The sequence below is a fragment of the Chrysemys picta genome, chromosome 24 (genome assembly GCF_011386835.1).
Source record: "Chrysemys picta bellii isolate R12L10 chromosome 24, ASM1138683v2, whole genome shotgun sequence".
Lineage (NCBI taxonomy): Eukaryota > Metazoa > Chordata > Testudines > Emydidae > Chrysemys > Chrysemys picta.
In genome coordinates, this window is record NC_088814.1 from 2,621,435 (window position 1) to 2,757,693 (window position 136,259).

The following is a 136,259-nucleotide window of genomic DNA, read 5'->3' on the forward strand; positions in this document are numbered from 1 at the left end:
AAAAGAATTCTAATCGTGTCTTTCAGTTTAAACCACTGAACACACAAGATTTGAAATGGAAATGCGATAAGGAGCAGCTGACTTGTGATCTTCTTGCATATAAACATTTAACTCTCCTTGACTGATTTGAAATAATAATTTAAATGTTGTTAGAACCAAGTGAAATGTCCACACCATATTTTAGATTGGACTAAAAGCAATAATTGGTTTGCAAGAGATGAAGTACCAACTGTGTAATCTGAGTATTTTAACATCCTATCCTAAATTCTGCAGGTTGTTCTTGTATGAATCACTGCCATGAATCACTGCTGTGCAGCCCCCTTGACATCAGAGGATTTTACAAACATTAAGGAAGGCTGGACTTGGCCTTTGGGTTCCCACAGGCAAATTGTCACTTGCTCATATATTGCAATACTTTCTTTTAAATTGTGCATTTGCGGTGTATATATGCAAAATGCACTATGGGCATATCATTTCCTCTTGCTGTACCTACTTGTTAGATTCATGTACACACCCTCCAGGAGGAGATCTGAATATATAAGATGCTATTTCTTAACCTCTTGACAGTTGGTGCTGAGTAGAGGCTTTTGCTGGACTGCTTTCAGTAATTTTTAGAACATGTGAGTTCTCGTGTGAAACAGCAGTGGGACTTGGCATCTAGCGTATTGCTTTAAGTCCTTATTGTGGAAATTATACTAACATCCCCCCCACACACACACACGCTCACAAGTTTCACCGAGCCTCAGCATGCATATGCTTTGTCTTGTTTTACCCTTTGGGCAAATCTTGTTGGAATAATAACACATTTTCAAAACATTGGCTTATTGAGGCAGAGAAGAATACACGTGTTTTATAATCATGCCAGTGACAAGTGAATATTGCTAGCACACCAGGAATGATTATTAACCAGTTACTACAGCTAATTTAACTTCAGATGCTTGTTAAAATGTACATACCTATCTTTTTAATTAGTACTGCAGATTAAATAGCATAAAATACAAAGATCAAAATACTGTTGGAAGTAAGGAAGGATGGTAGTGAATGGATTTTTAGTAGCTTTGCACAGATAAAATGGCAAACTATTCAAGTGGCTCATTTAATTCTCTCAAAGGATTATCTATAGTTGTGATTTTGGCATGTGTCCTGAGGAGAAAAGTGCTTTATTGATGTGGGCGGGGAACTCCAAAACATGTGAGTGAGGAAGCATTGATGGAAATTTTGGCTTCACCTGAATCTTGTGGAAAAGATTGCTTGATTTTTAAGGTCTTTGTATACTTTTTAAAACAAGCCATGTGGAACAAAGACCAAAACCTAAAAGCTGTTCTAAATACTGTCTGTACAAGTCAGGCTCTCCTCAGGTGAGATGAGTGTTGTTCCAACTTTATGCTTAAACAGCTGTATCTGTATTGGTTAAATTACATTTCAGGAGTTTCCCATCTTTAGCTTTACAAATTTGTTCCTGGAAACACAGCTACTAAGATTCTTGAGAGGAGTGAATTTTTCTAGAAATTACATGTTTGATTGTAACTGCTCCAGAAAGGTAGGCATATATGTATGGTTTTAAAAGTCCCTCTAACAATTTGGCCTGTCATTTCTAAAGAAATGTACCACCCTGAGGGGGAGGGGGGGGCGGGAATCTGATTTCAGACACAAAACAAGCTTGATAATATAGGTGCTCATGCTAAATTCAGCTACACATTTTCTTGCTCTCATGGGTGGAAGAGAGACCTTTAATAAGCAGTATCAGATTAATTATATAGTTGTCACTACAAAAGACTTTTTAAAATTGCCTTCCAGACCAAAGGCAAAACTTGTCACAAAGAAATCTAAACTTGTCTTAACTAACCCCTCCAAAAGCATTTATTCCTATATAATATACAAATTCTCAAATTGTTACACAAATACTTTATTTGTATCACAGAAGCCTTGATCCACAAAGGGACTTGGGTATTGCAATGCTGATCATCATGGCATCTAGAAAATCACAGGAACACCTTTGCAATCCACAAAGCCCGAATTAGGCACTTAGGTTCCCTATACAATGAATTGGGGGGGAGAGGTGCCTTTCAATGCGATAGGTAGGGAGCTACTGATGAGAGGGGATTGTGTTAAATCCCACCCCTCTGTCAGAGGCAGGTGCCTATCTCTGTTTAGTGATCCCTGAATGTGTTAGATGCCTGGCTCGGTCCACACAAAGGAGTTTGTAACTTTTAACCCTGTGGTTAGAGCATTCGCCTAGGATGTTTGAGCCCTAGGTTCAGTTCCACCTCTGCCAGGGGGGAGAATGGATTGGAACATGGGTCGCTTACATCTCAGAGTGCCCTAACCACTGAGCTATCAGATATTCTATGGTTTCAGAGTAGCAGCCGTGTTAGTCTGTATCCGCAAAAAGAACAGGAGTACTGGTGGCACCTTAGAGACTAACAAATTTATTTGAGCATAAGCTTTCGTGGGCTACAGCATCCGAAGAAGTGGGCTGTAGCCCACGAAAGCTTATGCTCAAATAAATTTGTTAGTCTCTAAGGTGCCACCAGTTCTCCTGCTCTTTTTGCAGATATTCTACGTAGACCAGGGATGGGCAAACTTTTTGGCCCGAGGGCCACATTGGGGTTGCAAAACTGTCTGGAGGGCTGGGTAGGGAAGGCTGTGCCTCCCCAAACATCCTGGCCCCCATTCCCTATCCGCCCCAACCCCCCCTGCTCCTTGTCCCCTGACCGCCCCCTCCTGGGACCCCCTGCCCCTAACCACCACCCCCTATCCAACCCCCCTGTTCCCCGTCCCCAACCACCCCCAGCCCCTTACCCAACCCTCCCTCCCCCTTACCATGCCACTAAGAGCAGCAGAACTAGCAGTCGCGCCACCGTGCTTCCCAGCAGGAGCCAGCCACACCACCCAGAGCGCTGCTGGCACGGGGAGCTGAGGGGGAGGGGCCAGGGACTAGTCTCCCCAGCTGGGAGCTCAAGGGCCGGGCAGGACGGTCCCGCGGGCCAGATGTGGCCCACGGGCTGTAGTTTGCCCACCTCTGATGTAGACTATAGAATTGTTCTCTTTCTCTTGCTCTATGACTTTTGAGTCTTTATCCACAGTACAACCGTCATTTGGTCAGAGAGAGAGAAGAGAGGTTGTGAGAATGACTCTAGTCCAGCGGCTCAGGCACCCATGTGTGGTGAGTGACCCAGGGACCAGCCCACTTGCTCCAATCGCTCATTATTTATCCACAGAGGAAGAGCTTCAACAGAAGAGATGGAGGGAGCCCTGCATCAGAGTATCCCAGAGCTTAGTGACTAGAACATTCCTGAAAGGTGGGAGACCCCTATTCAAATCCTCCTCCCCTCCCAACCCTCCGGGAGAGCAGGTAGATTGTACCTGGGTCTCCCACATCCCAGATGAGTGCTCTAATTATTGGGCTAAAAATTATAAGGTGGGTGGCAGCAGCACCTCCTCTTCCGAGTCTACCAAATCGGGTCACATTTAAAATCTGGTCAGTCAGAGGCTGCCCATGGGATTGAGTCCTGCAAACAACTTGGGTGGATTCACACTTACCTTCCCCCAGGTCACGAATTGCTCAGGGGTTTAGGTGGGAGATACGATGTCTGAACAGCTAGACAGAGGCACTGGTGTATGTGCCCAGAAACATTGGCACCGAGCGAGTTTAGGCGCATATAGAGTTTGGTGGGAGTTTTGTGGATCATAGTGGAGACTAAAAATGGGACAGACTCCTAAACCCAAGACTGGTGCCTAAGTACCTGTGTGGAGATGGGCCAGAGTTGCTAATATAATTGATTCTTGCAAATATTTAGTTCTCCTTGTTTTGCGCTATTAGTGCAGAGGCTCTTAGGTCTGAAAACTCTGACAACTGTCAATATTAAACTGTAACTTGCTCTAACCTATTCTTACTCCAACAATTAAAGTAACCTCTCTGTAAATTTGCTTAATTTCTGTTACTTTTATTTGAGTCTGTTCAGTTGCTCAAGGGTAAACATTGTGCATGCATCTGCCATTATGTTATTCTCATCCCATTTGGAACATATAATTAGCAACAGAACACATACAGTGGGGAATTCCCCTTGTTAAAATCTAATTATTATAATTATTGGAAGAGGATAGAAAGGCAGGGCCGTTGCCCTTCTTAACTGATTAACATTTTGGCCCTAATTAGCACTTTTTATATTTCTTAATAGGATGGTTAATTTAGATATAAAACATGGAATACCTGACACACTAACTTTTTATTCTCCCTGGATAGCCTTGGGATTTTTTTCAAGTTATGCTGCTGAGCTGTATCCAATCAATATTCTATGCTCTTCAGAAATGAGGAAGTATTGGTGCTATTGGCTAAGCTCCCATTCAGTAAATGGTAAGTCATTCCTTTGATTAGATGCAGAGATTCCTTTCTTCTTTAATGAGACTATTTGCTGACATTAAGAGACCTAGCTATTGTGAACTCCTATGTTGTAACAGCTTTTATCTGCAAGGTTGTGATTTTTTTAAGTTGTTTTGTGTCTTCATCAAGAACATATTCTCATGGCATATTTTAATTGACAGTAATTACTGGCAGAGACAGGCTGTCTTGCAGTAAAGGGTGTGTATGAAAAGGAGCAGGTAAATTTTTCAGTGATAAAATTAATTCTTCTGAGCACCATGGAACCCATTTTACATAATCCTTAGTAAGTGATTAAACCTGCAAAAACATTTTAAGTACCAGCTCAAGGACATAGAATAAACTTGAAATGAATACACACCTCATTTGCTGTAATAGCTTATCCCTGCCTAACTAATCCCACCCCCCCAGAAAAAATCATGGGACTACGACGACGGCTGCTGTCACTTCATTTTGTGCTGTAGCCTGGTCCATTTAGATTGCAAACTCCTGGGCAAGAACTGTCTACCATGCTGTGTTTGTACAGTGCCTAACACATGGGGCTCCAATCTGGGTTGGTAGATACACGCTACCTTAATAAACATAATTATTAATAAGAACATTTATAATTATAATAGGATAAAATTTTTAAAATCCTTATGCGTCAGGGCATAAACTGATCACCACTGAGCTAGGGTGAGGAGAAATGTCCCCCTACAATATAATACAGTTAAGTATTGTATAGGAATTATATAATTAGGTACATTATGAGGCACATTTGTGAGAATTCCCCTGAAGTATCAGAGGCCAAGGTTGGAAGCCTTTAACGCTGCTGTTTTGCAGTGTGCCCACTAGTGGGGCTAGAAGCAAGTAGGCCAAATCTGTTTCTTCTTTCCCTGACAGCTCTCAAAACTATGCCTCCAACACCCACTAGTGGATTTTTATTAAAAGTTTTCAGAGTAGTTCAAGTAGTCCAAGTAAGTAAAGAGTTTCCTTTTTTCTATCAGTAATGCCATTGGGGGGTAAAAAAAGGCTCCCAAGAAACCCAGGCGTGAAAGCATAAGAAAAAGAAAAGTGCAGAAAGCTTTGAGTGATATGGGATTAATCTCAACATCAGGACCTGATCTGCGGAGGTATTTAGGGCCCTAAAGCTATAGATAGGCACAAAAGTGCCTAAACAAGTTAGCTGCCTCAAATACATTGAAATCCATGGGATTTAGGGGCCTAACCTGCTAAGGCATGTTTGAAAATCCCACCAGGTGCCTGCCTACACCTTTAGGTGCCTAAAATATATTTGAAAAATCTGTCCCGAATTGGCTGAAGTTGGTTTTCTACGTAAAAGGGAAGTGCATTTATTTTAGACTAATGCTACTAATTTGGAAAAATCACCTGAGTATCCTTTGGAATACTTCTGTAAAGCTCGTCCGTATCAAGTAGGATATGCATTTTTACGTAAATGGCTGTTTATTTAAGGAATCATCTCCGTTCAGTATGATACAAAGGACTAAAACCAGGGAGACCAAGCCAGATGAAATATCAAAGTGAATAAAGTAAATATCAACTGTTACATGGGTGGTCACTAGGATGACTCATTGTGTGGTGGGGGAGAGCGTAAATGCCTTTGAAGTTAAATGAGGCTGCTGTTTAAAATATACATCAATGTTGTACAACAGTTCAGGGCAGGAATTGAAGAAGAATAAGAATGTATCTATGTGAAAGTTAAGTGGGGAATTTAGATAGGCAATTTGATTCTGCCTAAGCCAGAATTTTGGGATGCTGAGGTTAGCACTTGTCCACCCGCAAAGCAATGCTGTGGTGTTTTAAATGCCCACGAAGCTCAGAGGACCTTTGTTTTATGTTTCATCCAAATGAAAGCAGTACGCCACCTCCTAAGCCTGTGACAAGGCATAGGCTCAGAACCAGTGCTTAAAGTGGTCTGAAAGAAGTGGAGAGTTGTAATGGGTGATCTGTCCCCTTTAAGGGTAGTAGGGCCTACGGGGTCAGCCAGACCACGTTCCATAGAATGCCCCTGTTAAGGTTTGGGGAGTTTTGAGATCCCCAAGAGCCTAGGAAAATGAGAGAGGCAGTTACAGGGAGAGAGGAAGCAGTCCTGGGGGAATAGTTTGTGTTTAGGGGGAGGAGGAGAGACCTGGTCTACTTTCCCATTCAGGGCCCTGGACCAGGAGCCTTGAACAGAGAGCAGGACAAGACTCCGTCTCTCCCAACTAACCAAGACCAGCTCTGGAAAAGAGGTCTCTATATGTTCTCGGAACAGGGAGATACCAGCAGGGGAAGGGGGCCACCAAGGGGGAAAGGACTAAAGTAAAAAGAAGGCAGGGGTGGAAGAGCTGATTGGCCTGAATCAGTAGGACAGCCCAACCAGGAGAACTGTGGCCAAATCAAAGTTTATTCGGATTATTTTGTTTTGGTTTTAACATCTAGTTTATAGGGAGGACCAGCAAAGCAGTATTCCTTCAAGTCAAGAAGAGACGTCCCAGAATGCTTTGAGGAACACCCCAGCAGGCAGACCTGTGGCTAAACTGTTCATGCAAATTGACTCTTTCCCCTGGGTCCAGTCACCGTGCTCCAATGACTCTTTAATTAGTTACACAGAGTGGAACAGCTTCAGCAAGAGAGAGGAGGGAGCCCTACATCAGAATCTCCTGGAGCACCAATGGTTAGAGCACCTCTCTGGGACATGGGAGACCCAGGTTTAAGTGCCTCGTCAAACAGCGGGAGAGAGGATTTTAATTGGGGTCTCCTATACCTCTTGGTGATACATGTGGGGGATTGGATACTGGGTCTCCCAGGTGGGTGCCCTGACAACCAGGCTGCAGAGTCATTCTCACTCTGCCTGGCTCTACGACTCTGAAGATTTATATACAGTGGAACAGCTTCAGTAGGAGAATTTGATGAAGAGCCACATCAGAGTATCTCAAGCTGTTCCAACTGAGTGATGAGGGAGACCCCTGTTAAAATCCTTTTCCTTCCCCCTTCTCTGTCTGAGGAGGAATTGAACCTGGGTCTCCCACATCCCAGGCAAGTGGTCTAGCCTCCAGGTGAAAAGTTATAAGGGGTAGGTGGCAGCAACCAGCATATGTGAGATTTTGAATGGGACCCGATCTGGGAGGCAGCATCTGAGCACGCCTACCTGATTGGGCCTGTGGCCAAGATAGGCATCTGTCCACCTGTCTTTACCTGATCTGTGGTTCGTTTGGGGGCTCAAGTAGGAGATAGGCAGCTGGGTGCCTGGAGTGGGGCCACAGTGCATGTGCCCAGAAGCAGAATCTTAAGCACCTAGGGAACAACTTCTGCAAAAAATGTAGGTGCTGATTGTGTTTAGGCGGCAGCTGAGCTGGAGTTGTGTGTGTTGCAGTGAAGCCTAAAACTCTGGGGGCTGGGCACTGAGTTGTGGATCTGGGACTCTCTCTAGCAACTGGCTAATCAGCAGTGTCTCACATAGGTTTAATTACAAGGATTACCACAAAGCCCAGCCATTGAGGGCAGTGGGGATTAATTACCCTATCAGAGTGAGTAAAGAGACTCCTGGCTTGTTGAGCTGATCTGGGAAACACAGCGTCTGTGGAATGAAAAATAGAATCTGGCTCTGGAAGCTTTTGAGCCTTCATTTATGCATAAAGCATAACCTGTCCTTTAGCTGCACCTTTGCTTATCCCCTCGCCAAAATAAAGATGCATCGCCTCAATAGAAGTAGCTACCAGTGCTAATCAAATAGTTAGGTCAAAACAAACCTATCCCAGGTTCATAAATCAATGAGTGAATTACCGAGACAGTTTGTCTCCATTATATGGAGCCAAGGCAAGAATCCGAAAGAGATGGATTAATGAATGCAGGGTCATGAAGGACTACAGCAAACGCAGCCACTAGGTGTCCCTCGTAAGCCTTTATCTATAGCTGTCAAGATACAGTAAGAATTAGTTAAGTAGCTGTCAGGGATAAGAATGTATATTTTATTCTATTCTGGCTTGGAAGACTATCAGCAATGAACTCCAGAAAGGACAGCATCAGGAATCTCTGGTTAGGGCACATTACACATGGCTTATCAAATTCTGATCAGAGCCTGAAACTGCACAATTATCTAATTTGGAAGTATATTTCCCTGCCTAGTAAGGCTGTAGCAGACATTGATCCCATATTATAATACATTTCATACAAACTTTCTTATTTTCCTCCATCATTGACGGTGAGCAACAGCTGTGGATTTCTTGCCTGTCCCAAGCTATGAGAGAAACAAGTGAACAAATCAAGAAAACACCATAATATTTTTTATTGTCAAATTTAAAGCCACTTTTCACATGCAACAAGCAGAGAGTAAACCAATGCCTTGGAAGAACTTGTGCAGAATCCATTCTGCGTGTGCTTTAGGAAAAGGTGTGCTTAAAGGAAAGAAAAGATAGGATCCAGGAACAGCAGAGAGAAATTTAATGACACCTTCTCTGTGTCACCAACAGCAATCCCTTTAATATGGAATATAATTGATTGCTAAGCCCAATTTTACATGCAAAGGAAAGCAGTTGAAAATGGCGCACATCAGAGTGAGGTGTCAATCTGCCAGGTACTGTTTGCATGAAGTATCTTGTCAACTGGATTTAGTGGCTCCGTGCACTTTGTCCCAAGATCTGCAGCCTACCTTGAGTTCCCCAAAAACTAAAGAGCTTCAAGGGTCTTGTGGGTTTTTTGCACAAGATTTTAACTTAGGTTGTTGTTGCAAAATGTGAGAGAATGTGGTCGAAAGGAAGAAGAACCACATAGAATGTCAGTAAATGCCTTCAGAATCCACTGGCCGAGTCTGTTGCATGCACTGCAGAAAGGAGTCACTACACCTCATACAGCCAAATATACCTCTTTTCTTAACTTTCCAGGTACCAACTGTGTACGGGTTGGTTGGTTTGTTTGTTTTGCTACACGGAGACTTTCCCATGCAATTAGTGTAGGTCAAATTCTTTTCTCAGATACATCGGTGTAAATCTGGAGTAACTCCACTGCAGTCAATTCAATTATTAGTGGAGGTAATCTGGAGTTACACTGATTTAACAGAGAGCAAATTTTGGTCCCTAATGTTTGCAAAGTTCTTTATGATTCTTGGGGAAAGGTGATAAGAAAGTGCAAAAAAGTCTGTGGTGCATAACAACGATAAACTGACGTTGTGTCTTCACTGCCAAAAAAGATGGGTTTTTACAACGGGATACTGAATGCATGTTCTCATTGTAAAACTGAGTGAAGACCAGGCGTCGGCTATTTTTAGCACGATGTAACTAGGCAAGTTCAACGCTATACTCCTGCCAGGTTTGATCTTAACTGGCTACATTGTGGTAAAAACTACAGTGCCTAGCCTCCGGTAGGATTTTACATTGAGAGCACTAACGCACGTTCGCTTTCTCGCTATAAGAACATACCTTAAGGCAGTGAAGACAAAGGTCCTGGTTTTTAAAGGTCTTTAGGCCCCTGCATAGGCAGATAGACACCTAGTGGGGTTTTCAAAAGCACCCATGTGCCTGGGAGTTAGACACAATTTACTGCATTCCCCAGATCAGAGTATCCCCAGCTGCTGGCCCTATTCGCGGTGGGGGCACTGCGTGAGGGCAGACTGCCCTGTTCAGTTTCTTTTATAAACTTGGCTGGGGGTGGTACTTGGACAAGCTACAGGCTCTCACAAGCTGCCACAAGCCAGATTCTTAAGCATTTGGATCTCGTCTTGAATGGACAACATCTTACGCTTGTCATCCCCTTAGCTCCTTTACTGAATTGACCATAGTCCCTTAACTTCAGAAGTGAGTGCTGACAGAATAGGTATAACAGTCCTCTGTTGCAAGAGTCCCAAAATCCCTTTTTCTCTGGGACTGGGACAGAGACGTTCTTCGTTAGTGGTCACAAGTGGTCTTTCTAATGGTTACAGCAGGAAAGGTGAACTCTCTGTGTGACTCTTAGGCCTTCTCTACACTACAAAATTAAGTTGACCTCACTTAGGTCGATGTACAACCACTGAGTAATTACTGCAGTTTTTGATGTTCACACTAGCTCCTGTCGGCGGTGCCCGTCCTCACCAGGAACACTTCCACCGATTTAACTGGCACTGTGGGGCACTGACAGCCCAGGGTCCCACCGCTGGGGCTGACAGTCCGGAGCCCCACTACCACTTCCTGGTGAGGGATTGAGGGAGAAAGAGGAGGAGAGCCCAAGCCGGACGGTGTCCAGGCTTGGGCTCTCCTTCTCACTGCCTGCAATCCCTCACCAGGAGGTGGCAGCAGGGCTCCAGCTGTCATCATCGGGGCTGACACCCAACAGGCAATGTAAGTAACTCGGTGTCTACACAGACACTGCGTTGCCCTTCCTACATCAACCTAAGCGCTGCAACTCTTGCCGAAGTGGAGTTACTAAGTCGATGTAGTGGGTGATTTACATCGGCGGGAGCATCATTGTAGTGTAGATACAGAGGTAGTGGAGACGTAAGCTGCTTCTCTAGAGTAGATCAAGCCTAAGTTTCCTGCTTTGTAGAATGACTCCTGTGATAGTTACCTACATCCCACAGGGGCTTCTGAAGCTTAATCAGTGTTTATAAAGTGCTGTGAGGTGGCCTAATGTGGCAGATGTTCTAAAAGTACAAAGCATTATTGTTTATCTTACTGGTTTTGATAGTGATTTGGAGACAGATCCTGCAAGCTTTCCTCATAAGAAACTTGTATTGAAACCAATGGGCGTTCATCTGGCAAGCTGTAGGTTTGCAGGATTGGGTCCTTACTGTGGTTTTTCCTGTCTCTTGCTGTTTTGTTCTCTCCCCTTTCCTTTCGTTGGCTTTTTGACCTTCAGGGCTTTCTTTGAAGTGGCTTTTTGTTATTGTCAAGGCAGCACATCATCTCGCAGCAACATCACTCTCTCAGCCTTGCTTACACATCTGCTAGATGTGAAAGGCCTCAATTCATTGTAGACAGCTAAAGTTGAGTTCTGTTCTTTGTTCTCTTGTTCTGTTGAGAAGGGGCAAGAAAGCATCCTTTGAAATCCCACCACCACTTCTGGAGTTCTTAAGCATGAAAGAAATGAACAAACACAAAAATGAGAATTGGCATGGTGATGAGAGCATAAAAATTCAAACTAAAAGTCTGCATACCCTGTTGTTTTCTGCCAAGGATGGAGTGTGTTCAGAGAATCCTAGAACTTTGAGGTGAAGAATAACAATTAAGTGATCCAAACAATGCAGGAAGTTTTTTGTTCAATTCAGCCTAATTTTTCCCTCTTTTGATTCATCCCATTAAACCTAATTACACATCCTTGTTCCATCCTAAATAATTATTCTCCTTCATTGGTGTTAACACTCTTCAGATACTTATAGACTGTTAACTATCGTATCCCCTCTTAGCCATTGATTAGCCAACCTATGCACAGTTAGTTCTCTTAATGTCTCATAAGTCATTACCTCTCTTTCCTCAACTCTGACCTCCACCCTTTCAGTGTAATCTTGGAAGCATCATTGACTCTGAGATTTCATAGATTCATGGAATATAAGGTTGGAAGGCACCATTATGATCATTCAAGTCTGAGCTCTTGCATAACACAGGCCAGAGAATTTCACCCAGTTGTTCTGAAACCGGCTCTGTGATTTGTGGTACAACTAGAGCAGATCTTCTAGAAAGACATTCTGTCTTGACCTAAAGACTTTGGGTGATAGAGAAGCCAGCACCTTCCTTGGCTCCAGTAGTTAACTGCTCTCACTTTCTTTTGCACATTGATCCAATTTGCAAGCCTAACTATTGCATTATTCCCTCTGCAGCCTAGACCAGCCTGCCTCTCCTTGTCACTCACTCAACTGAATGGCTCCTTCATCCATTTGCTCCTCACTTTGATGTCTGAAACTCCCTCCCCTTGGGACATCCTACATCTCTAATGGCAAGTCTCGACTACAAATTAAGTCGACCTAAGTTACATCGACAAACAGCCACCACAGTAATTTAATCAGTTTTACACATCCACACTACACTCCATGTGTTGAAGGTGTGCGTCCTCACCAAAAGCGCTTGCATTGATTTAACTGCCGGTATGGGGCATTTTAGGAAGTTTCTGAAAGGCAGAAACAATCAACGTAAGCAACGCAGCGTCTACACTGACATTGTGTCAACCTAACTACATCAACTGAAGTGCTACGCCTCTTGCAGAGATGGAATTATGAAGTCTTAACTCACCCACTACACCATCGGTAGGAGCTACATTTAATTGTAGACGCTTACAGCTGCCTTACATTGACCTAACTTTGTGGTGTAAACCAGGCTTTATATCCTAAGTTCAGGAGGCTGCAGCAGGCCCTCACCCTCATACCCGTGTTGGGAAGACCTCTGTTGGTTCCTCATCTACAAAACCATGCTCCTTCTCTTCCAGGTCCTTCATGGGCATCATGGCCCCAACTATCCCTGTGATCTCATCTCTATACAAACTCTACAACCACCCTGTGCTCTGCCAGGTCTGGCCTCCTCTCAATATCTCCTCTCTCATCCTCCTGTTGGAAGTTCATTCTTTGCTGCCAGCACGCCAGCTTTCTGGAGCTGTCTCAGTTGTTCCTCAACTTTTTTTTTTTTTTTTTAATGAAGCTCAAAGCCCATCTTTTGTATGCCATCTACACCCAATGGGCTGTCAACTACTTCACCATATTGGTGCTTATTATTAACAGTTTTTCGTGCGTCTCTTTGTTTACTACTTCCACCTAAATGATAAAGAACAATGCCTGGTTGCAGTCCTATATTCGCTCTGGTGAATCTCTCCTGCCTGTACCATTGTCCATCTCATCGATTTGCATCAGACTTCTGTCTGGAAAGCTGTATAAAGCCTTTACAATGTGCAGAACTAAAACTCAGGGTTTTCTACACATTTATCCAGCTCTTTGGGCTTTACATTGGCTGCTAGTTAAATCCCGTTCCTGGGGAAGCCTGGGCCCCTTGGCCTCCCTGCAGCTACAGGCCTGGCAGCTTTGTCTAAAGCAGCTCTGCTTAGTGCATAGGACACAAATGGGAGAGTCTGGGAGCCACTTTCCTTAGCATATGGACATTGGGTAAATGTGCAGAGAGCTTGCCAAGTGATTTGCTCATGTCAGTAGAAGAATCAGGAACAGTACGCAAGAGTCCTGATGCTCATCTCCTGCTTTTGAGTGCTAAATTATTCCCTAAAATGCACAGTAAATATAATCCCACAGCAAACTCCTCCTACTTAAAATAAAAAGAGAACTGAAGAGAAGCAAAATAGCATAATTGAGAGGGAGGTGGATTCCCAGTGACCGCATGTATGTGCCCTTTACGTGTGTTGGGCCCACAGAGAACGCTGAGTCAAATGGGCTTGTGGTTAGCTGGGATTCAGAATCCTTCTGGCGAACTGCCTGGCTCTGATTATCTGCCAGATGTGCCCGCTGCACAGGTGTTTGCTTCTTCCCTCGTGTGGATGGCTGAGACTGTAACAGCCACATCAGCAGAGAATATTCTCATGATCTTTCAGGATATCCCCTAAAAACACAAAATTACCCCCTGGCTGGTGTATGCCAGCTCACCCTGGCTTTTAATGTCAAGAATTCCCTCGAGATTTCACTTCTGCTATTTGGTTTGTTTGAAGGGCACACTGACTTCAGTGAAACTGAACTTTTCCAGGGTGGTTTTCTCCTCCCCCTCCCCGAAACTCTGTATTACCAGCTTGAGAACTGGCAGGGACATTTAGAAAGTTAGAAGCAAAACTTCTAGTGAGATAATCCAGAGATGTGACACTCTGGCTCTCCTGTGTATCTTATTTTGCATAGGGAATTTTTCTGTGCTTCTCCGGCACAGAAAGGGTAACTGCGCACATAGGGAGAAGATGGCAGAGTTGTCTCCACAAAGTTTCGGGTGCTTCACTGCGCTTTCATTTAGGGGGCAGATGGAAAAAGGCAGTTAGATACCCAACTCTTATTGAAAATCAGTGAGAGTTGGGCACTTAAGTGGTTTTGGAAATTCTCCCCCTTAGTGACCTACTGATTTCCCAGCCTAGATGAATCTGGGCTTCCTTCAGTGATTAGGGGAGAAATCTTCCGAGCTGGGTCAGAGGGCCCAGAAGGGTGGATAGTAGTCTGGGCTCCCATATATCAAGAGGCATTTCTCCATAGTACCTTAATGTGTGGCAATACAGAAAGGGCTTGGAGGTAGGGCAGGGACCAGTATGTCTGAGATTTGAATTTGGCCTTCAGCGTTTTACTTGGCAATATGAAACCTTTTTTCTGATACCTAGCCTTACTCTATGCTGGGATGATTTCAATCCCGTAGTTGGAAAGGATTTGTTAATGCTGCTAGCTCGGTGCATTTTATGAGATGATCCATGAAATGCAATTTGGCTGATTCTTTGCACTTCAGTACATGGAAATAGGTGGCAGTGAGCAAAAATTGGAATTTCCAGCTGATGGGAAATTCTGATATTTCAACATCTGTTTGGGACAAAAAAATCTAAATAATAAAAAATTTTGTGGAGTGAAAAATTCAGAAAAACGTTGATTTGGAAATCTTGAATCATTTCCTTTTGAGTCAGATATGCAGATACAGTTTAATATCTGTGGTGGCACAGAGCCTCTTGAGTGGTGTAGTTCAGGTGCCTTCTGCCATCATTACTCTCTGTGGGCCAGGCTACCTGGCCAGATTACATCTCCCATGATGCACTGCAGGCATTTGATTCCCATGATGCATCACATGGTTCAGTGCATCATGGGGATATAGTCCAGCCAAGAAATACAGTTCATAGAAGAGAATGGGGACATGAAGTATCTGAACTACAATTCCCCTAAAGAACTACACCATCCTAGGCAGATTCAATTTAATGTTAAACTGATTCAAAACAAAATGTTTCGGTTCATTGCAGCAAATTTAAAATGTTTCTGGTCAGGTTGAACCAAATTTTGTTTAGATTTATTTTTAATTTCCTGTAGAAAATTCTAATTTTGTGGAAAGTGTATGTGTGTGGGGGGGGGGAGGTTCCTACCAAAATATCATTTTAATGGAAAATCCCAACCAGATTTAGAATTGGGTTTTCATGCAATGAACTGTAATGCTGATTTCTTCTTCTTTTCTTGCAGTCTTGATTGGCAGTAGTAAAAGATGGTTCTAGCATAATATCTGTCAATTCCTGAATCCTCTCTCTCCTATGATTTGTTTGAAAAAAATGTTAATTTGGATTTTAATGTAGTACATTCTCTCCTCTCCTAAAGGGCCAGTTGGCAGTGACTTCACTGGGTCAGGCCCAACATGAAAAGTTTCTTAAAACTTTGCGTAATCTGAATGTCAAGTGTCAGTTTAGCCCCTGTAATAGGTAATCATCAACACTTTGAATTGCACCCAGAACTGGATGGGAAGTGTAGGTGTTATATGATCCTCCACTCACAAGCAGAAGCTTCCAAGTAGCCTCCAGCCTGGAGATAAGAAAAGCATGGGTCGCTGTGGATTGGAGCACATCAGGGAGGAAGGGCCTGATCCCCTGTCCTGACCCCGCTACCTGAAAAATGGTAAGAAGCATTTTGAGCTAGTGCTGTCATATGATAACCAAGGAGCAGCAAGAAACCATACCAGTGAGCACAGAAGCAGACACATCTCCTCAATAAAGGGAGCACTCTAAGGGTAGGTCTACACTACCCGGTAGTTCGGCGGCAAGCAAATCGAACTTCTGGGTTCGACTTATCGCGTCTTGTCTGGACGAGATAAGTCGAACCCGGAAGTGCTCGCCGTCGACTGCGGTACTCCAGCTCGGCGAGAGGAGTACCGCGAAGTCGACGGGGGAGCCTGCCTGCCGCGTCTGGACCGAGGTAAGTTCGAACTAAGGTACTTCAAACTTCAGCTACGTTATTCACGTAGCTGAAGTTGCGTACCTTAGTTCGAATTGGGGGGTTAGTGTAGACCTGCCCCTAGTCTATGCTTTCCTCCTTCTGACTCCCCTCGATCCAAGTTAGTAGCATCAAGGACAACAGAGGAATAGTGGGGGTACTAGATTGCCATACTCTTCTTTATCAGTTTTCCCTACAGAACATCCATCTCCATACACCTGACTACTGAAATCAGTCATCTGCCATTGGGACGTTAACCTCTTCCGTGCTGTTTTTGTCTGTAAAGTATGGTAACCTGGACAGGACAATCATGGAGGAGGGGCACCGAGGGACCAGTGTACCCGTGCTTGCAGATAAGACCATAATAACAGTCTGCTAGGATTCTGAGCTCATGGTCACCAACACAATCTCCTTTTTGGAAAAATACATGAACGTGGCTGCTAAGAAACGGGGGTGATAATATTTCACATTGAAAACACATTGTGCATTGTTATTTTTAACATTTCTAGCCGCACCTTGCAGAAAGTTATTTACATAGATTCACTCGTCTCTGACAACCTATCATTTAACCTGTAGCAGCAGCGACAGCTTTGAAGATAACCCATGTGAAAAACATACAGGAAGCTGCAGAAGACACTGCAACATCTGCTTGGCTGCCCCACTCTCATTGTCTCTGACCGCAGCCAAAATTACTCAGTATTGATACTGCATTAGGCTCAGGTTGGCTCCTATATATTTGGTAACTGCTGGCCAAGAGAGGGTTCAGAAGAATGTGACCATCCTACCAACTCAACTCACTTCTATATACAGTAAGTCACCTATGTATGTCAAAACCTTTCCACCTACCATTTCTAAATATCTACTTGCCCTAAAATGTGGTTTTCCTCTTCAGCCCTCATTCCAGGAAGAGGTATTAAAAAAAAAAAAAAAGGGGGTGGGGGATGAATCTCTCTAAGGGAGCACATCTGCTTCTGCAAGTTGTGTAGTCAAAGTAAAAAGTGTCAGAGATTCAGTTGTTAAATGGACCTACATATACCTAGAGAAATAGGGAGAGAGAAAGAGCTAGTGTGACTTGCATCATGGTGGTATGTGCTTAGGAAGCCACAAGTGAATTTTTGTAGATCGTCCCAAGTGAAGACTGATTAAAACTTCAGGGCCGTGCCACGTGCTGTATCTGATTGTAAAATTGCTTTTTTTCAAAGTTGGCACAGAAATTATTGGGAATATTTTTTTCTTCCTCCCTCCCTTACCCATCAGCATAATGCTTGCAGGATAACAACCTTTGGATTTGCTAGTGTAATGGTTCTAGTTATTGGGCTAAATTCATCTTTGGTGTAAATGCATTGAAGTCACTGGGGTTGCATCATGGATTTATTTGGTCCGTTGGGTGAGAGAGACAACTAGGATTACACAAAGCACAATTAGGGGAGAGCAGCACGGGACTGACAACCCTTAAGAACAAAGTCCCTCCAAAGAGCAGGTGATACAGTCCAGCACGGGCAACCGCAGTGCAAAGTTCCCACTCTCTCCACCTTTGCAGTGTGCCTCGTTGTTAACCTGGAGGAACCATCTCCTCATGCTCGCTCACAGGCCCTAGGAGTTCTGCAGAGGCAGTATGCTCGGGAAGCTCCTGGTGTCCATCCTGTGTACTGAGGGGCCTTGGAGGGAGCGGCCAGGAAGGAAGGATCAGGCCAAAGGAGGGATACAATATCCTTCTGTAGGGGAAAGGGTGCGGAAGATTGGTGAGGAGCTAAGTGGCGGACCGAGTATGTGACTGAATGTGAGCAGAAGATGCAGGCTGTGCAGTTGAAGGCCATGCAATGAACCTTGTGCGGCAGATCCTGCCAAAATGTAGTTTGGTATAGTTCAGCATGTTTTTGTCTGTAAACAAGTCAGCTTATATAATATGTACGATTTATGAAAGCAATGAATGTAGCCAGCTGTTGACCCCATGTAACCTTGAGATAAGCGCAGGGGGATATAGCATTGCAGCGGACTCCCTTCAGTGGAGTCCTACCTGGCCAGCTGTCCCGGACGGTCAGAGTTCCCTGCAGCCCTTCTGCGCGCCCTGGGACTCCCCTCGCAGCTTGGAGTGTAAGTTCTTCCTTCAGTAAAGCCTTACTTTTTTACTCTCAGGCCTGAGTGTCAGTCTTTCGCCGGTATCATGGCCCCCCTTGCAGGCACACCTTCAGAGTCCAAAGCTCCTGCAGTGACATCGTCCCACAAGGAGGGGAGGACACTGTTGCGGAAACTGGACCTTTAGTCAGGAACCTTTGATTTCTCTGAAATCCTGGAGTGATGTGGTGGTGGGGAAGGAGCAGGGGAATCACATATCCACGGAGACTTTCGAGGCAGATAGTGTGTGATGAGATATTTAGCAGATGATAATGCAAACCACAGAGAAATAATAAGAGGAGGAGGAAATTTGTTTGCTGGCTTGGAAGCTGTTGAGCATTTAGAGATGGGGGAGATCAGCTTGGTGATGGGAGCCAATATAATAACCTAGATAGATTTACCTTGGCTTCCTCGCTGTAAACAAACCACTGGAGAAAACTTGTTCCCTTCCCACGTAGCTGTTGAGTGCTCTCCCCAGGAAAAGACGGTAGGGGCGGAGGCGTGGTTTTTTTTCTGTTTCTCATCAGTACTAGGGTTCTGGTAGATGTGCTAAATGTACTGCAGTCTATTCTCACCTCAGTGTGGATGAATTACAGGGAAGCGAAATAACAAAGGAATAACAAACCCTCTCCTCTTGGATACAGCCACTATCCTCTTGTGCCAGATTCTGCTGTTACCGAACTCTGTTTGGGGAGAGCTCCACTCGGCAATATAGCGGTGCAAAAGAAGCACTCGGTGCTGTGGTCCCCTGAGAGGATGGCTCAGTGAGGTAGTAGGAGGAGCATGATCAAAATCTCAGCAGCCTCCAAGCATGTCGTGTATAAAAGCCAGAGTTCCCCAAAAGGGGCTCTTCACAAGAAATGCTGCACTCTGACACCACACTGGAGTATATGGTGCTTTCACCCATCCTGAGATTGTAACGCCAGCAGAAGGCAGACCATGGACAGTGGTGAGTGCATCTTCCCCATCCTTTGGATATACCCACACGCTCTTGTTCTCATCTGCGCTACTAGGGATGCTCCCCTGGTCATTGCAAATGACGCTGAGAGGAAAGGAGCAGCCATGCATTACAATGAAATATTTTTTAAAAATTTCTATTTAAAATATTCTTTTTAAATTATTTTAATTTTCCTTGATTTTCACATCTTAAAACAAACGGGGGAAACCATCTCGCTAACCAGATTTTTAAAACTACTTAATTTTCCTGTTTTTAAATGACAAAGAGGACCCTTTCTCCCGAGTGTCGTTGACACACTCTAGTGATTTGAGTAGGAGCGAGGACGTTTGGATTCTGTTCCTGGCTCTGCCACAGACGCCCTGTGCAGTCTTGAGTGAGTCACTTCCTCTCTCTCTGCCTTGATTTCCCTATGTGTGAAATGGGGATAATTTTACAATGAGTCTCTCTCTCAAAGGGGCCTCATCATGCTCCATGGATGAAGGTCTGCAAAGCGTTTTTAGGTCCCTGGATCCATGCAGAGTTGTTTTGGATTCACTCAGTGGGGGACTGAATCTAGTTGGAGTTGTATTTCCATGGATTATTTCATTGTGAAGCATCAAAGTGAGCCGCAGCAGGCACTGGCGCGGTCTGCTGTTGGGAATACAGCATCCGCGTTGTTCCTGGAGAGAGAGAACTTGCAGCTTGTTACTGTCAACATTTAAGACTCTCCTTGAGTGCTTGATTATAGCTCAGGTCTGCTTCGCAAGAACCTATTTCAGATTTGCCTTCAGTGGTTTTGTTGCAGCCACAGGGTTAATCAGAGGAAACTAGAGTAGGGGGTCAGAGATGTGGCTGAACAGCTAGAGTGCAGATATTTTTATCCTTCAGACTCCAGGCTGTACTCCAGTAATTTCCTTCCTCCTGATGTTTGCTTTTAAACATACTTCTTTTCACTTTCTTTAGTGCTCAAAACACTTGCAAAACATCATTCCAGGATGAATGAAGGGGGCAAAGAGAGGTGGGGGTGGGGGAGAGAACATAACAGAGAACGCAGAATGGTAACAGCGTTGCCATCAGAAGGTTGAACCACTTTGCAAATGAATTAAGCAAAGGGGGATTGAAAGACACCTGATAATGTTCTGGGAATGAATGGCTGGTCAGTGCTATAGGTAGGTGAGTGTGTGGTACAGATTCAGGGCAAGCTCTGTTCTGAGGTACTGGCTGCAGAAACCACAGAGTACAGAACAGTGAAGCCTCACGGCAGCAGTAGGTGGTTGGGCTTTGCTCTGAGATAGGGCAGCAGGACCCGCCTTCTATCTTCATGCCATATTTTCAAGTCAAAGTCTGGAATGAGTAGGGAGTTAAAAGGCTTTGTGCATTTAGTCCTTTGCCAGCACAGCAGCCTGGGGGACGTTATTAGGACGTGCCTCACAGAAGCATCTAAATGCCCCAGTGTAACAATGCTGTTCTGGCGGGACCCAGCTGAGAGTGCCAATTCAGGACCAATTGCTCAAACAGGGCAGTTACAGCCCAAGGCTGGGGTTTTTCCACCTCTAAGGCAAACCAAACCAGCCAGACTAAGAGGACTTTGGTCTCCCCCCACTGGCTAACCACAAGTCACACAAGCAATTCCCTTAGAAACTCCAGTTTCCCAGTATCACCACCAGTGCCACTCGTTATGGGGACAAATGGTTATGAAAACCAATACCCCAGTAAAAGAAAAAAGGTTCTCTCGATCCCAAAGGACCAAGCCCCAGACCCAGATCAATATACAAATCAGATCTTACCCAAAAATCACAGTTGCCAATCCTTTAGAATCTAAAATCTAAAGATTCTAGAGGAAAAAGGGATAAGATAGAGATGAGTTAGAATTTGTTAAATGGAATCAATTATGTACAGTAATGGCAAAGTTCTTGGTTCAGGCTTGCAGCAGAGAGAGAATAAACTGCAGGTTCAAAATCAAGTCTCTGGAACATCCCCAGCTGGGATGGGTCATGCAATCCTTTGTGTAGAGCTTCTGTTTGTAGCAAAGTTCCTCCAGAGGTAAGAAGCAGGATTGAAGACCAGATGGAGGAGAGGCATCAGCCTTTTATAGTCTTTTCCAGGTGTAAGAATACCTCTTTGTCCTTACTGTGGAAAATTACAGCAAAATGGAGTCTAGAGTCACATGGGCCAGTCCCTGCATACTTTGCTGAGTTGCAAGGCGTATTTGCCTTCTCTCAATGGGTCAATTGTATAGCTGATGGTCCTTAATGGGCCATCAAGCATGGTGGTGATACTGGGAAGCAGGCTAGGCAGCGCTAACACCAACTTGTCTGGGAAGTTTCCCAGAAGCATAGCATAAGTTTGAAATACAGACAGTATAGAGCCAATATTCATAACTTCAACTACAAAACTGATACACACACACATAGACAGCATAATTATAACCAGCAAACCATAACCTTGTCTTAGACACCTCATTTGACCCCCTTTATACAAGATTTGGTGCCACTACAGGACTTTGGTTGCAACCATGTTCTATATGGTCCCAGTTCAAATCAATAACGTGACACCCAGCTGAGATGAGTCCCATTGTGTAGGTGCTGTACATGCATATAGAGACAGTCCCTGCCCCTTAACTATTTCAATGGGATCTTTGAGTTACCTTATGCTCTTTGAAAATCCCACCCATAACAGGCAAGACAGAGAAAAGGTGGGTACAAGGAAGTATGTTCCCCTTTTCAGAGATGGTGAAACTGAGATGCAGAAAAATTAAGTGACTTTCCCAAGGTCACACAGGGAGATGGTGGTGGAGCTGGGGAACAAACCCAGGTTTCCTAGATCTCAGTCCAGTCTTAATCACAAGACCATGCTTCCTCGCTAAGGAGTTTTTGAAACTCCAGTAGCACATGCCCACAGTGAACATAGATTGCGAATAATAAACGGGCAAACGTAGGGCAATGTCTAGGGCAGCTGTCACGGAACACGTGTGCTTCGAGTAGGGCCTGTGCCGTTCAGGGATAGAGGCTCCTGAGCCGTGGCGGGGAAAGGAGAGAGGTGCAGAATGCCATTCCGCTTAACTAAATATGGGGAGCCGACAGGGAGGTCACCTCATTGTCCATGCCCTGTGAAAGCCTACAAGACATTAGATTATGGATTAGAAACCCTAGACTGCGAAATGTACTCACATTTCAAATCCCCGCTCAGTTGTGTAAAGGTAACAAGCGCCAGCTCAAGGGACTTAGGACCTGATCTCGCAAGGCACTTCAGCACAGGCTTAACTTTACCACCAGCACAATTGGAGCCACTGGGACTACTCCCAGTCTCTAAGGTGCCACAAGTACTCCTGTTCTTTTTGCGGATACAGACTAACACGGCTGCTACTCTGAAACCTGGGACGACTACGATGCTGAAGTGCTTTTTCAGCCTGGGGCTTAGGGGTTATTACTGACACAGCGCTTATGGCAGAAAACACGAGTTACTCTTTTTTAGAATGAGTTTTCTGCTAATCTGTTTATCTCTGCAGCCCTCTCGTTCGGCTCACAATTTCCATGAGGGGGTGGGGAAAGAGAGTTTATTTCTTGCTGCTATCACAATGTGTTGCGAGTGCCTGAGATGAAAGGCCCAGTTTTGCCTGACTGGTCTTTTTCGCTACTGAAATGAGGGAGCTAGGCTGTGATGGCAAGAGCTGAGTGACAGAACGAGAGAGAGAGGGGAGCTGTGGGCACTAACACCTCCACGAGAGAGACTAAATATGCTAATAAGTGATGATGAACCATTCTTTCTCAGAAACTGGTTGTTTCCATGAAGGTCACAGAGTTTGAAGAGAGTGAGGGGGGCGTCAGAAGCAGCGTCTGCCTTAGCAGGCACCCTATCTGAAACCCAGGCCAGGTCTACACTAGACTTACATCGGTATAACTGTGTGGCTCAAGGGTGTGAAAAATCCACACCCCTGAACGACATGGTTATACCAACCTGGCGGCCTAGGGCTGCCAATTTTGATTGGACATATTCCTGGAAGTTTCATCACATGACATAATCTTTAATGAAAGATTCATCTTTAATGCCTGGAGACTCCAGGACAACCCTGGAGGGTTGGCAATCCTAACCTGGCCCCTGGTGTAGACAGCGCTGTGTTGACAGAAGCGCTCCCGTTGGTGTAATCGTGTCTTCACTAAAGCACTACAGCAGCACTGCACATGAAGATAAGCCCACAAACACACATTGCATTAGCCCGTAGGTATGTCTACACCGCACACGAAGGTACGATTGGTCACACAGTTATGCCTACCCGTGCCAGTTTTAATCTAGCTAAGGAGGACAATAGTAGTGCAGATGTGGCGGCATGGATTTCAGCTCATGACAGTTTCTGGGTATGTACCCAGGGTCCCCAACAGGCTTGTATTGGGGTGGTTAGCCCACACTGAATCCTGTACGGCTCCATCTTCACTCGTCTTGTTACCCGCACTAGCTAGATTAAATCTACCATGCGTCTGCCTAACCGCACTGCATGAACTTGCCGTGTAAATGTGCCCTTAGTCTAAATGTGGGTTTAGATCCCTGACTTTGAAACTCAGGTTCTGTATTTCTGGCTAGTGCGAGAGGATCATTCGCCTGTGGCCATAGCCCAGAGTAGACTCTCCTCTATAAGAGCCAGGCAGGTTTTCTGCTGAGTTTATTGGGTCTGTTGCTGCTACTGTTCAAAGTCTTCTCCAGCCATCTTCTGAAAATCCAGTGGCATCGCCAACTCCCTGTTACCCTGCACCTGGGGCAGCCATTTACAGTGCAAAATGGGTGTAAAACGACCATCTCTGGATGAGAGTTTAGCCCACGCTGATCTATGAGTCCTAGATTCATAGCAGGTGAGGACGGAGCCGACCTGTTAGGTCACTTGTGGTTCATTGTGCAAGAGTCCGTGTAGGATGGTTTTCTGGTCCATTCTGCAGGGCTGAATCCAGTCTAGGTTTAAATGCCCCAGTTGATGGGGTTTCTGCTACTTCGCTTGGGCGGCTGTTCCATAGCCAAATACATCCCATGGTCTGGAAGCGTTTTCTTTGATGCTCAGCCTGAAGTTTCCTGTTCCTAATTCCATCTCTTTACTTCTGCATAGGTTGTACCGCTGAACACAAATGCCTCTTTTTTTCCTCCTGCTGCAGAATCTTCCCTGATCTGGCTTGAGATCTGTCCCCTGGTGCAATGAGACGATGAATGAATACGTGGGGGGGAAATAGCCTAAAGCACTCATGCCTACCTCCATGCCCCCTGAAATTAATGGGCATTTTGCCAGTGACTTAATGGGAGCAGAGAGGGGCCAATGCTAAGCATTTTTTAACATCCTACCTTGTCTCCAGAAGGAGTGAGGAGCTCTCAGCTGGGACCCACCTCCCCACTGCTAGGCTGGTAGGGACCATGATGAGATGGTCTCATCTGGGCATCGCTGCTCCCATGTTAATCTAGGAGAGGAACCAGGCTGAGCTGGAAGTCTCTCTGTGCAGGTCTTCTGGTGCGTTTGAAAAACAGAGTGGTTGAAGAGCATGTACAGAAAACAGCCAAAGGACCTGGAGGGGGGCACTGGACCCCATGTCTGAACTAGTTCCCTGCCCTGGATATTTTTTGATTTATTTAGCATGGTTGTGAGTTTTGCTGTTACGGGGACTTCCAAGGGGGGATTTTCTATTAGTATTTTGAGAGATGAAACTTTAGGAAAATACCCAGAACCAAGAACAGCCACAAGACTCTTTTTTTTTTTTGCGTAAACATGCCCATGAAACTCCAGAGTTCAAGGGGCTATTTGGCTCATTTCCACTCTGCTCCTGCCAGCCACTTCATCTCTCCCCAATGCTTTGGAAAGCTTGGCTCCCAGCAGTGGTGTTAGTGAGATAGGGCGATGGGCTCTCGTGCCCACTACACTTAGAATGGGACTCACTCAACAAGCCGGTGAGGGAAAGCCAGGTAGGAAGAAGTTGTCTCCTTAGTCAGTCCTTTCTGGCTTGTCAACTGCCCTGGGGCGGGGGGGGGTTAAGCAGTTTTTCTTGGGACTGGAAATCAAGTAACACTGAAAACTCCTAAAGAAAGCAAAACATGGGTTCTTTAAAGGAAAGTTATGTAGATGAGCTATCCAAAAACGGTTAGTTGAGTCACTTTTGTTTTTAGTTCCGTATCACTCTCCAAAGCGAAAACCAGACCACTGTGGGGTTGTGATGTTGTCACTCAGAGGTTAAGTGTGGGCAGATCTGGTCAGCGGTTGGATGAGAGATGCAGTACCCTTTAAATTACTGAACTCCTGCCTTAACCTGGTGCTAGGAGGCTGCAGGAGGTGTGGTCTTGGAGGAGATTAAAAAAAGACAAAGGCCTCACTAATCACTAAAGATCCCACTGGGCTTCTGGGAAGAGTTGGGGTGTTTGCCTCCGTGTCCCCTCCAAAGCCAGGTAACTGGATTCTGCCTCACTAAATTCCACCAGCTGTTTCAACTGATGGTGGGCACCCTCCAGGTTTCCTGCCCCATATGCGGTGGTGTAGCTCTCAGTGAGGGGTAGCAGCTCTCAGTGGTGAGCAAAGTCGTTCCTGCTGCCAGTTTTGAGGTGGGAGGAGGTGTTACACTTCATCCTTGGAAACATCTGGTCCTGGCCACTGTCAGGGATAGGATACCGGACTGAATGGGCTACTGGTCTAATCCATTCTGGCAGCTTTCCCTGATACCCCATGTAGTTTGGTCAAAGAAACAGATGGAGACCAAAGTGTCTGTGCTTCTGTATTATGTCTAGGACCCCCCAGACGGGGATTGTCCTGGATCCTGTGGGAGGGAAGGGTGTGTGCACAACACACAGTTATATCAGACGTTTGATGACAGAAGCTGGCAAGTGACCCACAACTACATGCTGCAGAGGAAGGTGAAAAACTCCCAAGGTCACTGCCCATCTGACCTGGGGGGAAATTCCTTCCCAACCCCACATATGGCGACCTGCTAGACCCTGAGCATGGGAGCACCAACCAGCCAGCCAGCCAAGCCCCTGAGAGAGAGGGAGAGAGCTCTGTGCCACCTCGGAGCCCTGGCCCTCCCTGCCAATGTCCCTTCTCCAGCCAAGGCCTAGACTTTTGAGAAACTTTGTGGTAAGCTCACAGAAGGCTCTGGGAGGAAGAGAACCATGACTTTCTCATCGCTCTATAGGAAGACTAGGCCTCCTTTGGTCTCACATCAGCATGAAACAATCTACAACATCTTTGCTGATTGTCACCCAATACTGAGCTAACCATTGATCTGAATAATGCCGTTCCCTGTACTACAGACCTAGGACTTACAGGTGGCAGTGTGGCAACAGACTCCTGAAATAATGGATCTCCATTCTCCCAGTGCATAGGAGCAATTGCACAAGAGCTTCCTAGAGCTGAGACCCGGCACAAACGGGCATTGCAAAGGCACTGCAGAGAAACAACAGCCAGCAATCCGAGAAAGAATAGAGCTGAACACAGGGGAGGGTGATAACAACAATGGGAGTGAATGAATAATTCAAACTCAGTAAAGAATGGGTTTAAAGTACAAAGGCAGCATAGCCTATGGAAGAAACAAAGGGCTGTGAACCAATGGGTCATCACTGGCTCTGCCAGTGACTTGCTAAGCGACCTTGGGCAAATCATTTGACTTTATTGTGTCTCAATTTCCCCATTGGTAAGATGGGGTCTGTCTCTCAGGGTCATTACTTGGTTGATCCCTGTGTGAAGCAAGTGCTAAATATTACTAGGAGGTTGCAGATGTCCTAGCAAACAAACCCACCTGCTCCTAAGAGAGATGCGGGAAGGGCCCAGTCATACTAAGGTATGTCTACACAGGATAGTTCAGTGGTTTGAGCATTGGCCTGCTAAACCCAGGGTTGTGAGTTCAATCCTTAAGAGGGCCACTTAGGGATCTGGGGCAAAATCAGTACTTGGTCCTGTTAGTGAAGGCAGGGGGCTGGACTCGATGATCTTTCGGGGTCCCTTCCAGCTCTATGAGATAGGTAGGTATATCTCTGAAGCCTAGGGAGGAAGTTGGGCTTCAGAGCCAGAGCTGCAACTCCACAGTAGAGCACTAGTAGGAGCCCCTGGGCAGGGGCTCTGTTGATGTGGGCTGGGAGGCTCGCTGCCATGGGCTGTGTAGATAAACCCCAAGAGGCCACGTATCTCCCAAGATGGGATGCATCTACAACTCCCCTCAGAGCCAGGGGGAACTGAGGACTTTCAGGGCTTGCAGAATCAACTTCTAACCTAGGTAGCTGATGACGAGGCTGAGGTAAGAAACCGAAGTCTTTTAAACAGCGGAAAGCAAAATGCTTTCACTGGCCTCTGCATCTTCGTTAACCACAGGAGGAAGAGCTGCTTGTCTGCGATTGCTCTAGCACATCACTCCTGGCTCTGAATTTACTCTTTCCTTCCCTGTCTTCAGCAGGCAGCATCTCCGAGTTCAAAGCATAAGTCAGCTCTGACACTTAGAAAAGTATAATAAATTTCAGCCCGCTTCAGTCAAATGTATCCTGTAGGTGAGCTCAGTTCTTTGCTCTGTAGCCTTCTGTCAGGGAACAGCTGGGCCAAATTTATCACAGACACAGCTGTACTTTTTTTAAATTCACATTAAGTAAGCTTTAGCCCACAATTAAGAGGCATGTATGAGCTATGCATGGCTCGTTGCTGACTGTGTCCTCGTCCCCTGCAAGCGAGAGAGGCTATTTGTAAAGAAATAACTAAAAATAAACCAGACATTGTGATAAACCAAGCACAAGTTAACTGTCTTTAACTTCATTCACCTGGTTTCTATTTCTTGCTTTTATACTAACTTGCTATGTGACTTGGGGTTTGTCACGTAAGCCAAGAAACTCAAAGGTCTTTAGGTGCCTCTCACTGATTTCAGGTATCAGAGGGGTAGCCATGTTAGTCTGAATCTGTAAAAAGCAACAGAGGGTCCTGTGGCACCTTTAAGACTAACAGAAGTATTAGGAGCATAAGCTTTCATGGGTAAGAACCTCACTTCTTCAGATGCAAGGTCTTTTGCTTCTGTTTGCAACCTCTGTTGCTTTTCACTGATTTCAGTGGGAATTAGGGACATAAAGACCTTTGAGCATCTGGACCTTAACTTCTTTTTTATGCCTCAGTTTATCCATCTGTGCAAGGCTTAATACGGTTTGTCAAATGCTCTGGGATTCATGGGTGAGAGAGGCTATAGCAGTGCAATGTATTATGTTAAAACTTGGAGACCATTTTCAAACTTTATTTCCAGGACAAATGTACATTACCTGGGAACCCCTCTTAATGGCAACCATTAATATTGTGCTTCCTCCTTCTCTAGGTAAACAGGTGAAGGTAGCAGCTGTTTTGAGTCTTCCCTTCATTTTCCAGGTAAGAAGTTAAAAACAAAAAAGGGACTTGGTTGAAATCTAGCTGTGTTCATGCACTGAATGTAGAGGTGACGGTCCGGATAACTTCGATAGATAAAGCAGCAGCAAAAGTGATTCTGATAGAAACTACTTTTCATATTCGAATCCTAAAGGGTTGTCAGGTAGCCACCTAGAGCAAAGTGGGGAGAATTCACAGAACAACTATCTGAATTGTTATCCGTCCAGGGCCAGTGGGATCTATGGAAAGAAAGAAAGAACTAAAGATCATGAACGTAATGCAAAGTGACCATTAAGGCTGGGATGTCCAGAAGGGCTTCCATACCGACAGCCTTGCTCCCATTTCAGCACCTAACAAATGGCCAGGTTTCCCACCTGTTGGGTGCTGAGCTCTTTGGAAAAATCTGGTCATAGTGACCTGATACTGCAGCCTTTGCTCATGTGAGAAAGGGCTGCAGGATTGGGGCCTGATCAGTTGCAGGAGGAGGAAGAGTTCCTCATCTGCCATGAACGCCTCCTTCATTCTCTTCCTCCAGTTCCGAGTAAAACTAGAGCTGGAAAAGAGAAACGTAAAAGAATCTAGCATTACTGAACTGTCCATTCTGACCTGCTAGTGAACTCTGTGCCAGGACCAGCAGTACTCTAGGACTGCTGCATCTTTGGGAGCATGCCTCATCCGCCCCACAGTATCACTCTGCAAGGGGCTCTGTGAAACAAGGAAGGTTTTGCGGTGGGTTTCTTTCCCCTTTCACTCCAGGTGGCAGGGCTTCAGATTATGTGCAGGATGTGGTGAAAGCCAAGCCTGGCGGCAACGAAGAATATGCTAAGATTCATGGCGATAAGACAGGCAGATGCCACCCCGAGGGGAAGCCTTTCATCTTTGCATACAGCAGAGAGGAAGGGAGGGTAATAGAGACTAATGGCACAGATTAAAGCACGGTGCAGCTATCACAAACTCACGCTGCTCTTTAGGCTACTCTAGTCTGGCAAGTTGAGAGAGAAGCAACAGAACTTGAGTTAAGCAGCAGGAGACTGCATGAGAAAGTGTCTCTCATTTCCTGGCAGCTTCACTCACTGGATTTTGTCTGGGCTGTAGTGCCCCTCTCTTATTTTATTACAGAAAGTCATTGAGGTGGGGAGCCCCAGTCATGTCATCCCCCAGGGGCCCTGTCCACAACCACACCAAAGTTCTTCAGTTCTGCTACTTCACAGGCTTACTCATAACAGGGAGAGCAAGGGTAGCAATAGTTTTATGCAAGTTCTCTGGCCTGTGTTACCCAGGAGGTCTGATTAGAGGACAGTGCCCCCATCTAGCCCTGGGATCTAGGAGAGCCAGAAAGCATCTAAGGAGAGCTGGGCTTCCAATGCTGTCTCAGTGTTGGCTACTCTCACCGTTCTATCACGAAGCTCACGGCTCCGGCATCATGGAATTGTGTGAGCATTTCCGCTTTCGTTTTTAAAAAGCCAATGTTTGTAATCCTTCTGGCTGGTGAGGAAAGCTTGAAAATGTGAGCCTTCAAGGCTCCAAAAACCAGAAATCAAATAAGAACCTTAATTCCTCCCCACCCCCCCAAATTGAAGCCAATCTCATGACTTTGGGGGGACCTGACTCAATTTTTGAACACTTGTGATTGGCAATGCCGCCATGTCTCCATTCCATATCATGAAGTGACTGTGGTTCATTCAAATGTTGCTTTGTAATTCAATCGATGGGCACGCTGGCATTTCTACAATACACTCCATTTTAGTGAGATGACTAGAGGGCCATTGACATTCGGTCCCAGCAGAGCGAGGAGTCTAGTAGTTCAAAGCGCACCTGCACACAGATTAAATTAAAAAAACACACCAACATTTTAATACACCATGGGCTGAAACTTTAAAAAAAATCTTCCAGGCAGCACCTCTGAGTGGAGCACTTGAAACAAGAGCCTCTTTAAGGAAGGAGCTGTAGGCAGTGCCAGTCTGACCGTCTCACCTGAATATCTATAAGGAATCCAACTCCCTCTTCAGCATCCAGCTGCTTTCTTGGTCAAGGGAAGCTTTGGCCAGCTTGTCTGAACTAATGCCACTCCTCAGGTCTTTCTGCAAATTCACCTCGTGCCAGCAGGTCTTCTGCTCAGGAGGGCAACATTCCCATTGGTGCAGAGGCCACACTGATATTAGCAACTGACTGCCTTCAAAGGAGGTGGATGAAACCACACGTCCGCAACTGATTCAGGGCTCTCAGCCCTGGCACATGGGGCTGGAAGCCTCACAGGATCCGTTTCGCTCTTGCTTCCCCCTTGCAGAGTTGCCTGTCGATGAAGTGTTACGCCAACCAAAGTTTGAACTGCTCAAATTAAGGTTCAGTTTTGTTTGGCCTTTAGGGACCTGTCAAGGTCAGTTCTAATTTTATCCAAAAGTCTATCCCTTGGGGGGGGTCTCTGAAGAACCTACAGGACACTTTGAGAACAGGGATGTTGATGTTTCCTGACTAGGCTCACTTGGGTCATTACATTCCATGTACAGTAGGGGTTCTCAAGCTGGGGGTGGGGACCCCTCAGGGGGTTGTGAGGTTATTACATGGGGGGTTGTGAGCTGTCAGCCCCCCCCCAGACCCCACTTTGCATCCAGCATTTATAATGGTGTTAACTATATTAAAAAATGTTTTTAATTAATAAGGGGGGTGTCGCACTCAGAGGCTTGCAATGTGGAAGGGGTCACCAGTACAAAAGTTTGAGAATCACTGATTTCTACCCTGACGTGTTGCTGTGTGTTTCATGATACCGCTTCTGTTTCTCCCCTGAAGCATAGTGGCCTTTGAACCTTCTTTTGGAGATTCTTAGTGATGAAACTGCTAAACGAGAGTGATTTCTTGCTTTACCTCCTGCAATCATTCTAGTTGAGTAGTTTCAGCACTAAGAATCCCCCAAAAGTTCAAAAGCCACTATATAATTTTAATTGGATGTATTTATGGTTGTGCCTAGGGTCCCCATCCTGGATCATGGCCCCGTGTATAAAAGCCAGCTATTATTAAATGGCACCGCTCTGTCTGTTCCATGTCATTTGTTATTCCCAGCATTTATATGCACTTCCCATTATCTTAAGGGAAGGGGTGTGGGTGAACATTCAAGGAGGAAAGGCAGAAAATTCTTTGTGACCAGAGCTGGTCAGGAAACAGTTTTGTTCCAATAAGTATGAATTTTTTTTTTTTTTTTTGAGGTTTCTGGTTTTTCTACAAAAACATGAAAAAATTTTAGTTCAACTCCAGCATTTCCTATAGAATTTCCATTTTTCATCCAAAAAAAAAAAAATGGACTGAAAAGCCCTGACCAGCTCTGCTCATGATGCTGGCCAGGGAAAGGCTTGGAAGTGATCTGGGATTTCTCTGCTTTTGGAGGGTTGGTGGTTTTACTCACTTTACATTCCCAGTTCAGGCCTGGCTCCTGCAATGAGTTATTTACCAGGGATCTGCCTCATTGCAGGGTAAGGCCTTGAGCATGTTTGTTTCCTTCCCCTTCTAGTTGTGCACAGGCAACAATGTCACTGACTACTATGACGCCAACATCACTGTTGATTACAACATGTTTGAGACTCTCTGTGAGAAGGCTGAGGTCCGGAGCTTCCGCGCCGCATTCCTCCCAGCTATGTACTCACTCATCTGCTTCGTTGGGCTCCTGGGGAACGGCCTGGTGATGCTAACCTACGTCTACTTCAAGAGGCTCAAGACAATGACTGACATCTACCTGCTGAACCTGGCCTTAGCCGACATCCTCTTCCTGCTGACGCTCCCCTTCTGGGCCACGAGCGCAGCCAAGTACTGGCTTTTTGGGGAGTTTGCCTGCAAAGCCGTCTACTGCATCTGCAAGATGAGCTTCTTCAGCGGGATGCTGCTGCTCCTGGCCATCAGCATTGACAGGTACTTCTCCATTGTCCAGGCCGCCTCCGCCCACCGTCTCCGCTCCCGCATGATCTTCATCAGCAAGATCACGTGCTTCTCCATCTGGATCCTGGCCTTTGTCCTCTCCATCCCAGAACTGGTCCACAGTGGAGTGAACGCATCCGAGACCCCCCGCTGCTCCATCATCGCCACCACCGACTTGCACAAGTTCGACACTGGCATCAAAGTGTCCCAGATGGTCTTTGGCTTCCTAGTACCCCTGTTGGTCATGTCCTTCTGCTACTTTGTCATCGTCAAGACCTTGCTCCAGGCCCGTAACTTTGAGAAGAACAAGGCCATCAAGGTCATCATCGCTGTGGTGATAGTCTTCGTCGTCTTCCAGCTGCCTTACAATGGCGTCATGTTGGCCAAGACCATCTCCGCTTTCAACAATACTGACAGCCTGTGCGAGAAGAGTAAGCAGCTTGACGTGGCAGACGACGTGACCTACACTCTGGCCTGCTTCCGCTGCTGCCTCAACCCCTTCCTCTATGCCTTCATTGGCGTCAAGTTCCGCAACGACCTCTTCAAGCTTCTCAAGGAGCTGGGTTGCCTGAGCCAGGAGCGGCTCTGGCATCTGTCGAGCTGCAGGGAGAACAGGCGGTTCTCCTTTGCTATGGAGACAGAGACCACCACCACTTTCTCACCGTGAGGGGTGGGTTCTGTGCCTGCTTTGACTGGGCCAAGGCTGGGGTATTCCTGCATCTTGCAGCCATCTTGAATTACTGATTTGAGCAGAGCCAGCCTCACCTTGGCCAGAGAGCTGTATCAGTGCAGAACAAAACCTGTTAACTCCCCCACATTTCAGGAAAGGCAGGTAGGTATACAGTACTCCATGTGGGAGAGACTCCGCTAAGGTTACAACAAAGTACTAAACTGGGGAGCAATTAGACCTCGTGTTAATTGTTCCATTGCCCCTCAATTCCATTTGGGCATCATTCCTCATTGCTCCAATATGAAAACCCTTTTTCTTATTGGTGTTACAGCTGAGCTCTCCGGAGCACCTCCTTGCTTTGAATGCCGCATTTAACAAGACTGCATTTTGCTCTTTCTTGCACACACAAACTTTGTAGCACCGATCCAGCTAGTAAGACAGAATGGGACCAAGCCGTGCCTCAAACTCCAAGCTCAGCACAATACATGGTATAAGCTAGCATTGACTTCTGATTCTTGATTAGTTGCTTGAATGCTGGAATGAATCAGTAGCCCTAGCATGCAACTCCCAGTTCTCTCCTCTTCACTCCAAAAGTCAGATTTGCATAATTAACCCTAAAACTACAGATTTTTAAAATGAATAAGTTTGATAACAGTCACTGTTAATGCAAAATCTCCAAAGTTTGCTGGGGGAAACAATGGCTTTCAATTCACTTTGCTTGTGCTGAGATTTCGGGTTTTGCCCATAAAGTTCCATATGGTTTAGAGCAGGGGTTCTCAAACTGGGGAGTCGGGACCCTCAGGGGGTCGCAAGGTTATTACATAGGGGGTTGCGAGCTGTCAGCCTCCACCCTAAACCCCGCTTTGCCTCCTGCATTTATAATGGTGTTAAATATATTTAAAAGTGTTTTTAATGTATAAGGGGAGTTGCACTCAGAGATTGCTGTGTGAAAGGGGGCACCAGTACAAAAGTCTGGGAACCCCTGGTTTAGGGCTTGTGCATCATTGGAGGCAGCCTCTTCACTATGGCAGAGAATTAAGCTAAACTTCACCAAGGCCACTTCAGGACTGAATGAGAGGGTTTGTCTACAAGGGGACACTCCAGATAAATAATCCAAATTAACTAACAGTGTGAATTTTAAAGTGGATTAGTTAAACCACATTAAATCCCTGTGTGGACACTTCAAAATTTAAGTGGCCTTAATTTGATTTAATTCATTAATGAAGTTGAACTAACGTGCTTTAAATTCACATCTTTAGTTCATTTGGATTTACTTTTCTGAGCGTCCCTGCGTAGACAAGCCCTCAGTGTTTGTAAACTACCAGTTGAGAACATCTGGGGCATTACTGCATGATCCTGAAAATGGCAAAGTACTCTGGCCCCAATCTAGCATGATACTTAAGCATGTATTTAATTTTAAGCACCCCGGCTAGTCCCCAGTGCCTGCCGTCCCAGTGAAGTCAAATAGGATTACTCACATACTTGACTTCAAGCACATGTGTAATAAGCATTTCGCTAGACGGGGCCAAAGCGTTTAGCAGGAATGAGCCCAGGGCCCCTATAGCTCTAGAATATATATTTCTCAGTGGAGGGCTCTGACCTGGAATTTGTTTCTGACCTTGGTTTGACAGCTCATGGACGCCAGTCTTTGGAGCCTGTCATAAAGGTTCTCAGGCTTTTCATGAGAGGGGAGGCAGGTTTTCCTCAAGGAGCAGCGTTTTTTGTTCTCACTTGCTGACCTCAGTTTAATAGAGGAACATGTAGATGTGAGTTCCCCACCCAAGCTCACTTGTCCCTCGGAGAAGCTGTAACAGGTGCCTTTTGAGAACGCAAGGGAAATTTAAAAAAAATAAACCTCCATAAACTCCTGGAAGTGCCTCTTACGTTCAGACAGTCAGTGCTATTAACGGTGTTCCTCGGTACAGTTGGATTTAAAAGTGACAGCCAGCCATGTGGCTGTGGCAGCCATGCAACCGATTACGGTCACGTAAACTAAGACATGGAAAAGAAGCCCAGAGTGTAATGCCCATTGGTGCATTTAGTGGAAACCTGAGGGACTCAAACTTGTGGAGGAACATCCTGGGAATTGCTGTCATGGGATGGCTGAATGTCAGTGGAGTGGGCGTCTCCGTAATTCAATCTGCCATTGCAGCTGTTCTGACTACAGAGCTGTAATCACTAAAGCACACAGAGACAGGTCTCCCTTGAACCAGATACCAAGGGCAAAAGGTCCTGGCAGTACCCCAGCGTCTGTGGCAGGGGACATTTTACGACATCCGAGTGACACAGAAGGAAGCTCCTAACTCCCATCCTCTTGGCACACTAAACACAAATTCTGCTCTCCCTGCCACGAAGCCGAACGGCCTCTAACTGACCCTTCCCTACCTGCTACACAATAGTCCCCCATAAAAATAACCCTCTTGGAAGCTTTTGATCGGGGGCAAGAGAGTCCAGTAAAGGATGCACTGCCTTAAAGGAGAAAACATTCTGCTCTGCAAAGTTGATGTATTTAGGATTATACAATCCTAGCTGATTGTTTAGAGTGTTTCATGGTGCCCATGTCTCTTGTACGAGCGCTGCTTTCTTACAACCCCTAAGTAACGGGGGCTGTGAACTACCCCACTGGAGATTTAGTTTTTTTGGTTTGATCCAGCACTCCTCATTCAGGAAAGCTACCAATCATCTCTCAACGTGTTTGCCAGAGCAAGGAATTCGTCTAATACAGGGTCTTATTTTGGTGCATCAATAGGATAGACTTGTACTGTATATTCAGATATATAAAGTTGCTATATGTAGAACAAGAGGTGAATTTGTACATGAATGTATTCTGTATGGCTGTACTGCCCAGAAACAGGGTTTGTCTATACAAACAATTCATTTATGGGAACCTGGGGTGTGAATCTCCCCTGCACTAATCTGTTGTGGACTAATTTGTTCAAGTACACTCTGCTGATTTGCATTAACAGTTTAATATGCTTTGATCTAATCCTCTTTGAAATGGGACTAGATCAAAGCACATTAACAAATGGTTAACATGCACTAGCAAGGCCTACGCCAACAGTCAGTCTGTGGCAGACAAGTGCCGGGTAGAGTCACGCTACAGTTTGCTGCAAACCATTTGTGGAGACAAACCCTAAGCTTTTTCTGGCTAAACATGTTCAAGCTAATTCATTTTTCATTTAAAAAAAACAACCAAACAAAAATTATTTCACCAAGAAAATGCAATTGTAATTTTATCAAGTCTTATAAGAACAACATATGAATGGCCATATGGGGTCAAACGAATGGTCCATCTAGCCCAGTGCCAGAGGGAGTGAACAGAACAGAGCAATTGAGTGATCCATCCTCGGTCATCCAGTCCCAGCTTCTAGCAGTTGGAGGTCTATGGAAACCCAGAGCATGGGGATGCATCCCTGACCATCTTGGCTTATAACCACTGATGGACCTATCCTCCATGAACTTACCTAATTCTTTTTTGAGCCCAGTTATATTTTGGCTGTCACAACATTCACTGAAATGTGTTCCACAGGTTGACTGTGCATTGTGTGAAGAAATACTTCCTCTTATTTGTTTGAAAGGTACATCCTATTAATTTCATTGTGTTAAGTGAAGGGGTAAATAACACTTCCCTATTCACTTTCTCCACATCATGCATAATTTTATAGATCTATCATATCCCCTCTTAGTCATCTCTTTTCTATGCTGATTAGGCCCAGTCTTAATCTCTCCTCAGCTGAAAGCCATTCCATACCCATACTCATTTTGTTGCCCTTCTCTGTACATTTTCCAGTTCTAATATATGTTTTTTGAGATAGGGCAATCAGAACTGCACGTAGTATTCAAGTTGTGGGCAAACCAGGGTTATATAGTGGCATTATGATATTTTCTGTCTTATCTATCCTTTTCCTAATGGTTCCAAACATTGTTCCATTTTTTGACTGCCATTGCATGTTGAGTATCAGAGGGGTAGCCATGTTAGCCTGGATCTGTAAAAAGCAACAGAGTCTCGTGTGGCACCTTTAAGACTAAACAGATGTATTGGAGCATAAACTTTCATGGGTGAATGTCATATGCATCCGACGAAGTGGGCATTCACCCATGAAAGGTTATGCTCCAATACATCTGTTTAGTCTTAAAGGCACCACAGGACTCTGTTGCTTATTGCATGTTGAGTACATGTTTTCAGAGAACTTTCGGTGATGACGCCAAGATCTCGCTCTTGAATGGTAACAGCTAATTTAGACCCCATTATTTTGTATCTATGCTTAGGACTATGTTTTCCAATGTGCATTACCTTTCATTTATCAACACTGAATTTCCATCTGCCATTTTCCTGCCCAGTTGTCCAGTTTTGTGAGATCCCTTTGTAGCTCTTCACATCAGCTTTAGACTTAACTCTCTTGATTAATTTTGTATCACCTGCAAACTTTGCCATCTCGCTGTTTACTCCTTGAATGTACGTTGAACAGCACTGGTCCCAGTACAGATCCTTGGGGGACCCCACTATCTACCTCTTTCCATTGTGAAAACGGACCATGTATTCCTACTGTTTGCTTCCTTACTTTGCTTAAGAGCCTTTATTGAGGGACCTTGTCAAAGGCTTTCTGAAAGTCCAACTACCCTGTATCCACTCGATTGCCCTTGTCCGCATGTTTGTGAACACCCTCAAAGAATTCTAGTGGATTTGTAAAGGAAAATCCTGCCTCACCAAAGCCATGTTGATTCTCAATCCTCATTCCATCCTCTGAAATAAGGACATACTTCAAGCCTTTATGGCATCAGTGCCTACATTAGACAGATTATTAAAGGAATATTAACAGAATGCTGGGTAAAGTTACACACAAGTTATATAGATACAGAAGAGCCAGATACTTAAACATTTGGCCCAAGATTTTTTGAAAGTTGGGGCCTTAAGTCCACTTTAGGCATTTGGTAAGTCAGGCCACGTGTCCAGCTCTCATAAAGCTGAGTACAAAATCTCGATAATACAGGGCTCTTCAATCTACCAGACAAAGGTCTAACAAGATTCACTGGCTGGAAGTTGAAGCTAGACAAACTAAACTGTACATTGAGAGTAATTAACCACTGGATCAACTCACCAAGGGCTGTGGATTCTCCATCACTGGAAATTTATACATCAAGAGTGGATTTTCCTTCTAAAAGATCTGCTCAATTTCAAAGAGGAATCAATGCAGGCGAGTCCTGTGGCCTCTGTCACACTAGGTCAGGGGTTCTTAAACTGCATTGCACTGCGACCCCCTTTGACAACAAAAATCACTACGTGACCCCAGGGGGGGGGGGGGGGGAAATCAAAGCCGAGCTCACTTGAGCCCTGTCGCCCTAGGTGGCGGGGCCAAAGGCCAAGGGTTTCAGCCCAGGCAGGGAGCCTGTAACCGGAGTCCCACCACCCAGGGCTGAAGCCCTCGGGCTTCAGCTTTGGCCCCAGGCCCCAGCAAGTCTAAGACAGCCCTGGTGACCCCATTAAAATGGGGCTGTGACCCACTTTGGGATCCTGACCCATAGTTTGAGAACCGCTGCACTAGGTAAGCAAAGTGGCTCCTTCTGACTTGAGACTCAAGAATCAAATGCACCTTCCATAGAAGATACTGTCACTCTCAATGTACCTAGTTACTCAAAAAAACCCACAAAAACAGGCCACTTACTTAGGTGTCTAACTTTAGGGCCCCGATAGAATCACAGCGATGTCAGGCTGGAAAGGACCTCAGGAGATCCTTCATTCCCTGCACGGGGGCAGGCTTAAGTCTACCTGCGCAGCCCAGCCCTGACAGATGTTTTTTCTAACATGTTCTTAACCATGTTTTAAACTGAAAACTGAGACTGTGTCAAGATGAGTTTTTGCCAGTGGTGCAGAAAGTAACATTACTGTTAACTGAAAAACACACCTTGTTTTTTCCCGCCACTGGTATATTTTCCGTGACGTGGAGCTTGTACTGATCATAAAGGTTAATGTTCGATCTTTCTAGTCGTCTAGAGAGATGTTCCTTTGCCCAACCTAGCTTCACATCAATATTACTCTATAGAAAAAGCTGTGTAAAATATCCTTAATTGGGAATTGATCTGGAGATCTTATTTTCCTTCACCTATAGGTGATAAATACAGTAAAACAAGTTACCGGTGTATTTTAAACAGTGGTGTTTATCCTTATTCTAACCCATAACCCATTTGCCTCAATGCTGCTCACTTACTGTGTAAATATGATGCCCTTTTTTATGACTGCTTACGTAAGAAGGTATTTTGTACTGTTCCTGAATTTTTTTTTATTAAAGATAAACAAAATTGTTAATGAGAAGGTCTTATTTTTTGGTAATTTTGTGGAAGTTGTTCACATGATGAGAGCATTGCTCCTGGCTGGAATTCACCTCCTTTACTTTTTTTTTTTTTTAATTCCTAGAAATTATCAGACTAGTTGTCTAACTATTTTAGTCTCCTATCTCTGATTTTGGCCAGTGCCAGATATCAGAGAGGAAGGTACAAAACAAAAATACCCCATGATGGACAGTTATCCCACAATCTATACACAGAGGGAAATTATTCCGAACCTCCATGGTTGGCTTATTATCTGAAGCATGAGGGTTGATATCCATTATAAAAATTGTCTTATAATTTAACTATGGCAGTTTAACCCTTAACCACATCAACAATCCTGTAACGACATGACAACAGTTAAATCAGAAGGAGTTACTGCTGTTGTAAAATGAAATTGGCCTGTGACATGCATGGGATCAAACAATAAACAAGCAGAAAGATGCTTCTCAGTCCAACAGCCTTTATTATTTTACAAGTGAAAATAACCTAAGACATTTAAAAAGACCAACCACATCTTATAAAATATTCAGTTACATACACACCTCAGCAAAAAAGATGATTAACCAACACAGCCTAAAAAACTCAAAGGGCCATGAACAAAACTAGGCTTAAATATTTTTTCTTTAAAATTGCTTTTTTGTAATTGGCATCCCATCAACTAACTAACATTTTAACCATGAATTAAGGTGCTTGACTACAGACATGTAGCGATATCTGGAACTGAACATGTGACGCATTGTGCGAGCATGCTGTGCACTTGCAAAGTCGCGGCTGGATTCTGATCTCTGATGCACAGGGACCGCATCACCAGAATCTGCTGGCAGAGACACAGCAGCAGTATTTGTAATTTTGTGGGACACTGAGTGATGCTTGACAGGCATGAGACACCAGGCTCTGGCCCAGTTTTGGGCTCTCAAAGGGCACACACTTGGCCACTCTGCAAAGAGCCATTTCACTAATGGTGAACTCCTCATGTTGGACTAACATGATGCAAGGTCTTTTCACTTACCAGGGACAACCACAGCTTCCAATTCGTCTTATAAAATACAGACTGCTCCTGAAACACAGAGTGGTCTCCATCCCTTGTTAGCAAGCCAATCTCAAGTCACTGAAATAACTGGGTGACATGGTCAGAGCAAAACTGTATATTGGGAGCAGTAGCAATGGAGAGAGAAGTGAATGAAAGATCTGTAAACAAGTAACAAGAATGCAGCGATAGAAATGGCTGGATTCCCGATTGCAGAGCACATGTGGATTCCTGTTAGAGGCATGAGTTTGCTTTGGTCAAATACAAGCATAAAAAGCAACGTTTTGTTTTGTACTTAAACGCATTCTCTTCTAAATCCCCGGTCAACAAGCTCACTGCCACCTGCTCCTGGGCAGGTAGCAAGCGGGATGAACACAAGGCCAAACAAAAATATCCTTTATGCCATCAACAACAAACAGAGCAGGTCAGGTGAGAGGCACAGTTAGCATCCTGAGGTGCGAGGAATCAGGGGAACAAAGCCTTCGGCGACACCAGAGACCCCTCTCTCTCGCACTCTCACACACACCTAGGCTTCAGCGCCTAGAGAATAAGGCTCATTTTGGCTTTCACCCAGCCCAGCAACGCAAGTTACTAGTGGTTCCTCTCTAGAGCTAAAGTATTCAACCAGTTTCAAAGTCAGCCCACATTTCAGGTAGCAATAAGAGATATCTAAAGGGTGCAACACCACCCTCACCACACTGAGGTCACGAGTCTACAGGTAGAGGGTTTTTAATACATCTCAGGCCAAATTTACCAACTAGTTAAGAAGGTGCAACTCTACTGCATAGAAAGCACTGATATACTAATTTCTTAATTTGCAATTACTGTACTCTGGATCAGATCCATCAGAGCTTCAAGTCTGCCTGACCACTGAGCTCCTGCGAGGCCGCCGTTTACAGTCTGGGTCTCCTGTGGTGTGGGTACGGAAAACCAACCTGGCCTGCTAGAGGTGGATCTGACCCAAGCGTCTCAATCTTAATGAAAACCCTGGATCTTTGGGCAAGTTCAGATCTTCATTTAGAATGTTGCAGCTGAGGTCCATTAACAACCTTCTCCCATTACAGCCTTAGAAGAAAAAAGTTACTTCACAGCTCAGGGGATTCATGTGAATTTCAATTTTAAATCTTTTTTAATAAAAGTCAATTAAACAAACCAACCTCAAGATCACCAGAAAGAATTTGTAAAAAGCAACAGAGGGTCCTGTGGCACCTTTGAGACTAACAGAAGTACTGGGAGCATAAGCTTTCGTGGGTAAGAACCTCACTTCTTCAGATGCATCTGAAGAAGTGAGGTTCTTACCCACGAAAGCTTATGCTCCCAGTACTTCTGTTAGTCTCAAAGGTGCCACAGGACCCTCTGTTGCTTTTTACAGATTCAGACTAACACGGCTACCCCTCTGATACTTGACAGAAAGAATTTGTTATGCATGATGCAGACAAGGTAATCTTAGTTAATTAGGGGCCCTGATGCCTGAATTTAGAAGAGGGGATTCCAGGTTTAACTAGAAGCTACTAACACGTCACACGAGCATTTTACAGATGGGGTCTGGAGCCAGCTACATGACACAAGTTCAGGCATTTTTAGAGCCCAGCTTCTGACCACACGTCTGTCAAAATACACATGGCAAAACAACAACGTGGAGGCACAATTCGGTCTCTGGAAGCTACGTTAACCATAGGGCAGGGCAAAACCAAACCAACCAGTAATTAATCTGGACTAATACTAAACTCTTCTGCTAATGGACTTGATATTTTTAAATGTAGAAAAAAAATCCCAAACATACAGGCACAGAAAGAGAAATAAAACAGAGCCCCTGCCATAAAGAACAGTGGGGTGAAGATAAATTCCCAGTACATTAGAAGGGACCAGGCGAAACCATGTAATTACAGTCTCAAGGTTCAGCTGGCCCCCTCCAAAAGGCAAAACCAATCCGAAATCAGACAGGCACGTTCTCTTTCAAAGCACCGAGTGATCCCACGACTCAGTGAAGACTGGAAAGGAGCCTTGCTGTCACTGGCTGCGCCATAGCCAACCAGTTTGTTGGCCCTTCCCCGGTCCCCTTCAGTCTATGGTCACTACACAGAAAACCCTCTTTTCCTCCCTCTCTGGTGGGTGGCCGATGCAAAGCACGTCCACCCCATCCTCCTACAGCCAAGAACTGCACCTCTTGTCCCCCATTAACGAGCCCCCACCTGCACCAAATAAAAAGCAGGACAGCTGGCTACGTATCCATTCAGCCATCTGGAGTCCGCACGACGACCGCTACTGCTTCTCCGAGTCACTTTGAGAGCTTAAGAGGAAGTTGTCACCATTTTAAGGGCTGGGATCCAAATTCAATCCATATTGCTCCCGACATGAACAGACTACTCCAGCTTACTAAGGCCGGCTCCCTGATCCCCCGCCACAAACATATATTTTAAAACACAGATCTCTCTATTTTAAAGTATCAGCGGGGTAGCCGTGTTAGTCTGAATCTGTAAAAAGCTCCCAATACTTCTGTTCGTCTTAAAGGTGCCACAGGACCCTCTATTTTAAAGGGAGTTTTAAAAGCTCTAGACATTGACTGATCCTTGGGGGAGGAGGGAGAACTGAAAGGTGAATTGGTTTCAAGCCTCACTAAATACAAAGGACGCTGTTGTTCTGTGAGACTCAAGCACAAGGTTTGGCTTTGCTCCCCCAGTCTGATTTTAGCCTTCTCTCACGTGCTCAGTCTCATCTTTTCAGACCCAGGTGCTGCTTCCTGCCGGTTCACTTGCGGGGCTGGGGGACATGCGGATTGCCCCACAACATCGCACCAAACTTCTCCAGGCAGGGCTGCGGTTTCTGGTGAGCCATCTGGGCAGCGGCTGGAGGGAAGTCTTTGTGGCCCTAGAAAGACTGTGTAGGGGCTAAATCGGACAGACCTTGGAAAATAAACAAGGAAGAGCAGTGACACGCTCAGCGGCAGCTGGTGGGCAAAGAGCTCCCCTCCCCTCCCCACCTCTTAACACAGGCCTGGTTCAGTTTGTCGAATGGCAGGTGGGGAGGGTTGGATTTTGGGAATTGGGGAGGATGTTATAAAATGAATAGGCAGCAGGTTTAAAACAGACAAAGGAAGTATTTTTTCCACACAACTCTTTGGATGTTGTGAAGGCCAAGACTAGAACAGGGTTCAAAAAAGAACTAGATAACCTCATGGAGGATAGGTCCATCAATGGCTATTAGCCAGGATGGGCAGGGATGGTGTCTCTAGCCTCTGTTTGCCAGAAGCTGGGGATGGATCACTTGCTGATTCCCTGTTCTGTTCATTCCCTCTGGGGCACTGGGCATTGGCCACTGTCAGAAGACAGGACACTGGGCTAGATGGACCTTTGGTCTGACCCAATCTGGCCGCTCTTATGTTTATCGGCCTCTAGCAGGATGGTTCAGCAGTTTGGGCACTAGCTTAGGATGTCGGAGGCCCAGGTTTAATTCCCTGCATAGACTTTCTATGGGACCTTGGGCAAGCCACCTAGCCTCTCTGTGCCTCGGTTCCCCCAGCTGTACAATGGGGAATAACAACCCTGCCCTGCCTCCCAGGGGGGTTGTGAGGATAAATACATGAGTGACTGGGAAGCGCTTAGAGATCTACTGGCGACAAACACTCTATACGAGGAATTTTTATCATTACTACTAGTTTTTATTGTTATTAGCCGCTCTACAGAGGTGTTAGTCTCCTCTTAAAGCTACATTTGATGGATTTAATACAGCAATGTTGAGCCCTTTGTGTACCAGGAACCCCCTCCCTGCCCAAACTAGCCAGGACCATCATTCCAGTTAGCAATATGGGAAGGACAGCATGGTAGGAATCCTGCTTGCAACTGGCCCTTGCCTCCCCCTGGGAAGTTAGCCCAGGTCAGGAACTCCTGAGCCAATACATGCAGGGGACCAGAAGAGAGGCTCTGATATACACACAATTCTGTCTGGTTGTTTCTACAAGAGGTCTACAGGTCCGTGGAGGGAAACGGATCCCCACAAAACACACTGAAAAAGCTAAGGGCATAAACAGCAATAGAATGCTGCATTTAATGCTAGGCAACAAGATACATTGTCAGACAGCCTTACCCTCGTTATGGCTCCTGCTATAATGAGAGTTTGCTTTGGAGAGCTGAAAGAGAATAAGCTATTAGAGAACAGTCATTTACTACAGTGCACTCAACACTGAGACTATGGGTGACCATAAAACGAAATATGTAAAAGAGGAGCAGTGTGGCCTATAGGACAGAGCACTGGACTGGGACTTAGGAGATGTGGTTTCTAGTTCCAGCTCTGCCACTGGCTTCCCAGGTGACCTTGGGCAAGTCAACGTCACCCTGTACACCATCTGTAAAATGGGGATAATGATACTGTACAAAGGAGGTAAGAGCTAGGTATTATTAAATATGGGAGCTTTCCCCTTGCTCGTTAAGACAGAAAAACTTGTTAAACTTACCTGATTTTGGCAACAGTGTATTAAAATCTCAAGTCACCAGACATACCCATGACTTGCATCTGAAGAAGTGAGGTTCTTACCCACGAAAGCTTATGCTCCCAGTACTTCTGTTAGTCTCAAAGGTGCCACAGGACCCTCTATTGCTTCTTACAGATTCAGACTAACACGGCTACCCCTCTGATACCAGACATACCCAGAATTTTAAGTTACAGATAAAGCATTGCTGGAAGATATTTTTTACTTTAATCATCCAGCAAGATCTTGTGTCAAGGGTCTATTTCTCCTGCAAACAGTGGAGAGGTCATCAACACCTAAGACATAGAAGGGCAGCTAGCGGTCTCTCCCAACACTGATTTAGGCAGCTGCCATGCCAACAAGTGGTGCAAAATCTTAAAATCTTGCCTTGGCGAGTAGAAGCCTTCAGTTCTCGACAGAGAGCGACTTTCGGCAGGATTTGGTGTGGTTGCCACTGCAAATCTGCAGATTGTGGGAACTGAAACTACCACTTCCCTTCTTGCTGCTTTGTTTTTGGTTTAATTGTCTAAAACAAGGTATTGAACAGCTATTTATTTTCTTGCTCGTTGTGTTTTGTTCGTTAACAAAGTCCCAGTTTTGCAGGGCGCACGAGTGCCAGGTGCTATACGCAGGTTGGGCCTACTGTTTCTGACAACGTGAGAGTTAGGGGTAGATCTGAATTTTTAAGCAGGGAGGAAAAACCCACTTTTAAAAATCTTGGCCGAGGTCAAGGGACATTACACTTTTAAGTCACTTGGAATTTGGGTAAAGTTTTCAGACATGCCCAAAATGATTAGCGCCCAACCATATGAGTAGGCCCCACAGCCCCTCCATACATCAGCTGGAGGGATCTCAGACTCTCGGGTCCTCACGGCAGAGTTCCAGAGAGGAGGAGGAGGCGTTAGAGAGACTTGCAAACCGACATTAACCCCAGACAACCTTCAATTTCAATTCACCGAAGCGTCACCCACCCCAGTTACAAGGCAGGGGAAAACACTCCTCTTTCTGCTTCTACCTGGAGCAAGGTAACCTATGTACACGATGACTGGCCTGTACAGCCATCACTCACTCGGATTTAACGAGCACAGCTGGTCTATGCAACTTTGAGATTCCCACACCTCACTCCCCCCCGCACTTTAAAATCTTGTTAGTCCTTACTCTCCACCCTATATATGTTTGCAAACTGCCCAGCGCAGGCGGGCCCTGATCCCAACGCAGACAGACCCTGCCTGCCGCCATTACACACGTTTAAACGTTCTCTAAGTCCTGCCAGCAGAGCCTGGCAAGTAAGAGTTGGTGGCTTTGTGGGAAGAGTTTGTGAAGGCTCCCAAGGACCCGCATGCAGCGTTCAGTCGGGCAGAAGCAATCTGTACAGGGGTGTCCAGGCTGCAAGGGAGAAGACAGAAGTTAAAAAACAGCCTCTCTCAGAATGACTAAACACAGCTACCAGCAAGCGCGAGCTATACAGCTTCTGCCGGGAGCCGTGCAGGGCTCCTTTGAAGAGGTTAAGACAACTCAGCGACAGCCCACTTTCTTCAGAGTAGCTGAACGTTCCCAGAGATGGCTCAGGTGTCAAGAACAGATATGCTCAACGCCCCCAAACCTAACCACAGGCAGCAGGTTATCTGGTCGCACGGAGCAGTGCTGCACAAGGGCCCGATTTCACACGCTCTTTAGAAGGGGTTGCAAGAGGGCTGGCAAATAAGATATTTTATAATTTATCGCCAGGTCTTCGGTGCCGGCTGCCTCTGGCGTGGCTCCAAGGTAACCCTATGAACATGAGCGCGCCATGTGGCTGGGATGTCTGAACAAGTTGAGACAGACAGTCAGCTCCAGCATCAGACTGGATGTTGTTTTAAAGCATACCACAGATAGGGAGATCTCTCTATCTCTCTCTAGGCCTGTGAGCCACCGACAATGAGACCCGAAACAGCCTTCAAACCCCAGCTGCTCGGCCTAGCATCCTATTCAGGGCACTGCATGGCTGAACATTGCACCGTCTTGCCAAGGAGCACCCAGAAGACTGAGCAATGAGATGTAGTTGCCCCTTTACATTTGGTCATAGCCAGAGCCACTTCCACCAGTCCCCACGTCAGAGCCATTGTTCTTCTGGCCAAAGAGAACTGGACGAGATGCGCCCTTTGAAACTCACCCATACAACGAGGCCTTCATTTGACCCACTTCTGCCCTCTCGCCGAGGACTGGGCCTGAAGATGCTGACTCCAGAGAGCTCCCAGCCGCTCCTAGCCTAGAGCAGGGAAGGAGCTGCGCTTTGCAATCCAGGCTCCTGCATCAACGTGGCGCAGGGAACGCCCCAATGTCCCCTTCGCAGCTCCAGGGACCGGCATGGGGGATAGAAACGGTGCCGTGAGGCTTTTGTTTCTTTCTTCCAGCAGGGCCATTGTCTGAGCTGCCACACAGTCTTAATCCTGTCGCGCGCCAGCAACGCCATGTATTTCCCTCCAGTCATCCAAGAATTGTTTGGCAGGGATCAATACACATGGGTGTGGGCGTGGATACACAAACAGGATGTGATTAACCAGGACGCCTCAGGTCTGTAACAATTCACCAGGCTTCCTGGCTAACCCCTTGGTTCTCACACCAATGTTTTGGAGGGCAGGGGGCGTACGCCTGCCAAGCAGAAGTGGTGATTCCCTGCTTGCAAAGTTAATTCATTTTATATCACTAATAAAAAGGATTCTTTCCCCGTAAAGCCCCACAGACATGTGTCTGGTATGTGGGTCATGGCCTAAGCCATCCACTGCAATAATTCTGCAGTGACCAGCAGCTGAAATGGAAACATTTCACTCTCTTCCTGTGAGGGGAAGCGATTCGAAGCCAGAATACAGATGAAATGCACAGATTAGGGCAGTGGTTTTCAGCGTGTGCTCTGTCCGCAGACTATGTCTAGAGTCCCGCGAAAGACAGACCGAAAACAGACTGGATGGAATTCAACGATATACACTGCACAGACAATAGATTTCCCAAGCTGTTCACAAATGAAAAGAGGTTGAAAACCACCGGAGCAGGGTTTCTAGAACATTCCCATGTGACAATTTGCTCTTCACCATATCAGGCATTCAGGTCAGGCACAGACTGGAATCCAACCCATCCATGGTCTCTGTGGGATGAATGCGAGGGGGGGGGGTTTCAGTCCAGCCCCCCATTGGGATAGGGGCCCACACCAGAAATGGCACTAACACTGGCCCCTTTACTGGCAGGCTCAGCAGAGGCTGAAGATAAATGCTGAGATCTGAAGGCCAAAGTGGGCCATTTATGATGTGACCTCTGGGGAATGCAGGCCTCCCCTGGGCCACAGAGAGGCTGAATCCTGCTACGTGCCCAGCGCGCTCAATTCCTATGGACTTTGACAGGAGTTGAGGTCACCATTCGCCTTGCAGGATAAGGTCCTTCCAGGACCATGGAGACGAAACGTCCCTCTCCCCCTCTGGGTGCAGGCTGAGGTGTTTGCAGGGGAAGCACATGCCGCTGCTGGGCCTTGTTCTTTTCTGTTCCACTGCCAGGATTTTGCTTGATGCAGCCCAGAGTTCGCTTTGAAATGAAAACAGCATTAACCCTGGCTCAGCGTTCTCTGCACTCTTGCAATGCAGAGCTGTCTTCATGCTAAGTGAAATCATTATCCAGAGCCACATAACCGGGACCATGCCACTGGCCACACAGGGACAGCCTGCCGACCTGCCCAAGATCTGAATTCCAAGGGCAGTCACCAACTCCGATCCCCTGATCGGCGGGTTAGAACATGACAATGGTCTGTAAGCAGCAATTACGTCGCGCTGCTACAAGACGTCATTAGAAACAAGGCAGACGCTTGGACTGCCTTTTGCTCTCGCAAACACGGACTGTTTGCTGTTCTGAGTAGAGTGTGTCTTCATTAGGGGAACTCATCAGGCTTATCAGACTGTGTAACAAATGCAAGCGACCGGATGGTCTTTTATGCTCAACAGAGCATTAGCAAGCAAATGCAATGCCTGCTAAAATAAGCAAAGAGCAGCACAAAAAACAGCGACAGGCAGCTACTTCTAAAACTTGCCACACACTCAGAACACGCTGTGCAGTAACTCACGTACGAGGCCCAACAATTCTGGAAGCAAGTGCTACCGCCAGGGTAGACAACTTCCCAACCTAATTATAAAGAACATACACGTTGAACTGGTGTCTCAGGAGGACGACAAAAGGCTGCCTGGTCCCAGTCTGGTTCCAGGAACAGACAGAACACATCAAGCAGGGTCTAGTTCATGCTTTAAAACTCAGACGCTGATGCAGGTGCTCTGCTCTTGGCATGTGGAAAGCAGTCAGTGTGTGGCTACGGACCTTGTTTTGGATCCTGACAGCTGCAGGATGCACGGCAGCATGAACATTTCTACTGCATATCCTTCTCTTTGACCTGCTCCCTTCCCGCTGTGTTCGATAATAAAGAGATGCAAGGGTATTAACTCCTGGAAAGCTTCCCTGGGATCAGGTGAAGGCCTGGGTAAAACAGCCAGCATGTTGGGGGACAGGAACGCTGAGCTCTCGTTAAGGGATGCTGACACCTTGTGGGAAACGTTAGTAAATGGTCCCTATACAGACCGCTCTGCTTGCATTCAGCAGACAAGATTTTCAGAGGGATTTAGACACGTGACCTTCCATTAACTGGAGCGTTCAGGTCCTGAGGTCACTTGAGAGACTTCAGTCTCCCCTTGTTCCTCTGACCACTACAGAAAACCAGCATCATTGCAGCTTCAGAGCGTATCCACTTCTGGTGGCGTCCCTCAGCTAAAGGCAGAATCTTCCAAGGTGTCCGAGTTAGGTGATAGTGGCGATCATGGAGGGAAGGAATCGGACTTCGCTTAAAGCTCTTGCTGATCAAATGGGTTCTACAAATAAAGGTTTTCCTCAGGAGGCGTCAGCTGACTTTGACGCACCCCCTGGGCAGAGAGAAAGAACAGTTGGATTTTCTAAAGCATCACGTTATGCTTGGGATGTTCGCTCTGCAATTCGGGCTTAAACGACAGTTTTATGCAGCTCATTAAAAACATGTTGCCTTGAATGTAATCTTTGGTGCTCTCAATTTCTGTATCTTCTACGTCCCAATCAGCCAAAGCCCTCTAGCCCAATGCTACCCTCTGCCCAGTATGATCTGAAGTAAAGGCGTATCCTTCCAGCTGCTCCAGATATACATGCCAAAATACTACATGCCGCCATTCGACAGGATCGCCTCCTCTGGGCTTCTGTGGTACGGTCTGGACAGCCGCTCTCAGACAAGGAAATCCAGTAGAAATAGGTGGGGTTCAGAGACAGTCAACAAAAACCAATTAGAAACCCGGAGATCCTTTCCTATGAAGAGAGGGTGGAGAGGCTGGGGTTGTTTATTTCAGAGGGAGACGAATAAGAGGGGAATGCACCAGAGAAACACAAGGGGCCAGTCAGTAAATTTGAAATGTATCAAATTTAAAACGGGCAAAAGAAATAATCTGCATGAAAAAAAATAGTTAGCCCATGGCACTCACAGCCTGAGGCCAAAAGCTTGATCCAGGACTCAAAGGGTTAGAAAGATTTATATGGATGAGAACATCCACAGACATATTAGTTACTATTTTAAAACACGTTTAGAAAACACAATCCTCAGGCTTCAGGATATAAGACAGTCATTAACTGATAGGGGTCAGGAAGAAACTTCTATGGGTGGACTATTCCATAATTGTCCATGATGAGGTTTCTAGCACCTTTCTGTGAAGTCGCCTGTCAGAGACAGGATACCAGGCTAGAGAGACTGTTGGTATGATCCAGTGTAGCATAGCAATGCCTATCTTCTTAGGCAAAAGACAGTGAACACGGCTGGCAAAAAGTTACCAGATTAGGATAGTTTGCAGACAGTTAATAAAAACTGACCCTCCTCCCAGCTGCTAAAGTTCACACATGCAGTCCCTGTAAAGCAGTGGTGGGCAACCTGCGGCCCGTCAGGGTAAGCGGATTGCAGGCCATGAGACATTTTGCAGCTGTTGACGGTCCACAGGCACGGCCCCGCGCAGCTCCCAGTGGCCGCTGTTTGCTGTTCCCAGGCACTGGGAGCTGCAGGCCACAAGATGTGCTGGCCATCGCTTCCCGCAGCTCCCATTGGCCGGGAACGGTGAACCGCGGCCATTGGGAGCTGCGGGGGGGCTGTGCCTGCGGACATGGACTGTCCACAAAATTTCTCGCAGCCCACAATCCGCTTACCCTGATGGGCCGCCGGTTGCCCACCACTGCTGTGAGTCTGCAGCCGCAGTTCTTGTCCAATAGGCAGAAACTAGAAGTTAGTTTTAGATGCTCTACTTCAATGGAGCCTAACACTGGCAAAGCTTTAACGTCAGTTGCAGGCACTATTTTCAATGCTTCCTGTACAGCTCCCTCTCCCTGAAGGATTCCCACGTTTCCCCGATCCATCCTCCCAGTTGGGGATGTACTGTACCATACTCCTCCTCATCTTCACATGGACTCTGCCATTCATGAAATCAGAAGGGCTGGTTCTGCATTGCAGAGTATGAATTTACTACGCTTTACGGGGAAACGAGAGCCTTTGTCACAAACTGACACCTCCCCTCTCCACGGCGGCTGGCTCTGACAACCTCTCTTATTTGCATGGAAAAGGTGCCCTTTAGCTGTGGCTTTTCGCAGAGGTTAAAAGGAACAAAAACAACAACGGCTGTCGTTCATTTCTACTCCACCTATGCTGACAGTTACCTGGAAGGCGCTCTGCCCACACTTCACACCCTGCCACCCGCCAAAAAAATATCGGTGTGTGAAGTCTGTTATCTAGAAACATTCCCCCACCCACCCCAACCCAAGTGTTTTAATATTTTGTTCATTGACTTCCCCCTCCACCCCAACTGCAGGCAACCTCGAATAACAATGTACATGCAGCGGGGTGAAGAGTTCAGCTTCCCTTTGCAGCTTCCACGAGGTTACACAGAACAGCTTCTACCCCCTGTGACCTGCCGTCCCCTCGCCTCTTGTTTTCTAGCGTGTGCCCCAGCAATGGGAGATCTGGAGGGGAGGCATGCTGGGAAGGCAGAGCAGGGAAAGGATTAGGGCTTAGCACACCGTGTCCTGCAGCACGTGACTCCAGAGTGACAGGTTGGCCACCCCTGGGCTCTAATTGTTCCCTTGTACTCCCCCTGTTTATCTGTCTTACACTCAGAGCGTGAGCGCTTTTGTTCTGTCTTTGTACAGCGCCTGGCACAACAAGGGCCACAACACACAAAATTAACAAGTTTCCCACGTGACACAAGCTATGGCTTCACATAGGGCTTCGACAGAGACCTCACCCACCAACCCATGAGCCAAGTGAGGGGGAAGAACGATGGTTTCTACTTTGACGGTATCTCTACTGTGTGATGCAATCCACCCTAATGATAATGAACCTGTGGGAGGTCTGAGCACTGGGGAGGAGGCGGAAAGATCTAGTCTTGGTGCCCAAGCAGAGCAGACAAGTTCAGAGATGCCCAATATCTTACCGCAATCTTTTTCACCAGAACTGCTGGAGAATGAACACCTGCTCGAGCGTGATGGCAAGACAAGAAGTCAAACAGCAAAGGCAAAGCAGGACTAGTTTTTGGTCCCAAAATAACCAACCAGTCCCTCTGCTCAGAACAGCACAAGAGTCAGAGGGTTTTCCTCCCCAAAGCAAAAGAACCGGGGTTTTGTTGGGCATGCGAACGGGAACGGACAAGACAAAATGTCTTCCACCTGGACAATAAATGTGATCAACTGCCTTGGAGGGGCAGGACTAGAAGCTTTCAGTTCACGCCAGGGCTCAGTCTCTATTTGAGACATTGTTTTTGCAAAAGGAAACAGAAGTTTGGCTGCCAATTGGGGGAGGTGGGGGGGCACATCACACTGGGTAAAACCGGGATATTCACAAGCTACACGTAACTGCTAGGCCACGCAGATAGAGCGCCACTGGGACGCGTGACAAGCTCAATAGCTCGTTTAGCGTTTCTGTGGTGCAAACCCAGTAAGAAAAGCCTGTCCTCCTGCACAATATTAGTCATCTTTTTAAATTGCGCCACTAGCGTTCACCTCTATCGCAGTGTGGGCCCAATCCAAACACAGGGATCTTCGCACTGGGGGGTTGGGGGAGGGGGTTTCTAGTTAAGAGTTAAGTGCTATTCCTCCTCTCCTGGTTTTTCTTCTCCAAGAGGCAAAATCATGCAGGTTTCCCTACTAGCTAAATAAAAATCGGAAAGCTATTCGCCAGTGAGTACTGCAGACACGCTCTCACCCCGTGTGGGGTCTGAGGCTCATTTCCAAAAGCAAACAGACACAACACCTAACTTCGAGATGGGAGGAGCTGCCTGATAAGGTGTCAATTGTGCAAACCGGTTTTCACACCTTCCCGCTTGCCAGTGACTTGGCGTGGCCGATCACCACCCATGCGGTAAGGGCGTGATTAAAAACAAAGTTAACCCCCACGTCGGGGGAAGCTACACCTGAAATCCAAATAATCCCGGCACATGGGAAACAATGAATTGTGCTTCTCCTTCCCCACCCCCGCCCGACGGGGCTCTAAGCCTATTTGAATCGGGGCAGACGCAGTGCAGCCCACAGGTGTTTTTACAGACAATCTGGGGGTGCAGCCGGCAGGGACTGAGTGAGGCAGTAAGATCCACTGATCCTGCTGGAACCTGCAATCTCCAGGGCCCACACCTCCCTACTGGTATCAAAGGAGGCAGTGTTTGCTCTATTTTATACACAGGAACTAGCGCCCTTGCCAGCACGGCCCTTGGCTTTGCCCATCTGGGATTAGAACGGCAAACTCTTCACGTGTGCGTCTTCGTGGGCAGGGACTCATCGGGTTTACGAAGAGCGATGCCGCTTTGTGAGGAAGAGCGTGTGGATGAAGGGAAACACGACAGCCACAGGGAGGAGGTGCACTGGCACGGCATGCAGGCAATGTCACGCTTTGAGCGCCCCGCCTCTGACCATACACTAGACATGGCAGATTGTACTTCAGTTAGCAGGAATGTCTAGATCCGGGCACAGGGACTGCTACTTCACCGGGATGACCCTAGGGACCCTTTCTCTCTTTGTTGTGGTCTCCGGTCAGCCCCAGGAGAGTCTCTCGCCAGCTCCCAAAGTGTTAAAATCCATGAGAGAACCCTGCATTGAGTGGCTGACCCTCTCAGCAGGGGGAGAAGCTCCAAAGGACCCAAGGAAAAGGCCGCTGTGTCTCTTACCTGCCACACTCCCATTCTCTGGGGTCCTGGTCTCGCTCTTGGTTCCTATGTTCACCACTGCTGGGATGCTTCCCTCCCGCTTTCGCCGGAAAGGGGCCATCGCAAGGTGGTTCAGTTTCCGTCACCGACGGGCACTGGCACATCTGGGTCAAGGGGGAGGAGAGAGATGCTGTCAATTCCTTCCACAGAGCATTTGCAAAGAGAGGAGCATTTGCTTTTCCTCGGTATTGATTGCACCCACCAAGAGTTTGGTGACGCTCCGGGGTCTGGCTACATTACATACATTATTTTTCATTCATAAGTTAAACAACATTGGGTAAAATTTTCACCAGTGCCTAGGCTTTTAAGTCCTACTGGTTTTTAAGCCACCTCGGCACAAATGTTGCCCACTGTCTGGTTCTGCAAAAAGGAGACCCGAGACTTGGGGTTTGTCTACATGGGGACTCTCTGGAAAGTGAAGACAAACAAAAGGCGTGAAGTTACAGTTAAAGCATCCTGTGTAGACAGGTTTCAGAGTAGCAGCCATGTTAGTCTGTATCCGCAAAAAGAACAGGCGTACTTGTGGCATCTTAGAGACTAACAAATTTATTAGAGCATAAGCTTTCGTGGACTACAGCCCACTTCTTCGGATGCATACCTGTGTAGACACTCATTCAGAAGTAAAGTGGGCTTAATTCACTTTAGCTTAATCTTCCTTCAATGTCCCCATGTAGACAAGCTCTTGAAAACGTGTGGCGAGCGCCCTGAAGGGCTCAGAGGAGCACAGACCTTCCCAAGTGCCAGCTAAACAGAACTTTTTAACCCTGACACCAGGCACAGTTGTACCCGAAGCCACACGCTGCTAACATTCTGAGCAAGGCCCTTGCTCGTCCTGGAGGGACCTCCAGCCAATGTCATCTCCCCACGTCAGAAGGTTGCGACAGTTTCTCCACCAGAATGTGAAGAAATAAAAGGTTGGGAGAAAGGCCGGTCTCAGGGTTGAGGCTCTGGGCTGGGACTCAGGAGATCTGGGTTTAATTTGCAGCTCTGTCACAGGCTCCCTGGGCAACCTCGGGCAAGCCACTGCCCTTCCTCACCTGTAAAGTGAGGATATTAGTTATTTCTCCCACTTTTTGTCTGTCCGGATTGTGAACTCTTTGGGGAAGAGACGAGTGATGTGTTTCCACAGGGCCTAGCAACGGGAGCCTCTAGACACAAGTGAAATATAAAGTAACAGGAAAAAGAATTTAAACTCCCACAACTCCCCGAGCCCCTCCCACACCCCAAACCTCCCATTCCCAGCCCCAGAGCCCTCACCCCGACTCTCGCCCTGAGCCCCTCCCACACTCCAAATCCCTCATCTGCAGCCACAACCCACAGCCCTCACCCCTGCACCCCCTCCCTCTGCACCTCCTCCCAACCCCAAACTCCCTCCCAGAGCCTGCACCCCAATCCCCCTGCCCCAGCCTAGGGCCTGCACCCCAGACCTCCTCCCTCACCCAAACTCCCTCCCAGAGCCTTGGGCGGGTGGGGGGGCAGAGTTTGGGTGGGGGCGGGTTCCGGGCACCACCAAAATTTCTACAAACCTGTCACCCCTGATCCTGCCCTGCAGACCTGAACTCCCAGCATTCTCAGGACACATGCTGATCCCTACTGGCCACTGCTGATATCCAGCACCTCCCTCCTCTCTTAACCTGTGAGTCCCTCTCTGGATTGGAACTGGACTGGAACCAAAGACCATCTTGGAAGCAACATTACCAGCCCAAGCAGTCAAAAATCATGAGTTGACTCCCCAAAAATCACAGGCTCTACCGCCGCCCCTTCATTCATTCTTCAGCGGCAATTCGGCGGCAAGCCCTTCCCTCTGAGAGGGACTGAGGGACCCGCCGCCAAAGAGCCGGCCCTGGGGGAAGGCGCAATTTTATATTCTTGCCTCGGGTGCAAAAATCCTAGTTACGGCTCTGCCAGACAGGTGATTAAAGGACAGCTGTAGCCACATGGACGTGGGGCTTACCACTGAGAACCGTTTGCAGTTCCCCGGTTACCAGAACGCCAGGCTGAACACTGCCAGACAGGCTGAAATTAACACCAGTTCAGCAGGGTCCTTTTGTAGCCTCCCACCCTTTGCACCTCAGGTGATTAGTGGATATGGGATGGTTCGGTGTAATCAGAGCAGTCAGCACTCCCAGCAGGGCAGGGGCAGCAAAGGTTGGTCTCTTTCCCAACTGAAAGACGTTAGAATGAAAGAAAACGCCAATTGGCTTTACAGTCCTGCTTCACATTTGGTGAATTAACGCCTCATAACAAAGACAACTGCACCCCCCCCCCAAAGTCTGCCAGCAAACAGACCCTGAAAGCCACATGCACAAGCCTCTGCCCCAGGGAATGACCTGGGACTGCCAGGGGCTGAGTGGGGGCCGGGCAATGGCCCAAGGGAGAGGCAGGAGAGCCCTGGCCAAGGGGTGGCTGGGGCAGTGCTGGGGGGAGGGGCTGATGAAGTGGGGAAAGAGTTTCATTTTTTAAATAAAGTTACCAGCTTAATGGCGGGAGCACAGGTGCAAACTCCACGCCCCCCGCCCCCCCATTTGACAGCCAGGTGTGGAAGAGCAGCCTCCCCCCCCCCAAATACCCACACACACAGCTCCAACTTCCAGCCCCTGGGGCCACCTGCTAGCCAGCCAGCAGGAAGCCACTGGACCCCCTCCCCCCAGAACCAGCCCCTAGGGAGCCACTGTAGCCCCCGAGCCGCCCCCCCATGCCCCAGAGTCAGTGCACCACCCAGAGCCCACCCCCCCATGCCCCAAACTAGCCCCTAGGGAGCCACTACTGCCCCCCACCTCCCACAGCTACTGCATCACCCAGAGCCCCCCCATAGATCCACCACCGCCCCCCTTGTCCCAAACCTGCCCTCAGGGAGCCACTACTGCCCCCCACCTCCCACAGCTACTGCACCACCCAGAGCCCCCCCCCAGATCCACCACTGCCCCCCACGCCCCAAACCAGCCCCCAGGGAGCCACTACTGCCCCCCACCTCCCACAGCTACTGCACCACCCAGAGCCCCCCCCCAGATCCACCACCACCCCCCATGCCCCAAACCAGCCCCCAGGGAGCCACTACTGCCCCCCACCTCCTACAGCTACTGCACCACCCAGAGCCCCCCCCATAGATCCACCACCGCCCCCCACGCCCCAAACCAGCCCCCAGGGAGCCACTACTGCCCCCCACCTCCTACAGCTACTGCACCACCCAGAGCCCCCCCCCAGATCCACCACCACCCCCCATGCCCCAAACCAGCCCCCAGGGAGCCACTACTGCCCCCCACCTCCTACAGCTACTGCACCACCCAGAGCCCCCCCCCATAGATCCACCACTGCCCCCCACGTCCCAAACCAGCCCCCAGGGAGCCACTACAGCCCCCCACCTCCCACAGCTACTGCACCACCCAGAGCCCCCCCCCATAGATCCACCACTGCCCCCCATGCCCCAGACCAGCCCCCAGGAAGCCACTACTGCCCCCCACCTCCCACAGCTACTGCACCACCCAGAGCCCCCCCCCATAGATCCACCACTGCCCCCCACGCCCCAAACCAGCCCCCAGGAAGCCACTACTGCCCCCCACCTCCCACAGCTACTGCACCACCCAGAGCCCCCCCCCCATAGATCCACCACTGCCCCCCACGCCCCAGACCAGCCCCCAGGAAGCCACTACTGCCCCCCACCTCCCACAGCTACTGCACCACCCAGAGCCCCCCCCCCCATAGATCCACCACTGCCCCCCACGCCCCAGACCAGCCCCCAGGGAGCCACTACTGCCCCCCACCTCCCACAGCTACTGCACCACCCAGAGCCCCCCCCATAGATCCACCACTGCCCCCCACGCCCCAGACCAGCCCCCAGGAAGCCACTACAGGCCCCCACCTCCCACAGCTACTGCACCACCCAGAGCCCCCCCCATAGATCCACCACTGCCCCCCACGTCCCAAACCAGCCCCCAGGGAGCCACTACAGGCCCCCACCTCCCACAGCTACTGCACCACCCAGAGCCCCCCCCATAGATCCACCACTGCCCCCCACGCCCCAGACCAGCCCCCAGGAAGCCACTACTGCCCCCCACCTCCTACAGCTACTGCACCACCCAGAGCCCCCCCCCATAGATCCACCACCGCCCCCCATGCCCCAGACCAGCCCCCAGGGAGCCACTACTGCCCCCCACCTCCCACAGCTACTGCACCACCCAGAGCCCCCCCCCCCATAGATCCACCACTGCCCCCCACGTCCCAAACCAGCCCCCAGGAAGCCACCGCTGCCGCCCCCCCTAGAGCGTGACCGGCCTGTGTCTCCATCTCCTCCCCGCGAGGGACCGGCCCCACGTGGGCTCAACGGGGACACCGGGTCAGAAACACAGCTGGGGGCGGGGCCACAACAAAACCACGTGACCGGCGGCGAGCCCACCCCAGAAAACGGGGGGAAGCTCCATCCCCGGGGGGAGGCGTTGGAACAGCCCGGGCGGGGCGGGGCGGGGCGTCTGGCGCAGGAGGCTTTAAAGGGGGGCGGGGTCGAGCTTGAAGCATGGGGAGGGAGGGGTTGTGCTGGGGGCTTCTGGGCTGGAGCAAGGCGGGGCGCCCCTGCCCTTGTGGCTTAGGGCACATGCTGGGCTGCAGAGGAAGGCCCAGGCGGGGCAGCGCCTTGGGGTACTGGCAGAGCCTGGAGCAGGGAGGATGGGGTGGGGACTGGCATGGCCCCCGGCCCAGCAAGTCACTGTGTGTGGGGGGGGTATCCCTGGGGCTCTGAAACCATGGGCAGCCGGCCCAGCTCTGTGACTTGCAGCAGCTTCCTGTAGTGGCCTGGCTCTGGGCCCCGGGGCCAGCTGTTGTCACCTGAGTGATCTCACTATAACTTGCCCCAGTGGCAGGGTCTGATGCCCGGGAACTAACCCTGTTAGTTTAATGGATTGCAGGGCATGGTGCAGTGGCTAGGGAATTACGTGTGCCGTGATGCAGCGTGGGGCTATAGGGTACTTGGGTCTATGTTTAGAGCATAATTTCCTTAACACTGACAAAGGCTTCACCCCCATGGAAGGGAAAATGCTGCACCCTTGGAGGGCTGACATGAGAAACCATTGTGTATCTGCTTCCCATCCAGTGAGCTATGCTGCTAACACATCTGTGCACAAACTGCCCCTTTTGCCTTGCACGTGAGGCTGGATTTTACCATCTCTAGCCAGCCTGAATATTATTTATTAGTGATATATGGAGTGTTGCACTCACACATGAAGATGCTGCATAACCTAACAGCAACACTGCCAAAGGACCAAGTAACTTGTTTGCAACAGACAAATGGTATAGCTAGGAGGAATAGGGATAGATGTAAGAAAACATACCATCTGGTCTGAATAGCAGTGAAATCTTCCTGCGGTTGTGGTCTGTTAGATTTCCAAATGGGGGTGGCAAAAACACAGCGTCTGGGAACTAGAGTATCTCCGCTTAACCTCTGCACTGCAGCCAGATACTAGAATGTCATATTTGTATAGTAATCTGCAGATTTGACTACAGGGATCCATCACGCATTTGCCAGACAAGATTTAACCTTTATATGTCTTTCATTTCTTGATGAGCAATATAGCACAGAATGTAGCTGACTACGGATAAAAGGGAACCAAAGGATGGTTTTGAACTGAGGCTTGAATGATGGGAGAAGTAGCAGGAGGAGGAGGAGCAGTTATTACTAGTTATTTGTGTTTAAGTAGCACCTGTAATGTGATAGATGCTGGCCATAGTATGTGTCCCAAAGATCTTACAGGTAAGAGCCCCACCAACCTGGGGACAAGATCGCTGGTCCCAGATATTGCAAATAGCCCTGAATGAGAATCAGAACATACGTTAAAAGCAAGAGCATTAAACAGGAGCCTGATTTGGTCGATTCGTAGATGTATTCCTAACCATGTAACTCCCTGCGGCTCAAGAAATCCAACCTGGAGGAAGATGTTTGTTAGCTGCTTGCATGTTGAAGCAACGTCGGACATATCACTGGGGTAGAATAAGGAAGGAGTGTCAGTTGCCCTCCATGGCAATACCAGCTGAGAAAGGGCAGCAGGCGGCCGCGCAAAATATGCTGCATGAGTCTGCAAAATATTTAGCTATCGTTCCAATGCGTATGGCAATCGAGTGAGAACACCTTCCCTTTAGTGCTTTACTGGGGTGAGGGGGGCAGTCCCCCCCCCAATCCAAAGCCCTTTCAACACAAGTGAAAACTGAAGAGCAGGTATATCTGGTCTGACCGGGTGGGCGGTATTGCTTCTCCCTTGTAAAGAAATGAGGCAGCTTTGTAGCAAAAGAGAGGGCTGAGCTGGGCCTTATGAGCCAGGTCATTATCATCTCAAGTTGTAACGAATCCCTGATTCCCACAATGTGGGTACGTGCTTTGTAAGCTACTGTCCACTAGAGGGCAACATTAGACCATCAGATTTATTACATCTTTGAGCGCCTATAACCTTCATCCCAGTAATTAAATGGCAATACATGTACAATGAGTGGAAAGGGAAAATAAGAGGACACCAGCCCAGCATTGTAGTGTGTATCTGTGCTGGGGAGAAGAGCCCAGCTAAGAGATGGGGGAACTGGCGCACACCCTGTAGATCAGCTCTAATTAGACCCAGTAGCGTATTTTCCTGCTTACATGCTGAACACTGCCTAAAAGCTCAGTTTGATGCTTTAACATCCTCCTCTTCCTGCCACAGATTCTATTAAACCCCTTTTTGTTGCTGCTGCTGTTGGGGGTTAGACAATCCCAGAGAAATCCAGAAACAATACGATGCTGGCAAAGGTCAAAGTTTTCTCATTCGAAAACCAGCCTTGGGCCATGTAAGTTGTGGCATCCTCTAAGTACCAACAATGGCAGCTTAAAGTTGTCATGATCCATGTTTAGTCACTTTCCATTACTGTGAACGATAAACAATCTAAGGGGAGAATGGGGCTTTGCATTTCTATAGTGCCTTTCCTCTGAGGATCTCAAAGCACTTTACAGACATTCATGGTGAAGCCTTTGTGATGTGGGTCACCATCATCACCCCATATTACAGGGAGACAAACTAAGGGACAGAGAAAAAGTGACTTGCCGAAGGCTGCACTGTGGCAGGAGCTAGAACAGAACCCAGGCATCCTGGCTCCAAGGTTTCTCCTACTAACGCTGGTGAGCTACCATAGAAGTGAGACGAAAACCCTAGAGTACTGACTCCCACGCCTCTGTTCTAAACACTAGGCAACACGTTCTGGCATCAATCAGGCGCAATCTGTGATTCAGATGGACTCATCTGTTAGTATGTTGTTTTGATAGTATATATGGTGCTGAAAACAATATGCAAATCTGCAAAATTCTATTCTATCTGGCTTCTGATACCAAGCCCATTACCACAGCATCTGCTCGCCTTCCAACGGTGCATTAAATGATGTGACTAGCGTTTGTCTTTCTCTCTCTCTCTCTCCCCATGGGGGGGAAACAGAGTCTGTGTGGTATGTGCTAAGTGTTTATATTAGCAAAGTCAAGTAGAATAACGGTGCCTTGCACGTGCAATGGAAGGTGGTGAGGTTTGAGATGGTGCTTAAATCCCAGGGGAGTTCGTCTCTCAGTCTTGGACTGGCCCAGAGCTCTGAATTTGCATGGACTTTAAACATCATATGCTTTATCCGTGAGGTCATTTCTGAGCCTCTTTTCCTAGTACTCCGTTGAACAGGAAAGAAAGTATTTACATGACACTTTTGTCATTCAAAAGGAATAAATAAACAGGCTGTCTACCTGCATGCAACCTACATTTTTTGCTCTGATTGTGCTTTGTAGTTTTTCTCATTAACTACCCGTCCCAGTACAAGGAGCAGACCCTTTCTTTGTATCGGAGTGGTTGGCTTTTGATGATACACTCACATGGGCAGTGACATACATCTATAAATCCATATATACATTTCTGGTGTGCCCACACCTCGAATACTGCATGCAGTTCTGGTAACACCACCTGAAAAAGAGAGAGTACAGAGAAAGACAACCAAAATGATTAGGGGTATGGGACAGCCTCCGTATGAGGTGAGATTAAGAAGACTGGGACTGTTCGGTTTGGAAAAGAGATGACTAAGGAAGGCTATGATAGGGGTCTATAAAACCATGACTGGAGTGGAGAAAGTGAACAGGGAAGTGTAATTTACCCCTTCACATAACAGAAGAATCAGGGGTCATCCAATGAAATTAATAAGTAGCAGGCGTAAAACAAACATAAGGAAGTACTTCACACAATGCAGTCAGCCTGTGGAACTCCTTGCAGGAGATATGAAGGCCAAAAGTATAACTGGGGTCAAAAAAGAACTAGATAAGTTCATGGAGGATGGGTCCGTCAATGGCTATTTGCCAAGAAGGTCAAGGACGCAGCCCCATACTCTGAGTGTCCCTAAACCTCTGACTGCTAGAAGATGGGAGTCGACGACAGGGGATGGATCACTTGACGATTCCCTGTTCTGTTCATTCGCTCTGGGCACCTGGCATTGGCCACTGTTAGAAGACAGGATATGGGCTAAATGGACCATTGGTCTGACCCAGTCTGGCCGTTCTTATGGGTTACTCTAGAACTCGGGACAGAAAAGTAAGGGGGACAGAGAGAGAGTTCCCAAGCTAATTCGCTAACGAAGGAAACCAATAAAAGCAGAAGGCAGATCATCTTGTCCTCATAAATGCTGAGTGCCTTCCCTTTCCCATGCCACGTTTGGTCAATGTCATGAGAAAAGCACTGGAAATTCCTTATGGCAGGATGAAAATTTAAAAGGCCATCGTGGCAAGTCTGACACGAGTCGAGCCCACCCTCGACTGCCAAGATTCATTTCTGACTGATGGTCTCTCGGGAAAAGAGCTTCGCTGTGCAAGGGGCCCGTGTTAGGAAAGGCTTTAGCAGGCTCTGGGTGCAGAAGGGGCAGAGGGCTTGGGGGTCCAATGTCTTTCAGCCTAGCTGCCCTCATGCCAGACTTTCCCTCTCTCCAGGGGGGCTGTGCCATGTCATTTTGGAATTGCAAATCTTACTCTGTTATGATTTGCTGAACCTGAAGCCCTGAGCCCAGGGGAGCGCTGAGGAAGTGCTAGTGAGCTGTTCAGTGCTTTCTTTCCAAGGCAGCTTGCCTTCCTCCCGGGGGAAATCCCTTCCAGCTCCATTAGCAGCTTCCATTTCTCTCCTTGAAGTGAATTTAGCACTCGTGAAAGGTGCTGGCTTGGCAGCACTAGCAGGCTGAAGTCTCTGTTTATTCACAGGACAGTTAGAATCAGGGTGGATTTGATTTAAATCAAATTGATTTAAATCATGATTTAAATCACTAGTCAGGAAGACTTGATTTAATCATGGATTTCTACATAAATGTGCATTCTTGTTGGTTGTTATAACCTTCATACATATTCTTCACAACTCAGAGACAGATGTCGGTTTCATTTTTAGAAGGCACACGCTATACATTTTTAAAGTGATTTATTTTGAAAACTTTTCAGATGAGTTTTGCAGCTATATCAGAAAATGAATGATTGTTTGGTTATTTCATTTACCAAAGGTGATTGAAGCAGATATTTATGAAGTCATTGGGAGGTGAACTATCTCCAAGTCAGCAGATTAATCATTAATATTTGGAGGATTTCCTTGCCATGCTGTATTAGGAGGAGAACATCACCAGACAGACATTTAAATTGTTTTATTTAACTAAAACAACAACGTTATGTATTCTGGATTTTTTTATTCAACAGCAAACATATAATATTTTAACAAAACAAGGATATGCCCCTCGCGTCTCACATTTCTCTCCAGACTTTTTCTCCTTGTCCAGATCTATTCCGCCCCCAACAATCTGCTGTTCATTGAACTTTTTGAAACTTTGCACTTTTAGCGAGAGGGAAGGGATTGACTCTGTGTACACAAATTTGCAGAGGGACAATAGGGTTGAGGTCTGTTATTTCTCACCTCTATATATTATTTATTTATTTGTTTGTTTGTTTAAAAACATTTTTGCTGTTAACGGGCACGTTATCTCTGGAGACACAAATCCACAGTTTGAGAACTTGCAAAACTAAGCATCTCTGATGGTATCTTCTAGACTGAGCCCTGAGTCCCACTGGGTAGATAGAAAGATTAACTAAATAATCTATACAGAAGCCCCTAGAACCCCTTAAGATTGGGTCCCTAATCCATGAACTACTGGAACCCATTTACAAAACTTTTCTTAAACATGACATGAATACATTGTCTCATACTATAGAATTAGAATTGATAATCCCTATTCCACCATGAGACAGTTTTGCGCTATAATGTAGCTTAAATCCGATTTAAATAACAAAAAACTGATTTTTGATTTAAAAAAAAACCCATTGTTTTTTATCCACCCTGGTTAGAATATGGGCAGCAGCAAGGCAAGCAGCCCATATGCACTGGCCCGACCAGTTCTACCTCAACCCTGCTCCTGAAAGACTGCACCTCCGTGCGCTCTACTCAACCCTGCTCCTGGACAGACTGCACCTCCGTGCGCTCTACTCAACCCTGCTCCTGGACAGACTGCACCTCCGTGCGCTCTACTCAACCCTGCTCCTGGACGGACTGCACCTCCGTCCGCTCTACTCAACCCTGCTCCTGGACGGACTGCACCTCCGTCCGCTCTACTCAACCCTGCTCCTGGACGGACTGCACCTCCGTCCGCTCTACTCAACCCTGGCTTTTTCTGCGGAGGCTGCCGAGGAGGGGAGCTGGGGGTGCTGCAGGGCTGGCCTGAGGGGCGTCGCAATGTGGGAAGCCTGGGACTGGAATAGCAGGGAGCCGGCACGGAGCTGCCTCGACAGCTGCGCGTGTGGCTGGGTGGGAGACCAGGCCCCGTCGAGCAGGGGGATTGCAGGCCAGGGTTGAGAGAGACAGCGGCCGACTGTGTCCGGAGGAAGTATGTGTAGGCCATGTAGACCATGCTGGCACCTGCTCTAGTTGATGTTAGCCGCCTCCCACTCATAAATACCTCCCAAGTGTTTTCAGCCATGCGTCTAGGCAGGGCAGCCGAGGCTTTACCGTCCCTGGGCTCTCCCCTGTGAGCAAACACCGAGGAGGGTGAGCAGCGGAGGGGCCCATCTGCAGCACCACCTGCCACTCAGCGACTGCAAACAAAGGCGTTGGCCACAACGGAACCAGACTCTTGCTGCAGGCGGACACCAGCTTTGCAGCTGGGATCGCAGCACTCTGCACCCGGTGCCCGAGCAGTGCCTAGTCAGAGCATGGAAAACAAGCTGATGGAGCGCCCTGACCCAGACAGCAGAGGTGGTTCCCTGGGGCCTCATCCGAAGCCCACCAAACTCAGTGGAAAGGCTCCCATAGACTTCCCTGGGGGTTAGGTCAGGCCCATGATGAACGAGCATCATTATTTATTATTTGTATGAATGTAGGACCCAGCCATGGGTCAGGACCCTGTTATTCTACGAGCTGCATAAGTAGATCCCAAATGTGATTTCTTCACACAACGCACAGTCAACCTGTGGAACTCTTTGCCAGAGGATGTTGTGAAGGCCAAGACTATAACAGGGTTCAAAAAAGAACTAGATAAGTTCATGGAGGATAGGTCCATCAATGGCTATGAGCCAGGCTGGGCAGGGCTGGTGTCCTAGCCTCTGTTTGCCAGAAGCTGGGAATGGGCGACAGGGGATGGATCACTGGATGATTCCCTGTTCTGTTCATTCCCTCGGGGCACCTGGCATTGACCACTGTCGGCAGACAGGACGCTGGGCTGGATGGACCTTTGTCTGACCCAGTCTGGCTGCTCTTATGTTCTTAGGCTCCCAGCACCCCACTGGCCCATCCACAATGATCCTCCTGGCAGGTTTCCGGCTCCCCACGATTCACACTCGCCACAACCCCATAGGCTCACGATATGGCTGAAGCGCCAAATGCCTGTTTTGTTTCAGTTTCCAGTGAAAAGGTGAGCAGCGATCAGATGATTAGCATAGTGAACATCCGTGTAAATGGGGTAGGATCTGAGGCTAAAATAGGGAAAGAACAAGTTAAGAATTACTTAGACAAGTCTTCAAGGGCAGCAGGGCCTGACAAAATACATCCTAGAACACTTAAGCAACGGGCTGAAGAGATCTCTGAGGCATTAGTGATGATTGTTCAGAACGTGGAGGAGGGGAGAGATCCCAGAGGCCTGGAAAAGAGCAAATATACTATCTAGGTATAAAAAGGGGAATAAGGACAACCCAGGGAATTATTAACTCTAGTACCTGGAAGGATAATGGAGCAAATAATCAAACAATCCATTTGTAAACACCTAGAAGATAATAAGGTGATAAGTAACAGTCAACATGGATTTGTCAAGAGCAAATCAGGTCAAACGAACCTCATGTGTCCTCCTTTGACAAGTAACAAACCTTGTGGATAGGGGAAAACGGTAGAAGTGATGTACACCTCTACCCCAATATAACACTACCCGATATAACAAGAATTCGGATATAACGCGGTAAAGCAGTGCTCCGGGGGGGCGGGGCTGCGCACTCCGGCGGATCAAAGCAAGTTTGATATAACGCGGTTTCACCTATAACGTGGTAAGATTTTTTTGTCTCCCGAGGACAGCGTTATATCGAGGTAGAGGTGTATCTCCCCTTTGGCAATGTTTTTGTTACTGTCTCATGTGATATTCTCATAATGATCTGGAGGATGGCGTGGATTGCACCCTCAGCAAGTTCGTGGATGACACTAAGCTGGGGGGAGAAGTAGATATGCTGGAGGGTAGGAATAGGGTCCAGAGTGACCTAGACAAATTAGAGGATTGGGCCAAAAGAAATCTGATGAGGTTCAACAAGGACAAGTGCAGAGTCCTGCATTTAGGACAAAAGAATCCCATGCAGTGCTACAGGCGTGGGACTGACTAGCTAAGCGGCAGTTCTGCAGAAAAGGACCTAGGGGTCACAGTGGACGAGAAGCTGGATATGAGTCAGCAGTGTGCCCTTGTTGCCAAGAAGGCTAACGGCATATTGGGCTGCATTAGTAGAAGCATTGCAGGCAGATCGAGGGAAGTGATTATTCCCCTCTATTCGGCAATGGTGAAGCCACATCTGGAATATTGCATCCAGTTTTGGGCCCCCCACTACAGAAAGGATGTGGATAAATTGGAAGGAGTCCAGCGGAGGGCAATGAAAATGATTAGGGGGCTGGAGCACATGACTTAGGAGGAGAGGCTGAGGGAACTGGGCTTGTTTAGTCTGCAGAAGAGAAGAATGAGGGGGGATTTGATAGCTGCTTTCAACTACCTGAAGGGGATTCCAAAGAGGATGGAGCTCGGCTGTTCTCAGTGGTGACAGATGACAGAATAATGAGTAATGGTCTCAAGTTGCAGGGGGGAGGTTTAGGTTGGATATTAGGAAACACTATTTCACTGGGAGGGTGGTGAAGCACTGGAATGGGTTGCCTAGGGAGGTGGTGGACTCTCCATCCTTAGAGGTTTTAAAGTCAGGCTTGACAAAGCCCTGGCTGGGATGATTTAGTTGGAGTTGGTTCTGCTTTGAGCAGGGGGTTGGACTAGATGACCTCCCGAGGTCTCTTCCAACCCTAATATTCTATGATTCTATGATAAGCAAACTAGGGAAATATAGATGAACCTACCATAAGGTGGGTGCACAACTGGTTGGAAAACCGTACTCCGAGAGTAGCGATCAATAGTTCACAGTCAAACTGGAAGGTCATATCAAGAGGAGTCCCGCAGGGATCTATCCTCGGTCCGGTTCTATTCAATATCGTTGTAAATGATTTGGATAATGGCATAGAGAGCACACTTATAAAGGCTGCAGATGATACCAAGCTGGGAGGGATTGCAAGCACTTTGGCGGACAGGATTAGAATTCAAAATGATCTGGACAAACTGAAGAAATGATTTGAAATAACTAGGCTGAAATTCAATAAGGACAAATGCCAAGTACTCCACTGAGGAAGGAATAATCAGTTGCACAAATACAAAATGGGAAATGACTGCCAAGGAAGGAGTACTGCAGAAAGGGATCAGGGGGGTTATATTGACTCATGTTTAGCCTGTGATTCAACAATGCAATATCATTGTGCGGGGGAAGTGGACATCATTCTGGGATGTATTAGCAGGAATCTTAAAGGAAGACATGAGAAGTAATTCTTCCGCTCGACTCAGCACTGATAAGGCCTCAACTGGAGTCTTGCAGCCATTTCTGGGCACCACGCTTCAGGAAAGATGTGGACAAATTGGAGAAAGTCCAAAGGAGAGAATCAAAAATGATTAAAGGTCCAGAAAACATGACCTATAAGGAAAGAATGGGGAAAAATGGTTTGTTTAGTCTGGAGAAGAGAAGACTGAGAGGGGACATAAGTCTTCAAGGATTTAAAAGGTTGTTATAAGTCAGGGGTTCTCAAACTGGGGGTCTTGCTTCAGTGCAGGGGCCTGGACTAGATGACCTCTCAAGGTCCCTTCCAGTCCCATAGCTCTATGATTCTCTGATCTCACCTCTTTCTCCTTGATCCTCTAGCTCCTCACCCATCCATCGGCTCCCAGCATCTTGTGACCCTGCCTCTCCCCTCCCATCTCCAGCTCCCCCTCCTTACCGGCTTCGCCCTCCTTATCACCAATGCTAAGTGTAATTAACACACCTGGCTGAGACCAGAAATGCCTCCCACCATCCGGCCGTTCTGCTGAGCAAACTTAGGTGCAGCTCCCCTCCGGAGTTACTTCCCTCTCAGTCATCCCGCTCGGTGGTATTCAGACCCGGACAAACAGCGTGGGCTGAGGAGACAGAAGAGGAAAAGTCCACCTGGAGAGGGACTATTCTCGCTTCACCTCGCTGACAAAGAACCTGGCTCCCAGAACAATAGCCTTGCCTTTTCCAGTCCCTTGCCTCCAGGGTCGTAGATCCCAAGGCCAGAAGGGACCATTGTGTGCGTGTCGTCCAACCCCCTATATGGCACAGGCCAGAGAATTTCCCCACAATAACCCCCCCATCCTGATTTCAAAACGCCCAGTGCTGGGGCAATTGTTTCACTGGCTAATTACCCTCAATGTTAACACTGTAAGCGTTCTTTCCAGTCTGAATGGCGATGGGGGAGCTGTTCCTGGACTAGGGAATCCGGAGAGTGCTGGCTTAGGTGGATAGTGAGTGGTGCCTTGAGAGGAAGGATAGCCCAGTGGTTAGAGCGGTAGCCGGGTTCTCGGGACAGCCGGGTCCCTGCTCTGCCACAAGCTTGGTGTGGGATTGTGGACAAGCCACTTAGCCCCAGATTTCGAAAGGGAACCAGGCACCTTTGTCAATGAGATTTTGGCTCCAACATGCCTACATCTCTTCTGAAAATGACATGGAGGCTCCTCGGTCAGTTCGGCATTGCGACGCTGAGCACCCCAAGGCCTGAATACCTTTACACGTCGGCATCTCAGTCTCTCTCTCAGATCCTTCTCTGTGAAATGGGGACAGCAGCCCTGCCTGCCTCCCCGGCTGGGGGCATAAATACATTAAGAAATCGTGAGGTGCTCAGAACCTCCAGGGATGGGGGCTGTGCAAAGACCTGAGATGGACGGACGGAATGGATCAAGGCCCAAAGCATCAGGTGGCCCTAGCCCACTCTACGGCCACTGTCACCTTCTTCATTGTATTGTAGATTCTCCCCACTGCCCCTTTGCCGTTAATGTAGCATTAGGGGCCACCCAGACAGCAGCTACTTGCCCTGTGTAAGTCCTCAGTGCAACCTCCCCAGTGTCACCTCCTGGAAGTCTGGGGAAAAGAGGGGGGGAAACATGTCTTCAATGCTGCAGTGTTGCCTTAAGGTTCTTCCTCCTCCAAAACTTGGGATGTCTGGACTGGGAGTCCGGGTAGTGCACTCCCAGCAGAGAGCATCTCCGCTCGTAGCTGCAGCTCGGAGCCATAGAGTCTACAGACATCACTAGTCTGATCTGCTGGACAGCACAGACCCCCAGCCCACCCCACCACCGACATGAGACTGGAGGGTCACAGCCCCCAGGAGACTGGACGCTTGTGTGCCACAGGCAGAGATCAGGAGGAGCTGGGCGCTCCGTGTCTCCTCTTGCAATGCCGTCAGTGTGTGCAGAGCTGCACCTGCCGCTGGGGCCTCTGGGGGGCTCGGAGAAATAAGGCCAAAATGGACCTTTCCTCCTAGTTCTATGCACCATACCCAGCTAGTAAGTAAACAGCCCGGCCCATATGCACTACGGTCCCTCTGACACCTCCGGGTAAGAGATTCAACTACACTCTAGACTAGATGAGATCATGCAAAATTTCCTCAAGCTATAGCGGGTGGGCAGATCCAACAGGCGTTTTTCTATCCTCCCCAAACACCCCCCCTCTCCGCCTTCCTTACCTCTAACAAATCCAGGTTTTCCTAAAATGAACATTTTAAAACATGGTTTCTATTTCCAGCCTTCCCGCACTTCTGGTCCAACCGGGCACGTGCACAGACACCCAGCACAGGTGTGCACACGCCTTGCAGATGCCGTATGTACACACACACAGACCGCCGGCACAGGTGTGCACATGCCTTGCAGATGACGTATGTACACACACACACACACCCGGCACAGGTGTGCACATGCCTTGCAGACGCCATATATACACACACACAGACACCCGGCACAGGTGTGCACATGCCTTGCAGATGACGTATGTACACACACACACACACACACACACACATGCACACACATACCCGGCACAGGTGTGCACACGCCTTGCAGATGACGTATGTACACACACACACGCACACACACACACCCGGCACAGGTGTGCACATGCCTTGCAGATGACGTATGTACACACACACATACACACACACACACCCGGCACAGGTGTGCACACGCCTTGCAGATGACGTATGTACACACACACACGCACACACACACACCCGGCACAGGTGTGCACACGCCTTGCAGATGACGTATACACACACACACACACGCACACACACACACCCGGCACAGGTGTGCACACGCCTTGCAGATGACGTATGTACACACACACACACGCACCCACACCCCTCTGACGCAGGCTCCACCCCCACATGCAGCACGCGCTCAGACTATTTGGCTTTGCTGACATTTTGGGGGACCCCCCACATTCTTTAAGCCATCCCCTTTGTCACCCCAAAGGAACCGCCGGGTTTGATCAAGGTCTCATCCCACGTGAGTCTGGGAGAGTCTTTAATTAACAACAGCTTGTTCTCCTCGGCAGTTTGTGTTAACAATTCCTCTGCTCTCCGGCTGCGTGGCTCATTGGGGGATCGTGTGAGGAATGTTCCTGTCTGACGATACAATGGCGTGCCCCCAAGCCTCACGTCAGGCCCCAGATTCTGTTGGTACTTGAGAGCGCGATGATTCAGGCCAGGGCTTAACTAATGACTAGTTCTCCTCGTGAGCGTTGCATCCGCCCTGCACTCAGTCACTCGCACTGGAGAGGAGCCCCCCAGAGCCACCCAGAATGCATTGCTTTCACGCCGCAATGCTGCTTTTCATAACCCGGGGCTGATCTGAAGGTGAACGAACGCTTTGGAGCCTTGACTTGCTTTGCTCTGATGGGCTCTATTCCTGCACAATCTCTAGAGGGGTTTTCATCCTGAAGGATCCCCGGGGCTTTACAAACTATGCAGGGAACACTTCTCTCAGCACGGCAGTGCAGCCGCCTCCGGGATGGGATGTCGGGGCTGTTTGAGGTTCTGCTCCAACTCCTATTGAAGTGACTGGTGAAACTCCCAGTGATTTCACCGGGGGCAGGGTGTGAGCCTGGGTCTGAGCATCCACACGGCAATGGAAACCTGGGCTTCCCCACCGTGCTGGCACGTCCGTTCTGCAGTGCACAGACGCACGACGAAATAGGCCAGGCTGGGAAACAGGGAGGAATATTGTATCCCTTGGAAGCAGTAGAGGGAATTTAGGGAAGCCGCCCACATGGGAATTTGGCCTGGATCCTGGAGTGTACGTCCCTCCCCAGGTGAAAGGTGCCAGGGGATTGTTAATGGGTGGGAGTGGTCAGGACCTCTCCGTGGTGCCCCCTAACGCTGCGCAGGGATGGGGTAAGCGCCTGCATCGACACCACCGCCCGCACATCCCCCGGGTGTTCCTTGGAGGTCTCCGATCCATGTTCTAGCCAGGCTTGGCTTGCGAGAGCTGGTGAGATCACAGCCCGAGGCTCCCGGTTAGGGACTGGAGACCAAAGAAACAGAGCTCAAGTCACACCCGCATGTCGGCAAGAGAGGTGTGAACGCCGGGCCCCCTCAGCACGTCCGTCCTTGGGAACGACGAATGGGGCCCCGATTCCAAACCTGTCGACGGCTCCTCAACTAGCCCCCCCGCAGGCCTGCACTAAAAGGCCCTTTGACACCAATGGGAGCCAAGTTCTTTAGCCCCACGTTGCTGAGCCAATACGAGGTGCCTGGAACAGGCGGCGGGAATCTCCCCTGATCTGGGAGAGTGCCCAAAGCCACCCCCCCGAGCAGCCCCTGCGATTGCAATGGGGAGGGTGGGGGGCGCCGGTGCTCGCGCTGCTCGGTGGGGATTGGCATCACAGGGCACACATTACGCTACGTCTGGCGGGGGAGCCAGACGGCAGGTAACACGAGCCCGTGATTCATCCCAGCTCTTACATAAACAGGGGAACTTGTTCAGAACTGCAGCTAAGAAGCTCCCAGAGGCACCTTTCTAAGGAAAGCTTTGGACCCTGACGTGTGGATTTCCGAAGAACAGGAAACACCCACTCAGGAATGCCCAGCACCACCTGAGCTGTCCCCTCCGCCATGGGGACGTCCCCCACCAGACAGCTTCACCGGTTGTTTTACGCAAACCTCCTCATTAAAAATCCCATCTCCAAAATGATTAATTAAAGGAAACATCGGCCCAATGCCCTGGCCAGGGGAAAACGCTGCCGATATGGCCCAGGCTTTATAAGGGAAAACGCACGAACAAAAGTAAATGCTAGGGGAACCGGACCGCCTCTGGTCTTTCTGCTGGCACCTGTGTGCTCGTCCGCCGACTCCGGGGACACACTGCCCCAGGCGGGCTGGAGAAGCTGTGACCTGTTTCCTGGGTCTCAGCGCATCCAAGAGCATGAGCTGGTGGGACAAATGCAACCTGCCGAGCGTGACACAAACCCCGGGGCAGCCTTTAATCTCTACCAGGGAGGCGGCGAGCCAGTGGGCGGTGCAGGACGGTATCAGCCGCGCTGCAGGCTCTGCGGGGAACGTGGGGGGGTCACTTTTGTATTAAAGATGGGGGTGGCTGCAATCCACTCCATGGCCTGAGTGGGCTTGGGATTGGGAGCCCTATCCGTGTTCAACACCCCCAACGTCTGGCGTGGAGGGCGCCCAGCACCTCCAAGGATCGGTCCTTGCTCACCTGCAGATTCCCAATAGGGCCCAATCTGGGCGCGCCAGCCACTGATGGAGGCAGAAAGCGGGAAACAAGCAAGCACTGGGCCGGTCAGCACGGAGAGCAACCCCCACCCGCCCAGGCCAGGGGCAGCGGGCAGGGCTCACCACACTGTGTGAAGACAGGCCTGCGACACGGCCACACTCACGTTCCCACCGGCACAGACCCACGTGGCAGCCGTGGCTAGCCCAGGCCTCGCTGCGTATGTTGGGGAGCGAGCGGGGGGGGAGGGGGCTGTTGAGTCTCTCCCTAGCAAGGCTCATTGTTGAGTGACCCGGTCCCGGGAGCGGATACGAGCGGCCTGCGGCTTGCCGCAGGGTTCCTTGTCTCACGGGGAGCACAAAAGGCTCCTATTCAGCAGAGGGCGGCTGATTAATGCAGCTCTGGGGGAGCGTCCCGGCTCTGAGTAAACATGTTCTGCAGGCGGGTTCCGAGAAGAGGTGACTCACCTGGCAGCACGTGGGGCGGTTCTGCAGCCCCTGCCGGAGCTTGTGACTTGGCAGGGGTGGGGTGGGGGGAACCCTCTCCTCAGGAACCGGGGACTTGCTGCTCTTCGCTCCCCCACGTTTCTAGCATGAGGCTATGGACCAAATTCGTTCCTGGTGCAACCCCACTGGCTGCACTGGCCTGTGGCTCCAAATCTCAGATTCCGTTGCCTCAGGGACTGTTCTTCTGTACTCCCGTGGCCTGTGAACCAGCCGAACAGCTGCACGTATCACGCCAACGTCCGCTCCGGAGACCTGCCTTCAGAGCGGATCTCAACCACAACGAGTTTGTTGGTCTCAGCGCACGAGTTGTGGGAGCTGGGGAGGTGGTTCTGCCTAGAAGCCAGCAGAACTGGAGTGTTTGCAGGTTCTGAGTGAGGTTCAATGTTGAAGGGGTGGTAGGGTGTCCAGGTGGCCCGATTTTATAGGCAGTCCTGATATTTGGACACTCTAAGGGGGGAGTAGGGGGGCTGCAGATCAGGGCCAAGGTGCATCAATGGGCTGCATATGGGGATCCCAAGACTGGCAGAGCTGGGAGCCTCACGCCAGGACTGCAGGGGATTCCAGAGCTGGGTGGGGATCCCGGGGCTGGAGGAACACTGGAGTAAGGGAGTTGCAAACCAGGGCAGACGTGCGGGGAGACGGCATGGCCAGCCCTGAGAGTGTGCCAGTGATGGGTAACTTTCACGACCGACAAATTCACACAACATAGTTGCAATGATCAAAAACTCGGCCCACATTATACCACGTCCGCATGGCAGTGTGCCTTTCAGAGCACTGCACCAGGTGTCCCAGGCAACTCGCAAAACTCCAGACCGGATAATAATCAGCCATTGTGCTCACGCAGTGCGCTCCCATTTCCAGAGACCCGGGCGGACATTAGCAACTCTGTGCAGCAAAACACAGCTCCGAACCGGAGTAAGTCCCCAGCGCTGTATCGGCGCCTGGAGTGAGTCCAACACAATGCATTCACTGACGCACGGGCAATGAGTTCCGAGGGAAAGGTGCAGGGGCCCAAAGTCTTTCAAGTCCTCAGTTCTGAACTGTCGAAGAGCAGACTGCAGAGAGCACCCAGGAGGGGGACACGTGGTAGAAGCAGAGCAGGGGATTGGGGCCGGGTTGCCAGGACATTCGGAGTGGCTGCAGCCTGATGCACAGGAATAGTTGTGCAGTCCTAGGTGCTTTCTCTACAGTATTAGCCCCGTCCTGCCCCCACCGACAAGGACGTTTTACTGCAGAGCTGGGTCTGGCCCTTTGCCCGTCCCGTTGTAAGGGTTCCTTTGGGACTCCTCCCCGGGTTGTCTGAAATAAAAGGGGTTTGCAGAATTGTTCACCCTGCTTTGCTGGGCACAGAACAACGTGCCTGGGTTCCCTTTTGGATCAGGAACAGCTGACCTGGATGCATTGACGCTGGCTTCTTTCCCTGGGGGGGTGCTCAACCCCTGCTCAGCCCCAGGCCCCACCCCTACTCCACCCCTTCCCCCAAGGCCCCACCTCTTCCTGCTTCCACTCCACCCCACCCCACCTCTTCCCCGCCTCTTTCCACCCCCTCCCCCGAGCACGCCCCGTCCCCGCTCCTCCCCCTCCCTCCCAGCGCCTTCTGCATGCCGCTGAACAGCTGTTCCACGGCGTACAGGAGGCGCTGGGAGGGAAGGGGAGGAGATTATCGACGGGGGTCGGCGGCAGGCGGGAGTTGGGGGGAGGGAGGGGAGCTTGGCTGCTGGTGGGTGCTAAGCACCCACGAATTTTTATCCATGGGTGCGCCAGGTCGGCGCCTATGCCTGGATGCCTTGGTTGAACACATGAACTGGAGAGAGGGTTTTAAACCCTGCGACAGGAACAAGACTAGCGTCCCAAAGAAGAGTTTTGGGTGTGTCATCGCAAGGCAGCTCACTGAGGAATCTGCAGACGAAGAAAGGTCCCGCTAGCAGGAGCGGACGGCACAAGCGGGACTGAGCCGGAACATGCACGGCGCAGTGCTCTGGGTGAGCGGGGGGCCAGGCAGCAGCCGTCGTGGGGCTGGCACCCAGGACTGGCGTTATCCCAGGATTGGAGGCCGGGAGGCAGTGCTGCTCCTCGGCGTCGCCAGCTGGATCTCGACGTTCTCTGCACTCTGATGCCACCGCCTGCCGGACTCGGGGCGATCGGGGGAGCTACGAGTCTTTGGGGTCCCAGTGAGCTTTTTGCAGCTCATCAGAATTGCAAGTCAACGGGACTAGTCCTGCTTCGGTGTTTGGCTGGAGACTTGGGCGTGAGCGAAAGGCCATCGCTGTTAGTGGGAGTCTTTCCCAACCTTCTTAGCCCATTGCAGTAGCCGCTAAAGGCTCCAACCAAGATCCAGGCACCATCGTGCTGGGCGCTGCTTGCACACAAGGTCCCAGCCCCAAAGAACTTATAATCTAAATAGACCAGAGAGACAAAGAGCACGAGGGGAAGTGAATTCGGGGCAGATCCGGACTAGAACCCAGGTTTCCCATCCTGATGCCCTGCTCATTAGACCACACTGCCTTTTGCAGCATGCGGTGGCGCAGGGCCCCGTTAGCGTACAGCGGCAGGAGTTCACCCCAACTTGCATGGCCTTCTCCTCCTGGGACAGTCCTGTCCTCCTTCCCAGCAGACCGACGTTCCGGGGAGCTTGTTTGGGTGGATTTGGGAGGGGAGTTTTTCTTTATAATGTATTGAGATCCAAAATAACATTCATGTGTTTGCTGCTCCGCTTAGCTGCCTTATCGAGCTTCCTGTGAATCACTTTGATCTTTTGGGCCCACTGCCACTTAACTAGTTCTTATTTTACCGAGGCTTTACAAGGATTTCTACAGCCTGGGAGGGGGGGTGATTAATCTATGTCACAGGGCTTAGGCATTTTTCACCACCCCAGGGATTTCAGCTCCATAAAGAATGTTTGAGTTCACAGGCGGGGGCAGCAGCAAAGAACTGGCCCAGCAGTTCTACCTTCTTTTATGTTTCCCAGTCGGTTGTTTATCAAATGAACCCCGGCCAGGGCTGTGTTAGACAAGTCCAGGTCGGAGCGCAGGCATGGGCAGCAGTGCATGTGCGTGAGACAGAGAAAGGAGGAAAAGAGGGAGCCAGTCTGTGCTCTGAAGAGTCTGTAGCGCTGAGTGGAGGGGAGTTTTCCTAGGGTGAGGAAGGATGGAACAGATCCTGCCCCCTGCCCTAGCCCTTAGACACTGCACCAGCATTTCTGCTTCTGGAACTGCCCATATCCCAAGGGCTTGCAGCCCTCTTTGCCATCCTGCTGGGCTGTGCCGCCTCCTCGGGGCACAGGCTGCCCAAAAGCCACATCCTCGCTCCACGCCGAGAGAGCCAACAGAGAGAGAGTTTTAACCCCCTTGTCCCGTTCTCGTTGTTAATCTGCACGACTGTTCCCTCTGAGCGTTAAGAAACCTCCTTCACCACCTGTGCCTGTCCCGGGTTAAAAGGCTCCTTTGTGTTTGGTCAGGTTCAGATTGTTCCGTGTATTGATGCAGTTCAGGCCCCAGAACCAGGAATCAGAGATGTATAAAATCACCCTCGTCCCAGGCAAGGCTGCCTGGCATTTCTTCTACTTTATTCCTCTGGCCACGAACACTGGGGGGATCTGCCCTTTTCCAAAACCCAAGCGACTGCACTTCGGCTCCTTCACTGACTGGGCTTGTAACCTAATAGAACCACGGTGGGTTCCGGGGGGCATCTGCCTTTCCTGGGCTTGAAAATGTTTTTCAGAGGGATGTTCTAATAGCTCCCTTTTTGCTCAGGTCAGAATCCACGGGGGAGTTTAAAAGGACTGCAACAAACAACCGTCTTTCTATGGCAGCTGGGCCCTCGGGGCATCTCCGAATGCCGTACAGGATGGGACTGGGAAAGCCCTGAGTCGGGAATGTCTGGTCTGCAGCAGAGCAACATAAAAAAAAGCAACACAGGATTTCAGTTTGGCCTTAAAAGTGCCAAGAGCAGTAGCAATCCGGGACCCGCTGACAAAGACGCGCCTCCCTCTAGGACACAGAACCCTTCTAAGGCCATTCGAGTCCAATGTTAAAGACACAGCAAAAGTCTTTCCAGTTTTTTGTGAGTTGTGTTTTGCTTTTCGTTTGTCAAGTGAGTTTACTGTTGGCAAAGGGGCCTGAGGTGAGAGAAGCTACAGTTCTCCTCTGCCCGGAGCAGGTACAGCGATGGGGGAGTGCCAAGGAAGCCCCGTTGCCCTCTGCTGCACCTGGCTGGAAGGACGCCTGTTAGTGGCAAGAGGGGAGTTCAGGTTCCATTTAGACATTGGTGTGACGAAGTGGGGGGGTTTTCTTGTTTTCTGTAGAGTTTCAATGGTTTGCATGCAGAGGGGGTGGGACTCAGTTTCCCTGGGTGTTACTGGTTTAACGAGGTGAGGGGAGAGGGAGTGTGTTTTGCAGAGGACCGGAGAGAGGACGTGGGGACCCAGCCGATGGCCGGGAGGATGGATACCCCAGCGACCGGAGACCTGGCGACCTGGTGACCCAGAGGCCCAGCTGAGGAGACGCAGCCGGTTCTGGCCAGTGGGAGGACAATGGGCTGCAGAGTGAGGACCCAGTGACCTAACCAGCCGGTTCCAGCCAGAGGACAGAAGCAGGAGAGGAGGCCCCAGTTTACGACCCTGTTTACCTGGAGGGAAGACAATGGACAGAGGCGGGGCCTTGGGCCGGTGATATCAGATGCCCAGCTGTGAGCAGGGGGGCTCGGGGCTGGAGAGGGGAAGCAGGCAGAGCCCACCTAGATGCAGAGAGACTGGGATGTGCTGTGATGAGGGAGGCCAGGCCTGAGGGTCAGAGAGTTTCCTGTGCTGTGTTCAACTCTCAATAAACCCTCCTGTTTCATGCTGGCTGAGAGTCACTCCGGGCTAGAGAACAGGGTTGCATCAACCCCTTCGGGGGTGGAGGCCCCGGGGGTCCAGAGTGAGTGGACTCCCTGAGGGGGCCCACGGCAAAGACAGACGTGCTAAGGCTCAGAGAGGTGCGGCTCCAGGAGGTGGAGGGGCCTGACCCCAAGAGAGAGTGGACCCCCGAGAAGGGCTGTCTCACTAAAAGGGGCACCCCCCACGGACCGCACGGGGCCAAGAGTGGGCACGATCTGTGAGTCCGTGACAACTGGCCTCTTTGCGGAGGCTGCCTATGCTGGGGCGTTTTGTCATGTGGATTCCTTCCAGCCCACAAGGAACTGGACTGAGAACCCCCAGCCGGCCAGGGCTTTGAGGTCACAAATGGGCTGAATCCAATATGGGAATCTAGAGGCTAAAGGCTCCATATCCTATCATCAAACCATCCAATTCCTCCTTCCTCTCTCACCACTAGTCCCAGTCGGTGCTTGTCATCACTGCACTATCTTTAGCTCTCAGATATGGTGCATCCCTGTCAGCTGCAAAGCCAAATATCTCCCAAGGAAGGCCAGCCTTGAGACTCTGGGAAATCTGGGCTCAGCTCCCAGCTCTGCCACAGACTACCACTTTGACCTTGGGCAAGTCACTTCATCTCTCTCTGCCTCCGCTCTCCAGCTGTAAAAGGGGGTGGTAACACTTCCTTGTCTTGATAGATTGTGAACTCCTTGGGGCAGGGAGCATCTCTCACTTTGTGAACGTTCAGCACTCAGAACAATGGGGCCCTAATCTCGGTCAGAACCCCATGACACTACCGTAAAGATGTATTAAGAGCAATAATAAATATCCCCGTTCTGGTTATAAATCCTGGCTTTTGAGCACCACAACAATGATTTCAGTGGATTTTGTCATTAAAGGAAAATAAAATTTGGTCAGTGATTACTTTTTAATACAATCTCACAGTTATTCTGGGGAAAATGTCTGTGCAGAAGGTTACAACCCAGAGAAAATTCTGAGAAAATACTGATTACCCAGGAATGTTGAGAGGAAAAAACGACAAGGGGTGGTAAACTTAACACTAGGTAGATTGTTAAAAGAGATCAAGGAGCTATAAGGAAGGAAGTTTATATTGTGGTCAAATGGATTTTCTGGTAGTCGGAGATTTCAAAGAGTTAGCTAACAATGCCAGGTGTCAGGTAAATCAAAGCATGTAGCGGTATACAGAGTGGTATCTCTTCCTGAATGGATTTATTCTTTTAAAGAGCACTCCTTGCTCCCACTGAAACTGGGGGCAAAACTCCATTGGTTTCAATGGCCCCAAATCTATAACTATCTAAAAAATATTTAAGGTAGATTCATAGACTATCAGGGTTGGAAGGGACCTCAGGAGGTCATCTAGTCCAACCCCCTGCTCAAAGCAGGACCAATCCCCAGACAGATTTTTACCCCAGTTCCCTAAATGGCCCCCTCAAGGATTGAACTCACAACCCTGGTAGGATGCATAGATACTACATCTCTCAGCCGTTTCACTGCATAATACCCAGCCATGGTGATACGCTTCGGGCGAGTTTTGCAGGAATAAGGACTGCAGAATCTGACTTAGCGCTTTTAAGAGAACGTCAGAAGGGCAATGATTTATGGTGCATCTGTGAAAAATATGAAGGTTCAACCTGTAAATCTCTCTGGTAAAATCTGTCTTATAAAGATTACTCTGGGTAGAGTCACCCAAGGGACGCGGGCAGGAGGTCTTTGAGGTTACGTCATGTGGGAAGCACACAGATGCTATGGGGATATGTGCCACTATAAGAGGATGGATGGATGGATAGGGTGATAAACACTAACACAGTAATTGTAATAAACTCGATATCTCCTCATTCCGACACGCATCACAAATGCCTTACTGAAGTCCCCACCGTAAGTCGTTACATTCTACAGCAGAGTGATGCTTCACTTACTTGCTTATACAGCGAGTTTTCAAAGGCACCAATTATTATTACCCAGTTAAACTGTGGTGGTGCCTGACTATCCAGACCAGACTGGGCCCCACTGTGTGAGGCACTGTCCGAAAGGGAGTTGGCAGGTGCCCGGCTGTCCCTTGCACGTCTCCCCCATGAAGTACAAGCTGTGTAATTGTCTAATGGTCCTAGAACGGTATGTAGCACCAGAGGGAGAAAGGAATTAAGAGGCTCATGCTAGGGAGCAGGGACAGGGGTGTCCCTTTCCTGACTTTCTTTTCCAATCTCTACTTAAAGCCTACGTTTCAAGAGCGAGTCGGAGTTACGCTCCCCGGCCATTCTCTGTCCCGCCATCTCCCGGTGCTCCCGGCCGCGGTGCGTGTACTGTTACATACGAACCACTTGGCTACCGCAGGATGACAGTGGGCAGTGCTAAAGCCCGGGTTTACGGAAGCCACCGTGTCAGACCCTCAGCCGATTTCCATGGAGTTGTGTCGATTTACACCAGCTGAGGAGTTTTGATCACCATCTTGCAATGGGAGCAGAATCAGGCCCTTCCATGAGAAACGATCTTTCATGCAGATGGTATCCCACTGCAGCCTGCAGTCACAGCAACACTCCTTGTGCATCCATGTATCCAACCCTGGTGTATCTGTATCCAGCTGCCGCTGAGGTGCCTGAAGGGGAGAAATTAACATTACGTGTTTGAAGGTGGATGGAATCTGAACTGACATCTGTGTTTCATGGGTCCTGTACTGCTAACCTCTAATGGAGATTCCCCCTTAACTCAGGTGTTAAGGGCTTGGGGGTTTGGAGCAGGAGGGTGAGTTCTATCCCCACTGTCACCATGAAGTTCTCAGTCTCCTTGGGGTGTAACATAGAAAGAGCTGTAACGTCCCAGGTGGTTTACTCCTTTACATTGCCAGAGTGGTGGAAAGGAGCCTTCTTGTAAAGGACAGTATGGCCCTAGAAATGCTTATGGTGCTTTGGTGATTAGAACTGGTCTAAATTTTTGGACTGAAAAAATTTCCTATCAAAATGTGCTCCATGAACTGTTTGCTACTGACCTTTCTGCGGATGTTCGGTAGCCAGTATAAATTGTGGTTTGAGTCCCCAGCCCTCACTTGCTCTTCAGTTGCCTATGATGTAACACTGAGCGTATGGCTGCATATATTTGTTGACTAATACTTAGAAGTAAAGGGTCAATACGAGTTACACTGCTATTAGACAGAGGGGGGTTGGGGATTTCCTCCAATGCTCCCCACTCCCATTCTCTATCCATTGTATTGTAGTTTAAATCAATCACCAAAATAATTGAAACTAGCTGGATTATATTGCATTATTTTGACCAAAAATATGCAGAATTTTGCAGAATTTTAAAATATTGTGCACAGAATTTTTAATGTTTTGGTGCAGAATTTTTAATGTTTTGGTGCAGAATTCCCCCAGGAGTAGTGGTTGCTGGCTTGATTGTGATATTATTCCCGGGGTTTGCATCACTGACCTCTTACGCTTGATTATAATAATGAAGAGTCATTAATAGTTTGCCCATTTCTAGATTTTTCTTTCTGAGAATCTCAAAGTGCGCTAGCACCCCCCAGAGAAGGCTTATTATTAATTATGATTATGAGTGGCTAGTATTGGTGACACCTATGTCCATGGGTCGGGTGGGTGGTGAGCCTGCTGCCATCTCCCTGGCACTATCCTTTGCAGCTCAGAGGAGCTTGCACTGTGCACACACAGCTCTGGGTGTTCAGTCCTCCAGCACGTCCTCTGCAGCTACCTACCGGCTGTTTTGGGGGAAGCCTGGACTATGCCTCCCTTGGACTATGGCATCTGGACCATCCCTCTTACAGCACACCTGGGCTTGGCCTAGAACATGCCTTGCAGTGTGGGGAATGGGGGAGGGCAGGCGTGGCCGGCTCGTGGGCGGGATGTTATAAAGCAGGCACCAACAGGGCTTGAGACCTTACACACTCCCTCTTGCCCTGATTCATAAGGAGCAGAGCTCCCAAAGGAGGTGTCTGTCACAGCCGGAGCCGGGACCAGGGAAGGCGCAAGGAACTGCAGCTCAGGTACCTGCTTTAGTCATGCACAAAGCCATTTCGAGTGCAATCCTGGCATGCTCCTTATTTTTAAAGTGTTTTTCCTAATTAATCGTCCTGTTCATTTTGTTTCAAATTGCATCAGTTTATTTTGCGCTTTTCTATTGTTCTCCTTCATCTGCTGCTTTGTGTTTAGCTGGTGATTTATTTCCTCCCTTTTTTCCCCCTGAGAGCAAATACCCAGTAGAGTGGTGGTTCTTGTCTGAACAATGCAGCAGACTGGCAAAGGCCCCAATGGTATTTACTCTGGTTGTTTGATTATATTCTCACCTATGATTTTGCTTCCCACGTTGGGGTTTGAGTATATTTAACCGTTGCGTGATGCATGCACCAGTGCCAAGGGATGGAGAACCCCCGGGCCCACTGACACCTGCTTAGCCTACAGAAACGGAGCACGGCCTGAGTCGTGCCCCCCGCCCCTCGCCCCGCTGCAGCCTCCTACCGTGACAAAGCATTGAGAGTTGAGCCACTAGCAATATCCCCCTGCAGTGAGAGTCTGCCTGGCGGGAGGTGCTGCGGACTGGGGGGGTCAGGAGGTCCATTAGCCAAGCGCAGGTAAGACGCATTCAGCAGTGCCGGGAGGGGTTCAGCGTGGCCGGCCAGTCTGGAGATAAGCTGTTGAAAGAAGCTCCGGCCCCTCGTCCTATTTTCTTAATAACGGGGCGTTAGGTTTGATTATTGTAGGGTAGCAACTAGAGGCATCTGAGATCACTGGGCCAAGCACTGTCCAGGCACAGGCAGGAGACAGGCTGTTTACCGTCTGCACAGACAAGACGGACAAAGGGATGGAGGGGGAACAAGGCACAGAGAGAGGGGAAGGGGACGGAGCCTCAGCCCAGTGCGCTAACCACTATGGATGCTGCCCTTGCTTAGAAATGGGCCCTAGAGTGGTGCTCTCTCGAAAGGGCCATGGCCGGCGCTTGAGAGGCGGAGGGAAGAGCGCCCGGCAGTTCGCGGGGCGCTTTGTGCAGGGTTACAGTTTCCAGGCGAGGGATTGCCTAGGATACGAATCCAAAGGAAAACAAGCACTTCGAATCCCCCAAGGCAGAAGGATGGGAGGGCCAGTCCAAGGAAGGGCTGAACCTCCTCGTCTCAGTGACTTCAGGGGGGGATCCTGCCCCAGCTTTTTCAGAGGTCAGGCAGCCCTCTTTCTGCCCCTACGCCCGTGTCCTCGCCCTTCCCTCCCTGCAAAAAAAGCTTCTCTGGGCTGCCGCTCCTTTGGCGTGGGCACCATCTAAAACAGCAACACGCTCACGGAGACAACACTCAGTTAAGATACTTTTCACCCGGGGTGCTTTACCAAGGAAGGCCAGTACAATTACCCCCATTTTACAGGGGGAAACTGAGGCACAGACAGGGGACATGACTTGTCCACAGTCACCCTGTGGATCAGTGGCAGAGACAGAAAATCCATGCCATAGCTAAGGAACCTGCTGTTACCTCTGAAGAGGAAAAGCCTCCAGCTAGGTATCTTGTCTCAGATGTTCCCTGATTAACTAATACTGAGTAGATGAATTCATTTCATTTTATTTGGACTGAGATCCCCTTCATAGGAGTCAGATTTTTTTTACTTTCCTGAGTTTTCAGCTGTTGTTCTCCCAAGCTGTCAAAGTAGCAAAGCGCCTGCAAACTCCCCCCGCCCTCCCACCGCTAGGCTTGTCCTAGGAGCATGGAGGCAGCCAAGTCTGACCAGTGCAGCTGTGCTGAGGTTCCATCTGGTTCGTGAAGTTATGACATTTTACCAAACGAAACATAAACTTGGGGGTTGGGTTTTTTGTTGTCTCTGGGAGGGGGAGTTGTTTTTTTAAATGTAGGGGTCATGTTTACAAGCTTTTCTCTGCAACCAGGAGGGCTAAACACCTTTTCCAAATGAAAGCTGGGATTCTGCTGTAATCCCATGATTCCAGGAGCTGGGGCTTTAAGAAAAAGACCAGAGAGCATAAAACTCCTGATCAAAATGTAAACGTTGGCAACCCGGCGTCGAGTTTCTAAGAGGCTTCTTGGTGTTGCTGACTATTTAGAGTTGTCCCTGTTTTCAGAAGTGTCTCTGTCATCTGAAAACTCAACCTCCCGCTCCGCACACAACAGTCAGACTCAGCTTCCGGCTCCTCCGCCAGCTCAGGCTGCCCCGTGCTCTGGCGTGCTAATTCCCTGCTAGCCACGGGCATATTCATATTTGCTATATGATACAGCTGCCTGTTCAGCAATCAAAACACAGCCGGCATCACCATGGCAACTGTTTTCCTCGACTTTACTGACGCGCCCTGTTAATCCGGGCAAGTCCCAAGAACAGGCCTCCGATGACTAAGGAGGGCGTAGTTTGCTCTCTAGCCCTAAATGCCTGTGTCTCCTTCCTCTCGCTGATGTCAGAAGGTGCTCCAGGGCTCACATTTCAGAAGTGTCAGAGCTGGGTCTCCGGTCAGGCAGGAGAGGCTTGTGGTTGTAGACGCAGAGGGCCCAGGTTTGATTGTGTGATGTTCAGGACATACAGACAGAGAAATTAGATAAAAACGTAAAATACTCTTGCTGGAAGGTGGCAATGTAACACATCCTGGTTAGGGTTAACCAACCCACAAACACACAAAACAGAGTGAGAGAAAACAGGCTTCTCCCTAAGGCAGCGAGGCACAACTCATGCTACTTTGGTCTAGGATGGATCTTTGCAGACTAACCGCTGAAAGCCCCAGACCACCTGCCTCCCTATAGAGACCCAGAGGCTCCAGGAAAACCCCAGAGAATTTAAAGTGATGGCTTTCAATTTCAGTGCCGATTCCTGCTTCCACCCAGGGCTTTTAAACACAAACCAAACGCACTCAGGGACTAGCCAGAACTTTGTATTAGCCATGTTCCTAGTGCAACACTTCAGCCTCCTGTGCAGCCACCACCTTGGTCACACTTTATCAACAAAACAATGGGACGACGCACGTTCATCCCCATGCACAGATCCGAACTGGCAATCGGACCATCGCAAGAGCTCACTGTGTTGGTTAGGGTTAGCTGTCCATCACGGTCACCTTTGAGAGGGCCCCAGCTTCCTCGGAAGCCGTCCAAAGTGCAAGATTGAGGCAATGATCGGCTGTGTAATTCTCAGCCAAGGAAAAGGCACGGTGCAAATGGAGCGGAGAGAATTCAGCTCTCTGGAGGGGCTGGGGAGGGGGTCGTTAGCCACAGAAAAGCTGTTGCAGTGAGGATGAATTTGCAGCTTGCCCGAATGCACCGTAGGACTCGGGTTACATATTGGTGGAATCAAGCGCAAAGGAAAATTTGCAGAGTGTCTTTTTTTTTTTTTTTTCCAAATTGAATTCCAAGGGTGACCCCTGCTTTCCTACTTTAGATTTTACTCTGCAAACGTCCAGTCCTGCTCCCAGAGAGCCTAGTGTCTAACTGCTCGTTCTTTGCATTCTTTAGCTTCCCGTCGGGTGCCTTCCACTTGAGACGGCCGATTAAAGAAAAGGTTTGTCGTGGCCCTTGGTGGATAAAGGCACGTGGAGAAGTCACCTCGACGGCAAGGAGGAGACAACGCTCCCAGACTGACTATTAAGGCAGAAAGCCAAAGCAATGTCTCAGGTCATACCCAGCCACGTGCTACGGGTTGGCCAGACAATACGTGTTGCATCCCAGGAAGAAAGCAGAAGCTTACATCCAGCCGGGAGCCCCTGCTGCTCCAGTTTGACTACAACATGTTCTTACTATTCAGCCGAGGGTTGGCTCAGCCAGCCTATAATGGCACAAACCAAAGCCCGTCTGCATGGACCTAACTCGAATGCCGTGTTCACACGTGTGGCCTCTCCCACCCCCGGGAAAGAGCATCAGGTTACCTCTTTGGAAAGAGCCAGTCCCACACATCAGCCAGAGGGCGAAGAGGAGACCGAGGGGACTCCCGAGGCTAGTCCAGTGTCTCCGACCCTGGACGTGTCGATAGAAAACCTGAACCAACTGATCCTAGAAATCGACCCGACCTTTCAGCCCCTCCTGCTCAAACCAGACAGCAGCAAGAAGCACACGGCCCAACCCACGTCTCCTGGCAACGCGGCTGTGACCGAGAAACCAGACCCCGATTCGTTAGGTGAGGTAAAGGTCGTCAATGTGCAGCGCGGTCAGCCCTAGCAAAGTACCATGAAAGTCCCAGAGCGTTTCCGTGCATTGCACGTGCCACGTGCAATCCCCGAGAATTCACCCCGTGCAGCGGGCAGGCACAAGTCCTCAAAAAGGGCACTGGTGAAACGTAATTTTACCCATAGTACACCCAGGGTTTGGATGTGATTTTTCTTGCCTATCACATCAGGGACAGGCAAGTTGATTTTGTGGCTGGGCTGGCAAGTTTTCCCTCTGACGTCTGTGGCCCCCCCATCACCATAGTGTCCGAGGCCACTTTCAATCTGTAATGTATTTAACCTCATAGACCCTCTGTGCTGCAGGGCAGAGCTGTTCTCCCCATTTCACAGCTGGGAAACTGAGGCACAGATAGGCTCGGTGACTTACGGGGGTTAGTGGGGGAGCTAATGGCTTACGGTCACCTGGCCGGAGTTAAAGCCAGGGAGGTGTGTGGCTTAATGAGGGATTAACGGGGAAGGCAGGCGCTCAGAAGTAAGGTGCAGGGTGTGAGTGAATTAGCAGAGCACCCCGAGCCTGCAGCCCGCGGCCTCAGGAGAGCGTGTGTGAGGTTTGTTTGTCCGGCAGTTTCTCTCGGGGGTAACCGCCCTCGGAGGGAGGCTAGTTAAGGTGCTGAGATGACCCCGGGGCTCTGGGGTTGAGTTCACAGCCTTGCCACAGAATCCCGGTGTGACCCTGAGCCAGTCTCCTAGGCCCGAGTTTTCAGTGGAGCTCCGCTCTCATTTAGGCCCCCAAAGGAGTGGCTGGACTTTCAGCAGAGCCCCATGTGCCAGGCGCAAAGTGAGCGCCTTCGAAAGTCTGTCCCCAGCTGTGAGAGCGAATCCCACCCAAGGCTTAGCCACTGGGCCCTGCGCAGAGCCGGGTTCACTGACACGCTGGTGAACCCACCGTCACCACCACGGCGGCCTCTCTCTACAGCCGTGGGATTGTTCCTAAAAAACTCTAGTGTGTGTGTGTCTTCTGTGCCTCAGTTTCCCCATCTGTAAAATGCAGCTAACCGCACCGCTTTGCCTTGCCGGGGTGTGGTGAGGCTAACCCCTTCACTGCTTGGGAGGCACTCAGATAGCGCCGGGCTGGCAATGCCATAAGGGGGCAGGTGAATGAGTTGGAGCAGGGGCATATCGACAAGCAACGACGGGGAGCGGCTGAGAACGGCGTTCCTTTGCAACACGTTCCCCTGGGTTCTTGCTGCGAATTCCTTTGCAAGGAAGAGAGTCGAGGGGGGACTGATGGCGGAGAGTGGCTTGCACAAAGTAGCGATGTTGAGTGAAGACTTTTAGGGATGCAGTGGTCCCTGAGAAATCATTTCTGTAAAGGGCCTGGATACGCCCGCGGGTTTTCCGTTGTCGAATGGAAATCACGGTGTGCGCGTTTGAACCTTCCACTCAGGGAGAGTTTGCATAATCCACCCTGTGTTCATGGGAGAGATTCGTGGCTGACGCGAATTCTCTCTCGTACGCAGTGGTTGAGAATGTTAGACTGGCCCTCTCGGCCCCGCCTAGCATGTGGCATTGGTCAGTCAGGCTGTTGTTTTGAAGTCGCTTCTTGGTGCCAAAAAATTAGCCAGGAACATGAGCTAATATTAAACCCGTCGGATAGGCAAGAGCTTCAAGGTAGCAGGCAAACAGCTGGGTTAAAGTGATGACCCGGAAACAGCCAATTATTTCTCCTAACAGGGCCATTCTGAGTTACAATCTTTCCTTTCTTTTTCCTTTGGAGGGAGACCTCCCGGACACAGCGTCTCCAGCCAGGAGCTGGTCGCAAGGGCTCTGGACGCTAATGAGCCGGCACTGGGACGAACTGGTGACAGAGCCCTGGCCAGGACTGTCTTTGATAGGGTGATTGCCGGCTTTTAGTAATAGCGAGGAGGGGAGCGTCTGGGGAAAGGTTGAGGCGTGAGAGAGAACTGCTGTGGTTTTATTTTTAGTCGGGGTTTCTCTAAAGGATTTGACAAGCTTCCAGCAGATCCCCCTAGCCCTGTCGCTCTGGCGGGCTGCACCTTTCCTGTTCCCCGGCTGAAGTTCCTCGCCCACGAGGCAGCGTTCCCGGTTAGATCCGAGTTGCAATGGCAGCGTCAGATCAGCCCAGCCTGGTTCTGGCACGTGGGCCCCAGGGCTGCTGTTCTCCGTTGCTGCGTCCAGGTGAAAACCTTGTGGGCTCTGATGTGCTGTATGGGGCTGTTGAACCAGCTCCTTTTTGCGTGTTTATCTAAGCACAGCCTCTTTTATTTTAAAATTGGTTTCTCAACTGTAGACAGATTCACCAGCCCAATTAAACCGAACGTCTGCCTGTGCTTTGCCTAGGGGCCTGGCACGCAGAAGGCAACCAAAGAGAACCTTTTGTGCGGACTTGTCCTAGAACCTGATGCCTTCGAGGTACTGTTGTTTCTTACAAGAAGCAGTGACAAGTCTTGGGCAATTTGCCGTCCTCCCGGAGTCAGCTACTCACTAACCACACGATATAAGGCAGCAACCAGGCCTGTCAAATGAATGACAAGGAAACTCAACACTTTTAAGAGCATTTTTTTTATTACAGAAGCAAAAAAAAAATTCCATCCTCTTGATGCCTTTAAAAGTAGTGCAAGGAACCCTCCTGGCTTCAAAGGCATGACAAGAGCCAGCCTGGGAGCGGAAGCTGGACACACTCAGGCTAGATCCTAACAGTCCCTCCGGCCTTAGAGTCTAGAAATCTAGGAATACGTGGAGTGGAGGTTCACCCACTGGCTCTGACCCCACCTCATTATACAGTTCTTATATATCCAGGGGCGACGAGAGTAGCCAGGGCTCTGGCCCACAGCTGAGTCGGGCTCATGTCTCTGCTGTGGGATCTGCCTTTCAAACGCAGGAAAGAGCCCGGAGACCTGAGGGAGCGACCAGTCCCAGCCCCATCTTTGCCGAGCAGACAGCGCGGCCTGGGCTATCTCCCATTTAAAACTAAACCGGGATGGGCTGGGGAAATGAAAGCAGCCCTCGTTCATGAACAAGGGACTCCGGCAGAGATCACACCGTTGTAACTCAGCACACAATGACCGTGCACTGGGCCCTAGTATGTGGCATTTCTCTGGCACGTCTCAGTGAGGATCTCAAAGCAAGTTACAGACATTGACTAATTGAGTGTCACGATCCCTCCTGCCTGTGAGCTCTTTTGATCCCTGGGTTATGATGGGTAAATGAAGGGACCGAGCGGTTAAATGATGATGTGCTAAAAGTCAGACGAGGCCGTGGCAGAGCTGGGCATGGGACCCAGGAACCCCATCTCCTAGTCCCCCCCTGCTCTAACCACTAGACCCTCTGCTCCCCTCCCAGAGCCAGGAATAGAACCCGGGATTCCACTCTTAACTCCCAGAGCAAGAAAGCCGGTTAGTGTGAGTGCAGAAATCTACTTTTACTGTTAGGCTTTCTTAGATCTGCTTAGAAACAAACCTTTCCCCTTCACAAGTGTGTGGCCAGACGCAGCAATATACTAATCCGTACGTGTTCCCTTTGGGGTGTCCCATGAGCCCTGAAAGAGAGGGAGAGCCGTTCTGGGAGGGACACTGGGGGGCACATACTTGAGAGATTCTGAATCGCTGCTTTGGGAACCACAGGACTCCTGCCCAACTGGGACAACGGAATCGACCGAGCGGCTCCCGAGCCCCGGGCTCTCAGCCCATGAGCTAATCCGCTAGAAATGTGCAGGTGCCTTTGACAAGCAGCTTCGCTCTGCACCCCACTGGCACCACGCCGGTTCTGTGCATGGTTACCAATGCTCCAAGCATCCAGCCACGCCTGAGAAATACACGGCCGAGCACGGGGCCTGTGCACCAGGTGAGCTGTAAGTGGTACGCAGGAGCCAGGAAGCCCATCCCGCCTCTCACGCCCTTTGTCCATGAGTCTGATGTGATCACTCACTTGGGAGTAGCCAGACGTTTTTTTCTTTAGTCAGGTACAAACAGAACAGCTGCTTAAGGAAGACAAATAGAAGCATCCGCCCTTTGCTACAGGCATCAACATGTAATCATCACAAGGGGCTCTGCGCTCTCCGAGATGACCGTGCATAACCCTGCCTCCCTGGGGGCTGCTCTCGTTAGCTGGGGGCGGGGCTCTCCGGCTGGAGTTAGAAGCAAAGTGTCACCATTTCAGAGAGGGGAGCTAGGAATCTGCTTCTGGGAGCTGCCAGGCAAGGCCTGGCCTTGTGACGTGGGAGAAAGGGGCTCCTCAAAACCTTGCCAGGGAGCGGCTCTGTAACGTTCCCTGTTCCTTGGCTAATGGCCACACAACACCTGCAGCCCCAGGGGGTCTATAAAGAAGGGAATTAATCACAGCCCAGGTCTAATGAAGCGTGGAGGTTGCATCTGAGCACTAGCGCTGGAGAGCACCATTGTGGGGCTTGCGTGGGGCACGAGGGGTTGTTTGACATTCCCATCAAACACATCTTTGCACTTGCAATTGTCGGTTGCGCTCATGGCCAGGGACCGTGTCACCTTCGGTGTGAATGCAGGGCCTGATCCAGATTGACTCCGCGAGGTGCGGTCACTATGAGATGAAGGTTCCAAAAGCTACCTAAGGGATTTGGGGGCCCAGTAAATGGGAACTGTGCATCAAAACCCCCTAGGTGGTTTGGAAACTGCAGCCTAAATTCATAATAATTCTCCTCCTAGGTTTGGCTGATGAACCTGCCCAAATACCTTATTGTTAACTCCTCCCGTTTTGTTTCCAGAGATCAAGTACATCGAAATGACCCCTGCCCGAGCCAAGAGCCACGAATCCATGCAGGGCTCGGCCAGTCCTTGCGTCACTCCGCTCTCCATGTCACCCCAAGGCAGCTGCTTCCTGCTAGCCCGGGACAACTGCACCCCGAACGGCAGTCTTGTCTTCTCGAGCCCCTCCGGGCCTGACAGCAACCGGGCAGCTCCTCAAAATCAGCCACCCACTGGGAGCTCCCCCCAGACCTGCTACAGAGTGTCTGAATGTGTGTCCATCCCACAGCGTGGTCAGAAGGATTGCATCTCCTACGGGCCAAATACTCTCCTGGCCACCTCTCCCGGCCTGGAGAGTTTGCGGAAGGCTTTGTACATTGGGCGGGCTCCGCAGAGAACCAGCAGGGTCTCCGTGCTCTCCACGAGCCCGGGATCAGACACCAGTTACATGCTTGGAAGGTAAATTTGCCTTTGTGATCTCTGGGCATTCAGGGCTCGGGTGTATTTCCGCAGAGAACGAGCCATGGCAGAGAGTTTCTCCACCTTTATGGAGCTGGCCCCGTTCAGAAGCCAGGCGGGTGGGGATGGGCAGTAAGCTCTTGGGGGATTCAGAGCTGACTATGCCCCCAAAGAGGAGTGCTGCATTCTCCTGGGGAACAGCAGATGCCCTAATGCTCACCAGTGCCCCCATCCCGCCCTTTGCGGGAGAAGACTGGAGGGTGGGAGCAGAGGAAGGGACAGAAGAGGGAGCTGGATTTATTTCCCCCGGGGGTGGAAGTGATCTTTCATGCTGTGATTTGATGTCACAGGAGCCAGGCAAGGTTCCCCCCACCCCCACCCCCAGGCAACCTCTATCTGGCTTGCTGCACCGTGCGTCAGCTGGAGAACAAGCCCTCCGATTTCCCTGTACCTTCTGCTTTTCTTCTGCAGCAGCACTCAGTCGCTTCCCAACGATGACTCCGACGCTTACCAACCTGCCCACAGATCAGCGGAAAGCCCCTTATCCGTCGGCTCCTTCGGCAGCCCTTGTCTCGCCTCCCCCGGCATTCAAGTCGATCGTTTTGGAGATGCCTTTAGCCCGGGTTCCAATTCCAACAAAGTGAACAACTCTTCCTCCCCGCCACTCCAGAAGGGACATGCCAGCAGCTGTCCCCCATCCATCGTTAACTCCATGGCTGATATCCCCATACTGCTGGTCAACGGGTGTCTGGAACATGGCGAGACGTCTCCCAGGATGGGCAAAGACTTCCAGCGTTCCGTCAAGCAGACAATTCCACCCAATTCCAGCTCCTCCTCAGGGATAAACAGCTTGAATAAGACCTCTTCTGAAACATCTCTCTCCTTCTGCTCGGCCGGTAAGTTGTGCCTGTTTTGAGTTGGAACCACTCTCTGTTTCAGAGCGAAGTTATCCAACACAGAGAATCCCACTAGGTTACCGAGGTGGAAAGACAGGATGAAACTGGAGATTGTGTTTCCACTTCCAATCAAGCTTTCATTTATAAATGGTTAATAGGACACTTATAGATATTATAGATATGATAAGTTGTGTCCTTGAGGGCGATAACCCTGTCATCAGAGGTGTTAGAGATGGTTATAAGTCATGGTTGTAAGAACCTGTTGGACTCTCTAAAGATCTAGAATGATTGATTAATCATTTATTGAAACATCTAGTCATCATTTTTAACCCTTCATAAATAGAAACCCCACTATAAAGTGTGACCAAGATGGCATATAAATGAAGACTCTCTCCAGCAGAAAATTGTGTGCAGAAATGTCCAGGAATTATTCATTAAAAAAGGATCAGGGTGTTAAAAACATCTGGTAACAATGAGGTTCCATAAAATTATAGGGTCCCATCCTCCGCTCGTGTGACCAGGGTAGTTACACTGGTTGAGAATGTGACCCATAATGTTTTAATTTCATCCTTATTTCAGTGCTAGGACTTTTTTGCCCCCACTTGTTTTTGGAGGTCATCTAAAGATATCAAAAGTTTGGGAAACGCAAGGTTCCTAGTTCAAGAGTAAACAACTGGGCCATTGTTTTCTGGAATAGTTTACGGGGGCAGCTCCTGACAGAGACTTTTCCTCTGGGTTCTCATGGGAAAGAAAAGAGGGATGTCTTTCAACATAGCGCTCTTGACTTCAGTGAAGCTGGGATGATACACACCAGCTGAGGAGCAAGCCTATTATCTTTCTGATCTTGACTGTGGTTTGCCAAGAAGATAATGAAGTGGAGAGTGAATTATGCTGGGAACCGGAGAGGAAGTTCTAATTGAAAGACTTGAGCAAACATTTAAACCCAAGCTCAGTTAAAAGAGAAACAGTCTTTGTTCGGGTTCCTCTCCCCTTAAAGATGCCAGGCAAGAGAATCGCTGGGATCTAAATACCTGTAACACATGCCTGTGCCTCTCTGCAAAGAAAGAGGTTCGTGTCATGTGCCATGCATGAGGGAATGCCATTGTCTCTTGCAGGTCCCTCCAAAGATGGTGAGCCAACCATGAAGTTTGTGATGGACACGTCAAAATACTGGTTCAAGCCAAGCATTACAAGGGACCAAGGTAAAAGGAGAGGAGACGTTGCTAGGCCTATCCCATTCCCAAATCTACCCTTCTGCGTAGCTCTTAGAGAGCTGCTCATCTGATGGGGTGGCAGAGGACCAGCAGAAGCTCTATGCATCACTTAGGTCCCATAGTGACTTATTTCCTAATTGCATCCTAACCCAATAAAAGCTGGTGTTACAGAAGTGGAAGAGTATCAGAGGGGGAGCTGTGTTAGTCTGGATCTGTAAAAAGCAACAGAGGGTCCTGTGGCACCTTTAAGACTAGCAGATGTATTGGAGCGTAAGCTTTCGTGGGTGACAAAGTGGGCATTCACCCACGAAAGCTTACGCTCCAATACATCTGTTAGTCTTAAAGGTGCCACAGGACTCTCTGTTGCTTTTTACAGAAGTGGAAGAGGCACTCGCCAGTCTAGAGATGATGCTCAGGAAACATCAGGTCTTCCCTCTGTCTGTGCTGTCCGAGTTGAGGAGAATACGCTCCCCTCTCTAATGATCAGCTGAGTCAACTTGATTTTGGAAAGGGCCAACTGTATTTTTCAATTCCCAGGATAAGGATCCTGGCTGAAGTCGAATGCTTCTTGAATCACCCCTGTGCAGTGACACCATTCTGGTCAGGTCTTCTGCAAGGACAGAGCCTGGACCTCTGAATTTAAAAGCTCAATGAGGCTCTACTGCTAAAGAAGCAGGTCCATTAGTTCGGAGGATCTAACATTAGCAGACGCATTAAATGGGTATATGTGGTCTAGCCACTAAAGGGAGACAAAGCACCATACTTTTAGCATGGGTTGCAGATGCATGAAGGAAATATTCGTATGCACCCTGAAGCCCACCCTGCTGCATGTCACTGTCCCCCGGGGATGGTTACAGCGCTAGACAGAGGGAATGCTGAGTTCAGAAATGCCAAAATGCCACCTGCGTTGCATGGGTAACCCTCTCCCGTGTGCCTTCAGCAATCCAACTTCTGAAGGAGGCGGAACCAGGCGCTTTCCTCATGCGGGACAGCACGTCGTACCGCGGGTCGTTTGGGCTGGCGATGAAGGTTCTCAGCTCACCATCCGGCTGCAAGACAGGTACAGAGAGGCCGCTTAAGAACATAGAGCTAAACTCCCCAGGAGAATCGTCTACGCCAGGCTCAGCAGTTTGTAATGGAGCCAATAAGCAGTGAGAGTTTTGCTCGATTAAAGACCCCCGAGTTTGGATCTTTGTGTAAAATTCACCCCGATGGGTCAGCACAAGGGCCACACATCACTTGAAACCTCAAAGTAAGGCTGCAGGGGGAGTAAGGGTCAGTGCCTAATTGCCTTGGGGTGGTGTAGAAGCACAATGGAAATGGCATTTTGAAAATCCCACCCTGCAGATAGAGCTGAACTAAAGGGTGTCATGCAGTTACAGCCCAGCCCAGAGGCATGCATGGAAAGTGGAGGGTCAAAAACATGGTGGGCAATAACACTGGAGATTGTGCTAGAGCCTCTCTTGCATTTTGCTTGAAGGTGATGACAGCAGCGACCAGGTCCGACACTTCCTCATTGAGTCATCTGCCAAAGGAGTGCACCTTAAAGGGGCCAGCGAGGAGCCCTACTTTGGTAAGGCTATTACTGTCGTGGAGCGGAAGTTACAGGAGGAGTATTACGTGTATTACGGTAGCACCGGGCCCCTGATCACATTTGTGCCTGGTGCTGTACAAGTAAGCAGCAAGAAGCAGTTTAAATGCCTGTCGCAGACACTTCCCAGCGTGTGTCGCATGACCAGTCACAGCTGTAAATACAACGGGTAAAAAACATTAGACCAAGGCCACTGTCTTCACTCAAGCCAGCTGAGATGAGGGGGGGGATGAAAGGGCGGGGGAGCTGGTGGGGTCTCTTGTCCCTGCCGTCCTGTAAGCCCTCTCGCTGTCTCTGTTGCAGGGAGCCTGTCTGCCTTCGTCTACCAGCACGCCATGACAGCACTAGCCTTGCCCTGCAAGCTGGCCATCCCCACACGAGGTACGGGTCCGACTTGGAGGAGACCAGCAGGAAGAAATGCTGGGAGTTAGCGAGGGGGGTGGGGGGCGACTAGGTGGACATTGCAGACACGTCTGGACTTCACAGCTACGCCCCCGTTCCAGCAAAACCGGAGTTTGGAAGGGGGCCTGCTCACGGGCACACGTAGGGCATGGGGGATGCATCAGTGGGAACAGGGGACAGCGCTGGTAGGTGGGGACGGGAGTCAGGGAGAGGCATGAATGGTTGGCAGCTGTAAGTGCCGCTGTGGTGAGGGGTGAGGAGAAAAACTGGCCAATACCTCCCCGGTTGTGGGCAGAGCAGACGACGTAGGTTTTGCCCTGTGGACACGGTTTCTGAATCCTGTGCAGCGATACCAGCACACTGGCTGCAGTTGCTAAACCCAGAGTGAGAGAGAGGTGCGAGCGGTCCAAGGGGTTGGGGTTCACATGAGCCCGTGGAGAGACCCGTGGGCTGGGCAGAGGGCTCCGGAGAGCTGGCCGGAAAGGCGGAGCAGAGTGGACGAACGAGGAGGGGTCAGATCATAGAGGTGGACGGGGGACACAGACACGAAGGGCTTGGAAGAGGAGGAGGGGGATGGTGGGCGATGTCCCTGGATCCCTGAATAGAAGTGGCCTATTCACAGCGGGTGAAATTCACCCGTGTGCAGAGACCCTAAGACTTAACTGGTTCCTGGGCCCTGGGTCCCCTGAACAGAAGTGAGTTTCACCCCTGGCCAAGCGTTGATTTCAGAGCTGCCTGCTCTCCCCACGCCTCACGGTTCTGTTTGTTGCTTGCACAGATTTTGCTGGTGGAGAAAATAGCTCCGAGACCCCCCTGGGATCTGCAATTTCTGCAATGAAGAAAACTGCTGGTGAGCAAAGGAAAGAAACCAGGTTTCTTCTGGGCTTTATTTGCTGGAGGGACAACCTGTCGCCATCCTCCAGGGCTTTGGACTTCACCCCGCGCGGAGTGATTTCACTTTTAACCAGGGCCAGCTCCAGGCACCAGCTTGGCAAGCAGGTGCTTGGGGCGGCCACTCCGGAGAGGGGCGGCACGTCCAGCTGTTCGGCGGCAATTCGGCGGACGGTCCCTCACTCCCGCTCAGAGCGAAGGACCTCCCGCCGAATTGCCGCCGCAGATCGCGATCGCGGCTTCTTTTTTTTTTTTTTCCAAAACCCTGGAGCCGGCCCTGCTTTTAACACACCCGACACTGAGATATTTTTTTCACACTTGTGATAAATTCTGACACAAGTCACGGAAGCAGCCGAGAAGCAGCTGACATGACCAGGACCCGTAGCTTGGGGGAGTGGGAGGGGAGCGGTGTTGCCAGTTCGCACAATTTTATCACAAGTCGTGTGGTACCTGGTGTTTTTCTTGCAGCCCTAATTCCAGGAGTCGGGTGACTGCCTGAGAATCTCGGCTTGCATTAAAACAAAAGGCAGTAGCTAGCGCTCATGATTGAGAAATGTTTGAAAATGTGACTCCCAACCGCTCAAACCTCCCAAGGCGAAGGAAAAGAACCCGACAGTTGTTGCGTTATAAAATCTCCTGATTTTTTTAAGCCAATCTCCTGATTTTCATGGCCCGACTAATGATTTCTGAACACCTGGGATTTGGCGGTCCTGGGGTAGTGTCATTGTGGCTGCTTCGAGCCGCGGAGTAGACAAGGCTAGCAGGATATAAAGGCCTGAGAGTGTGCAGTCAGTAATGGGTGCACTGCGGGTGAAAGCACAGGATCGGGGAGAGAAATGTAGTATAACTATTGGTCTGACTGTAGTGCCACGGGCAGGGGCCCCAGTGTGCTAGGAGCTGTACAAACACAGAACAAAGCGCTGGTCCCCTACAGCGCCCTGATCGCTCTTCAAAGCCGGCAGGAGGGGGCCGCAGACCCAGCGTGGCGCTGACCTTGGTTTTGTGCTGTTCCCTCGCAGCGTGCAACGTCTTGTACCTCAACTCGGTGAGCGTGGAGACGCTGACCGGCGCCTCGGCGGTTCAGAAAGCCGTCTCCTCCACCTTCGAACTGGAGACGCCGCCCACGCCCACCATCGTTCACTTCAAAGTGACCGAGCAAGGAATAACCCTGACCGACGTCCAGAGAAAGTAAGGATGCTCCTTTGGGACGGGCCTGCTGAGATGCTGGCGTTAGATTTCCTGGGGCGGTGCTTATGACCGCGCTGCTGCGGATTGGTCAGGGCTGTCAGAGTGACTAGATTCCGGCGCGAATGGGGACAGGGCTCCATAAAACCTCATTATCTTAATCCTGAATTATCTCTCCTAAATGGGACCAAAGTCTCTTCCCAGTTACAATGTTGCAAGCCCCGTGTAAATTACCCATTAATCCCTTCCGTCATTGGAGGCGTAACCCCCAGGCTGCATTTGACCCATTACGTTGAATAGTATAGGACATGATTCCACTTTGAGCACAGCCACTGTAGTGCCACTGGGGAGCTAGAATCGGGCGCTAAATTCACGTCACTGGTCAGCCGAGATCGATCAGAACCCAGCCTTGGGCACTGAAGGGCTTGTCAGCTCATCAAGAGGGGTTTGATTTTGCAAAAGTGTATTTCCCCCCCTTGAACTATCCAGGCACTGCCTCTTTTAAAGCCTTGTCTTCTTCTTCTTCCCCTCTGCAGGGTGTTTTTCCGACGGCACTATCCCCTCGCTGCCCTCAGCTTCTGTAGCATGGACCCTGAGAACAGAAAGTAAGTTGCAACCAACTTGCTCTGCAAGTCGGGGCAGTGAAGTTATTCAGGGAGCAGGCTGGGTGCTGTAGTGGTCATTGGACCCTCGATGGAAAATAACTGCCATGTGAGCACAGGATGGGACCAAGGACTGGCCCTGAGTAGAATATCAGAATTGAAAGAACTGATCAAAATTCCAGATTTTCAGAAAAGACTAAGGTTTTTTCCCCAGCAAAAGTAACCGTTTTCTAGTTACACAGTAATTATACGCAGCTAATAACATTCAATATCTGGATTTCTCTTGAGAGTTTCTTCATCTCTTTTCTTTCAGGTGGCAAAAGTACTGCAAGTCTTCAAGGTAAGCCTCGTCCAAAGAAACCTCCCGAAAACGCAGGAGGAAAGTGGCTTTAGTTACGGGGTTCTGGGTATTTAAACAGACACATTTCAAACAGCAGCTTAAACTCAAAAATTAAAAGCCCAGTGATCAGAGGAGAAACGAAATTTACAGATTTAGGAGAATTCACCAGTGCTCTGTAACAAAACCCTTCCGGAATGGAAGGGGGATACAAGTGCTACCCATAGAGAGCCAAGCTTTGTAAGATCTCGGCGGTAGCTACAGCTGTCCCTCTCCTGGGGGTGAATTTCACCCTAAGTGGAAAGAGCTCAGCAAATCTGTCAGGTCCCTAATCCTCCCCCCAGGTGTTCTCAGTACACAGGAAGTGAGTTCCCCATGACTCTACTTTGTGTCCCAGGAATGTTCCATAGTCAGGAAGGTGACGGCGAGAAGCACTACCACAGTATGGCTTTTCCTCGGGAACGGGCCAGGTGGGATTGCTAGTTCGCTCTGCGGCTAGTTTCAGCTTGTTCTCTTCCATTTCTGAACGCAGACTAACTAGGCCTTTTTATTTTTGGTCTCTCTCGTTTCCAAAGGATCTTTGGCTTTGTAGCCAAAAGCCAAATGGATGCCGAGAATCTCTGTCATCTCTTTGCCGAGTACGACACTGTGCAGCCCGCTTCTCTTGTCATTGACTTTCTCAGCAAACTCCTCCCAGAGCAGTAGCTGATGCAGACCTGCGGAGACGCCGTTGCTGCCGGTACCTGGATGCCGCTTCCTACCGTTCTGTTGCTACCGTGTTGCATTTTGGCAACTGCTCCTATTTATAACTTTGGTTACGTACTTTGATGTCCGGAGTTTCAGAGGAAGGTTTTACACTCCCTGCTCAGTCCTGGGAGGCGCTGATGGGATCAGATCCCATTCAAGACCTCTGATGAGGAATCACATGGAAATGCCGAATGCCTTGCATGTATATATCGCAGCCCGCAGGAAGCCACGGCGGGTCAGATGGTGGATGAGTGTGTGAGGGGCTGGATTTGCCTTGCAAAGTTATTTGCTCACTCATCGGGGGTGAGTCATTTTGTCCTTTAACAGGCAGGGAAAATATTGGGGCCAAGATTTTTGATAGTGATGCCTTGATTTCGGGGTGCCCAATTTGAGACCCTTAAAGGGGTCTGAGCTCCCACCCTCCAAAAGTCCGGGTTAGCACCGCCCGACCTCACAGATGTCTTGTGAGGATAAATGGAGCCCTGCTACAATGGTACCAGGGGCCAGGCGAGGACCTTCCGTAGACCGATAGGCCCTTCTCAGTAGCCTCCAGGTGGATTCTGCAAATCAAGGCACCTATGATCACAAGCTGCTTCTGAAAAAACTTGGCTCCCTACATGTTTGTGTCTGAAATGTTAGGCAAAACAGATTTTTTTTTTTGGCCAGGGCTGGTAAATTTGTGTGCCGTTTTTGCTGGATTAGCCTAGCTCGAAATATCCAGATCATGACGAGCGGAGAAATAAACACTGACGTTTTCATGACAGTAAATGTCTTGGCTTTTTGGAGGAGATTGGGCCAGACCCTCAGCTGATGGAAATTGGCGGTGCCTCCTTCTGGGGCGCTCCACGTGCTGAAGGAAGCAGGTGACTCCTGTAGGTAAGAGGCTCGATTGCATAGCTAGGGCGTTGGGCTGAGAGCCAGGAGATCTGAGGTCTATTCCCCTTCCCCCCTTCACTCAATGGCCATAAACTGAAGGTCTCGTCCCTTCGGAGCAGGAGGAGATAAGGCAGGGAACTGAGCTAGTGAGTCTGGGCCTGGGAAATCAGCTCGACACGAGTGCATAGCTCCCGCAGTCTGCTTTACCCGCTCGAGACGCCAAAATCCGGGGCAGTTGGCTTGTTTGTGTCTCTTCATCCGCTAACTGCTGTATTTTCACAGCACTTCCTGCGCTATTTACGGAGGAGTAACGTGGTACAAAAGCACCAGGTTGTGTAACTCTTTGGCCGGGGCTCAGGTGGGCAGCCCGGTCTAATTAGGGGCAAGGCTTGGGGCAGCAGGGTCTAGTGGTTAAAGCCCTGGACTGGGACTCTGGAGGCTTGGGTTCTACTCCTGGCAGCCAATGACCTGCTGTGTGACCGTAGGCAAGTTCCTCCACCGCTCTGTGCCTCAGTTTCCCCTCCTGCTCTTTGTCTGTCTTTGCTATAATGGCAGTGCCCAAAAGGCGCCCGCTGGGCCTTGGGGCCCCCATTGTGCTGCAGGGCGACCTCTCGCTCTGTACTGCACTCAGCACAAGGAGGCCCCAGATCCAGTGCATCACATTAATGTCTAGCCGAGTCAGATGCGAACGAGTATAAAACGAGGCAGGAGCCTTCAAACTCCAGGGGAAGTCGTTCTTGAACCAGCGCACTCATTTCTATGTAACAACGCGGGGGGGGGAGGAGGGGGGGTGTATTCTGAGCTTAGACTTTCAGTGAAGATATATTATGAAATGGAATCCGCCAGATCTGTTGTTTTGCAAGAGTTCAAAGGGCTCCATTCTGGCCGTGTGATCCATTGCTCAGGACTCTCCGGTCGCTGAGTGGAGAGGATAGGGAACGGATTCCCTCTCGTTCCGATTCATTGGGAGCCGCAAAACAGGGCATCCAACGCTGGTCTCCTGAGCCCGCACTGAGCCCCCCTCGCCACTGGCCCCCCAGACCTCCAGCCTCGCCCGGAACCGGGGCTGACCTGGTGCCTAGCCTGTCTGCCGTTTCTCTGCACAGGCTTGAATTTCACCCGAGGGGAATAACGAGTCAAGGCTCCATTGTCGACTGCTCCCCAAATGAGTCTCTTCTGAGGCCAGGCCACGTGGCCATCCCAACCTGGCCTTTTGGAGCAGAGGCGCTTTCTGCCGAGTCTATAACACGTAATCACAATGCCTGCTGGGTCGCCGGCCTCTCCGCTGAGGGGGTTTACCAGGGAGCCAATTAGCACCAACTGCAAATTCCTCCAGACTTTCTATTGTTGTTGTTGCAAACAAATAAAGAGCCACACGCAGCCAGAGTTCTGCCGTTGGGAGTCGAGCGCCGAGGGATGAGCCAGTTTAGAACACCAGGGGGCGCCAGCGAGTCAGCTTTTATCTCCGGCCCCTTTTGCACATCTTCTGGGAGTTATAAAGACGTAGGAACGTCTGTCTGGCAGCTTTGCTGGTTATTGTAATGCTGTTTTGATTAAACAAAATTTAATCACTTCTGCAACTTTCAGTCCTCTGCGCCTGGCCTCTAAGAGCCTGGCCTCCGGGCCTGTGATTTCTGTTATGCAATCTGTGAACAAGCAATGCTTTAATTCACTGCATTTATTACAGCGCATTCCATGAAAACCTATGTCTAATGGCAAAGGGAATATGAAGATTCAAGTGCTCTGGCTTGCCAAATGAGAGCACTAGGAGCACTTGCTGCTTTCCTTTTTCTTTTTAGAAAATAAAATATGCAAACATTCCCCAAGAAAATCGGATTCCCACCCCCTCCCTCACCCTCCACTTTTCAGTCCAAGCTGCTGAAAACTAGGCCAAGTTTGCAAAACTCCTCGGTGGTGGCGGCGGTGTTTGCTTTTACTTTTCAAACCCAAACCATTTTGGAGCAGGGAAAACGGCCAATTGTCAAGCCAAATCCTTGACATTTTTGCATTTGGAATGTTTGTGTCCCTTTGCTCATGAAATCCAGCTGAAGTTTCAGGTCAGACCAATCCAAACGCTCCAAGGGAAACTCAGCCCAAACCACCTGGATTCAGGAAGAAAGCAGCCAGCAAGTCTCTCAGCGCCTCCTAGTTTCCATAACTTGCCCCAGGCTTCTTGGAAGCTCAGCTCTTGGTGGAGGTTCTTCGCTTTCGTTCCAGCCATTTTGTACCAAGGCCTGATCCTTGATTTTCCTGGTTTGTGGTTTTATGACCACAGCTCCCTGCAGCAGCCCTAGCGAATGCCTCATGTCATCACTAGCGCTCTGCTCTGGAGTTCAGCTGGTGACTGATCTTTTAAAGGGCAAACACTCCATGCCCCTCAATGCTCCGAAAAGTCCCAGCCCCGGCTACGTTACAAACGTCTGATGGGATAATGATGTCGCTCAGGGGTGTGGAAAATCCAGACCCTGAGTGACGTGGTTGTACCCACTGTTGAGGGTGCTGTGTCAATGGGAGAGCTGTAGAGGGGCGGTTGTTGTCTCCCCATGTCACCGTAGCGCTGTTTGGGTCAGCACAACGGCGTCTCTCAGGGGGGGGGGGGGAGGATTTTCCACACGTAGTTACACGGACACACGGGTGTAGCGTAGCCCTGGGCTCGGGGAGGCAGAGTCCCTGCACCCATGGGAGACGCTCGCCTGTCGGCGTAGGCTGCACCTTCGCTAAGCGCTAGAGTGGTGCGGCTACTCTGGGGCAGCGCTGTCAGTGTAGACAGAGACTTCTCCACTGAGTGACATTAACAAGAAGGAGCCAGGAGCAACCAGCCCCTGGGAGCTGCAGCGGAAGGTTCTCGTTGGGGGCTGGATGGAGACCCCCCCGTGCGTTACCCCCGCGGGGGCTCGCAGTGCGAAGCCGCTTAACACGTGAGTCACTAGGGAGCGTTCCTGAGTGGGCAGGCACTGCACTGAACTGGTGTCACTGGGGGGCACCTCTGATAGGCCCCCCCCCCCCGGGCCGAGCTGGTGAGAGCCATGCTGGGAATCTCCTCCCCAGGCTGAGCCGGCCCCAGCGGGACACCTCTCTGCAGATGGTGCTGAAGGCCCAACAGCTGCAAATCTCCCTTCCCTGGTGTGTGAACCAGCTGCCCCTCGCCCGCGCTCAGCACCCCTTCCCCAAAGCCAACGACCAGCCGCCTGGCACGGGCTGAGCTTACAGCTTCCCCCCCCCCAGCTCCGGGGCATAGCTCCTTCCTTCCCCTAGTAGACGCCCTCTGCTCCTTCGGCCGTTACACCCCTGCCGACGTTTGCACCCGGGTCGCGGCCTCCCCCCGGCCTTGGGCAGAGGCCGTTAGTCTCATGCAGGTGTTTCTGGGGCTGATGCTCAAGGGCTGCTCGTTGCCTCAGGAGTGGGCCAAGGAAAGGAAGTGAGGCAAGTCCCAGCACCACTGTCCTCTGCTAGCCGGGAACCAGACCGGCCGCTCTCCTAGGCCACGGTGCCCACCAATAGCTTGACAGCAGGGAGGCAGGAGATGTGCTTTGACCACTACCCATCTCACGCTCTCCCATCTGTCTGCAGCCACTTGCTGTCTCTTGGCAGCTGTCTGGGGCAGAGTGGGAGGGATAGCTCAGTGGTTTGAGCATTGGCCTGCTGAACCCAGGGTTGTGAGTTCAATCCTTGAGGGGGCCACTTAGGGATCTGGGGCAAAATCAGTACTTGGTCCTGCTCGTGAAGGCAGGGGGCTGGACTGGATGACCCTTCAGGGTCCCTTCCAGCTCTATGAGATAGGACCATCTGTACAGCACCTCGTGCCCTGGGGGCCTGGTCCAGGACTGGCACCACAATACCATTAAGAACAGCCCAAGGCCTAGCAGATCTGCAGGTGCCATGGACTTACGATCTGCAGCAGGAGCCACATCTGGGAGTGTCCAGGGCGTGTCTGGCTCGTGCCCGTCTCTGCAGAGCAGGTGGGTCTCTCTGCCTATCTCCGGGGAGCTAGGAAGGTCGATGCCCAGGGTGCCACCTCTCTGGAGACATCTGAAGGAGGCCTGTGCTGAGCAGCCAAGCTCCAGGCAAGTTGGTAGGTGGCCAACAAGACGCCCCATCAGCTCAACTCATTCCCTCCAGGGGAAGGATCCCTTCTGAAATCCCCACACAAGGCTCCAGTGGAAATGCCCATGGTACTTCCTGCTCCTTGGGGACAGTGAGTAGGGAAAGAGCCCGTCTGCAACAGGGGAGACCGGTAGACCCTATGGGGTCTCAATTAGCTGTTCCCACACAAGAACGAGATCTTGGCGTCACTGTGGAGAGTTCTCTGAGAACATCCTCTCAATGTGCAGCGGCAGCCAAAGAAGCGAACGATGTTGGGAATCCTTAGGAAAGGGATCGATAATATCATATTGCCTCTGTAGAAATCCATGGTACACCCACATCTTGAATATAGCGTGCAATTCTGGTTGCCCCATTTCAAAAAAGAGAGGTTAGAATTGGAAAAAGTACAGAGAAGGGCAACAAAAATGACGAGGGGTCTGGAACGGCTTCCTTAGGGGAGAGATTAAAAAGACTGGGGATGTTCAGCTTGGAAAAGAGACGACTGAAGGGGGGATATCATAGAGGTCTATAAAGCCATGACTGGAGTGGAGAAAGTGAACAGGGAAATGTTATTTACCCCTCCACATAACAGAAGAATCAGGGGTCACCCAATAAAATTCATAGGCAGCAGGTTTAAAACAAACATAAGGAAGGACTTCTTCACATGACGCACAGTCAACCTGTGGAACTCACTGCCAGGGGATGTTGTGGAGGCCAAAAGTGTAACTGGGTTCCGTGAAGAATGGGCTACGTTCAGGGAGCAGAGGTCAACAGGCACTGGGAGAGGAGCCATTTAGTGAGCTGCCAAGCGGTGACGCCCTCAGCTTTCCTTAGGAGACAAATGCTCAGACAGGACCATGTGCGAGGCGGAGGTAACCAGCCGCAGGGGGTGGCACAGCAGCTGGGCACCCTCCCAACGCACGCACACACACACGCGCTTCACACTGGTGATGCTGTGAAATCCTCCATTGCACAAAATAACCCCCAAGCTTTTGGTGGAATGTGGAACAGAGCTGAGACCTCCCAGGAGCGGCCGCTCACTGGGGGAATCTTGCCGGGATGGTTTCCCAGCGGTGGCCTTGTTGCATTGCTGGAAGGGGGGGTTGCGTCATCTGGGAGGCGGGCGGGGGGGGGTGGATCTTGTTTCCATTTGCATCCGATGCCCCACAACAGCTTAGAGACCTCAAAATCCCTACTGGAGGGACAAGCTGCCGCAGGGCCCTCTCCCCCGGGAGCTGACTCAACCAGAAAGGCAGAATTGTTCCCACCAGGGCGGTTCCCCCTGCTGGCATCTGAAGCCCAGGCACGTATACAGGGAATAGGAATCACCTGCAAACGTGCAGCCCAAAGTGTTCTGTCTCCAGGGGCTGTCTCGTGCGAAGCAGGATAGGCCACAAATCAGATACTGTCACAGGGTGAAATGTTAAACCTCCCGGCTGCCGGCACCAGGTGCCCCTGGGCGTGGTGGTGCTGAATGTAGGGTTGCTTCTCCCATGGTCTGAGCACAGGGCTGGGCTCCAGGAACTCCTGGTTCTCATCCTGTCTCTGACACTTATTCCCTCTGTGATCTGGGGCAAGGCACTTCCCGACCCTGAGGGAATGTCTCCTCCATCGGGCGCTCCCTGCTTTGTCCGTTTGAAGCCTGTGCAGGCCTGGCAGACGTTTGTCTCGCTCGGGCTCTAAGGGCTGAGCTCCCTGACTCCTTCCTGGACAGAGCAAACTGCTGACATCTGGAATCGGTTCTGCTTGGCCGGGAATTTAGAGCCTAGATTCCCTGGCCCCCATTCCCTGCTTCCTGCCTGACAGAGCTGTTTGAGATGAGAGAGCCGTGAGACCCTCCTGAACCGGCCTAACCACGTGCCAGCCTGGGGTGGGACTGCCCCTCTGCTCCCCACACGCGCAGCCCAGCGCTCATGGGCTAGATCCAAGCAGCCTTTCCTGTTGCCTTGCTCGCGGAGGGGCGGGGGTGTGTGACGGACAGCTAGCGAGGCACACACGTATTTGCCTGTGAAAATGGCCCAGCGGGCACCTGAGCAGGTCCCGCTGATTTGCTCTCCCTTCCTGCAAAGGGGCCCCTGGAGCCGCCCTGCCCCGCCTCTCCCATGGGTCATGTTTTTCCAGGCGGCACTGCGAGGTGTCCGAGAGAGAAATCCACGTGTAGCCACAGGCCCTGCTTCTGGAAACGGGGGAGTAGCGCCACCCCGGCTAGCGGTGCTGGCGTCTTGCTGCCGGGGAGGCTGCCGGTCTTCAGTGACGCCGGAAACGGCCAACCCCACAATACAGATGAGCTGCGGGGCACTAGCACGCCAGGACCCGCAGGCTGGCAAACCAACCAGCCAGCAACGCTGCCTGCACGGAGGGACCAGAGCCGAAGCTGGCGGGCCCATTGGCAGCGACCTGCACCAGCAAACCCAGCTGCTGTGGGCACTGGTGCCAGGCTGCAGGACGCAGCGGCACGTGCCAGCAGTGCAGGTTAGAGAGCCTCGCGCTGCACGAGAGGCCGGGCTTGGCCGTAACGCCTGTGTGAAGGGGATTCGCTACTGAGGCTGCGGGACACAGACAGACCCTGTGGTTCTCTTGCAAGCTCTGGTTCCCACTTGTGCTGCCCAGTGTCACCACTGGGGACTCTCTAAATCCCGGCCTGGAGCCAAGAATCATGGAAGGGGCCTGCAAGCTGCACTCCACGGGGCGGTGGGTAATTATCATCAGTGGCCTGAGCAGGTTGGATGCTAATGGTGAGCTAGCAAGGCCAGGCCTTCTGGGGAAGGGACCGAGCATGACCCCAAACCGGGAGGTGGCTTCTCTCACCCTAACCAATAACGATGGGCCCAGCAGCAAACCTTTAACCGTTCTGCTTTGAAATGTGGGCGCACACGCATGCACAGACATGGACTCACACATGCGCCACGTACACGCGCATGGCTGCCCTTCAGCGCTCACGCATGCACACGGAGACACGCGCACACACGCGCACCCCACGAGTTGCACTGGCTAAGGATGTTTCTGCAAAAGCCGAGGGGAAGGGAGTGGAGCAGCAGTGCCAAGGGAGATTTAGTTCACATCCGATGGAAAGCGAGACGGGGGACTCTGTGCCAAAGGCTCACTCAAGCGGGGGCTCCTTCATGCTTGGAGTTTAATTTTAAAACGATGACAAAGCCTCGTCAGCGTTTGATTCGTAACGCAAGTCCAAGGGTTCTCGGGCTGGAATGGTTTCTTTTCCCCCTTTAATGGCTTGAAACGAGGTTTTCAATGAAAGGAAACCAGCTTCCAATGGATTTCGAGCTGGAACGGCTGGCAAAGGGAAGTAGCGTGGAGGTCCCAATCCATTATCGCTCTGCAACCAGCCATGAAATGCCCTGAGACGGGAGATTGTGGTGCTAGCGTGTCTGGTTACACGGCTCTGCTCGCGAGGGCTGCGTTTCACGTTCATACGCTCGCTTTTAGTGCCCTTTTCGGTTTGTTTTTTTTTGTTTATTAAAACCTTTTAGAAGCTTACAAAAATATCCCAGATTTCCCCCCCCCCCCCCACTGGTTTTGTCCTTTTCCATTTGGCTAAGCTTTTTGAGGAGCCAAATTCGTCCCTGGCGCAATTCTGCTGCTGGGGTTGGATTCTGACCCCAGTGCAGCTCAGAAGTAACCCCTGTATTCAGGGCCGGCTCTAGGCACCAGCGCTCCAAGCATGTGCTTGGGGTGGCACTTTCCAAGGGGCGGCACTCCGGCTCCTTTTTTTTTTTTTTTTGCTTGGGGCGCAAAAAGCCGGGAGCCGGCCCTGAGCGGAGGTGAGCTGCGGCGGTGGGGGGCGTGGGGAGGGCCGCAGGAAGTAACCCTGGGGGGGGGCAGAGGAACCGCTCCCCCCGCAGCTCACCTCCGCTCCACTGCCGCCTGCTCCCCCGAGTGCGCCGTCGCTCCGCTTCTCCCCCCTCCCTCCCAGGCAAGCCTCAAAGTGAGATCAGAACCGTGGCCAGAGACATTTTACACCAGGGACTGAGGGGAACCCAGCCTTTCCCTGGGTGAAACCCACCCTCCAGCAGCGTGGGGAGTTGGGGCGGGAGCTAGCGCTCTGCACAGGCGTCGGCGCCACCCGTACCTATGTTTCATGGGGGCCGATGGGGATGGGGGTAGCTGGTTTGGGGCTCACGTCCCTCATCAAACACTGACGACCCCCCCCCTCCCAGCCCCGCTGTGTATCTGACGTCCCAGCAGGGGAAGCCCAGGGGGGCAGCGCACTGGGAGTGGGTGGGTGGGTTTTCCGTGTCCAAACATGAGGTGGGGGGGTTGGAAACACTCCCAGGGGGAGCCTCCGGAGTTCAGGTCAAGCCAGGTGACCCCGAAAACAGCAGCTTCTCCTCGACTGTAACGCGGCCCTTGGACCTCCTGGATCGGGCTCTCCGGGGCTTTGGAAGTCGTCCAACCGGGGCAGAGCCCAGTCGGTGCTCTGGCTAGTCACCAAGTGCCAACAGCAACTTACAAACCACCTGTCCCTGCCAGCCTCTCTGCACCATTGGGCTCCCCGGCACCGGTGTGAGCGCCCCGTGCTGTCCCCCCACCCACCCCCCCGCCCCCACAGGCCCTGGCCTAAGGGCTAAGGCCAGGGGAGGGAGCACTCCGCACTACTAGAAAGCTGGGCTTGAGAAGGCTGCGACACTCCCCCCCCCCACTAATGCACCTCAGTCCTGTCCTACAGCCCCCCCCCCCCCACTATTCCAGCCCTGGGCTCCCCGCCCCCCCAGCTCTGCCTCCATCACGCTCCCCTGGCAAGAACCCCGGCTAGTCCTGCACCCTGCCAGACTCTGCCCTGCTACCCCAGTCCCATGCTCCCGCCACCCCCTCAGGCTCCCCGCACAGCTCCCCCCGTGCCCAGCTGCTGTTCCCATCCCCCGCGTCTCGCAGACAGCTCGCTCCTGACCCACCCTCACCCCCCCTTCGCTCCAGTCCCGGTAGCTTCCGTGATATTATTGTGAAATATCTGCCTGGGCTCAGACTCACTTTAATTTACGAGCTTGGCCTGATTTAATTGCAGGTCTCTTGGAGCGACCGCCTGGGGCAATGAGCCATGGAAACAAACTTTCCCCCCATCCCTGCGCTCCAGCGCGTTCGACTCCAGTCGGGGTCGGGCACGGCAGGACCGGAGCGGTGGCAGACAGGGCAGAGGGCTAGGTGCGGAGCTGCACAGGCCTTTCCCTGCTGCCTGCCTTGGGGTGTCTTCTCCCACCCCTGTGAACATAGAAATGAAGCGTGGGGGGGGGGGGGGACGGCCAACATACTAGAGTCCCCGCGGACGGGGGAGTGGGTGGGGAATGGACGTGAGGAGCAAGCCATCTTCAGGGGCCGCAGCCACGTCCCTGGATTTATAACAGGAGAAGGCCGCAGCGTTGCTGTGCTAGGCTAGGGCTCGGCACGCCCCTCCCCTAAAGGAGAACGACCGCCCCTAAAACTGGGTTCAACTAGCCACGGGTGGGGCATGCCCAGGGGCCACGTGCAGGAGGCAAAAGCTATTGTTCAGTCCCCGGCCTGGTCTCCCCACCTTTGCGTCCCTCTCCCTAGTGCAGTGCCTGGGCCCCAAGGCCAGTTTTTCTCCTCTACTTCCTCGGCCCCTGAAGTTCTGCCACATGCAGCGGGCGCGGGCTGAGGGGCGCGGGTGGTATCAGCCCTCCGCCCCCAGGACGCGTCACCTCCATGTGGAAGCTCCGGTTGTTTCGGCTTGCAGCCAGACCCTGGAGGGAAGCAGCGACGGCTCTTGTGGGTCTTGGCTGTGAATCACAGACTGGCTCCTAGGAATGGGCCTCGAGGAGCCGGGGAGGGACGTGTTTGGTTTTGTTCTGTGGGCGGGCGTGGTTTCTGCTTGGGCTGCCCCAGCTGTCCCGCTCTGCCCACGCCGCTGGCTTGGGTCTGCGATGGGTTTCTTGGCTGCCGAAGGACCAGGAGAGCGAACGCTGGGGCCCAGGACACCTCAAATGCCCTGGGGGGGGGACTCTTTTCTCCCCCTTTCTCTCGCCTTGATAAAGCCCAGCGGTGGGATTGCTGTAGGATCTGGTCAATGTTAGTGCAGACCACTGAACACCTTGCCAGTGTCCCACCTGCCTCGCTCTCTTTTCGCCTGCTGGGGCTCCACGTTCCCCCCGGGGAGATCCTGCCAGGCAGGAAGCCACACTTCCCCCACTTCGCAGAAAGCTCCTTGTCGGGCTGCCAATTGCTATGGGAATTAAGCTGCTGTGGCGTCAGACCCTCGGTCTGTTGTTCCTTCGCTGCCAGCCGGGGGATTCAGATCTGGGCCGGATTCCCCCCCAGGCGATGGAAGCTGTGGTGGAGCGCAGGAATAGCACGCGAGTCAATGCACGCATTCCCCGGGGCAGGCTCTGTGCCAAGCAAGGGCACGCGGGCACCAGGGTGCCAAAGGAGATTCCCTGCAGGACGGAGGCTATGGAATACTTTGGCGGGTGTTACGATATTACCAGTCTCTGTGGTTTTTAAAGCAGCCTCAGTCAATTCCCCCCGGCTAGGCGCACGCTGGCGACGTAGCCTTTGCCAGAGGATGAGCCCGCCGGGCCAGCCGGGCCGAGCTGTTTGTACAACACCAAATGTCGGGGCCTAACGTTAGGCATCGAAGGCCATTTGTAAGGCCCCATGGTGATGCTAGCGATGGGGACGCTCCTGGGCTGGCTGACCACGGAGACCCCCCTTCCCGAAATACCCAGCGGGTGACACAGATCCTGAGGGGACCCATCACGTCTGCAAGGTATGGCGGGTCCCGTGGGCCCAGCCGCCCAAAGGTGCTGCTCAGTGCTAGGGTTGACTTCACCAGGTCCTGGAGAGAGGTCCGTCCACCGACAACAGCGAGCATCAAGCGGCTTGCAATCCGAGCCCTCCTGCCACGGAGTAGGTTGGCTGCACACGTTGAGCGGGGGCTGCCTTCCTTCCAGTGCACATGGCACAGGGCGTGTGACTGGCGACCGTTGGGAGACACCCCCCCCATTCATTGTCCCTCCCCAGGGATGTCTCGGGGGCATTCGGAGATGAAAACACCATCCCACTAGACTAGACGGTTGTCCTTTTCACAGCGGTGCCCAGCAGAGTCCAGCTCAGCGCTGTGCCAGGCGAAGGGGTATGCCATCCGGCTTGGCACAGGGCTCCTCCACAGATCGCCTGCCCAGGGGCCTGGCTGCTCCATGCCATGAAAGCAGCCTTGAGTAACAGGATGAGGGAGCTCCAGATGGAAATCAGAGACGTGTGCGTCATCCTGTAACAACGGGGGGGGGAAAGCGGGCAGTGCGGGGGGGGGGAATTTTCAGAATTAGCCTAACAGCCGGTCCCTATGGGCTGATGGTTACAGAGGAGGATGGGCTGGGAATTAGGACTCCTGGGTTTTGTCCCTGACTGTGGGAGGAGAGTGGGGTCTAGTGGTTAGAGCGGGGGGGTGGCTGGAAGCCAGGACACCTGGGTTCTATGACTGGTTCAGCAGAGGGCTCACTGTGTGGCCTCAGGCAAGTCTTTTTTTTCCCCTCTGTACCTCAGTTTCCCCCTCTGGGGTCAACAGCTCTTTTCCAGCTCAGTTAATGAATCTCTTTAAAGCACTTGGAGCCCTGTCGCTCCGTTGCCTTCTCTGGAGTTATACCCCACATTAATATGTCCCCTGCGGGGCTGTAAGATTGGCAGGAGTCAGCGCAGAGCCTGGATACAGATATTGGCCGCTGCGTTGATTGGCGCTTGGGTTATGGGTATTGGAATGTACCAGGCTGCTCCCCGTTTAGCAGCGCGGCAGTAAAGTCTCTCTCGCATGCCCGTGTGCCTGCCTTTGGGTAATAAAGGTCCGGTATCGCACAAGACAGATTTCAGGCCAGCATCGCTTTCGGGAGCCCGCACTATTGTCTGATCACTAGCCTTGCAGCGAAGCACGTACAGCCCGGCTGGACGACCTTCACTCGGGCAATTCGTCCCATTCCCGTCTATGGCACGACGCACGTGAGTAAGCTCGGGGTGCAGCACGGGGGGGCCTTGGTTTTCCTCGCCCTGCTCTGCAAAACTGTGGGTTACTCCTGGCACCCAAACAACCCCCTTGAAGCCGACGGACCGTCCAGGGGCTAATAGGAAACACCTGGAATTTCGCGGGGGTTGCCCAAGGAGCGAACGGAGCCGACTGGTCAGAGAGAGGGATGGGAGGAGCGTTCCCGCAGAGCGGGGTTCTGTCTTTTAACCACACCAAGCGGAGTGACGTCATCAGTGGTGCCTCGTGGATCGGGGCTAAACAAGCCAACCAGCCCCAAAAACAACGGTGCCTGGACTGCAGCGGCGCTGGGCCTGGCTCATTGGCAAGCCCAGCGAGAAGGGAAGCCAGCGACACAAAGGGCCGGGCGGTTTGTTAACAGAGCCCAGGACGCCGGCTGGCGGGCCAGACTTCCCCCTTCCCCGCCCCGGGTCCAGCTGCTCCCAAGACCTTTGCACGTCGGGTGCACGGGGGTGTGGGGTTCGACATGCCACCACGGGAGCACTGCAGCTGCAGGGGGCTCCACGCAGGAACAGGCCAGAGTCTAGGGTGATGGCCGCTAGTTTGGGGTCAAACTCCTGTCTTGGGCTGGGCCGAGGGACACGGTGCTCAGAGCAGCCCACAGCCATGGGGGGAAAAGACTGTGCCGTGCCGTTCCAATCCCCCTGGCAGCCTCTCCGCCCCGAGCGCTCAGCTGTAAATAAACTCGCTCTGTTTTTTTTAACAACAACGCCAGAGCAGAGGAATCTAAACCAACGCAGGGGGCTTGATCCGCAGCCTCCGCCCGTGGAGTGGAGGCAGAATTGAAATTTTCCTCAGGCTCAGAGCCAAGACCTTTCACCCGGTGGCATCCATAAATTCAGCCCTGTCCACAAGACGCCACTGCATCGACAGTCAGTTAGGCCCCAGCCTTGTGCCGTCTCGCAAAGAACCAGTTCCTCACGAGCGGGTGAAAGCGCCACGCTGGCCTGCCCCGCCCCAGTGCATTCTGGGACAGATGAGCAACGGCCTCCATAGCTGGAGATTGGAGGAGTAATCCCAGATTGGCCAGTGCCCTGTTGGCAAAGCATTCTGGGGGCAGGGGGTGGGACTAGATACCTCCTGTGGTCCCTGAGATTCTGGGATTAAAAAGTGCCCTTGTGGGAAGCAGCCATAGAGGACCAATTAGCGTAAGAGGGGCTTGATTTCTCGACCCACAGCAGCAGGGTGAGCAGCACCTCTGGAAACCAGGATCAAGCTGCCCCAAATCAGTGATCATGTTAGGAAAAAAGTTGGTGTCCCACCGCCCTGTGCCTCAGTCTCCCATTCTATAAAATGGGGTTAATACTGCCAGACCCCTGGAGAAAGGTGAGGTGTGGAAGGCTTCCTTCCTGAACACTTGAGATCCTGTAGTGGGAGGAGGCCTGTCTGAGGACTGGTTTTGACCGAGTTGTGTTGCAAGATCTTTGGTGCAAGGAACCTGACCTATGGGATGTTTTGCAGACCCACGTGTACACGTGCAGCCCACGAGAGATGATGTGGTAAACTGCTGTTCCGATGACCTCCAGGGTCTCCTGAAATGGGAACAACGAAGCTGCCTGTACCTAGAGCTTAAGGGAGCCTGTGCCACTCGCATCTGGAAGGTGCCGATTCTTCCTCGGACAGACGTGTCCATGAATGCACCAACAGGCTGCAAATCCCCTTCTGCTCCCAAGCAGCGTTTCCCTTCCCAGGCCCCCCAGCAGAGCTGCTGGCATGTGCTGCATGTGGCCCATCGGCGGCTGCAACTTCACAATGGCACAGTTTGCTGTTGTGCACGTCTGGCCCACAGGTGCTCTGACTTTGGCCATCCAGCTGGCCAGATGTGTGGGGGAGAGACAAGGGAAATGGCCTGCAGCTGTTGCACTCTGGGAGCCGCCTGACTCACTCAGCAAGGTCCGGATCTGGACTCATCAAAGGGAGAGCGACCGCCTGGCTTGGCAGATTGTTGTCTAAGGGGTTCTGGAAGTTAGCACTGACTCAGTGGCTCCCAAGCCATATGCTATCCATTGGCAAAGCTATACTGAGAGTTGCCAGTTTCCCCGACTGAGAGAAATGCCTGACTGTCTAAGAACAGGATGCTGCTATGTCCCTATCGGGCAGTTTTCCGAACTCCGCACTGAGCACTGGTTGCTAGTTAGGCAGGAAGGATGGGATAGTGCCATGGTTTGGGGGCTAATCTGGGACTGGGGAGACCTGGGTAACATTTCTTGCTCTGTCACAGGCTTCCTGAGTCACCGTGGGCAAGTCTCTTAGCCCCTCTGGGCCTCAGACGCCGATCTGTAAACTGGGACCAGTAGCACGGCCCTATTGCACAGATGGGTCCGGAGGAGACATTCAGCAAAGTCAGTGAGTTGCTCAGATACTCTGGTAATGGGGCCATCTAAGACGGAGAGAGAATTGGGAAGTCATTGTATTTCTTTGGCATTAGTGATTTGCAGACGCCCGGATAAAGACAGTTTCCTTTTGCAAAGAGGTTACAGTCTGGGAGGCAGCGACAGGGAAGGAAGGACATCCCTAGAACCTAGCAGCAGAGGAACGTCGGGGGCTGTCTTTTTTAATCAAATGCTAATTCATCTCCATGCATGTTAATTGCTTAGAGCGATGTGAATGAGAAACGGGAGGCGGAAGCCAAAATGGTCATCCAGTGATAATAACTGACCTTTGCTTGACCCCTTTAATCAATGCGTCATCTACAGTCTGAGATGCAGCCTACGCCGGGATCTCTGTATCCCCCAGAGAACTGCAGCCATCTCTGAGGTGAAGCACAGCAGCTGTTGACAGCCCCACAGCAACACTACACAGCTGGGCAGGACAGGACGGGAACACCCCAACCCTCTCGCTCATGAGGTCAGGACCGTCTCTCACCCGAAAGAGGCACCGGTAGCAGAATGGCGCCCCCTAGTGTCACCGTGGGGTATTATTTCTGCAGCGGCTCCTGGGAAGAGCCTGCCACCAGCGCTAGCTCCATGCAGAATGCGGGTCTCCAGTTTACCCGTAGCAGAGAACCGGGCTGCATGGAGAGCCATGAACAGACTATTCATTTAAACGGACCATGGAGAAACCTGTGCCTGATCCCATAGAGGGAGGGACAACCCCTGACTTTACATTCAAAAAAAGCCAAAGACATAAGGAATGAAACCTAGAAGCCAAGTGAGGCAGAACGACTCTGGCCTCTTCTGTTCAAGGATCTCAAAGCACATCCAAGCCATTAGCCAGTTCACACCTTCTCAGACCCGAAGGGAGCCTGACCGTGAGCGCAAAGCAGCAACCCAAACACTGGCCTCCCAAATCCTAGCGTAGTGCCCTAACCACTGCACCTGGCTTCCTCCTCGCATCTGACAGCCCCAGAGACATGATTTACTCCGAGTCACTGACAGAGCCTGGGCTAGCACCTAGAGTCCTGCCTCGCTGGCCCTACCGCACTGCAAGCGAACCTGTCGGCTGTCGCTTTGCTGCTCCGCCTCACAGCCCGGCCTCTCCCAAACACGTTTCTCGAGACAAGAGGGGAAACAAATTGTGACCTAGGTCCCGTAAACCGCACAAACAAGACCAGCCCGAATAGACGTTAAGGGGGAAAAGATGTTTTGTTCCAAAGCTTTTGGCCATGAAGTGAGACTCTGGGTCGAGGAGGGTTGTCAGAGCACTGAAGCGGATTGGGGCAGATGGGGGAAGCCTGCAGGTGCTGGAAGAACGCAAGTCTCGCACACCTTAAAGGGGACCTGCCCGTTCCTGGAGCGGCGAATGGTGCATATCGGAGGTTTAACAGGGAGGCGGCCGAACCTCACGGGGAGGGGAGCCAATCATTCCCAACACTTTACAAACACACACCCTCATAGCCTCATGGGAGGTGGCTGAGGAGCACTACCCCCATGTGACGTATGGGGAAACTGAGGCCCAGAGGCGGGTCAGAACTTGCCCGAGTCAGTGGCTCTTAAGGCAGTATGGTCTAGTGGCTCAAGTAGTCATGCGGATGCTAAGATGCCTGGGCTCTATTCCCCCTTCCGCTACTGACCCACCGTGTGAGCGAATCACAGAGCTTCTCCCTATGGCCTGCAAACCTTCTGCTCCAGGGATTGTCCCTTTCTGTGCATTTGTACAGCATCTAGCACAATGGCTCCTTTAAACTCCTGCAGTACAAATACTAGTCAGGGGCCTAGAGCTAGACAAGGTTCTATCGAGAATGGCCAGGTCCCCGGAGGATGTACTGCGGGGAGCAATGCTGTCTCAGGCCCGGAGCCCGGGGCTCTATTACTCTCTGTGACGTGACTCTGGACAAAGGTGAATGAAAAGCACCTGCATGAGAGCTGAGTTGTTATTACCCTAGCCCAGGGGTCGGCAGCCTTTCAGAAGTGGGGGGCCGAGTCTTCATTTATTCCCTCTCATTTAAGGTTTCGCGTGCCAGTCACACATTTTAACGTTTTTAGAGGGTCTCTTTCTATACGCCTATAATATATAACTAAACTATTGTTGTATGTAAAGTAAATAAGGTTTTTAAAATGGTTAAGAAGCTTCATTTAAAATGCAGAGCCCCCCGGACTGGTGGCCAGGACCCGGACAGTGTGAGTGCCACTGAAAATCAGCTCGCGTGCCGCCTTTGGCACGCGCGCCATAGGTTGCCTACCCCTGCTCTAGACAGAGCTGTGGGGCAGTCCCTTGGACTAGTAGCTCCTCTGGGTCTTTTCCCCTCTAATGTGTGTCCAGTACAGTGGAACTAAGCTCACAGCAGCTCGCCATCAGCCCGTCTTCTCAAAAGTGGATGTTTCAAAAACGTCTTTCTGATCCCAAATCCAGCCTGACACTCTTCCCAGGGCGGGGGAAGTGCACACACACTCCCACATACGCATGACATGCTCCAAAGAGCCGCAGAACAGCCCTCTGGTTGGCCCTGAATAATTTACCTTGGCTACCGCCTCACACCTCCCTCTCTGTCTGTCCTCGCCTGAACTTTTTGAAGCCTGTCTCAGTGTCTTTTCCCAGCTTGGAACCGTCTCCGTTCAGAAGTTCGCATTTCACAGCCTGTTGCTGTGTCAGTGTTTTGGGTCACATGCTTCATTTTAAATGATGTGGCATTAAGTGAAGCTAGGACAGAAATTTGCCAAACACATTTCTAAATGGTTCTCAAAGCTCCCTCACTTCCTTTCCCTGTCCAGTGCTGTCTCTTTCCCCTTGACGAACATGGGTTTGGCTTCCTGGACTGAAACGACCATGGCTTTGGTATGATCCGAAGCCCTGGAAGTTCAACAGGCCCTGGAACGTGTCCTTGGTCAATGACATCATTGGTTATGTCATCAGTGTAAAAAGTGTTCAGGGCTCAGGTCAAGGAGGAGAGGTGGGTCAGTTAAATTCGCGCTCTCTGCTGGTGGCCCAGTAGCACAGCAGAACACTTTAACCCTTCATCCCTCTCCCTTTGAATTCCTCCAGGCCTGAGTTTAATGGGAGTTGCAAATGCTCCGCAGATCTCTGAAAACCAGGTCGCGGAGCAGTTGGGCTCAGGGCCTGTCTTAGGGGGGCCAAGCCAATGACCCCAGTGCGTGCCCGCCGAGTTTGGGGGTCGTTGGCACATCTGAGCCCCGTTGTGGCTAACAAGAATGGCACACGCCCTGAGAGACGCGCACAGATTCCCTCCGTAGCAGGGTAGCCTGGAGAGCAATCTTTAGTTTTTGCTAGTATGGCCGTAATACCTTGTCTGGCTTCATCTTCGTATAAAAACAAAGCAAAGCCCACGAGCTCGGAGCGCCTGACTGTGATTCCGGGCATCATTCCTGTGGGGTTGAATGTCTTCGTAACGAATTCGCAGGTAGGTACCAAAGCGGCGAAGCCTGAGACCCCAGGTGATTAGAGGCGTCCAGTGCCTCTTAGGAGCAACGGGCCTGCCTCTGCAGGGCTCCCAATTCAAACACAACCAGCCCCGGGGAAACTGTTCTGCAAACAACATCTGCAGGAAATCTACAGTTACTAATGTCTCATTGACTCTAATCTCCCAGGCTGGAGGGGCAGGATTTTTGTCTGTGTGGGTTTTATTATTCGTCTTTCTTTCCCTGCCCCCATCACTTTTCCCATTTCTTTTTTGGCTTCGGGCCGCTCAGAGTTAAAAGGTCCGGGCTGCAGGTTGGCGACAGTTCGCTGTGGCTTTAACATTCCTGCCATCTTGGCCGGTGGTTTATTTTAACTTTGTAGTGCTTTTCCGTTCGGCCCCCCCCCCCCCCGTCTGTATCACCCTCCTCTCGTTGCTGCAGGAACTCGAATGGGCGTAAAGACAGCGTCAACCGGCGAACGCCCCTTTTGCTTCCACATCCCCGTTTACATTGACATGGGAACCTTGCAGCAGAACGGCCCGTTTCTGGAGACCTCGGTCAAGGCTGGGCAGGGTCAGAGCAGGGCGTGGGGACGCATTGGTTCTGTTCCCAGCACTGCGAAGGATTGTGGGCTGGTGGGGGGGGGGGGGGGGGCTGGGTGTCAGGACTCCTGGGTTCTATTCCCTGGGCAGTGTGGTCCTGCAGTCAGAGCAGGGGTCTTGGCGCCAGGATTCTAAGCCTGGCTTTGTAACTGACTCGCTGGGGGGCCTGAGATGAGTCGTGTTTGTGCCTTCGCTTTCCCAGCTGCGGCAATGTTTGCAAAGTGCCGGGGGCACGGGAAGTTCTCTGTCAGTGCACAGCCCTCTTGTTCTGGGCCGGGGGATCTCTCTCCACCTCAGCAACCACAGCTAAAGCCAACAGGCCCCTCGACTCAGCCGGACCACGAGACACTGGGGAGGGCGAGGCCCATCTCCCTCCTCGTGCCCATCTAGCTCCGTGGTCAGTGCGTGCGCCGTGCCCCCAGCTGCAGAGGAGGAGAGGGGCTGGCAGAGCCGCGGTTATGGAGCCTGGGGCCGTAGCTCACACTGGAGAGGCTCATGCTTTTAACTCAGTCCTTGGTGTTGGCCAAGACAGCAACGTCCCCTCCGGCCAGGCCTGGCTGGATATTCACTAGCTCTCTGTTCTCCGGCCCCTCACGCACTTTCCTGATGGCCATTCTGCTCTGGGATTGACTCTGTTTGCAAGGCTGGCTCGGGTTGGAATCTGTAGCCCTGGCTGACGTATCGTCCTCTCACTCCCCATGTGCGAGGATGGAAATAGACCCTGAAGCTGACTCTCGTCTGGCTCACCCCCGGGTGAACTGGGCGTCACTCAGACTTCTGAAAGCCTTTGCCAGGGTCCCTCACCGAAGGCTCGTAAGCAACGTGAGCTGACATGGGCTAAGAGTAGGATGACCAGATGTCCCGATTTTATAGGGACAGTCCTGATTTTTGGGTCTTTTTCTTATATGGGCTCCTATTACCCCCCACCACCTGTCCCAATTTTTCACATTTGCTGTCTGGTCACCCTAGCTAAGAGGGAAGGTCCTCTACTGGATCAGAGACTGTTTGAAATATAGGAAACAAAGGGGAGGAATATGGCACTATGAACTGACTCAAGACAGTGAAGTCCAAAGTGGACTCCGACAAGTTAAAAAAGGGATCCCACTAAACTGGGGGACTGGGCGACAACAGGGCAGGCGAAATTCAGTGTTGATAAGTGTCAAGTAAATGCACAAATAATCCCAGCTGTACATACCAAATGAGGGGTCTCCATTAGCTGTTAGCACTCAAGAGAGAGATCTTGGCGTCGTTGCGGAGCGTTCTCGGAAAATGTCCGCTCCAAGTGCAGCAGCCGTCGAAAAAGCCAACAGAATGTTAGGCCCCATTAGGAAAGGGATCGATAATCAGAAAGCATCCCAATGCCATGACGTAAATTCACGCTATGCCCCCACCTGGAATCCTGCGTGCAGGTCTGGTCACCCCCGTCTCAGAAAAAAGATATTAGGATTGGAAACGGTGTCAGAGAAGAGCAAGAGAAATGACCTAGGGTATAGAACAGCTTCCATATGAGGAGAGATTAAAATGAGTGGGACAGCTAAGGGGGGATATGAGAGAGGTCTATAAAATCATGCTCGATGTGGAGGCAGTGAATAGGGCAGTGTTATTTACCCCTTCACATAACAGAAGAATCAGGGGTCACACAATGAAATCAACAGGCAGCAAGTTTAAAACAAACAAAAGGAAAACAACCTGTGGAACTCACTGCCAGGGGATGTTGTGAAGGCCAAAAATATAACAGGGCTCAAAAAGGAAGGGGATAAGTTCACGCTGCAGAAGCTGGGACTAGATGACAGGGGATGGATCACGCAATAACAGCCCTGCCCTGGTCATTCACGCTGAAGCATCTGGCCCCAGCCAGTGGAGGAAGCCAGGACCCAGGGCTGGCTGGACCATCGGGCTGACCCAGTCTGGCCGTTCTCATGTAGCGGAGTCACGCTGGCTGCAGGGAGAGGAGAATGGCTTGTTGAATAGCAAGGGAGGGAGCCTGTGACTGAAGACGGGGGGCAACACCCCAGTGTTTGATCCAACTCCTGCCCGCAGAGCGGGTTCTGCTGTGGTGCAGGCCGACCCGCAGTATGTCAGACACCGGCCTGTGCACAGACAAAGGCCGGCCCGGGGCCAGCTCCCTGCAGCCCAATCCAGGATCTACACACCAGACAATTTTTCATTTCAAGCATTTTTTCCACTCCTAAGCTGCCTTGAGCCGGCTCCCCTCTGTCATCACTTATCCCTCACCCAGGCCGTTTAAGCCCTGCCTGGGCTCAGTGGCTGGGAGCTTGCAGTTTGCAGGGACAGAGAACATGCGCACACCCCAGCCTTGCCCATCCACAGGGCACGGCTGCCTCCCACTCCTTGGTGGCCCCACATGTTCCCCCCACGGGCAAGAGCAGCATCTACAAGTAGCAGTGCCCATGGAGCCGTGAGGCCGGCGGGCAGCCCACGAGACCCCCCGTTTTCTCTGCAGTGAGAGCAGGCCAAGGCCTAGGGCAGCGCAGGGCTCCAGCCGCAGCTCCTGGCAACAAGCACCATCCAGAGGTTCCTAATCACTGAGCAGAGCAGCCTGTTACTTGCACCCCATTGGGAGCTCCCCAGGGGATCCCTCTGGGTCCACAAATCCCCCAGTCTTGGAGGGGCTGACGCAGGCTCATCTGGGTCTTATCTCCCTTCAGGGCATTGTAGGTTTAACCCTTTGCTCTCTGGGAGGCCCTAACCCCTCACACACACTTTCAGATTTGTGGGGCATCTGCCCCAATCCATGTCCCGGTGGGAAGGCTGTGGGGGGCTCTAAACCCTCCCTAGATTCAGTACTGCCCCTGCATGAGTTCCAGGACCCTCTCTATGAGCAGGGCGGGGGAAGGAAGTAGGATCGGTGCCTGCAAGTGTCGGAGGGGGATAGAGGAATTCCTTGGGGTGCTGCGCAGGGTGGGGGGCTGGGAGGAATATGGAGGAAATGAACAAAGGGAACATCGAGGCTGGGTGTTGAAGGAGCTCTGGGGCAGGGAGATGTATCGGGATCTTGCATAGGAACAGTGTCAGAGCCTTGCCCAGGGGATAACTCCAAACGGAGCGGGTAAAACCTCGGCGAACAAAGCGTGATGAGCCAGGCCAGCCCTGAGGAGAGACGAGACGTGGCTGAACAGGGCTGCAGGTCTCTGAGGCCAGGTCTACATGCAAAAGTCACGTCAACCCAGCTACGTGCCTCAGCGGGGTGAAAAATACACACACACACACACACAAGCAGCGCAGCTAAGCCGACCTGACCCCCGGTGTAGACAGTGCTAGGTCAAGGACGGATTTTTCCCTCATCCTGGCTCCCGTCTCTCAGGGAGATGGAGTAACCAACCCAACGGGAGAACCTCTCCCAGTGCCGATGGAAGTGAAGAAGGGTTGGTGGTGCCTGGGATTTCTTCAGGGTTTGTTTGAATAACTCCTTGTCAGCATTAGCCCCTGAGAAGGAAGGGGCTGGAGTCTAATGGTTAGAACCTATCTCTCTTCCTATCTCTGCCACAGACTTGCCACGTGGCCTTGGACAATTCCTTTGTCCACTCAATGCCTCAGTTTCCCCACCATTAAAACAGGGATCGGGATGCCTATGCGGCTTTGTTAATTAACCCTCGTCCAAGTGCTGGGAGACACTGACGGGCAAAAAACGGAGGCACTGCTTGGCTTTTGGTTCTGCAAAGCGTCCCCGCCGACTGCTCTCAACGTCTGGGGCCAGGCCCCTTGCTGGTGGGGGGGAGGGATTCGGATCAAGAACGGAGGCGTCCAGCCCATTCACACATGGTGATGTTGAGACAAAAGGTGCGATCCAAATCGGAGCGGCAAAGCTGAGACGCTGACCTGGGTTCCTGGGCGGAGATGGGGCCTGCTGGCTCTGCCGGTTTGGCCCCAGCCCATCCCCTGCATCAATGAAGCCCTGGCCCCAAACTTTTGAGAGCAGCAGGCGGCAAATCGTGTATGGAAGAGAACGAGCCCTATGGAAAATGTCCCTCCCCTCCCCCACGCAGCTCCGCTCCATCTGTAGGATATTACAGCCCCTGATTGCATGCACATGTGCAGGACTCCTCTGCGGCCTGCAGCTCTCTCCAGCACAGATAGTCATCAAATGGAAATAAACCGCAAAATATTTGTGCTGGCTTCTCCAGCAACCAAGCCAGCTGCAGCCTCTCGGCTGCCAGCCCCCTGGAACGACAGCAAACAGTCCCCGAGTGAGGCTTGCCAGATGAGACACCTTGATCCACCTTGAGATAAAAGATTTATCCGCCGGGACCAGCTTAGCTAGACCTCCCCGTGCATCCCCCACAGAGTCAACATGTGCGTGGGCCCGGTCGCCTCCTGTTTCTCATCCGTATGCCATTGTGTGGGGCAGGGGGTTGTCTGGGGCAGGAGATGTGGGGGGCAGTTGAGCTGATGGGGGTTGGAATAGGGATCCATTTGGCCTGGAGTCTCCAATGCCAGGAAACTGAAGGTCACTAAGTGTGACAGTGTGGTGCAGTGGTTAGAGCCCAGGACTGGGTGACCAGAGGGCTGCTTAGGGTCTGGAACAGTTGTCCCAGGAAAGGGGTGGCAGCCTCATCCCATGGGTTGACAACCGGGCTGGGTAAAGCCCTGGAGACGAGACTGCGAGGGGCAGAGCTAGCGCTGTGGAGAGACAAGCCACAGCCAAATAGGCTAAGGATCTCGGGGCCCTGCCGCAATCCCCCCGGTATAGAGCACTGGCCTCCGGCCTACGCACCCCGTAAATCCTGCTGACTTGACCTAATCAGTGCCTGGACCTGCTCCGGCCCCAGGCTCCGGCCCCAGGCTCCGGCCCCAAGCCAGCGCCGGCCAGGGGCACATGTGCTAAGTTCGGTGATGCCGCTGGTGCTCAGCACGGGTTGAACTCCCAGCTGGTGCATCCGGCTCCTTTAGCCCAACGGAGCTGGGCCACTTTACACCGATTTCTGCTCCGAACTTGGCCCCTTGAGCAAAAGCCATGGTGCATGCCCAGAAAGGTGGCCTGCCCGCTGTAGTTACTTCCTCTCTTCTGTGGGGCAGGGGGCATGTCCCCTGCTATTCCTCTGCCCCACGCCCTGCAGTGCAAGCCCCTGCCGGCTGGAGGCCATCCCTGGGCCGGATCCGAGGAGGGGAACGGCTGCTGCAGCCCCTTTTGCTCAGGACCCCCCTTGGCCCAGGCTGTTTCCCTGACTTGTCGGCCCTCTTCGCAGACCCCGTGAATCCGCCCATCGCAAACTCCACCCTGCCACAAAGCGGCTCCCGAGCGCCATCGCCGAGCGTGGCTGGGTTCACCCGCCCCGCCTGGCATAGGCAGAGGAAGCCTGGCTTTCTGCCCCGATCTCTGCGGAGGGGCCGGTCGGCCTGCGTGGTTGATGACTCAGAGAGGTTGTTGGCCTTCCTCGACCACTCCTTAGCTTGGCTGTAGGGAGCCATAGCTCAGCGCACTGCTTGGCCGTCGGCTGAGGGAAGCCCTATTGTATGTGGCATTGAAAGGGGCAGGACGTTCTCATCCTCTTGACTTCTCTGGTTGAGAACAAAGCAGCAGCGTTGACCCTTCCTCGGGGTGTGGAGTCCTCCCCCGCCTCCTGTGAACACAGCCCACTAATTCTCCTGGTCTGGCGACATCACCGACTCCTCCACTTGTTCATCCAGACGTTTCTCTGTCGCCCCACCCCGTCACACTCAGACCTGTGGTCCCTTTGCCCAGCAGGCGTGTGTATGTGTCTGCATCTTCTCCAGCGAGGTGCCTGACCCTCACCATCCATCCCGCCAGCTCCTCGTTAGCCCATGCACAGTGAGAGGCAGGCAGGGAAGGGGCCGTTTATTGAAAGCAGAAAGTAAACGCCGCTTGGCAGCTCCCGGGAGTCCCGTCTGGCTCCTGCGGCTCTGCATAGCTCCTCCCTCCGAAATAAAGGAGGAGAGATTTAAGGGTGGCCTCTACGGGGCTGTCCCTGCTGCCACCCATCACCTCAGTCACCCTCAATGCCCCTGCCCCAGAGCACCTCTGGGCCATTGCTGGCCTCAGGGCAGAATTGCAGCTGGAGGGAGGGGCACAGGGGAAGGAGACGAGTGTGAGATTTGCCACACTCCCCCCCCCGCCTTACAGGACCCAGGCTGTGCGGCACGCGGGCTAGAACTAGTCCTACCCGAGCTCCTAAAGGAAGCTGGGTCCTTGCTCCGAGGGGAGCCTGCCGAGGCGGGTCGTTCAGCTGGGGGAGCTCTTCCCTGGTGCGTCAGTAGCCAGGGCCAGGCAGCTCGTGGTCCCTAGCAATCCCTGGCTCTCTTTGCACCAACACGCTGCCTCCCTACAATCCCATTCGCCTTCACGCCCCGGCCTGAACTGCCGGGTTAAACAGCTGCCCGGAGGAGACCGAGCTTCGACGGTGGGTGGGGAAAAAATCCTTACGCCTGAATGTGTAGAAGCGGCTAGCGAGAGGAGATGCCTGGATGTTGTGGGGAGGGGGACTTGAGAGGCCAGGAGAGGGGGGAGGGGCTGCCTTTCAGAAAGTGCTGGGCACCACCCTGGCACTCGCCGCTTTTGGCCCCGCGCTAGATGCCAGCCAGGGAAGCTGCCCTTTGACGCTCAGTGCAAAAGCCAAGCCTGGCTGGCCAGGGCCCTGCGGATGACTTTTCTGAAGGCCTCCTAGTTGCACAGCCCAGCACTGGAGCTGTTCGCTGCAGACGTTCTTGGCATTAGTTTTAGTCACAGGAAATTTTGTTGAAAAAAAAATCGGAGCTAAAAGAAATCAAAGGAGGAAACCGTCCCCTCCCCCGCCCCCAAGCCAAGATGTTGCCTGGAGGGGGGCTGGGAAGGGGAATTAGCCGTCCGGTTTCCACGTTCTCTCCCCATCCCTGGAGCTGGATTTGCCATCCTGAGCTCACACGCTCTCAGCTCTGCTCTGGGCCGGGGCCAAGCGTCTCAGCCCTGGCTCGGCTTCCAACAGAAGAAACGGTTCATGTCGGAGACGGGGCAGGTAGGCCAGCCGGGGGGGTTATGGCCCTAGCCGAATGCTCCTCTTCGGCAAGCTGAGCCCCACGGAGCAGGTCAGCTGAGGGCTCCGTGCTGCGTTTTTACAGCTCACAGGAGGAGTATGGAATTGCTTGGGCTGCCTTTCTGAACTCTGCAAAACCTTCTGCGGTTGGAGCCTCTGGAAAACAATAGCATACCGTAATTTCTCAAAGAGATGCCCCGCCCTTTGGAAACTCCAGCCGTGCTGTCATTTGAGGTGGGCACGCTTCCCTAAAAAGACCATCCAGGAGCGTATTACCATATTTTCAGGAGGCTGTGCTCCCCCCCGGGGGGAAACATGGCACCATCTTGGTCGCACATCAATTTCAACTTCCCCCCGAAGTGTTTCATTTGGCTGGAAAGGGCTGGTTTTGTTAGGAATGAAATGACCCGGGAATGTTACAGGCATGTTTTCTGAGGGTTGGCAGCGGCACCACTTACCCTTGCATCAGTGATAAGCCTGGCAGCAAAATATGGTTCTAATAATCAGCCAGCGTTTAGCTCGTTTAGAATGACTTGATTAGATCATGTTCTCCTAGCGAGGCCATCGGGGTGGGATCTTTTCTATGGTTAATAAATCTCAGACGATAAATTCTTAATAATCGAGTGTCTTGTTATTTTCAATTCTATTTTTGTAGACGAGTTTGGAAATAAAGGGCTGCATCCAGCCGTTGCCACAGAATCAGGGCTTTTGCACGTTTCCATTAGGGTGAACATTCGACGTGCCCGCCAGGGAGTCTGGGGCCGTACCGGTAGCTCCATGTGTCACACTTCCCATGGCATTGCAGACACACCCTTAGAGATCTCAGCGTGCTTTACAAAGCAGCCGTAAGTAGCATCAGACTCCCCAATGTTCCAACACCGGGTGTTCAAAACTCATGGGTCGGCCCCCTCCCCAAATAATCGTGAGAGTGTCTTAAAAAATCTTGAGATGTTTCCAAAGGGCTAACAAACGGCAGGTTCTGTTTGTTTGCCTTCTGGGCCTGAGCCTTCAGGGGTCACATTTTCCAACTTTTGTCTGCGAGCAGGAGGGCTAGAAACTTGCCTTTGAGACGAAAGCTGAGATTGTCCCATAATCCAGGATCCTGGAGCTCTGGCCCTCAGTACAAGGCTCACAATAAAATCGTGAGAGTTGGCGGCGCTGTTATGTGGCGCATGCGGCACGCCCAGGTTAAGTGGCTTATCCAGTTTCAGAGCACGGACAGGAAATAATACAACAGAACAGCTCTGATTTTCTGGAGATACTTTCGAAGTACGTAAGAACTTATTAAACTCCAAAGCGGCTCGCTGCCCTTATCCTGACATATTCTTTACTCCATTTCCTGCTTCAACACGCAGTGGTTTTTAACAACTCCGCCAAATTCCTCTCTCTTTGGGGTTTACACAGTAAGCACAAAGAGACCGGCCCAATAAATGAGCTCTCCCCATTCTCCTCTGCTCCATCGGAGCCCTTGTCTTTTCTCCTTCCCAGCAGGCGGGACATTTCTTATGTCAATGACTCGTGGTTTGGCCGGGGAAGGCGAATCTCCTCTCAAGAAGGCTCTACTTCATTTCCAGGACTGATTTCCTCTTTGCCTGTGTCACTGGGGGACCGTGTACAAGGTAACATTGCCAACAGACAGACGGGATGTTAATGTCGGTCTCTCCTTATGGTGCGACAGCCTGGTGATGCTCCCTGAACGTTGTTGGGACAGGGAGGGTGCAGGAGACGCCCACTGGACTGAACAGGAGTATGTCTGCCAATGGGCAGGATCACAGACCCATAATGAGCGAACGTTCGTTCCTAAGAGCAGCTCCTGACGAGAAGAGCAATCTGGCAGCTAAGGCTGGGTCCTGCCGAGGCCTGGCAGAAAGTGGTTTGATGTGGGAATGGGAGCGTGTTGAAAGTCTTTTTAAACTGGGCAGTTGTCACTGGTTTTAGGGGACGAACTGTGTGAACACACTTGTTCCGACCGACCACACACACACTCACGCACACACACACACACATACACAAACACACACTCTCAGGTATCAGACAGGTGTTTACTGTTAGCGCAGGACACGGCATAATTTTGTGATTTCCAAACACACACGCGCACGCACGCACACACGCGCACACACGCAGGGGGCATTATCGGATCTGGTTTTAATCTTGGGGGAGAGGACGCACCAATCCTCCGGGTGGGAGTGGACCTTTGTGATCCTCCCCCCACACCATCAGCGTCAGTATTTTCAGTTGGGAGTATTTTCAGTTGGGAGACTTTGCTGCTGCTATTTTCATAGATTCATAGATTCTAGGACTGGAAGGGACCTCGAGAGGTCATCGAGTCCAGTCCCCTGCCCGCATGGCAGGACCAAATACTGTCTAGACCATTCCTGATAGACATTTATCTAACCTACTCTTAAATATCTCCAGAGATGGAGATTCCACAGCCTCCCTAGGCAATTTATTCCAGTGTTTAACCACCCTGATAGTTTCCTTTGTATCAGAACCTGAAATAGGGTCGAAGGTACTGCGTGTGTCAGAGTCTGAGCGGTCTGAGCCCAGAGCCAGTGGCGCAGGTCTGCGTAGGGCCCCAGAGACCATCTGCAACAGGAAGAAAGCTGATTGCTAACCGTAGCCAGCCAGCAAAGCCAAGGTTGTATTGCACCTGGATTCAATTGCTTTGGACTGAATTTGTTCCAGCCCTGGATTTAGCCTCTGACTTTGGATTCGTTTGGTTGCAGGCAGCGTATCCGTGATGCTGTTTGGAAAGAGTCTGCGTATGTCTCCGGTGCCCAGTGCTAAGTGCTGGATGCTGTGATTGGGGTCAGATTTCGCCCCTGCGGGGAGGCCTGGGCTGGCGTTTGGGCACAGGACCTTTCGTGCACCAAGCAAGAGTCGTTCCCTGAGACTACGGCGCTGCCACAACACTTGCCTTTATACACAGGTCCTATGAGGACGGCTGGGATGGCTCTGCCATGAACTCCCGGGTCTGCATATCCTCTCAGGCCGATCAGGTCTGGGTTCAAACGTCCTGGCTCAGGTCTCATATGGCCCATTAGCCCCCAGGCAGTGGCAGCGACAGCCCCGACATTGAGGGGCTGGACTAGAACCCCCCTTGGACATTGCCTTTGTGGGTTTCATTCCTTCTGACAACGAGCTGCTAGATCCCCTTTGTGGGTGGAGCTGACCCGCAGGAGACCTGTAATCAGTTCCCAACTCTGCCCCGGATTCCTTAGGTGAGCCAAGCCCCTGGTCCCCATCTGCACCCAGGGCCTAGCCCTTCACTCCCCTCCAGGCGTGTTGTGATGCTAAAATCCCAGCGTGCTCTTGAAAGCCAGCTCAGGGCCTAGAGAGAAGGGGGAGACGCGCTGAGATGGTTTCCCTCTTTGGGGGGATAAGCCACTTGCTGACATTTCAACACAACATGGCAGAGAAGAGGTGAAGTCACATGTGGGTTTTGTTTTAATTCGGCTGGTTTAAGCATATAGGTTTTCATATAACGTACAAATCATATCATAAAAAATCACAGCTTAGAGGCCCCAGCTGACACCCCAGCACCCGCAGGACTAGTTGTGTAGGGTTCATTTGTCATTTGCTTTTTGAAGCGATGGAAAGAGAAAGAGAAACACATTAAATAACCGTGACACTTAAATAGAGCAATTACTGGTTGTCTTTTTGACAATATAAAGCTTCAAGTTTACTGGGTAAAGAAGCAATAGCCTCTCCCTGGAGAGGGGTCTCAGAGCGAGGCACCGAAGGATCCGTCAGAAAAGCAAACGACAGAAAATCACCTGGGTGCAGAAACCGAGGAGATTAACTGGCCTTATCCTTGTATAATGAGCATGTGTAAATACAGCGTGAAACTAAGAGAGATGCGATAAAACGGTCAAGTCCTTTATGCCAGGGTGCTTTATAATGAACAAAAAATGTAATGCCCTCACAAGATGCCAGTATCTCTTTTTTCCAAAGAGCCCACGAAAGTCTGTTGCTTTTATAAGGTGCTCGCCCTCTGCTCATGAAACCAACTAGGAAAGTCTTTTCTTAATCTGGGTCTGGAAAGTGTCCTGGGTGTGTCCAGAGGGAATACATGAGGCCAGGTATGGCAGGTCCATCCCGGCTGCGTTACTGAGTGTACTAAGCACATCTAGCAATGATGCACCTACTGTGAAGCTAACTGTACCAGGTGTGTCCAGGTAGAAGACACCTGCTATGGTGCTAAATGCAGCAGGTAGGATTTACCTGCTATGAAGCTAACTGTACCAGGTGTGTCCAGGTAGAATAAAGTTGCTATGGTGCTAAATGCAGCAGGTAGGATTTACCTGCTATGAAGCTAACTGTACCAGGTGTGTCCAGGTAGAAGACACCTGCTATGATGCTGGATGTATCAGCTAAGTCCACGGAGGAGTCACCCACTGAGCGTGCTGCCCCATAGAAGGTTCCTGCAGCCCAGTAGGTCACTCGGAGGATCACCAGGAAAGGGGGGAAAGGAAAGGATGGCAGGCGAAACCCAGCAGAATCTCCCCACGTGCCGGAAGTGGAAAAGTGAGAGATTTAGGCCTTGTGCAATCGAGTGGGTCCTGTGACACCCAGAGGGTGGCCTGCCCCCCAGCGCAGAAGGCCCGCCCAAGCTCTAAGCAGCACGTAAGTCCCACTGGAGACCTGCGTGGTGCAGAGGCCTGGTGCTGGCCCTCTGTCCAGGGCTGAATTTCACCGCTGGAACGTGGCTAGCAATAACGCAGCGGGGAAGGTAGCTCCCTACCCTTGTGATCTCAGCAGCACAGACCCATTCGTGTCTGGAGCCAAGGGACATCCAAGCTGAGCCAATGGGGAACTCTGCAATGTGATGGGAAGAGAGGGCCGAGTGTTATGGGGAGATAGGATCTGGGTTGAGTTGCAGGAACCTCCTGGAAAATACACCCTTCCCCCGCCTCCCCTCCCACCTGGAAGCAGCCAAGGGGCTGAACACAAAGGCAGCCTGATTCTGTCCTCATTTCAGTGCTGGTTTCATGGTGTGCTGGCAAGACCAGGTCACCCCATGGTGGCTGGCCCAGGGAACCGGCTACACCCCATAGTCCATTGTATGCTGCTGATCAGAATTCTCCAGGGCCAGGGGCTCGCTGTTCACCAGCGTTTGCTTGAGCTAGCCCTGAGCGAGGGGTTGGATGAGGGGCCGTGGGGGACCCTGCGTGTCCCCACTCGAGGGCTACCGAGCAAAGTGGCTCCGTTTAGAATTCAAGGCTGCCGGCACCACAAACTCCTGCAGGCTCTGCAAGTCCAGCCTCTTCTGGGCCACCAGCAGTCAGGGCTCCCATGCCAATGAACCAGGCACAACAGACGCTTTCCCAGGGTCGCCTGGATGCTGCAGGAGTAGAAGCCTAGGGGGGCCAGTAAGGGCAGCAGCCCGAGCTCAGAAACGCTGCCTGCAGGTGGCAGGGCCCTTCCTGCATCACTTTTCGGACCAGAGCCAACAAGTGAAATAAGCAAGTGATGACTCCTGGCCTGAACTCGCCCCTGATTTCTGGCGCTAGGTGGACGGGCCGGGAATGAAGGTTTGCATTGTGTTTGGAATCAGGTGCAGCCTGAAGGGGGCGATGGGGGAAAGCCATAGGCTGGCTGAAGGGAGAGACTCATTCTGCTCTGAAGGGGGGGGGGGGGCATGTTTACCTAATGACCCGCCCCCCACATACACAATAACACACACTTAGCCAGCCCAGCTCCAGTCACAAATACACACCTACACACACATTCCTCTTCCGGCCACCTGAGGAGCCCTCTTAACGCCCCGCCCCGGCAGCCCTCTCCTTCCTCTGGTGCAAAGGCGGCCTCTTGCCCCAGGGCTAGGGTGGGAAAACAACCCCCCCCCAAGGCTGAGCTAATCCTTATGTGAAGGTGGGTGGGTGGACAGGTGAGAGCTGACAAAGAAACAGAATAATAAACTCTGGGTCTGATACCCCCCCACCCCCACACTGCACCTCATCTATAACCCGTGTGAAACGTGCCCGCTTTGGGGAACATTTCACACGCCTGTCAATGACTCCACAATGAGGGAGGCGGGGGTGGGTCAGGCCCTGGGGTTTGGCTTGTTCTGCCTCCTGAGAGCTCTTTTTAAATGCTTCTTTGCCCCACCCTGGAAGCTGACCAAATTCAAACCCCACCACCTGAAGGGTGTGTGCAGTGGGGGGGTGCAATGGGGAGGGGTCGTGTGTGTGTGTGTGTGTGTGTGTGTGCGCGCGCTGTTTACACTGCAAGTCATTGTTACACAAACAGGGGAAAGCCAAACAACAAACTGAAATACACAGCCCAGTTCAAGGTCCTTGCCTGATAGTCCAAACTCTCCATGGGATTGGTCCTGGCTACCTGAGAGATCTCCCCCCCCACCCCCCGACCCTGAACTTCCATGGTAGCTGTATTCCAGGGGTTCTCAAAATGGGGGGCGGGACCCCTCAGGGGGTTGCAAGGTTATTACTTGGGGGGTCGCAAGCTGTCAGCCTCCACCCTAAACCCTGCTTTGCCTCCAGCATTTATAATGGTGTTAAATATATAAAAAAGTGTTTTTAATGTATAAGGGGGGTCGCACCCAGAGGCTTGCGATGTGAAAGGGGGCGCCCGTACAAACGTTTGAGACCCACTGCTGTATTCCATGGGAACAATGAAACTTCCAGCGAAGAGCTGGACGCTCTAAGCCAGGACCTGAGCTGGCGCGTTGACTCCGGAACTCACTGCCACAGGAGATAAGATACCGCACCTCATCACACTCACAGCTAAACCCCGTGCCCTCTCCCCCCCCAATCCTGGAATAGTTCCCCGTTCACAGCAGCACCTGCGCTTTCCTACAGATAATCCTCACCTTTTAAAAACCTAGATCCCGTCTCGCTAGCAGGCAAGGAAGAAATATCTCACTGTTATTCAGAGCTGGGCAAGGCCTGGATTTTCCATTTCATGGGACATTCCATGACTCTGGCATTTTTGCTGTTCTGCAGCAGAACCAGCCAAAAATTAAACGTCCCCTGCAGCAAAATGTTAATTCTGAGTTGATCGCAATGTTTTGTTCTGATACATTTGAAACAGTTTGTTCTGCTTTTGCCCATTTCAGCTCGTTTTCCAATAGAATCCCCCCGGAATTTCCTTTGGAAAAGTCATTTTGGAATTAAAAACCAAAAAGTCGAAGCGGTCCGTTTGGAATCTGTCAGAATGGGGCATTTTGACGTGATCCAAATGCTTTGGAATGAAATTTAGCTGAAATCCGCCCACTTTTGAACCATTTACATTTAGCCCCAAAGGACATTTGTGGTTGGAAACCCATGTCAATGACACATTTCTGGTACTGTTGGCTTTACGTCTGGTGGGGTGGCCACTGCAGATACCACAATGAGGGACACCAATGTAAGAGCCCAGAGAGCTGGACCCAAGCAGCCCTTGAGGAAGAGGAGAAGCTGTGAGAGTATCCACAAGGCTGCGAATGCAGCTACACCTCAAGCCACGGAGCTCCACACAGCCACAGCATCTGGGTAGATGAATCCAGTGCAGCTGCGGGGGGCCACAGGCGTTTATGGGACTAATATCTAGCGGGTACTAGGCATGGGGCAGACGCACACCCGTCCGGGAGGTTCCTCCCGGGGGCTCTGCCTCCCTGCAATGGGTCGGAGAAATGGCTCCATCCTTTTACGCCGCCCCAGTCGGGTTTCCATGGCTGTCTCCGAACTGGGATCCCACTAAGAGCGGCTGCCTTCACGCTCCTCCAGCACTCGCTCCAGTAAGCTGCTGTCCCTGGCGAGGGGCGCTGGGTGCTGGAGCCCAGGGGGAAGGGGGTGAGCAAGCTGTCAGGGACCTTGGTTGGGCTTCTGCGTCCCGCAGCCTCTTGTGTGGAAAACAAACCAGGCCTGGACCCCACCGGCTGCCCATTAACAACGAGCTGCTCCCAAATCTATCTTATCTGCCCCTGGCTTCCACAGGGAAGTGCCTTGAAACCCCAGGCCTCCAGCAGGGCGTGGGGCCTGCTCACATGCTCCCCATCGCCAGTCCTTGGCAGAGATCTCCAAAGGCAGGGAGAGCAAGTCAGCGTTTCAGGCCCCGTGCATGATTCTCCGGACAGGGAGAGCCTGTCTCCAAATGCCCCCTCTGCCCGCCTAGGTACACCCAGCCGAGCCTGCCGGCCAGAACTCACCACCTGACTCACACGCCAGTAGAGCCCTGGTCGCCGGGCGCTCGCAAGGCCCCGGTCTCGCCCTCAGTCCTCGTCTGCTCTTCCTAACGAGCTCTGTGTGCTGGAGACGCTCACACGGCCACAGCTGGCCGAGAGCAGAGCCCCGTGCCCGGGAGGCCAGTTTCCGCCCACTGAGGGTCTGAGGCAAAAAGCTACACGGAGGCCGCAAACCTTGGCTTCAGTGGGGGCCATTTCTGCTCATTCTTCACTCGCCCTCTGAGCCGGCCGCGGGAACAGCAGCGACTGGCCTTGGCCGGCTGCTGTGTCTGGCTTAAATGGCGGAAAGAGCAAGAGGGAAATCTAGAGACTAAGAAAAACGATCACTCCCCCCGCAAGACAAATCGGTTGCTGCTCCTGCTTTCCGGCTCTTCCTGAGAGGGGAGTGGAGTGGGGGACGCTCAGCTCAGGTGGGAGGGGGCTGGGGGTGGGCGTGTGGGGATCGGGACTGGGGGACGCTGCCAGGGCCCGACTCTCCGGCTGCCGAGTCTGGGCTCGGACGAGTTCTTGCCACGGGAGCTCAGGCAGCCGTTGCCTTGTGGGAAAGTATCCCGAGCTACTTCCTAGCTCTCGGGGGATTTCAGCACGTGCCCCGGTGACCGTCTGCCGAGGCTTGTAAGAGCAGGTTGGACAAATGCCTGGGAGGGATGGTCTAGGCTCGGGGGGGCGGGGGCTACGTGACCTCTCGAGGCCCCTTCCAGCCCCACATTCCCGCAAGTAGCTTTACTAGCCCGCACGTCTGCAGCCCTGGTGGAGACGTCACGGTTACCGGCCAAGGAGCCGCATGTCATGGAAACGGGGCCTTCTTGTGACAGTATGACTGGGGCTCCTGGCCAGCGCCACAGCGATTCTGTAGCGACACCCAGGGCGACCAGGTGTCCGGTTTTCGACAGGAACACCTGGTTGACAAGGGACCCTGGCAGCTCGGGCCATTAGAAGTCCCATTGGTGGTGTTGCCCGGCTAAGGCAGGCTGGTCCCTACCTGTCCTGCCGCGCTGCGCCCCGGAAACGGCCAGCAGCAGGCCCAGCTCCTAGGCAGGGGGGCCACAGAGCTCTGCGCGCTGCCCCCGCCCCGAGCACCAGCTCCGCACTCCCATTGGCCAGTTCCCGGCCAATGGGAGCTGGGCAGGCGGTGCCTGCAGGCGAGAGTGGCGCATGGAGCCTCCTGGCCCCCACGCCTAGGAGCCGGACCTGCTGGCTGCTTTCGGGATGCAGCGCGGTGCCAGGACAGGCAGGCAGCCTGCCTTAGCCCCCCTGCTGTGCCACTGACCGGGAGCAGCCCAAGATAAGCCTGCGCCCCAACCCCCTGCCCCAGCCCTAATCCCCCCCAAACCCGGAGCCCCCTCCTGCTCCCCAAACCCCTCATCCCTGGCCCTACCCCAGAGCCCGCACCCCCTCCCACACCCCAACTCCCTGCCCCAGCCCAGAGCTCCCTCCCACACCCTGAACCCCTCATTTCTGGACCCACCCCGGAGCCCGCACCCCCATTTAGAGCCCTCACCCCCTCCAACACCCCAACCTCCTGCCCCAGCCCAGTGAAAGTCAGTGAGAGTGAGGGAGAGCAAGCCACCGAGGGAGGGGGAATGTAGTGAGCAGGGGTGGGGCCTCAGGGAAGGGGTGAGGCCTATGGGGAAGGG

At 51.1% G+C, this 136,259-nt stretch overlaps 2 protein-coding genes and 1 long non-coding RNA gene across 6 annotated transcripts; 2 read left to right on the top strand and 1 right to left on the bottom strand.

The window, feature by feature from the left end:
* Positions 1 to 11,190: 11,190 nt before the first annotated feature.
* LOC112058837 (uncharacterized) lies at positions 11,191 to 58,623 on the bottom strand. 2 transcript variants are annotated; one of them, XR_006173073.2, is made up of 5 exons: positions 58,507 to 58,623; positions 56,189 to 56,399; positions 55,305 to 55,382; positions 54,196 to 54,338; positions 11,191 to 11,399 (listed from the first exon to the last, which is right to left on the bottom strand). It is a non-coding gene; the product is annotated as an uncharacterized LOC112058837 (long non-coding RNA). The 2 variants fall into 2 exon arrangements; XR_002888026.3 differs by having other exon boundaries at positions 55,272 to 55,382.
* Positions 15,377 to 39,462, top strand: CCR7 (C-C motif chemokine receptor 7). 3 transcript variants are annotated; one of them, XM_065577891.1, is made up of 3 exons: positions 15,377 to 16,996; positions 28,539 to 28,588; positions 32,088 to 39,462. In XM_065577891.1, exon 3 carries the CDS (start codon positions 32,148 to 32,150, stop codon positions 33,153 to 33,155), a length of 1,008 nt encoding a protein of 335 aa, XP_065433963.1. In that variant the 5' UTR covers positions 15,377 to 16,996; positions 28,539 to 28,588; positions 32,088 to 32,147; the 3' UTR covers positions 33,156 to 39,462. The 3 variants fall into 3 exon arrangements, with proteins under 3 accessions (XP_065433963.1, XP_023956475.1, XP_005294246.3); XM_024100707.3 differs by lacking the exon at positions 15,377 to 16,996 and adding an exon at positions 17,102 to 19,251; XM_005294189.4 differs by lacking the exon at positions 15,377 to 16,996 and having other exon boundaries at positions 19,368 to 28,588.
* A 24,196-nt stretch (positions 58,624 to 82,819) lies between the features above and the next one.
* Positions 82,820 to 100,393, top strand: TNS4 (tensin 4). The gene is made up of 13 exons (XM_042844592.2): positions 82,820 to 82,945; positions 86,384 to 87,041; positions 91,787 to 92,225; positions 92,697 to 93,121; positions 94,237 to 94,323; positions 95,276 to 95,395; positions 95,816 to 95,908; positions 96,230 to 96,307; positions 97,107 to 97,178; positions 98,239 to 98,407; positions 98,941 to 99,009; positions 99,320 to 99,346; positions 99,919 to 100,393. The coding sequence occupies exons 2-13, from the start codon at positions 86,534 to 86,536 to the stop codon at positions 100,046 to 100,048; spliced, it is 2,217 nt and encodes a 738-aa protein (XP_042700526.2). The 5' UTR covers positions 82,820 to 82,945; positions 86,384 to 86,533; the 3' UTR covers positions 100,049 to 100,393.
* The last annotated feature ends 35,866 nt before the right edge of the window (positions 100,394 to 136,259 follow it).

Coding starts and splice junctions, on each gene's coding strand:
- TNS4 (XM_042844592.2), top strand. CDS start 86,534: ATGTCTCAGGTCATACCCAGCCACGTGCTACGGGTTGGCCAGACAATA. Junction 93,122..94,236: donor TCTCTCCTTCTGCTCGGCCG/GTAAGTTGTGCC, acceptor TGTCTCTTGCAG/GTCCCTCCAAAGATGGTGAG. Junction 95,909..96,229: donor CAGCGAGGAGCCCTACTTTG/GTAAGGCTATTA, acceptor TCTCTGTTGCAG/GGAGCCTGTCTGCCTTCGTC.
- CCR7 (XM_005294189.4), top strand. CDS start 28,382: ATGCTCTGGGATTCATGGGTGAGAGAGGCTATAGCAGTGCAATGTATT. Junction 28,589..32,087: donor GTCTTCCCTTCATTTTCCAG/GTAAGAAGTTAA, acceptor TTCCCCTTCTAG/TTGTGCACAGGCAACAATGT.